Source organism: Protopterus annectens, chromosome 16.part0, assembly GCF_019279795.1.
Source record: "Protopterus annectens isolate FY-2018-M chromosome 16.part0, PAN1.0, whole genome shotgun sequence".
NCBI classification, from domain to species: Eukaryota; Metazoa; Chordata; order Ceratodontiformes; family Protopteridae; genus Protopterus; species Protopterus annectens.
In genome coordinates, this window is record NC_056750.1 from 777,852,071 (window position 1) to 777,996,249 (window position 144,179).

Here is a 144,179-nt window from a genome sequence, read left to right on the forward strand (position 1 = left end):
GGTCAAGATTCCTCTTGAACAAGGCCAGCGAGGTGCTCTGCCTCACATGTACCGGGATTTTGTTCCACAGCATAGGGAGTCTCTGGGTGATGAATCTGTCCCTCCAGCACGTTCTATTAATAACCGTGTCAAGGTTTAAGTCTCCCGCCCTTGTGGTTCTGAGGGATCTAGATTTTTTGAGGTGAAGCATATTCATCAAATCTGTGTTTGACATGGCCTTATATGTCAGGCACAGGTCACCTCTGAGCAAGCGGTATGAGACTGAATAGAGCTGGAGTTCTTTCAGTCGGGCAGCATAAGACTGATTTTTGAGACCCTTTATCCTTTTGGTGAGGAACTTTTGGGGCCTTTCCAGCTGCTGCAGGTGTCGGGTCAGATACATTCTGAATGGGGCATTGTACTCAATCATAGGTCTAATGAGTGATGAGTACAGGGGGACGATGACCTCCCTTGATCTAGATGTGAATCCCTTCATGATCAGGTGGGCAATGTAGAAGGTTTTCCTAACTACTTTAGCAACATGAGTGTCAAATGAAAGGCTACTGTCAACCTGGGTCCCCAGATCCCTGACAACTTCTTCTGTGCTCAGTGGATTGCCACCTATATGGTAGCTAGGGGTAACCTTGTTTCTCCCGAAGGGTATGACTATGCATTTCTTGGCGTTTAACTTTAGGCCATGGCTCTGGCACCAGTTATCTGTTTCTGTGAGGCCCTTCTGAAGGATATCTGTGTCAGATGTGTTTTCGACTATGGCGCCCAGTTTGCAGTCATCTGCAAACTTTGTCAGCCATAACCCTTCTGTGTTTGCTTGTACTTTAGAAAAGTAGATGCCGAACAAGAGTGGACCCAGGACTGAGCCCTGTGGGACACCACTTGTGACAGGCTTTGAGTCTGACATGGCTCCAGCAACTCTGACCCTGTGGGTTCTGTCACTTAGCCAGTTTGCAACCCATCTTGTGATGTATGGGTTTACATTCAAGCTGATGAGTTTTTCGATGATACCTGAGTGGGGTATTGTGTCGAAGGCCTTTGCCAGGTCGAGGTAGGCTGTATGGACTGCCTTCCCTCATCAATGGCCTTGGTGACTGTCTCGAAAAAGTCAACCAAGTTTAAAAGACATGATCTGCCTTTGACAAAGCCAAACTGGGTTGGATCCAAAGTCTGCAAGTTCCCTATGTCTTTATTTATGAGTTCCATTATGATCCTCTCCATGGCTTTGCAGATAAGGCTTGTCAAGCTAATGGGACGGTAATTTCCAGGGTCGGTGGAGGCACCGCCCTTGTGAAGTGGGACCACAGTCGCTGTGCGCCACTCCTTGGGTACATATCCTGAGGTGAGGCTAAGATTAAACAGCTGTCCTAACTGCGGGTTTAATTCCTCATTGAGTTCGTGGAGCACACAGCCGGGGACACCATCCGGTCCCATATTCTTCCATTCTTTCCATCCTAGTTCAGCCCCTTGCTTGACCACTACCTCCTTTTATCCACTCCCATCAGCTGGAAACCGCCTCTGAAGTTACTTATACTAGGCATTATTTCTTTTTGTTGCCACTTTCAAATCTTCTTCCTCACAGTCCTCCTCTCCCTGCTACTGGGGCTGTGTTTTTTTAGAGCTGCTTGACTCCACTCATGGTAGGTTGGTGAAATTGTATTATTGTGTGTATATTTTTGTGTGTATGTATCATTGGTTGCCTGTGCTGGTATTGTATTTTTTCCTTGTATTTACTTACACAAACTAACCTGCCTGTCCAGAGCCTGTATTTCCCGCAGTTATTTGCTTAAGTACAATCACGTCATAGCTATAAACTGCATGTTAGGTTACTGTTATAGTACTGGCTTATCATATAAATTTCAGAGTTAATCTTTGTATTATAAGAGGTTACAGTAGAAACGCTAGGTCAATTTCAGTATCGTAGTCAGCTTTGACGTTTTTCCCGTTAAGAGCATGGCTATGACCATCGCTACTTCTAAGTACTTAAATGTAACGCTAGGATTGCTACTCTAAAGTAACTGGCTGGTTAATATTCCATGCTACATGCTTGCAACAACTCCAATAACACCGTAAAGTCACCCAAGACACCTTTGGGGCTATTCTGCAAGGAATTTTTACTCTTGGCTCTGTATACGGTACATGAAATCGCATCTCTTTTAATTGCTTTTGTGTGTATGTTTCCTGCTGCCTAATACTTCTGAACTGTTTAGGTGCGAAGACCCTACAATTAAAAAGAGTCCTATTTTTTTTCCTTATTAATGAACCTTAAGGGTTCTTTTTTCCCTTCCAGTTACAAGATTAGGGGCCAGTAGTACTTAAGAGGAATGGAAGCATTACTCTTCTTTTGCACGCCCAAATGGAAATTGGCGCCAATTTCTAAGACACTTCAGTAAGTGGGCTGTTGTCCATAATTCCCTCTGTGGTGGTTATTTCTATGGAAACCCTCTGGCGATTTGTAGATTTTAACTATACAAGGCATTTTTTAACTTGCTGATACTACAAATGATATTATTTTATGTGCGAGTGGTTTCATTAGGTCATATTGATGGATTTTGCATCTGGTGGAATTGAGTGTTTTTTCTGATAGGTCTATTTAGAGCCAGGCTTTAATTTCTGAAAACTAAAGTAGTATACATTGTGAAGTCACTGACGACTGGCTTATCTCACACTTGGAGAGCTTGCTAAGTTATTGGTCTACACCTATGGTTCTAATCAGGCTATTACCTAACTCTATAGTCCTTTTGTATAATTACAAATGGTTCAGTGAGTTAACATTCTTTTAACACCTTGGTGACTGACAATCCTGATGCTTGTCTCACATGTGAATTTTCCATGTTTAAAATGATTTCAGTATATTTGTGATACTTTTCTATAATCTGTTTGACCAGCTCATACACTCTACTAGTGACAAAATTATTTAAAGTGTGATCTACAGCTAAGATATTATGTACTGTGATTTCTTGTTTTACCAAATGTAATGTTGTCTTCTGTGTCTTTGTGAAATTGAACTGTGCATGCATTGGCTGTGTATATTCCTCATCTTAGTGTTGACCTGGATATTCCCAGTTCCCTTCCTACTGTTATAGAAGGTGAATTTGGAACTGCATTCTTGTTTGAGCTCTGTATGCTATAGTTCTTCATTTGATTTCTTTGCCATTGCAAACCATTTTTTTTCACTAGTCCTCCAAGCTTATCCTCTCTCTTTCTTTCTTTCTTTCTTTGTATATAACCCCTACTTTTGGCTCCTTTTCTTCTTCCTTTCTCTCTCATCCTCATATCTACTTTACTCTATTGCTGATATTCTCTCCTAATCTCTCACCTTGTCACTTTTACTATTTCTCTGTTGTCTAGTACTTCATGGTCTTTTCCCATAATTTCCTCTTTTTCCTCCCACTCTCATACCTACAATGTGCTAACTCAGTGTTCTCTTTTTTCCTCTCTTTCAGTAAAGTGATCCGGGTGCTCCCTCCCTGACATAAACCTAAAGGATAATTCCTCTTACTAAATCTGAAGATGCCCCTGAAGTTGTTTGCTTGCAAGGCTTTTTAAAGAGTAAACTCCAAAAGAAACATTGTTTCATGTATGTTGCAATTTACCTACTTTATCATCAGTACCTGTACTGACTATACTTATTTGGTAACCCTTCTATGAGAGGTTTAGCAGCCAAACACAGGCCCCTACCCACTGCCTCTACCTATTCTTTTTTTACCATACCTCCTTACTTTGGAATTAAGACCCCTGCTTTTACCTCTCCCAGTTGCCCTTTTCCCACTGACCAATAGATGGCAGCATTCTACCATAGCTTTTAAATATCTAGCCTAGAAGTCCTAATCCTTTTTGTAGTGACTATTACTGTCCTAATACCCTATCACCGTCATAATCTTTTTACTAAATTTTTGTATTGTTAACAGTTTGCTTTACCTTTATTCTCCCCCTAATTTCAACAGTTTAAAGCCAAAACACTAAAGACAACTGATACTTTTTTCTGTTGTACTTACCTTCCAGCTCTACCCACTCCATTCACCCTGTGGGCTCACTCCACTCCCCTGCCCTACCCCAAAATTCCACCCACCCCCATTGCAGCTAACCTTATACTTCATTAAACCACACCCCCTTCAGTCATTATCCACTAACCTAACTAACCTCGTTACATACTTATCAAGCCACTTCCTCCTTTCCTCTTTATCTTCTTCTAATCCTTTAACATAGTCCCACCCCTAATCCCTTATACTCATCTGTTACTACACAGACCCTCCCCATTACTGCCTCACTGTTCTCACTTCAGTCTCCCTGTATTCACACTTAGTACATATCAACTCTCCCTGTATCCCCTACTACAGTCCACTCACTATGTCCATCTCTAACTTTAAAACATGCTCCAACATGCTCCTCTTATCTGTAATACTTTGCCCTCTGCTTCTATCCTATAAGCTCACTTGCTATGAATCCCTACATCTAACTGAAACCCCCCCTTAAAACAAACTACCCCTCTCACCCTTTATACTTCTAAATCCCATTGTAACATTACATCCTCATCAGCCTACATTCAACCTCATTTTCATCGAACAATCCATTTGAAATGTTTCCAAACCAAGAGAACTATCCCTATTCTAGATAAACTACTGAAACTGTCTCTTATGCCACAACAGTACCTACTACTACATGGCGACATTCATCCTAACCCAGGCTCAAATTCTCATATCCCTTATTCCCAACCCCCCCATCCAGACACCTCCTGCACCCACTCTCCAAGCAAAATCTCTCTCCATATAGTCCACCTAAACATCCATAGTTTAAATAATAAAATTAGCCACCTACATGCCTGTTAGACTTATACACCTTTGATATCCTATGCCTAACCGAAACCTGGCTCAAACCAACCACCAAGGACAATGATATTATCCCCTCAGTCTATAACATAATTAGATTAGACCACCCTAACAAAAAAGGAGGTGGGGTTGCAATATTATATAAATCTGAGCTGCAACTCTCTGCCCTAGATATTACTCATCCTTTACCTAGCAATGCCAAAATCCTAATGGCCAAGCTTCTAATTAACGCTAATAAATCCATTTATATTATCTGCTTCTACATCCCCCCAGGTAATAACATTAATACCATTGAAAACATCCTATGTTGGCTCTCCTCAAATTTCCCCCAAGAAACCAAACTCCTTGGTGATCTCAACATTGACTGGAAAAGTTGCACTGCCAATAATCCTACTACCTTCATTAACCTTCATGGCTTTTATCATACCATCACCCACCCTACAAGAACTCACAAATCTAGCAATAAACAAACCACTTTAGATTAGATATTAGTTAACAGTAACCCCCAGTTTTATAAAACAGGCATACTTCCCAGTGATATCAGTGACCACTCTCTTACCTTTATAACAAAGCTAAAAACCTCAATACACAATCAAGTAAACTTCAGAACCACCCGAAATACAAAAAATCTAAACCCAGTTAACTTTCAAGATGAGCTTAAAGCTTGCAATTGGACCCCCTTAAAACACTTACCTTTAGAGAAAGCTGTCTCATACTTTAACAATAATTTTTTACAAATACTAGACCACCATGCCCCTTCTTGATTGATCAGAATTAAGAACAAACCAGCTCCCTGGCTCACAAAAGAGACTAGGCAAAAAATGCAACTTAGAAATAAAATCTGGATTAAATGGAGACATACAAAAAAGCAAACTGATCGCTTAAACTTTTGTCAACTGAGAAATGCCACTAAGAAAACCATATTCCTTGACAGAAAGAAACTATTACCTACAATTCCAACAAACCCAATATCAAAACCCACAAAAATTCTGGTCAGGAATAAATAAATTACTTCATCCTGGCCACTCTAAAATACCCACCCCCTCTAATTTGACTCAACATTCTTCTACCGAAATTGCCGACACTTTCAACAAATTTTTCTCTGAAACTGTCCAATCTCTAGCCAATTCTTTACCAGTAGTGTCCACATCTAACTCACCTGTGTCGACTAGTTCATTACCCCTATTTCAACTACAACCCATTCCCACATCTCACATGCACAACCTACTGCTAAAACCCAAACTTTGTACCACATCAGCTGATCTCCTTCCAGCTGAATATTTGAAATTAGCAGCTGGAGTACTTGCCTTCCCCGTTTCTATTTTAATTAACAGAACCATTACAGAATGTTCCATCCCTAACATCTGGAAAGTTTCACATATTATCCCTCTCCACAAGGGAGGTAACTCAAGTGAACTTTCAAACTTCCGCCCAATAGCCCTATTCTCACCGATAGCAAAAATTATGGAGAGATGTATTCATCGCCAACTTCTTACTCATCTCCTCCAAAATCACCTTCTAGTAGACCGCCAACATGGTTTTAGACCACATCATAGCACCACCACAGCTCTCCTATCCTTTACAGACTGTATAAATAAAAATTAAAATAACAATCTCCTATCCTCTGCCATGTTTATTGACCTCTCCAAAGCATTTGGCATGATGAATCATGAACTATTGATAGATACACTTAAATCTCTCTCACTAGATACACTAACAGTCAAATGGTTTCAATCTTACTTAGAAAACAGACAGCAAGCAGTCCTCTGGGACAATGAACTGTCCTCTTTGCTCCCTATTACTCTCAGAGTCCTACAAGGATCAATTTTTGGACAGCTCCTCTTTACTATATTCATTAACGATCTGTCAGCCTCCCTTCCTCAAACCACTTGTATACAATATGCTGATGACTCAACCTTAATCTTTGCCACCTCCTCGCCCTCCAAACTTCAAGCCACAACCCAAAAAATATTTACCTTAGTAGAAAACTGATTTCATCAATGCTGTCTCCTCCTTAACCCTAAAAAAAACAAATTACAGTTGTTCACTCCCACTCAGAAATCCCCCACCATAAACTTCACAGTTATCTCTAAAAATGGTACATTAATAGCTCCTGACACAACCACCAAACTTTTAGGGGTAACAATTAATCACAATCTTAATTTTGACACTCGTATCAATCTAACTATCAAATTGGTTAATAGAAAAATAGGCTCTCTATACAAAATTAAATCCTTACTTACTCCTTCAGCCAGGACTACTATTGCCCAAACTCACCTAATCTCCACCCTCTTCTATGCCTCACCAATCTATACAAACCTCTCCAAAAGCAATATAAATAAGTTGGCAACATCTTATAACAACATAGCCAGATTTGCCACTGATGCCCCATTTCGTACCCACCACTGCAAAAATCTCAAACTTCTCTGATGGTTAGAACTGCATAGTCAGTTTTTTTTCAGCAACTCATAATCATTCACAAGATCCTGCATCATCCCTCAAATACTCCCATACTCAGAAACCTTATTAGCCCCTATCAAAATCTTTTAACCTTATGATCTGTTAACAGAGTACTTGTCTCTACCCTAAAATCCAATAACAAATCTGGGGACTGCCTATTCACAAACTCGATTGGTATCCCATGGAACAAGCTTTCAAGAGAACTAACATCCTGACATCCACTCCTCTTTTCAAACAACAAATTAAAACCTTCCTAAAATCAGAATGGCTATGTCCATGCTCAAATCCTGACTGACACTGTCTCCCTTTTGCTTCTCATTTTTAAGTCTATTGGTACTGGATTCCTCTTGCTTTGATTATTTCCCATTTTTAACTATTCCTAAAGAATTTTTGTTTAGCTATGTAATAACTCTCTGTGTTATGTTATTCTCTATGGCTGTACTTGTAAAAAATATGTATATTAATTATGTTTAAAGTTTAAGTTGAGTCTTAATAGTCAAAAATCCTTTTTAACTATGTTTTCAAATTTTGATTACTGTATTTGGAGCTTTTCTCCCCAGGCCCCCGCTGAAAATGGACATATATCCAGTCGGACTTTCCCGGTCAACAAATGTAAAATAAAATAAAATAAATAAAATAGTATCACTAACCTCAGGCAAACACTTTCAGAAGGAAAAACCCCGCACCTCTAATCTAGTATCACTAACCTCAGGCAAACACTTGCAGAAGGAAAACCCCCACACCTCTAATCTAGTATCGCTAACCTCAGGCAAACACTTTCAGAAGAAAACCCCCCGCACCTCTGATCCAGTATCGCTAACCTCAGGCAAAAACTTTCAGAAGGAAACCCCCCACACCTCTAATCTAGTATCGATAACCTCAGGCAAACACTTTCAGAAGGAAAAACCCCGCACCTCTAATCTAGTATCACTAACCTCAGGCAAACACTTTCAGAAGGAAACCCCCCGCACCTCTAATCTAGTATTGCTAACTTCAGGCAAACACTTTCAGAAGGAAAACCCCCGCACCTCTAATCTAGTATCACTAACCTTGGGCAAACACTTTCAGAAGGAATCCCCCACACCTCTAATCTAGTATCGATAACCTCAGGCAAACACTTTCAGAAGGAAAACTCACACACCTCTAATCTAGTATCTCTAACCTCAGGCAAACACTTTCAGAGGGAAAACCCATGCACCTCTAATCTAGTGTCGCTAACCTCAGGCAAACACTTTCAGAAGGAAAACCCCCGCACCTCTAATCTAGTATCGCTAACCTCAGGCAAACACTTTTAGAAGGAAAACCCACGAACCTCTAATCTAGTATTGCTAACCTCAGGCAAACACTTTCAGAAGGAAACCCCCCGCACCTCTAATCTAGTATCGCTAACCTCAGGCAAACACTTTTAGAAGGAAAACCCACGAACCTCTAATCTAGTATTGCTAACCTCAGGCAAACACTTTCAGAAGGAAAACCCCCACACCTCTAATCTAGTATCGCTAATCTCAGGCAAACACCTTCAGAAGGAAAACCCACGCATCTCTAATCTAGTATCTCTAACCTCAGGCAAACATTTTCAGAATGATGTCCACAAGATTACTAAAAATCCCTGGCAATTAACTGCTCAGTGTGAAGCAAAAATATAAACACCCAACCAAGATACAGAAGCAGAAACACAGCTGCAGAGTAATGGCACTTTTAAAGATAAAAGTCTGGAGTGCCGTTACTCTGCAGCTGTATTTCTTTGGTATCTTGGTTGACTTTCAGAATGATGGCAGACATGTAGAGGTAACACTGTCCACAGTGACACATTTACAAAGAGGAGCCTGGAGCAGGAATTTGTGCAGCTACCCCAGGAAACACATAAAGCATTAGCTGCTTAACAGCAAATGTGCTGTGACATTGTAAGGTTTCAGACCACTGCCACAGAAAAGTTAGGTGGAAATGGTCAGAGTCCCCCAGGCCATACATGGGAATTTCCAGTACTACTTGGAAATGGCACTGATTAGGGATAATGCCATGATCACACTGATGTATAGTATGGTGACACACCATGACACAGGGTAGGGATAATGCCATGATCACTCTGATGTATAGTATGGTGCACACCATGACAGAGAGTAGGGATAATGCCATGATCACACTGATGTGTATTATGGTGACACACCATGTCACAGAGTAGAGACAATGCCATGAACACAGTGATGAGTACTTTGGCGACACACCATGACACAGAGTAGGGATAATGCCATGATCACTCTGATGTGCAGTATGGTGACACACCATGACACAGGGTAGGGATAATGCCATAATCACACTGATGTGTACTATGGTGACACACCATGGCACTGATTAGGGATAATGCCATGATCACACTGATGTATAGTATGGTGACACACCATGACACAGAGTAGGGATAATGCCATGATCACTCTGATGTATAGTATGGTGACACACCATGACAGAGTGTAGGGTTTATGCCATGATCACTCTGATGTATAGTTTGGTAACACACCATGACACAGAGTAGGGATAATGCCATGATCACTCTGATGTATAGTATGGTGACACAATGACACAGAGTAGGGATAATGCCATGATCACTATGATGTGCAGTATGGTGACACACCATGACACAGGGTAGGGATAATGCCATGATCACACTGATGTGTACTATGGTGACACACCATGGCACTGATTAGGGATAATGCCATGATCACACTGATGTATAGTATGGTGACACACCATGACACAGAATAGGGATAATGCCATGATCACTCTGATGTATAGTATGGTGACACACCATGACAGAGTGTAGGGTTTATGCCATGATCACTCTGATTTATAGTTTGGTAACACACCATGACACAGAGTAGGGATAATGCCATGATCACTCTGATGTATAGTATGGTGACACAATGACACAGAGTAGGGAGAATGCCATGATCACACTGATGTGCAGTATGGTGACACACCATGACACAGAGTAGGGATAATGCCATGATCACACTGATGTGCAGTATGGTGATACACCAAACTTCAGTGGCCACCTCCATTCATACCTTATTTAGGACTTACCAGACTCAAGTAGGACTCAAACTTGGAATGTAAAGGACAGGGTACTGTCTGGACACATAGGGAAAGATCACAAGACTACATATGTTTCTCAAGAAAGTACCATAATTAGGTGGAAGATGAATAATGGATTTCAGGCAGACCACATCAGCATTCATCCACACCTAGCAGGATCTGTCTTTTGAGGTCCCTGTCATGGTCATGCAGCACTGTCAGATCAGTGTCTGTAGAATCACTTGTACCAAGTAGAACACAACATTGGACCAACTCATCATACAGCTCTCATAACAGCCTGTGACAATAGGGGGTACTGCCAGCCATGTCATGTGAAGTAAGGCAGTGGATTTATGACTTGTGCCCAACACAGCTAGCTGGAAATTTGTAAATAATTATATATCATTTGTATATTAAACTGGTACAGATGCTTGTGCTGAAAAGCTATTTGTGAGGTTTGCCTGTGTTAAAATGTATCAACAGTGCACCCTGCTGGATTGAAAAGAAATGTACATGTATTATTGTAACTGAATTAAATGCATATGTTTTAATGGAGGGTACTGGGACAGCAAAAAGTGAACCAGCTGGCTTGTAAGGGAAATGCAAATGAACTGTTGAACCATTAAAACAATACCCACAGTGCTGAATAGGACTAGAGATGTTAGATGTGGAAGAAGCCATTTTTCGTTTGCTCAGTAAAAGATGAGAATTACTAGGGCACTGCCATAAACATTTACATGTGTATTGTAGCTGTCTATGCTAAATCCCTGTCTCAGCTTCAAAGGGGAATAGTGCAAGAACCTAGAGTCAGGTGACCAGATAAGGTCCTTCTGCAAGCCACCTTGGATATTTTATTTCACAGGATGTAAACTCTGAGTGAGCAGTATTCTATTTGGGGGCCTAACTAGAAATACTGCTCATGTATTTCATCTTGCCTTGCCCACGTAAGTTATTAGAGAACAGTAATTTGATTAGATCAGTCAGGAATATAAAGCAAGATTAGTTTATTACTGTTTTTCTTTATTTGACTGAGCCTGTCCATCAATGTTATTTTTAATATTTCTCATGATTTTAACTCTGTGATTTACTGTGAGTAATATATTCAGTATTTTCATGCTCTTTTATTATTTGTTATTAAATATATTTAAAACTTCTATTGTGGCTGGTCCTTGTAGAAAGTATTTATCCTTTGAGAGTGCTTATATTTATTTGGTGACACTGTGTGGCCCATTCCAGAAGTCCAACCCGTCATGGTCAACTGCTACCATTTGTATTAGTGTTAATATTGCACAGTATAATTAGGTTCATAGGTTCATACTAGGATATCTGCCCTAGGGCATTTTTAAGCCTAGCCAGAGTGTGTTTGGCTTTTGCCACCCATTTTAAATTAATTTTGCTATGCCCATTTTCGAGGTTAGTATATTGTGCCTCTGTCTAACAGTGACACAGAAGTGATACCCGGGGTAAACCTACGATCTCCCATCCACTCATCAAGATTCCTCTTGAAGAGAGTTAATGAGGGACTCTGCCTAACCTGGACTGGGATTTTATTCCAGAGTGAAGGGAGCCTCTGGGTTATGAATCTGTCCCTCCAGCATGTCCTATTTATTTCAGTGCTGAGGTTCAAGTCTCTCGAGCGCGTAGCTCGATGGGATTTGGATTTTCTGAGGTGCAGCATGTCCATTAATTCCGGGTTGGACATGGCTTTATAAATCAGGCACAGATCGCCGCTGAGCAGGCGGTATGGCACTGAGTAGAGCTGGGGTTTCTTTAACCGAGCAGCATATGGCATCTGTTTGAGCCCTTTGATCCTCTTGCTGAGGTACTTTTGGGGTCTTTCCAGTTGCTGCAGGTGTCTGGTAAGGTACATCCCAAAAGGGGCATTGTACTCAATTATGGGCCTGATGAGGGATGAGTAAAGAGGCACGATGACCTCCCCTGATCTAGATGTGAATCCCTTCATGATTAGGTGGGCTATATAAAATGTTTTTCTAACCACTTTGGCCACGTGGTTGTCAAATGAGAGATTGCTATCAACTTGGGTCCCCACGTCCCTAATTACTTCTTCTATACTTAATGGATTACCACCTATGTGGTAATTTGTGGGCACTTTGTTTTTGCCAAAGGGGATGACTATACACTTTTTGGCGTTTAGCTTGAGGCCATGGCTCTGGCACCAGTTGTCTGTTTCTATGAGGCCCTTTTGGTGGATGCTTGTGTCAGCTGTAGAGTTGATTATGGTGCCCAGTTTGCAGTCATCTGCGAACTGGTCAGCCACCGTCCTTCCATGTTAGCCTGTACCTCCGAGAAATATATACCGAACAAGAGAGGTCCCAGGACTGAGCCTTGTGGGATGCCACTTGTAACTGGTTTGGAGTCTGACATGGCTCCAGCAATTTTAACCATGTGGGTTCTGTCCTTGAGCCAGTTTGCAACCCATCTAGTGACATAGGGGTTTATATTTAAGCTGGTGAGCTTATCTATAATGCCCGAGTGGGGTATTGTATCGAAGGCTTTTGCGGGGTCCAGGTAGGCTGTGTGGACCACCTTCCCCTTGTCAATGGCCTTGGTGACTGTTTCAAAGAAATCAACCAGGTTTAAGAGGCAGGATCTGCCCTTAACAAAGCCAAACTGGGTAGGATTCAGTGTCTGTAGGTCCCCAATATCTTTATTTATGAGGTCCATGATGATCCTTTCTATAGCTTTGCAGACCAAGCTAGTCAGGCTTATGGGGTGATAGTTTCCAGGATCTGTTGAGGCACCACCTTTGTGGAGAGGGACCACTGTTTTGCTGTACGCCACTCTTTGGGTACATATCCTGTAGTAAGGCTGAGATTGACACCATCTGGTCCCATTGATGCTGTGTTTTTTGCTTTGGAGAGGGCAGCTCTTACCTGAGCATCTGAGATGTCAGGGGGCAGCACTCTGCTGGGATAGATATTTGCTCTTTTGGTGGGGAGGGGGGGGGGGTTGCACTGAACCTGTCAGCTAGGATGTTGGCAATGTCTGTGGGTTCGGTGTATTTTTTGTCATTTTGGACTAATTCTGAGCATATCTGGGAATTCCCACCCAGGTTTCTAACATAACTAAAGAAAGCCTTGTGATTATCCTTAGTGTCCTGTGCAATTTTTTTCTCGAAGCTGGCCTTACACAATTTTATGTGTGCCCGTAGTTTTTTGCTAATACTAATCAGAGATGCCTTCCCTTTTTGGGATTTTGCTCTATCATGTAGTAGCTTCCTCCTTCTATTGTATAGTTTGTTTATGGCTGGGGTCCACCAGACAGGACACCTGCCTTTGGAGGATTGGGTCTTGGTTTTATTTGGGATTGCATGATCCATGCATTCCTGAAGGTGTTCAAAGAATGCATTTATAAAGGATTCTGCGGTCTGGGCCGTATTTTCCACAGGCCCGGGGGCTTTGAAGGATTCAACCTCGGTTTTGAGGAGTATGAAATTTGCTTTAGAGAAGTTTTTCACTTTGGTTTTCAGGGCAGGGGGTGGAGTCGGGATGTGAATATCCAGTGAGATTAGTTTATGGTCTGATCTTACCAATGAGGGATGCACTTCTGGTCTGGAGCATAGAGTCCCCATGTTGGTGATGATCAGGTCCAGTATGTTTTCCCCTCTTGTGGGAGTGGTAACAAGTTGTTCCATAGCATTTGAGTTTATAAATTCTAGGAACCTTTGGGCTAGGGTGTTGGAGCTAGAGTAATGCTCCCAGTCTATGTTTGGGTAGTTGAAGTCGCCCAATATAATGGTGTTTGGAGAGACCTTCATATTTTCCAGTGTTCTCAGGAAGGCCGAGTGAGGTTCCTGGGTTTGGGAGGGTGGTCTGTAGCAGGCTATAAACTGGAAGGCAGTTTTACCCACTGTTAGTTGCACATGGATAGTCTCTGATGCTTCGTGCTGTGCCACCAACCTGGAAGTGTGGGTATCTTTGACGAATATTGATACTCCCCCTTTTGTGGTTTGGTCCAAGTTTTGGGGCCGAAAAGCAAGGTATGAGGTATAACCTGGTAGTGCTGGGGTGCTCTCAGGATCCTTGATCAAGGTTTCTGTTACTGCACAGATATCGATGTTCTCCATGCTAAGGAGAGTTTCGAGTGCGTGCATCTTGAGGTTTAGACTTCTGGCATTGAGTAGCATTACTCTTAGTTTCTTATCCCTTGTGATACCTATGGAGGTGGGTTGGTCTTTTGAGCCTTGCCTAAAAAAGGCACTATGGCTGTGGCAAGAGCCTTTGCCAATATCCGAAAGCTCAGGGGTGACAGATGCAAGCTGTCCCTAGCAAAGCATTGTGGCTTATCGAGCATGTCATCCAAGGCTGATAGGCATTGGATCCCCTTTGAATGACACCAATACTTAAGACAATTGTTGAAATTGATCATCTTGTCTTCATATTGTGGCATCATTCTTGGTGAGGGTAAGATGCTACTCAAGGTCAGGGTCATACCGGCCTGGGCTACATGCTCAGAGAGCTCCTCTATGTCTCTTTTCATGTAGTCCAGGGAGGTACGTCTCAGGTCATTCACACCAGCATGGACAATGACTGAGTCATATTTGTACTTGCCTTGGAGTGACTTGAGTGCTTGCGTTATGTGGCGGATTCTAGCGCCCGACAGGCAGCTCACCGTGACCTTCTCCTTGTTCAGCCTGGTGAGCGGGAAGTCAGTGTGCCTGACGATAGAGTCAGCTATTACAAGTGTATCAGGTGTGTTGTTTAGCCTTAAGGGCTGTGACTGTTCAGCACACTGGCTTTGTGAGCTATGTGTTGCACATGTTTTGTTTTGGGGTAACAGTTGCTTGGGTGTCTGCTTTTGAGGTCTCTGCTGCTTAGGCAAATTTTTATTTAGAGCCTCCGAGTATGTTTTTGTGTGTTTATGTGTTTGGTTTGCTGTCGCGGTTGGTCTATGTGAGACTGGAATTGTAGTGAGTGTGGTTTCCTTCTCCTCCTGACTGGTTATGCCAGTACTGAGTTGAGAGAGCTTAGCCTCCAGTTTGGCTATATGGTTGCATCTCTCACATGTGTTGGAATTTGTTGGGAGGAGGAGAGGGTTGTCTGTGTACATGAAGCAGTTATAACATTGCCTCAAGATTCCCAGATTCACCAGCTGGACCAGAGAGGAGATTGATAACTGACCTTTGGACATGCTAGAATAGTATTGGGAATTCCTTTACAATTGAAAAAAAGGGCCAGTGGGGAACAAGGTACTCAAGGGGAGTTTGTGAGGGTGTAGTGCTTTTAATTTTTTAGTGCTGATTATATAATTGCTTTAGTGAGCAAGCGCCAGGCTTTACAGTAGGAATAGGGTGTTTATTATGAGAACTAGATCAGTTCTAAGGGAAAAAGTGAAGAGTAGACTTTGTGGAGCCGAGAATGGTTTAAACCCAATTAAGTGGACCTGCCCGATGCTGCGCTATGCGCAAAATCATGCAAAGCCGTGCCAAAGCGGGTTTTATACAAGGGGACTTGAAAGAGCTAAAAATTGGCCCAAAACTGCAAATAGACTACCAGATTCTTGTGCTGGGAACACTCCTCCAGGGATAGATAGACTGCTCTAAGCTCCCCACTGCCACTGGTGAACAAAGAAGCCTCCCTTTATCCAAGAAAGGAAATGGGCAACACAGGAACTTCCCAAAAGTCTAGAATACAGCAAAGCCTGTATTTGGACTACTCTAGGTCAGGAAAGATGGGAAACAAGGATAATTTTTTTGTTTTCTTTCTTTTTTGCAACAAACAGGAAAATGCAATAAATATGTAACACAGGCTAGGGCACTTGAGTGTGTAGCCTCAACAGGTAAATGCAACAAACAGGACAAACTTTAAAAGTGCAGGTGCAAAAACAACTTTAAACAGTTTAAATCAGTTCAAGAAGCAGAAATACTTGCAGTTTAGCTAGATCGGACAGTCGCCCACGTAGTAGCAGGAAAAAAAACACTTTTATCAGGTTAGCAGTCACTCTTTTAGCCTTTCTGCTGCTAGCACCACTCTGCAGGACCACGAGGAGCTTGGCTGAGTAGTAACAAGTGCAAAAACCTCGCCAAAGTGGGTTTTATACAGGGGAACATGAAAGAGCTAGAAATTGGCCCAAAACGGCCAATAGACTACCAGATTCTTGTGCTGGGAACACTCCTCCAGGGATAGATAGGCTGCTCTAAGCACCCCACTGCCACTGGGGAACAAAGAAGCCTCCCTTTATCCAAGAAAGGAAATGGGCAACACAGGAACTTCCCAAACGTCCAGAATACAGCAAAGCCTGTATTTGGACTACTCTAGGTCAGGAAAGACGGGAAACAAGGATAATTTTTTTGTTTTTTTTCTTTTTTGCAACAAACAGCAGGAAAATGCAATAAATATGTAACACAGGCTAACGCACTTGAGTGTGTAGCCTCAACAGGTAAATGCAACAAACAGGACAAACTTTAAAAGTGCAGGTGCAAAAACAACTTTAAACAGTTTAAATCAGTTCAAGAAGCAGAAATACTTGCAGTTTAGCTAGATTGGACAGTCGCCCAGTTAGTAGCAGGAAAAAAAACACTTTTATCAGGTTAGCAGTCACTCTTTAGCCTCTCTGCTGCTAGCACCACTCTGCAGGACCATGAGGAGCTTGGCTAAGTAGTAACAAGTGCAAAAACCGCACCAAAGCGGGTTTTATACAGGGGGACTTGAAAGAGCTAGAAATTGGCCCAAAACAGCCAATAGACTACCAGATTCTTGTGCTGGGAACACTCCTCCAGGGATAGATAGGCTGCTCTAAGCTCCCCAGTTTATATTATATTATATTATATTATATTATATTATATTATATTATATTATATTATATTATATTATATTATATTATATTATATTATATTATATTATATTATGTTATATTATGTTATATTATATTATGTTATATTATGTTATATTATGTTATATTATATTATATTATATTATATTATATTATATTATATTATATTATATTATATTACATTAGTGGGGTGTAGGCAGAGGCAACATTTGTATGGGCAAGGTCAAGCATGATATTTACTTACTGAATTCTGACTACCAGGAAAGTCTAACTGAGTAGTTGTCCATTTTTATTGGAGGCCCAGGGAGAAAAGTTCCACAGTATTTCAAAATATTCTGAAAACAATTTTACAAGCCTCAAAAATAAAACAAAATCTGTAGCTTAAATAACTGTACCAAATTAGATATAATGTGACAAAATTAGTTAAAACTAATACACCTTGTATATCAATAATTTAATTATTAGAGACATTTTAGACCGTTGTTAGAAGTTAAAGATAAACTGGTGTAATACATACAGGAATTGCAATATGAAGATTTTCTACATTAAATCCTTCACTTCACAGGTACTCCATAACCTCAGTTTCTATGTCTTTAACTTCTCCATCACTAGTCCTCTTTTCTACTTTTCCTCTTTGTTCACTTACTTTTTGTATTGTAAAATGTTTCATATCCGGATTCCTTTGCCTGTATTTCTCTTCAAATATCTTTGGGGCTGCTGTTTTTGTATTGATTAGTTTTGCTTTCCCCTTTGTATAAATATTACACCATATTAAATGTCTTTTTCTTTTCCATGTCCATATTTCTCCTTCAGATGTCTCTTGATCTTCCTGCTTCTCCTTACTTTGGGGACTCGTTCCATCATGCTGTGATGTAACCCGTGTTAGACCTTCTACATCAAACCCTTGACTTCACACGTGTTCTCTAACTTCTACTTATTTTTTAACTTCTACTTTACTGCTGCTCTACATTCCCTCTTTGTGATCTTATTTTTTTATTGTGAAATTTTCCATAGCTGGATGCCTTTGCCTGTATTTCTCAACGAATATCTTTGGTGCTGCTGTTTTTGTATTGATTAATTTGGCTTTCTCCTTTCCATAAATATTGCACCATATCAGATCTCTCTTTTTCATATCCATATTCCTTTTCATACCTTAGAAAAATCTTTAGGTTTTGTTCTTTATATTTTTGCACTTCCTCAGATGCTTCTTTTTCCAAAGAGATGAACGTTTCTTGCTCTATATAATGTTTTTCATGAATGATGCACTTATTAGCTAACTGGCAGCATGGTTTTAGACCATTTCATAGCACCACCTCTGCTCTTTTATCCTTCTCTGACCACATTAGTAAAATATCGGAATAATGAGCTTTTATCCTCCGACCTCTTTATTGACTTGTCGAAAGCATTCGACACGGTCAACCACCAACTACTCATTAACATACTCAAAAACCTGTCACTAGATACATTGGCTATACAGTGGTTCCAATCCTACCTAAACAGCAGGCAACAGGCTGTATTATGAGAGAATAACTTATCTTGTAACCTCCCGATTCCCCTCGGTGTCCCTCAAGGGTCCATACTAGGACCAGTCTTATTTTTTATATTTATAAATGACCTACATGCTGCAATACCTCAAGCTACCTGTATCCAATATGCAGATGATTCAACATTAATATGCTCAGCCACTTCTCCATCAGATCTTCAGTCACTAACCCAAAATGTGTTTAATACAGCTGAGAAATGGCTTCTACACCGATGTCTTATCTTGAACCCCAAAAAGGCAATACTTCAACTATTTACTCCCACCCGTAGATCCTCCCCACTTAATTTTACTGTTACATCAAGTAATGGTACTATTATCTCTCTGGATCCCACTACAAAACTACTTGGGGTACTAATAGATAACAACCTTACCTATATCCATATAAACAGTACTATAAAAACAGTCAACAAGAAACTAGGTTCCCTCTATAGGATCAAACCCTTTCTAACCCCACTAGCCAGGTCCACTATTGCCCATACCCACTTAATCTCTACCGTACTATATGCCTCCCCTATATATACTAAACTATGTAAAAGCAACTTGAACAAGCTGGCAATCTCCTACAATAACATTGCCAGATTTGCAACTGGGTCTTCCTACAGAACCCATCATTGTCACAATCTTAAACAGCAAGGATGGTTAGAGCTTCCAAATCTTTTAACATTTAACCAACTAACAGTTGCCCACAAGATCCTGTATCAACCTACTAACACAGCAATACTGACAAATCTTATTTCCCCCTATAGCAACCTAAAGACATTACATTCATCTAATAAAAAACTTGTGCAAATATGTAAAACTAACAATTTGGCTGGTGACTCTCTGTTCTCTAATACTATTGGCAAAACCTGGAACTCCCTCCCCAGTGGTCTAACCTCCCTTACCTCAATCACCCTATTTAAAAGCAAACTGAAACCATACCTTAAAGCACAATGGTTATGCCCCTGTGCTAACCCTGACTAACTACCTCACTTATCAATGGGTATTAATCATCTTATCTGCATGTGCTAGATACCTTTCTGTTACCTAAAAAGAGTATGCATCTGTACAGTTGAAAAATTTTTACCTGTGATTTCATTGCTATGACTAACTATACCAGATATGAACTAAATTTGTGAGTAAAATTCCAATGTAAAGTAAAAAACTGTAATGTACCTCAAATTTTTGTAAAATCTCTCTTACTGTAAATAATATTGCAAATGTGGAGCTTTTCTCCCCAGGCATCTACTGAAAATGGACATGTATCCAGTTGGACTAGCTCGGTCAACAAATGTAAAATAAAATAAAATAAAATAAATAAAATAAATCTTTTGTATTAATGAACGCAATTTTTATTTGAAGCTTCTGACAGTTTTTCTTGTGGAAGTATTTTTCTTTCCTCTGATTTTTCTCATAATCTTTTTGTATCTCTTGTGTCTGGAAATCCTGAGCTTCTTGCAAAATAGTAACAAAACATAATTTCTTTCTTAGGTTCATAGGTAGGTACTAGGCTATCTGCCCGAAGGCATTTATAAGCCTAGCTGGAATGTGTTGTCTTTTGCCACCCCCTTAGATTAGTTCCCTGTGCCTCTGTCCAGCAGAGCCATTGAAGTGATCCCCGAGGTAAACTTTCTGTTTCCCATCCACTCGTCAAGGTTTCTCTTGAAGAGGGTTAGTGAGGAGCTCTGCCTAATGTAGATTGGAATCTTGTTCCAGAGCATGGGAAGTCTCTGGGACAGGAATCTATCCCTCCAGCATGTCCTATTTATTGTTGTGGTGAGGTTTAGATCCCTGGAGTGTGTGGCTCGAGGGGATATGGTTTTCTTTAGGTGGAGCATGTCCATCAATTCTGGGTTGGATATGGCCTTGTATGTCAGGCAGAGACCACCTCTTAGGAGGCGGTATGCAACTGAATACAGCTGAAGTTTCTTCAGTCGAGCTGCATAGGGCATCTGCTTGAAGCCAGTAATCCTCTTGGTGAGGAACTTGTGTGGTCTTTCCAGTTGTTGCAGGTGTCTTGTAAAGTACATCCCAAATGGGGCATTGTACTCTATGATGGGTCTGATGAGTGATGCGTAGAGGGTCCCAATGACCTCTTTCGATCTGGATGCAAATGTGGATGTGATTAGGTGGGCCACATAGAAGGATTTTCTAACCACTTTGGCAATGGGATTATCAAAGGAGAGGTTACTATCTACTTGGGTCCCCAGATCCCTGATTACATCTTCTGTATTTAGGGGGCTACTACCTATGTGACAGTTTGTGGGTACTTTGTTTTTTCCAAAGGGGATGACTATGCACTTTTTGGCATTTAGCTTTTGACCATGGTTTTGACACCAGGTATCTGTCTCAGTGAGACCCTTTTGGAGGATGTCTGTGTCAGCCGGAGAGTCAATTATAGCACCTAGTTTGCAGTCGTCTGCAAACTTGGTGAGCCATAGTCCTCCTGTGCTTGCCTGTACCTCTGAGAAGTATATGCCGAATAGGAGGGGTCCTAGGACTGAGCCCTGGGGAATGCCATTTATAACTGGTTTAGAGTCAGACCTTGCTCCTGCAACTCTTACCATGTGGGTTCTGTCCGTGAGCCAGTTGACAACCCATCTCATGACGTAGGGGTTTATGTTCAGGTTGGTGAGCTTGTCTATAATAACTGAGTGGTGAATGGTGTCAAAGGCCTTTGCGAGGTCTAGATAGGCTGTGTGGACCATCTTTCCCTCATCTATAGCCTTGGTAACTGTCTCAAAGAAGTCCACCAGGTTTAGGAGGCATGATCTGCCCTTAACAAGGCCGAACTGGGTAGGGTCCAGTGTTTGGAGGTTTTCAATGTCTCTGTTAATGAAATCCATGATGATGAGCTCCATAGCTTTGCAGACCAAGCTAGTCAGGCTTATAGGGCAATAGTTCCCAGGGTCCATTTTGGCTCCACCTTTGTGTGCACCACTCTGTAGGCATGTAGCCTGTGGAGAGGCTGAGTTTAAACAGTGTGTTTATGTGAGGGGTTAGTTCATCTTTGAGCTCGTGTAGGACGCAACCTGGGACACCATCTGGTCCCATTGATGCTGTGTTTTTGGCTTTGGAGAGGGCTGTTTTAACCTGAGTGTCTGTGATTTCAGGGGCACTACATTCTTCTGGTATAGTTATGGGCCCTTTTGGGGGTGAGAGGGGGGTGAAGTTTGCAGTGAACCTGTCTGCCAGGATGTTGGCTATATTGGTCGGTTCAGTGTATTTTGTGCCATTCTGCACTAACTCCGAGCAGATCTGACAATTGCCACTTAGATTCTTGACATAGCTAAAGAATGCCTTGTGGTTATCTTTGGAGTCCATGGCAATTTTTCTTTAGAAGCCAGCCTTGGATGATTTTATGAGGGAAAGTAGTTTCTTGCTGGTACTGATCAGGGATGTCTTCCCTTCTTGGGAATTTACTCTTTTCTGTACTAATTTCCTCCTTCTATTGTATAGCTTGTTTATGGCAGGGGTCCACCAGACTGGTTTCCTTTCCTTGGAGGAGTGAGTATTGGTTTTGTTTGGGATTTCATGATCCATGCATTCTTGTTTGTGCCCGTAGAGTGCATTAGTAAAGGATTTTGCAGCTTGGACAGCATTATCCTTTAGCATGGGGGCTTTGAAACTTCCACCTCAGTCTTAAGTAATGTGAAGTTTGCTTTAGAAACATAATAAATGGTGGTTTCTTTGACCGGGGGTGGTGGCGGAATGTGGATATCCAGAGTGATTACTTTATGGTCAGATCTAACCAGTGAGGGGTTGACCTCCGGTGTGGGACACCAGTTGCCCATGTTGGTGATGACCAGGTCCAATATGTTGTCACCTCTTGTGGGGGTGTTAACCAGTTGATCCAGGGCATTTGAGTTTATAAATTCTAGGAAATGTTGGGCCAGGGAGTTTGTACTTGAGTAGTTCTCCCAGTTAATGTTTGGATAATTGAAATCGCCCAATATCAGGGTGTTTGGTAGGACCTTTATGTTTCCCAGTGTTTCCAGAAATGTGGAGTGGGGGTCCTGGGACATGGTGGGTGATCTGTAGCAAGCTATAATTTGAATAGTAGTTTTGCCCGTTGTTAGTTGCACGCGGATGATCTCTGAAGCATCGTGCTGTGCCACTAACCTGGAGGTGTGGGTATCCTTGATGAATATGAATACTCCCCCGCCTTTTGTATTTCGGTCCGGGTTTTGTGGCCAAAATGTATGGTATGAGTTGTAGCCTTGTAGTGCTGGGGTGCTCTCTGGAGCCTTAAACCAGGTTTCTGTTACTGCACATATATCGATTTTCTCCATACTGAGGAGTGCCTCGAGTGCGTGCATTTTGAGGTTTAGACTTCTGGCATTGAGCAGCATTACCCTCAGTTTTTTGTTACTTGTGCTATTTACAGTGGTGGGTTTGTCTTTTGAGCTTTGCCTAAAAAAGGCACTATGGGGGTGGCAAGAGCCTTGGCCAGTATTCGAAAGCCTAAGGGTGACAGGTGCAAGCCGTCTCTAGCAGAGTAGCGTGGCTTGTCGAGCATGTCATCCCAGGCTGACAGACACTGGATCCCCTTTGAATGACACCAGAAGCTTAGCCAATTGTTGAAATTGATAATTGTTTCTCTATGGTATCATTCTTGGTGAGGGCAGGATGCTACTCAGGGTCAGGGTCATACCAGCCTTATGCTCAATAGTCCAGTCTATTGTCTTTATGGCTCTTTTTGGCCTATCAGTTTTTGTGATTTTTTTGTGGACTACTACTTCCTTCTCAGCCGGGGGGGGGGGGGCATCCTCCCCTTGGGCCCAGCCTGGCCCCATTGTCAGAATGTTTTAGTGTCATCAGGATTCTACTCTGTAATTTTTTTCACTCTTGGCACCAATGTGCCTACCAGGATTGGGCACTTTTTTATCTTGGGGCTTGTGCACCCAGCTGTCTTTTTTTTTCATTTTTAACCTACTTCTGTCCATGATATATGGGATATAAAATCCAGTCTATATATCAGTGATGTCTTGGTGAGATTTTGTGAAAAACAAGGTCCACCTTGTGAAGGTACTCACCAAGACTTGAGGATGAATTCAATTTCAGCAATGCTACTCCGCTTGCTGGTACATTATCTCTTCATTTGGACCCTATAGGGTCAGTATAGGTGGCTGCATTGAAAATCAGCTCTGTACTAACACTTCTGTATTGCCTTTGAGGTTGCAGACATAGCTAAAGAATGCTTTGTGGTTGTTCTTGGCCTGGAAGGCCAGATTTACTGCAAATTTGGCTTTGTTAGACTTCATTTGCCCTCTGAGTTGTTTGTATAGTATAGGAGTTCTTTTATCCTGCTGGGTGCTATACCTCCTAATTTTTGCCATGATTTTCTTTTTTTTTTTTTTGCTATACAGCCTATTGATGTTGTGATTTCACCATGGATCTTGTTTTTTGAGTTAGTTCTATTCTTCCTGGTATGTACAGCTGCCTCTGCACAGCTAATAACATGCTTGTATAGAGTTTCAGTGAAGAGTTCTGCATAGGCAGCAGCATTCTCAGGTTTTTGGGGGACTTGAAATGTTGCCAGATTAGCACTTAGTAGTAGAAAGTTAGCCTTTGAATAGTTCTTGAACATTCCAGAGTTAGCTGCAGTTCCAAGATTTATTTTTACTTCAAAGAAGACCATTTTGTGATGTGACCTTATCTGAGAAGACTTTACACTAGGGGGTGTGCAGCACTCTCCCATATTAGTGAGGACCAGACCCAGTATATCTGCATGCCTGTTTGATGTATTGACAATCTGGTCCAGGAATTTCTTTGCCTGCAAGTTTACTGTCCTAAATTATTCCCAGTTAATAGTGGGGTAATTAAAGTTACCCATGAATATGATATTGGGTTGGATGGTGAGTGTTTCCATTAAGTTTAAACACATGCTATGGCTTTCCTGGACCATAAAGAGGAACCTATAGCTTGCAAGGAAGAGGTATATGTTTTTGTGTGTGATGATTTGAACATGGAAAAGCTCAAGTGCATTGCCCTGTTTGACCAGCCTTGAGGTATATTAATTTTGGATGTAGTTTTGATGTAAATTGAAATACCTCCCTCTTTAGCCCCTGTCTGTGTAGTTGCTGGTCTAAATGTGTGGAAGGTATTATAGCCTTCCACTGCCGATGTGCTATCTGTGGCTTTAAACCATTGTCTCAGTGACCGCATAGATGTTAGCATTGTGAAAAGAGCTTGAAGGATTTGAAGGTTTTTGTTTAGACCTGTAGTACTGAGCATTAACACCTTTAGATCTTATTGATGATCTGGTGATATGCTAGCCAACTCAAGCTCGATAACCAGACACCACCTATCCAGTAGCTTATTGAACTAGGGCTGCTATTATGGAAGACACACTCTGACATATAGGACACATAGGCCCCTTAGACCATTATCATGGTCCCTTGTGTAGTTTGGAGTAGACCAGCTCTGCAACCCATTTGGCAGCATTAGTCAACACGACCAGCTCACCAACAGCCAGTTTTTACAATGTTGAGTCGTTATCCTTGACATGGTGTGTAGTCTGTGATGAGTGATCTCCTATCTAGAGGATACTGCACATCACAGTTAATGCCCAAAGTAGTTAGTTTTACAATTCTTACCTCAACAGGCACTACCTACAGTCTGTGGTGCTACCAATGACTCCAGTTATTTGTTTATGGTGAGTTTGAGTTGACAACACCCAGCATGTTTTGGGAGGTGGGAAGTACTGTACAGAGACCACATGTAAACTCTGAACAGGCATTAACCACTGGTCAGGCTCAAGCCTTGTATTTTGTGCATGACAGACAAAGCCCTTACCCATTGTGTCAACTATGTTAAAGATTACATTGCTCCTTTATAGTTTATGTTATTTACCATCTGATAATGGAGTGGGGACATTGGCCCAAAGAACTTTTTCAGGCATGGCCCAGGCTACATAGGCAACAAAAGAACTTAAAAAATATCAAAGAACAGCAAAGTAAGAAGCATTTTAAACAACAAAACATATTGAGTGAAGTCATACCTATCAAGTGGATACATTTTCACAGAAAGTCCAGATTTTTTCCATTCTTCATAAAATTGCGTTTATTTATTTTTTGGCAAATTAGTGGCAAATCATTAAAAACTGAAGTTTGAAAATAATAACAGACATTCAAGTTTCAGACTTCATACCCTCTGTGAGTAGTACAAGCTCCCTGAATCATATATTTACTATCTTCTCAGTTGTTTTATTGCAAATCTCCACCCAAGATACAAGCGTTGCATTATCAGATGGTGTTCTGTAAATCACATCTCTTTTTTATATGTTGGTTACATTATCTGTATTTTAGTGAGGTATTACAAATGCATCCTGTACCCCACCATATTCCTCAACACTGCAGTTATTAAGTGCTTTTAGCCTACCTTTCTTTGGTTTTCTGATAATAACTGTGCACTGCTTTTCTCTCCTTGTAATAGTAAGCTGACGTGTAGAAATGCATACATTACTTGGATAGTGTAGAGTGGAAGGGTCGAGGTGGTGCTTGACAACTGTTTAATTATTAATTCAACTACAGTAGTCTCTTTCTTAACTCCTTTTTTGTCTCACTTTTATGCCTATGCCCTCATTAACTTTTTTCTTTTCTGGTAAATGATAAAGATTTACAGTCAGAGTTTTTGTAGTTCTTATTGTGCTGAAAATGCATGTCCAAGCAACACCTGTTGTTTTTATAACCTTTGTATTAGAGTTGTCAGGCACTTACGTAAGGCTATGAGCTATTAATGATCTGTGTCCTGTAGTCCAATGTGCGTTTTCCTGGTTAACAGGTAAAATTATATTTTAAATTTGTCACCCCATTATGTTTTGTTTTGTCCAGAATTCTTGGGCAAAGAAAGTGATTGGTATTTTCATCTGTTCCTTACAGTATTTGCAGCTTTTTAGCAAGTTGTTGTGGATTGCAATCACTAAATAATGACAGGCATGTAAGGTTCAGTCTTCATATCCTTCAGGAAAATGTTTGCTAATGCAAAGTTTGTTATTCTGAAAGCTTTCTACTTGTACAAGATAGATACTTAAAATCTGTTCATGATTTTGAGTTTTTGTCTCTGATTCTTGAGCTTCAAAGTTGTAAATGTGACTGATTTATTCTAGTCAAGCTGAGAAACATAACCTCATTTTACTACAAGCATATACAAAATGTTAATAATCTAACCATTCTACAAATAGGAAAACTTACTGAAGATGAATAGGAAGCACATCTGAGTCATAGTATGTGTTCCTTTGGAATTCAGATTGCTGCTTCTGGCAGATGCAATTCTGTTTTACTCAGACTGCTGTCATAGTCTACAAATTTTAAACTGCTAAGCCTTACTTAACAGTCACATTGTAAGGCATACATTTCATGAAGTAATATATCAAAGAGAAAAAGGAAAATAAATTCTGCCTTATGGATAATGCAATGCTTCTGTGTTTAGTGGATTGGTTGTTTTAGAAACAAGAATTTATTTTCACCAATCAGTTATATAGGGTTTGCAATCTTCACTTTCAGTTTATGACACAATTAATCGAGCTGTTAGCACCACAGTAAGCTAACTTGTTTTCTTTTTAGCATTGTGTGCCTCTTAGTTTGTCTTTACCATTAGGCTAACCTATCTGCAGCTGTGACCTCTAGAGTTCATTCAGGTTTAGGTTACCTTCGAGGACTCTACAACAGTGAACTGGCATGCCAACACAGGTTTCAATTAGGTGGGTCCCTTTTGTTTCATGGGAATCCAAGTAGAGGGAGGAACTTTCATTTCAGGTGTATACATGATAGAGCTCTAAGAGGTATACTTTTTTAAAGCATTTTCACACCTGTTCAACAGCTAAATGGGAAAACTGAATGTGTTCTTCTTCTGAATACCTGATCCATTTTAACAAAAAGAAAAAAAAATGGTGGTTACTAGGATAACCTTGCTCATAATGTCTGCTTGTTCCTCTGCTGTTTAGCTGCAGAGTTTATTGAACTATCCACTACCCCTAAGAACTGCTTGTGTTCCATACTATGCATCCTTGCATTCCATCACAGTTTTTTTAACAGAACTACATGTTGAGGTAGACTGTTCCATTGCCCATCATCATTTACACACACACACACACACACACACACACACACACACACACACACACACACACACACACACACACACACACACTGAAAACAGCATTCAGCATGATGATAAACTACCTTGAGAAAATGTCTGTTTCAGCATCTGCTCCCGGATACAAAATGGCATCTCAACTGTTTCTTTCAACGTCCAGATACAAAATGGCATCTCAGCTCTTTACAATGGCAGCTCCGCTCTATCCATTAGCCTGAACAGTTGGGAAGGCAGATCTGCACGTTGAGCCCTTAAGCTCAATTCCGGCAGGCCGTTTCACAGAGCTGACATCATCACATGTGCGATAACATCAGCTGAAAAAGCTGGAAAACAAATTTAAAACTTAAAATACCGGGAAATCGGATATCATTTGTATACAGAAGTGGGGGGTGCCCCTCCCCCCTTGCTCTATGGTTCCAGCACCCATGCGAAAGAGGTATGCTAGTCTGGGATTCAGCCAGCACTCACTGCGCTAAAGACATGAAGAACTTCCTTGCACAGAGAAGAATAGATCAAATAATGATTCCCGCAGGAATGACTGCCCATCTCCAGACTCTTGATATTGCAACAAACAAGCTATTCAAGGACCATTTGTGCATGGAACTCAATGACTACATTGAAAATAGAATGGAGAGAAATCAGCATGGAAACTTTGTGAAGCCTAGCCTGCAAGAGGTCGTGACTTGGGTGAAGATTCCATGGGATACAATCACTGACAGCTGTGGTGCCAATGCACTAGGAGCAGGCTACATGGACAAGCAGTGCTCATTTAAGGAGAGATCTATTGCTAGGCGTGATAGATTGGGGACAGTGGTTCTACAGGAAATGGAGTTCCAAGAAATTCAGGGGTTGGAGACTTTTGACAATGTTACAGAAGAAGATGACATGACTGTATTTGAATAACTTTTCCATTATCGGGGCAACATAATGGATTGCTTCTGCTTTCTGCTGCCAGCAAGCTCTTGCCAGTTTTTTGACTTTATTGTATTAAGGTAACGTTTCATTATCAAGGGGTAATTACAAAGTAAGGCCACTAGTTTCCAGACTTCATTTTTATGACTTTCCATCATTCTTCTTTTATGGTTTGGGTAAGGAATAAAGAAAGCAGCACCACTCAAAAAGGGGCAGTTATTCACCTGTTTTATTCCCCTCCTCCAATACACATGTAATGAGATTTATCTGCATTTTCTGCTAAGCATGAAATATTGCACTGTGAAAGCCAAGGTGTAGATAGTCTGAAGTTGAAATGTTTGTTGCACTGTTTATGTAGAATTCTCACACAACTGTTAACGTGTTACCTAGAACTGTTGCCCAATAACGGAAAAGTACCAAATAAATGTAAATTTGTGTACACGAATAAATGTTGATTTGTGTACATGAATAAATGTCGATTTGTGTACATGAATAAATGAATAAATGTAGACTGTTGTACGGGGGGGGGTAAATAAGGCATCCCCTGATAATAAGCCCTAATGCGTATTTTGGCGGGGGAAAAGTATAAGACCCAGTTTTATTTTTGGGGAAATACATTAGTAATTAAATATATAAGACCAATATTTAAAATCTACTCCTGATTTTGAGCATCTGTCTGCCACTGTTTGTTTGGGTTTGCCCTGATTCTTAAGCTTATAGTTTGAGTACTGTGGTAGGCTGCTTGTAGCTGCAGCTTCAATACTGAAGCAGTAAAGTACAGTTGTGTACACTTACCATAAATGTAGATGTTCGAGTGTATTCACTGTTGCAGTCCTTACAAATGGGTTATCCGGCTCCTGGGTAGCCCTCAGTCGGCTCGAATACCAAAGTCCTTGGTATCACAGTTAACATTGGGGCAGGATGATAACTTCCATTTTCTTCTCAATTAGACATTAAAACTACAGAGAATGTGTGTATAATTTATATCAAGCAATGTATAAAAGCTAAAGGCAGTTAAATGATCACTATTGCATGATTATTGATATTGCTTGTTGAGTGGAGACAATATATGTCAAACAGCAACATAGTATGTCAAAAGTAGCTAAATGATTTGTAATGAAATTTCAGAGATAGACAAATGTATAGCCTAGTGATGGAGAACCTATGACACACTTGTTAAAGATGACACATGTTACAATGTTCTGGGTGATAAGTCAGTGATCACCAAAACCCGAGTTACCAAAGACAATGCTTTTGCATTCATTGCTCACGTGAAGTGTACAAAGGGTTCACCATCACTAGTGCAGCCTTTCAGTGAAGGTGCCCTGGGGCTTTAGTTTGTGTGCCTTTGCTGCAAGGTCTGACATTTTACATTACATTTGGTTTTCATTGGGGTGCTATGGTGAAGTTTGGTAGTACTCTCAGTACAATAGTGGTCTGAATAATATTTTACTGGTTTGTCATTTCATCAGATGCAAAAATATAATTTATTTCTTCTGAATACAGATTTTTTTTAGTCACTGAGCGTATGACTCCTCCCACCCTCAATTAGTGGGTCCATATTATCAGATTGAAACTTTTCAACTCCAAATACCATTTGGGTGACACCATATGTTCGAAGTTTGAAAAAAAAACAGGAAACCTGTCATTAAGGGTTGTATGCAGGGGGGCAAGCTCCCCTGCACCCCCCACACCCCCGCTACTTAAATATACCAACTCTGAGATCACACTGCATTGAAGTAAAGGGGAAAATTCTCTACAACGATCTCCGTTCACACTTGAGATGTTTCAATATTCAAACATGGTGTCGCCCAAATCGTGTTCGACTATTGAAATCTTCGCTGTGATAATACAGACCCCAATTAGTGTCATGGGTAGTAAACTACATTACATGAAGATAGTGTGTGTGTGTGTGTGTGTGTGTGTGTGTGTGTGTGTGTGTGTGTGTGTGTGTGTGTGTGTGTGTGTGTGTGTGTGTGTCTTATAGCTGGAGCAACCAGCTAAATACATTTTGTATAGGAGGGTTGTGATATATTTTTCTGAGGAATTTGATATCATAATTTGTCAGTATATGTATGAGAATCATTTTATTTAGGTGTTCTTATGAAATGAGGACCAAAATGCTCCCTTCTATGAAAAATTAGTATTCTCTGTCATTTTCAATTGCAATATCAAAACAGGCATATTGTATGTACTCTGAGAGGCATGCACATATTTGAGATTCATAGATTGTTTCTAGGCTGATAACCAGAGGGGCATTTCTAGGACTAGCTAAGTCTTCCCAAAAGAATAACAATGTCCTGTGTGAATAGGACATTGACAGCCAAGGATTTATAAGATATCTCCTGCCATAAGGGACATGGGTGCCTGTACTGGTTTAAATTTCCTATTCCCCATTTACTGGTCTATGTTGCACTTAACTGGGTAATAAATTAACTCATCTTCACATGGATGGGAAGCCTGTTCCATTGGAGGATCAGTCTGTGGGACACATCTCTGTCTTTCCAGCATGTTCTGTTTACGTCACAGACAAAATGCAGGTCCCTAGACCTTGTATTTCTGGTACTGTATGACTTACAAATATGTAGGAGATTCATAAGTGTGTAGTTTGCGGATGCCTTGTAAGTCAAGCATAAATCACCCCTCAGCAATCTATAGGAGACAGAGTAGAGGGAAAAGGGAGAGGGCTTTAAGGTGTGGTGCATAAGGCAGGTTTGTTATACCTTGTAACCCAGGCACAGATCACCCCTCAGCAATCTATAGGAGACAGAGTAGAGGGAAAGGGAAAGGGCTTTAAGGTGTGGTGCATAAGGCAGGTTTGTTATACCTTGTAACCCAGGCACAGATCACCCCTCAGCAATCTATAGGAGACAGAGTAGAGGGAAAGGGAAAGGGCTTTAAGGTGTGGTGCATAAGGCAGGTTTGTTATACCTTGTAACCCAGGCACAGATCAGCCCTCAGTAATCTATAGGAGACAGAGTAGAGGGAAAGGGAAAGGGCTTTAAGGTGTGGTGCATAAGGCAGGTTTGTTATACCTTGTAACCCAGGCACAGATCACCCCTCAGCAATCTATAGGAGACAGAGTAGAGGGAAAGGGAAAGGGCTTTAAGGTGTGGTGCATAAGGCAGGTTTGTTATACCTTGTAACCCAGGCACAGATCACCCCTCAGCAATCTATAGGAGACAGAGTAGAGGGAAAGGGAAAGGGCTTTAAGGTGTGGTGCATAAGGCAGGTTTGTTATACCTTGTAACCCAGGCACAGATCACCCCTCAGCAATCTATAGGAGACAGAGTAGAGGGAAAGGGAAAGGGCTTTAAGGTGTGGTGCATAAGGCAGGTTTGTTATACCTTGTAACCCAGGCACAGATCACCCCTCAGCAATCTATAGGAGACAGAGTAGAGGGAAAGGGAAAGGGCTTTAAGGTGTGGTGCATAAGGCAGGTTTGTTATACCTTGTAACCCAGGCACAGATCACCCCTCAGCAATCTATAGGAGACAGAGTAGAGGGAAAGGGAAAGGGCTTTAAGGTGTGGTGCATAAGGCAGGTTTGTTATACCTTGTAACCCAGGCACAGATCAGCCCTCAGCAATCTATAGGAGACAGAGTAGAGGGAAAGGGAAAGGGCTTTAAGGTGTGGTGCATAAGGCAGGTTTGTTATACCTTGTAACCCAGGCACAGATCACCCCTCAGCAATCTATAGGAGACAGAGTAGAGGGAAAGGGAAAGGGCTTTAAGGTGTGGTGCATAAGGCAGGTTTGTTATACCTTGTAACCCAGGCACAGATCAGCCCTCAGCAATCTATAGGAGACAGAGTAGAGGGAAAGGGAAAGGGCTTTAAGGTGTGGTGCATAAGGCAGGTTTGTTATACCTTGTAACCCAGGCACAGATCACCCCTCAGCAATCTATAGGAGACAGAGTAGAGGGAAAGGGAAAGGGCTTTAAGGTGTGGTGCATAAGGCAGGTTTGTTATACCTTGTAACCCAGGCACAGATCAGCCCTCAGCAATCTATAGGAGACAGAGTAGAGGGAAAGGGAAAGGGCTTTAAGGTGTGGTGCATAAGGCAGGTTTGTTATACCTTGTAACCCAGGCACAGATCAGCCCTCAGCAATCTATAGGAGACAGAGTAGAGGGAAAGGGAAAGGGCTTTAAGGTGTGGTGCATAAGGCAGGTTTGTTATACCTTGTAACCCAGGCACAGATCACCCCTCAGCAATCTATAGGAGACAGAGTAGAGGGAAAGGGAAAGGGCTTTAAGGTGTGGTGCATAAGGCAGGTTTGTTATACCTTGTAACCCAGGCACAGATCAGCCCTCAGCAATCTATAGGAGACAGAGTAGAGGGAAAGGGAAAGGGCTTTAAGGTGTGGTGCATAAGGCAGGTTTGTTATACCTTGTAACCCAGGCACAGATCAGCCCTCAGCAATCTATAGGAGACAGAGTAGAGGGAAAGGGAAGGGCTTTAAGGTGTGGTGCATAAGGCAGGTTTGTTATACCTTGTAACCCAGGCACAGATCAGCCCTCAGCAATCTATAGGAGACAGAGTAGAGGGAAAGGGAAAGGGCTTTAAGGTGTGGTGCATAAGGCAGGTTTGTTATACCTTGTAACCCAGGCACAGATCACCCCTCAGCAATCTATAGGAGACAGAGTAGAGGGAAAGGGAAAGGGCTTTAAGGTGTGGTGCATAAGGCAGGTTTGTTATACCTTGTAACCCAGGCACAGATCAGCCCTCAGCAATCTATAGGAGACAGAGTAGAGGGAAAGGGAAAGGGCTTTAAGGTGTGGTGCATAAGGCAGGTTTGTTATACCTTGTAACCCAGGCACAGATCACCCCTCAGCAATCTATAGGAGACAGAGTAGAGGGAAAAGGAAAGGGCTTTAAGGTGTGGTGCATAAGGCAGGTTTGTTATACCTTGTAACCCAGGCACAGATCACCCCTCAGCAATCTATAGGAGACAGAGTAGAGGGAAAAGGAAAGGGCTTTAAGGTGTGGTGCATAAGGCAGGTTTGTTATACCTTGTAACCCAGGCACAGATCACCCCTCAGCAATCTATAGGAGACAGAGTAGAGGGAAAGGGAAAGGGCTTTAAGGTGTGGTGCATAAGGCAGGTTTGTTATACCTTGTAACCCAGGCACAGATCAGCCCTCAGCAATCTATAGGAGACAGAGTAGAGGGAAAAGGAAAGGGCTTTAAGGTGTGGTGCATAAGGCAGGTTTGTTATACCTTGTAACCCAGGCACAGATCACCCCTCAGCAATCTATAGGAGACAGAGTAGAGGGAAAGGGAAGGAAAGGGCTTTAAGGTGTGGTGCATAAGGCAGGTTTGTTATACCTTGTAACCCAGGCACAGATCACCCCTCAGCAATCTATAGGAGACAGAGTAGAGGGAAAGGGAAAGGGCTTTAAGGTGTGGTGCATAAGGCAGGTTTGTTATACCTTGTAACCCAGGCACAGATCACCCCTCAGCAATCTATAGGAGACAGAGTAGAGGGAAAGGGAAAGGGCTTTAAGGTGTGGTGCATAAGGCAGGTTTGTTATACCTTGTAACCCAGGCACAGATCACCCCTCAGCAATCTATAGGAGACAGAGTAGAGGGAAAGGGAAAGGGCTTTAAGGTGTGGTGCATAAGGCAGGTTTGTTATACCTTGTAACCCAGGCACAGATCACCCCTCAGTAATCTATAGGAGACAGAGTAGAGGGAAAGGGAAAGGGCTTTAAGGTGTGGTGCATAAGGCAGGTTTGTTATACCTTGTAACCCAGGCACAGATCACCCCTCAGCAATCTATAGGAGACAGAGTAGAGGGAAAGGGAAAGGGCTTTAAGGTGTGGTGCATAAGGCAGGTTTGTTATACCTTGTAACCCAGGCACAGATCAGCCCTCAGCAATCTATAGGAGACAGAGTAGAGGGAAAGGGAAAGGGCTTTAAGGTGTGGTGCATAAGGCAGGTTTGTTATACCTTGTAACCCAGGCACAGATCACCCCTCAGCAATCTATAGGAGACAGAGTAGAGGGAAAGGGAAAGGGCTTTAAGGTGTGGTGCATAAGGCAGGTTTGTTATACCTTGTAACCCAGGCACAGATCACCCCTCAGCAATCTATAGGAGACAGAGTAGAGGGAAAGGGAAAGGGCTTTAAGGTGTGGTGCATAAGGCAGGTTTGTTATACCTTGTAACCCAGGCACAGATCACCCCTCAGCAATCTATAGGAGACAGAGTAGAGGGAAAGGGAAAGGGCTTTAAGGTGTGGTGCATAAGGCAGGTTTGTTATACCTTGTAACCCAGGCACAGATCACCCCTCAGCAATCTATAGGAGACAGAGTAGAGGGAAAAGGGAAAGGGCTTTAAGGTGTGGTGCATAAGGCAGGTTTGTTATACCTTGTAACCCAGGCACAGATCACCCCTCAGCAATCTATAGGAGACAGAGTAGAGGGAAAGGGAAAGGGCTTTAAGGTGTGGTGCATAAGGCAGGTTTGTTATACCTTGTAACCCAGGCACAGATCAGCCCTCAGCAATCTATAGGAGACAGAGTAGAGGGAAAGGGAAAGGGCTTTAAGGTGTGGTGCATAAGGCAGGTTTGTTATACCTTGTAACCCAGGCACAGATCAGCCCTCAGCAATCTATAGGAGACAGAGTAGAGGGAAAGGGAAAGGGCTTTAAGGTGTGGTGCATAAGGCAGGTTTGTTATACCTTGTAACCCAGGCACAGATCAGCCCTCAGTAATCTATAGGAGACAGAGTAGAGGGAAAGGGAAAGGGCTTTAAGGTGTGGTGCATAAGGCAGGTTTGTTATACCTTGTAACCCAGGCACAGATCACCCCTCAGCAATCTATAGGAGACAGAGTAGAGGGAAAGGGAAAGGGCTTTAAGGTGTGGTGCATAAGGCAGGTTTGTTATACCTTGTAACCCAGGCACAGATCACCCCTCAGCAATCTATAGGAGACAGAGTAGAGGGAAAGGGAAAGGGCTTTAAGGTGTGGTGCATAAGGCAGGTTTGTTATACCTTGTAACCCAGGCACAGATCACCCCTCAGCAATCTATAGGAGACAGAGTAGAGGGAAAGGGAAAGGGCTTTAAGGTGTGGTGCATAAGGCAGGTTTGTTATACCTTGTAACCCAGGCACAGATCAGCCCTCAGCAATCTATAGGAGACAGAGTAGAGGGAAAGGGAAAGGGCTTTAAGGTGTGGTGCATAAGGCAGGTTTGTTATACCTTGTAACCCAGGCACAGATCACCCCTCAGCAATCTATAGGAGACAGAGTAGAGGGAAAGGGAAAGGGCTTTAAGGTGTGGTGCATAAGGCAGGTTTGTTATGCCTTGTAACCCAGGCACAGATCACCCCTCAGCAATCTATAGGAGACAGAGTAGAGGGAAAGGGAAAGGGCTTTAAGGTGTGGTGCATAAGGCAGGTTTGTTATACCTTGTAACCCAGGCACAGATCAGCCCTCAGCAATCTATAGGAGACAGAGTAGAGGGAAAGGGAAAGGGCTTTAAGGTGTGGTGCATAAGGCAGGTTTGTTATACCTTGTAACCCAGGCACAGATCACCCCTCAGTAATCTATAGGAGACAGAGTAGAGGGAAAGGGAAAGGGCTTTAAGGTGTGGTGCATAAGGCAGGTTTGTTATACCTTGTAACCCAGGCACAGATCACCCCTCAGTAATCTATAGGAGACAGAGTAGAGGGAAAGGGAAAGGGCTTTAAGGTGTGGTGCATAAGGCAGGTTTGTTATACCTTGTAACCCAGGCACAGATCAGCCCTCAGTAATCTATAGGAGACAGAGTAGAGGGAAAGGGAAAGGGCTTTAAGGTGTGGTGCATAAGGCAGGTTTGTTATACCTTGTAACCCAGGCACAGATCAGCCCTCAGCAATCTATAGGAGACAGAGTAGAGGGAAAGGGAAAGGGCTTTAAGGTGTGGTGCATAAGGCAGGTTTGTTATACCTTGTAACCCAGGCACAGATCACCCCTCAGCAATCTATAGGAGACAGAGTAGAGGGAAAGGGAAAGGGCTTTAAGGTGTGGTGCATAAGGCAGGTTTGTTATACCTTGTAACCCAGGCACAGATCACCCCTCAGTAATCTATAGGAGACAGAGTAGAGGGAAAGGGAAAGGGCTTTAAGGTGTGGTGCATAAGGCAGGTTTGTTATACCTTGTAACCCAGGCACAGATCACCACTCAGTAATCTATAGGAGACAGAGTAGAGGGAAAGGGAAAGGGCTTTAAGGTGTGGTGCATAAGGCAGGTTTGTTATACCTTGTAACCCAGGCACAGATCAGCCCTCAGTAATCTATAGGAGACAGAGTAGAGGGAAAGGGAAAGGGCTTTAAGGTGTGGTGCATAAGGCAGGTTTGTTATACCTTGTAACCCAGGCACAGATCAGCCCTCAGCAATCTATAGGAGACAGAGTAGAGGGAAAGGGAAAGGGCTTTAAGGTGTGGTGCATAAGGCAGGTTTGTTATACCTTGTAACCCAGGCACAGATCAGCCCTCAGTAATCTATAGGAGACAGAGTAGAGGGAAAGGGAAAGGGCTTTAAGGTGTGGTGCATAAGGCAGGTTTGTTATACCTTGTAACCCAGGCACAGATCACCCCTCAGCAATCTATAGGAGACAGAGTAGAGGGAAAGGGAAAGGGCTTTAAGGTGTGGTGCATAAGGCAGGTTTGTTATACCTTGTAACCCAGGCACAGATCACCCCTCAGCAATCTATAGGAGACAGAGTAGAGGGAAAGGGAAAGGGCTTTAAGGTGTGGTGCATAAGGCAGGTTTGTTATACCTTGTAACCCAGGCACAGATCACCCCTCAGCAATCTATAGGAGACAGAGTAGAGGGAAAGGGAAAGGGCTTTAAGGTGTGGTGCATAAGGCAGGTTTGTTATACCTTGTAACCCAGGCACAGATCAGCCCTCAGTAATCTATAGGAGACAGAGTAGAGGGAAAAGGGAGAGGGCTTTAAGGTGTGGTGCATAAGGCAGGTTTATTATGCCTTGTATTCTTTTTGTAAGGAACCTCTGCGTAACTCTAGATGCTTCATATTCCTGGCCAGGTACCTACCAGAGGGAGCACTGTACTCTGTGATTGGTCTGATAAGCGTAGAGTAAAGTGGGATAATGATCACTTTGACTCAAGATGCCACGCCCTTACTTATAAGTTGCCCAACATAAAAGGATTTCCTCACCACTGTGGCCACATGGTGGTCGAAGGTAAGGCTGCTGTCAATGTGTGTACCCAGATCCCTGACCATTGAGACAACTCTTAGGGGTGTATTATCAGCATGGTAATTACGCAGGGTGGTTGACTTTCCAATGGGTACAATTATGCATTTCTTAGCACTGAGTTTAAGACCATGGCTTCGGCATCATTTGTTAGTCAGAGATGGACCTTCTTGAAGAATGCTACAATCTGCATGGGAGTCAATGATAACCCCCAACTTGCAATCATCTGCAAACTTAGTCAACCATAAATCTTCAGCATTTGCTTCCATTTCAGAGAAATAGATGCAGAAAAGGAGCAGACTCAGTACAGAGCCCTGGGGGACTTCACTAGTGACTGGCCTATTGGTGGAGGTGGCCTCACCTATTTTGACCTCCTGGGTCCTATCATTGAGTCTGTCAGTGAGACTCACTTGTTTACTTTCTTTAAAGGTATTAAGCTGTACAAAATAATATAAAAGTGAGGTTGTCAGAGGGTCTTATTCTGAAATATCAGTGCAAGGATATTTTTGATTGAAGCTAGGGTGGAATTGAGGTTAGAATGCCCTTTGTAAATTGACTAAGTACTGTCAAGTTTAAGAATGTTGTGAAGTAGTTTATGTCCTTCATAATGGGCAGTACGCAGTCCTGTCAGCTCATTTACAAACAATATTGTTCCTTTACTACACTGTATGACATTGTCTGATAAAATAAAAAAAAATAATTTAGCTTTGTCTCAACAGTGTGCTATAATTCTCCACGTGATGCTTTCATTGTTTTTGGTCCCACAGACCTCATGGCACCGGCTCAGCCCCCAGTGCCCCACTTGTATGTCGAGTCTAATCAGCCATCCTCCTATCCCTAGAGTTTTCTGGCATTTTGTGGATACAGTCATGGATCCTAAAGGTACCCTGGGAGCTCAGCCATCTGTGCTTCCTTCCTGGGGAGTTTCTTTTTATATGCCCTACCTGCTTTCTCTTTCCCCATCCCCATGCTTATTGACTATATTTGAGGACAGCTTTCCTGTAGTGATCAAACCTCACCTTAGGAAGCATCATCAATGAGCACCATCCCTCCCAGGATGGGCACTCCCATCCCTCGCTGCTGCTCTCTCAGTCACCCAAGCCACTAATCGAACACAGCTGAGCTGGGCCATGGTTAGGGCTTTATCCCTTTATACCACTTGAGCAGGGCAGCTGGGCTGTAGTTAAGGATTTATCTCTCTGCACCACTTCAGTGGTAATTTTCAATTTTAGGTTGATCTATTTGGTGATGGTGGATGGTTTTCAGTAGGAAACATTTATTTGAGATTACACTTTTCATGAGTAAAAGCTCATTATATCTTATAATTTCTGCTACAATTGTTGGGCCACTATGAAGGATTGTGGATACCACTGTTGAGGAAGAGAGGTATCCCTGTATTTTTTCCTAGTAGGGTTAACATGAACTTACTCTCTTTTGATAACTTCTGACAGTTGCAAAAACTATAAACAGAATAGTTGCACAGAAGTAGAAGTTGGGTGGTTACCACACACACATACTCGCATGCACATACTCAGACTGGTGTAAAATACTGCAACAGAGATCACTATGCCATAAAGCAATGAATCTTTATTGAACAGAAAAAAAAATACTGGTGAAGACTTTCTTTGTATACGTTGAAGGAATAGAGCTACACAAAGGACTATTTCTGTTAGCCCACAAAAAAGTCTCTCAAGCCAGTTTTGTCACAATCTAAAGGTGTTTTTCCTCATCTTTCTTCTTTTTTGAGTTCCTAATAGAAGACATCTAAGCTTCCTTTTCTGGAATGTCTTCTTTTTTTTTTAGCACAGTCCTACAAACCAATATTCCATGCCCAAACTTCCACATCATCAAGAGGCCAACTTCTTTAACAGGCCCAAAGCCCACCTTTAATAGAATAAATGTTCATTAACTAAACCTTTCTATCTAATACAAAAATATATCAGTCTGTTTTAAAGAAGCAATACTATTTAGACTATGTACAAAATGCTATATTTATTTACATCAGTGTTATTTACATTTATGTCTGTTCTATTTAGTAACAATTTGACATAGCATATGGCAATAACTTTCACACTATGTAATATTCACATGCATTGATATATACTATGGATTTTGATTAAACTGGACCCAGACGTAATTGAAAATGCAACTTGTAAGCTGAGCAAAATCAGCTGTACCCAAATTTGTGTAGTATATGTTGTAGAAATACATGGTCTCACCAATAGAAAATATTAATGTACAAATTTCACCACCACTCATACAGAAATTTGAAACATAGTTTAAGCTATATACATTCAAAACAGTGTAATTATTGCAGCTGAGCAGTGAATTTCAACTGCTCTTTTTGACAAACACACAAGATCAGAGATCAGTCTGAGCTAACACCTCTTTGGCAAATAGGTTCAAAGGTGTGTACTAGACTAATGGCCCTGGAGGCTTTACAAGCCTAGTCCATAGAAGTGCCCTGGCATTGTGCCGCCCGATGTCAGTTCCCAGTGTCTGTATCTACTAGAGCCACTGGAGTGATTGGGACCTCAGTTTAACATATCATCTAAAGGGTGGTAGATTCAGGAGTTTATAGCTCTCTTGTGCTACACTTCAGTGCCATTAATGGGTAATTAACCCAAGTACCCTGGGTAGTGAACAGACTACCATTACATGGTGGATGTGCCTGCAGAGCACACAGAGGGGTTATAAAGTAAAACTGATGATACCTTTAAGAGATGTCTTCAAAGTATAGGATGTTTCCAGCAGAGAAGGAAGAATCCAATGGATGAGGGTATGCATACAAGTGGCTGACATGATGTTGCTTCACGTAGTATATCTAGATGCTCACAACAGTACACATGCAGAACTTTGAAATTTAAAAGATCTCAAAGAACAGGTAACTGTTTCTCCTTGACAGGAATGACATAATTTGATTGGAGCAGAGTCCCAGGATGCCACCCCAATATGTAATTCACTTTATTGGAGTAACACTTACAGATCACTTAAAGGTGTCCCTGTGGTAGACACCCTAGAAATGCAGAGGGGATAGATACACAGTTTGGGCTGAAAACTGTTGGCTGACATGTGACAGTGTAGGGTATCCTTTTCATCATGCCAAAAACAAGAACAAATGGCTTAGAAATGGATATATAATGGTGTAGATAGCTATAAGGCATAGCAAAAAAAAAGCTCAGTGCTAGACAAAGCTAACAAGCTGACGAAGCACATGACAATACTTTTGTAGCAGAGAGCGACAATCAAAAGGAAGGAAAGCACGACTTGTATGATCAGGAGTAGCATGTGTATTAGAGCACAGCTGCACTGTCTCAAGTACATTTATTATTTATTTATGGCATGACATAGTATGATCAGGAATAGCATGTGTATTAGAGCACAGCTGCACGGTCTCAAGTACATTTATTATTTATTTATGGCACGACTTGTATGTTCAGGAATAGCATGTGTATTAGAGCATAGATGCACTGTCTCAAGTACATTTATTATTTATTTATGGCATGACATAGTATGTTCAGGAGTAGCATGTGTATTAGAGCACAGCTGCACGGTCTCAAGTACATTTATTATTTATTTATGGCGCGACACAGTATGATCAGGTGTAGCATGTGTATTAGAGCACAGCTGCATGGTCTCAAGTACATTTATTATTTATTTATGGCATGACATAGTATGATCAGGAATAGCATGTGCATTAGAGCATAGATGCACTGTCTCAAGTACATTTATTATTTATTTATGGCACGACATAGTATGATCAGGAATGGCATGTGTATTAGAGCACAGCTGCATTGTCTCAAGTACATTTATTATTTATTTATTGCACGACATAGTATGATCAGGAATAGCATGTGTATTAGAGCACAGCTGCACTGTCTCAAGTACATTTATTATTTATTTATGGCATGACATAGTATGATCAGGAATAGCATGTGCATTAGAGCATAGATGGACTGTCTCAAGTACATTTATTATTTATTTATGGCACGACTTGTATGTTCAGGAGTAGCATGTGTATTAGAGCACAGCTGCATGGTCTCAAGTACATTTATTATTTATTTATGGCATGACAGTATGATCAGGAATAGCATGTGTATTAGAGCACATCTGCACTGTCTCAAGTACATTTATTATTTATTTATGGCACGACTTGTATGTTCAGGAGTAGCATGTGTATTAGAGCACAGCTGCACGGTCTCAAGTACATTTATTATTTATTGATGGCACGACATAGTATGATCAGGAATAGCATGTGTATTAGAGCACAGCTGCACGGTCTCAAGTACATTTATTATTTATTTATGGCACGAATTGTATGTTCAGGAGTAGCATGTGTATTAGAGCACAGCTGCATGGTCTCAAGTACATTTCTTATTTATTTATGTCGACTATAGGATACTGTTGCGTTTTTCTATGTTATCGCCCGCTCCTGCCCTGAGGTAGTTGCATACGCATACACTTATGCACAGAACACTTCTATAGTTTAACTTTCGCCTGGCTTCCAAGTGTTCGGAATTGAGCCGAGAAGACCTGTAACACAGTGCGATTGCACTAACAGGCTACAGCTACCAACCCCTCTACAAAGAAATCTGTAGTTGCATACGCATACACTTATGCACAGAACACTTCTATAGTTTAACTTTCGCCTGGCTTCCAAGTGTTCGGAATTGAGCCGAGAAGACCTGTAACACAGTGCGATTGCACTAACAGGCTACAGCTACCAACCCCTCTACAAAGAAATCTGTAGTTGCATGCATACACTTATGCACAGAACACTTCTATAGTTTAACTTTCGCCTGGCTTCCAAGTGTTCGGAATTGAGCCGAGAAGACCTGTAACACAGTGCGATTGCACTAACAGGCTACAGCTACCAACCCCTCTACAAAGAAATATGTAGGTTATTACATACGCAATTTCTAACTTGTCTATGTAACTTCAATACCTCAGGACAGCTTGGGCTGGCAACCAACAGTATAATACATAGCTGAAACCTTCCTGCTAAATAATACCCACATTAAAACCCAGCTCTAAGCTAATTAAGTTAAAACATCAGCGTGAGACTAGAGTGTAAGTTTGGCTTTTTTTACCTCTAAATCTCTTGCATGTACCTGTAGTGGTTGATCTTTAGGACCAAGAAATCTCCTGAGTTGTGTGATTTGCTGACGTATGAAAGTTTTTAAAAGCCCTACTAAGTTCCCGCCACAGTACTATAGGATACTGTTGCGTTTTTCTATGTTATCGCCCGCTCCTGCCCTGAGGTATGTACAACTGAAACAACTGAATTAATGTTGTTAGCGTATGACTGCTGGAATAATCAGATAACTGGCGCTTTATTACTATTTAAATTTACAGTTTTTTTTTTGATAAAGTACTAAGATACTGTCTTTAGGAGTATTGGATACACGTGGACTTTCTAACTCTGCTTTCTTGTGTTACTTGTAATTGTGTAGTGTTACGGTCACCTGTTTTGATTCATAACTGCTGAATCCTATCAAAAAGGACTCTCTAGATGCTATAACTTCAGAACGCCATAATCTAGCCTAACGCCAAACCTTTGCTGGCGTTTTCTATAAACTCTCAGAAATATTGGGAGCGCTGAATACACACTCAACGCTAATTTCCAAAGATAGCGATGGTGCCTGCGTTCTTCTGCCTAATGTTTGGTTAATTTAAAATTGATTACTCAGGCTTTATTTCTTGCTTGTATAGCGTTCTTCTGCTAATTGTTTGGTCAATTCACAATTGATTACCCAGGGTTTATTTGCTGCTTGTATAATGCTCGTACTGGAAATCTATCAATGCTGTTTTAAACAACTGCCTCTGTAATCATTTGCTGTTACAATCAAAGTTACTGCTGCAAGGGGATATATTCATGATAATTTATATGTGCTTATGTTATCTCTCCCTAGGTAGTTGCATACGCATACACTTATGCACAGAACACTTCTATAGTTTAACTTTCGCCTGGCTTCCAAGTGTTCGGAATTGAGCCGAGAAGACCTGTAACACAGTGCGATTGCACTAACAGGCTACAGCTACCAACCCCTCTACAAAGAAATCTGTAGGTTATTACATACGCAATTTCTAACTTGTCTATGTAACTTCAATACCTCAGGACAGCTTGGGCTGGCAACCAACAGTATAATACATAGCTGAAACCTTCCTGCTAAATAATACCCACATTAAAACCCAGCTCTAAGCTAATTAAGTTAAAACATCAGTGTGAGACTAGAGTGTAAGTTTGGCTTTTTTTACCTCTAAATCTCTTGCATGTACCTGTAGTGGTTGATCTTTAGGACCAAGAAATCTCCTGAGTTGTGTGATTTGCTGACGTATGAAAGTTTTTAAAAGCCCTACTAAGTTCCCGCCACAGTACTATAGGATACTGTTGCGTTTTTCTATGTTATCGCCCGCTCCTGCCCTGAGGTATGTACAACTGAAACAACTGAATTAATGCTATTAGCGTATGACTGCTGGAATAATCAGATAACTGGCGCTTTATTACTATTCAAATTTACAGTTTGTTTGATAAAGTACCGAGATACTGTGTTTAGGAGTATTGGATACACGTGGACTTTCTAACTCTGCTTTCTTGTGTTACTTGTAATTGTGCAGTGTTACGGTCACCTGTTTTGATTCATAACTGCTGAATCCTATCAAAAAGGACTCTCTAGATGCTATAACTTCAGAACGCCGTAATCTAGCCTAACGCCAAACCTTTGCTGGCATTTTCTATATACTCTCAGAAATATTGGGAGCGCTGAATACACACTCAACGCTAATTTCCAAAGATAGCGATGGTGCCTGCGTTCTTCTGCCTAATGTTTGGTTAATTTAAAATTGATTACTCAGGCTTTATTTCTTGCTTGTATAGCGTTCTTCTGCTAATTGTTCGGTCAATTCACAATTGATTACCCAGGGTTTATTTGCTGCTTGTATAATGCTCGTACTGGAAATCTATCAATGCTGTTTTAAACAACTGCCTCTGTAATCATTTGCTGTTACAATCAAAGTTACTGCTGCAAGGGGATATATTCATGATAATTTATATGTGCTTATGTTATCTCTCCCTAGGTAGTTGCATACGCATACACTTATGCACAGAACACTTCTATAGTTTAACTTTCGCCTGGCTTCCAAGTGTTCGGAATTGAGCCGAGAAGACCTGTAACACAGTGCGATTGCACTAACAGGCTACAGCTACCAACCCCTCTACAAAGAAATCTGTAGGTTATTACATACGCAATTTCTAACTTGTCTATGTAACTTCAATACCTCAGGACAGCTTGGGCTGGCAACCAACAGTATAATACATAGCTGAAACCTTCCTGCTAAATAATACCCACATTAAAACCCAGCTCTAAGCTAATTAAGTTAAAACATCAGCGTGAGACTAGAGTGTAAGTTTGGCTTTTTTTACCTCTAAATCTCTTGCATGTACCTGTAGTGGTTGATCTTTAGGACCAAGAAATCTCCTGAGTTAGCCCGCTTCGCCCTCGCTTCGCTTGGGCTTGCTTCGCTCCCCACCCTGCCCCCTTATCCCACCCACCCCCACTATCCCTACATTTATTAGCTCAAAATAACCACACCCCACTTACCTCAGAACCAATCACGCTAGTCCACCCACTAATTACTTCCTCTATCATCATCCCCATAGACAAGCCTATTGCCTTCCCCTGTCTTAGTCTTCCTATAGTCACTATAACCAACTAGCACTAGGCAATTAAAACCCTAGCTTAACTATCGCATCTTACTACTACTCCTCATTAAAATGCCAAAAGTAAAGAATCTAATCATCCCTTTTCTATTACCAACTATTATCATCTCCTACTTATTATCTAGTTATGAAAACCAAAAACACATAGGATTCCACTATCCAAAGGGCCAAACATGTATTCCCTTAACTCTTTACCCTAAAGAACTTACCCCCCTCTACTACCCAACTAGAACGCCAGGCATACAAAGCCTGCACCATTTACAATTACATACAATTATTTATTTATGGCACGAATTGTATGTTCAGGAGTAGAATGTGTATTAGAGCACAGCTGCACTGTCTCAAGTACATTTATTATTTATTTATGGCACAACTTGTATGTTCAGGAGTAGCATGTGTATTAGAGCACAGCTGCACGGTCTCAAGTACATTTATTATATATTGATGGCACGACATAGTATGATCAGGAAGAGCATGTGCATTAGAGCACAGCTGCACGGTCTCAAGTACATTTATTATATAATGATGGCACGACATAGTATGATCAGGAAGAGCATGTGTATTAGAGCATAGCTGCACTGTCTCAAGTACATTTATTATTTATTTATGGCACAAATTGTATGTTCAGGAGTAGCATGTGTATTAGAGCATAGCTGCACTGTCTCAAGTACATTTATTATTTATTTATGGCATGACACAGTATGATCAGGAATGGCATGTGTATTAGAGCACAGCTGCACGGTCTCAAGTACATTTCTTATTTATTTATGGCACGATTTGTATGTTCAGGAGTAGCATGTGTATTAGAGCACAGCTGCATTGTCTCAAGTACATTTATTATTTATTTATTGCACGACATACTATGATCAGGAATAGCATGTGTATTAGAGCACAGCTGCACTGTCTCAAGTACATTTATTATTTATTTATGGCACGAATTGTATGTTCAGGAGTAGCATGTGTATTAGAGCACAGCTGCACTGTCTCAAGTACATTTATTATTTATTTATGGCACGACTTGTATGATCAGGAATAGCATGTGTATTAGAGCACAGCGGCATGGTCTCAAGTACATTTATTATTTATTTATGGCATGACACAGTATGATCAGGAGTAGCATGTGTATTAGAGCACAGCTGCATGGTCTCAATTATATTTATTATTTATTTATGGCATGACATAGTATGCTCAGGAATAGTATGCATATTAGAGCACAGCTGCACTGTCTCAAGTACATTTATTATGTATTTATGGCACGACACAGTATGATCAGGAATAGCACTTGTATTAGAGCATAGCTGCACAGTCTCAAGTACATTTATTATTTATTTATGGCACGACTTGTATGATCAGGAATAGCATGTGTATTAGAGCACAGCTGCATGGTCTCAAGTACATTTATTATTTATTTATGGCACGAATTGTAAGATCAGGAATAGCATGTGCATTAGAGCACAGATGCACGGTCTCAAGTACATTTATCATTTATTTATGGCACAACATAATATGATCAGGAACAGCATGTGTATTAGAGCATAGCTGCACGGTCTCAAGTACATTTCTTATTTATTTATGGTACGACATAGTATGATCAGGAATATCATGAGTATTAGAGCATAGCTGCACTGTCTCAAGTACATTTATTATTTATTTCTGACATGACATAGTATGATCAGGAGTAGCATGTGTACTAGAGCACAGCTGCATGGTCTCAAGTATATTTATTATTTATTTATAGCATGACTTGTATGATCAGGAATAGCACGTGTATTAGAGCACAGCTGCACGGTCTGAAGTACAGGTATTATGTTTTTATGTTGCGACACAGTATGATCAGGAATAAAGTGTATTAGAGCACAGCTGCACGGTCTCAAGTACATTTATTATTTATTTATGGCACGACTTGTATGATCAGGAAGAGCATGTGTATTAGAGCATAGCTGCACGGTCTCAAGTACAGTTATTATTTATTTATGGCACGACATAGTATGATCAGGAATAGCATGTGTATTAGAGCATAGCTGCACGGTCTCAAGTACATTTACTATTTATTTATGGCACGACTTGTATGATCAGGAATAGCATGTGTATTAGAGCACAGCTGCACGGTCTCAAGTACATTTATTATTTATTTATGGCACGACATAGTATGATCAGGAATAGCATGTGCAATAGAGCACAGCTACACTGTCTCAAGTACATTTATTATTTATTTATGACACGACTTGTATGATCAGGAATAGCATGTGTATTAGAGCATAGCTGCACTGTCTCAAGTACATTTATTATTTATTTATGGCATGACACAGTATGATCAGGAATGGCATGTGAATTAGAGTACAGCTGCACTGTCTGAAGTACATTTATTATTAGTGGCATGACACAGTATGATCAGGAATAGCACGTGTATTAGAGCACAGCTGCACGGTCTCAAGTACATTTATTATTTATTTATGGCATGACACAGTATGATCAGTAATAGCATGTGTATTAGAGCAAAGCTGCATGGTCTCAAGTACATTTATTATGTATTTATGGCACAACACTGTATGATCAGGAATAGCATGTGTATTAGAGCACAGCGGCATGGTCTCAATTACATTTATTATTTATTTATGGCACACCACAATATGATCAGGTGTAGCATGTGTATTAGAGCACAGCTGCACTTTCTCAAGTCCATTTATTATTTATTTATGGCACAACATAGTATGATCAGGAGTAGCACGTGTATTAGAGCATAGCTGCACTGTCTCAAGTACATTTATTATTTATTTATAGCATGACATAGTATGATCAGGAATAGCATGTTTATTATAGGTTCATAGGTTCATACTAGGCTATCTGCCCTAGGGCATTTATAAGCCTAGCCAGAGTGTGTTTGGCTTTCGCCACCCATTTTAAATTAATTTTGCTATGCCTTTTTTTGAGGTTAGTATACTGTGTCTCTGTCTAACAGTGACACAGAAGTGATAGCCGGGGTAAACCTATGATCTCCCATCCACTCATCAAGATTCCTCTTGAAGAGAGTCAATGTGGGACTCTGCCTAACCTGGAATGGGATGTTATTCCAGAGTGAAGGGAGCCTCTGGGTTATGAATCTGTCCCTCCAGCATGTCCTATTTATTTCAGTGCTGAGGTTCAAGTCTCGAGCGCGTAGCTCGATGGGATTTGGATTTTCTGAGGTGCAGCATGTCCATTAATTCCAGGTTGGACATGGCTTTATACGTCAGGCACAGATCGCCTCTCAGCAGGCGGTATGCCACTGAGTAGAGCTGGAGTTTCTTTAACCGGGCAGCATATGGCATCTGTTTGAGCCCTTTGATCCTTTTGGTGAGGTACTTTTGGGGTCTTTCCAGTTGCTGCAGGTGTCTGGTAAGGTACATCCCAAAAGGGGCATTGTACTCAATTATGGGCCTGATGAGGGATGAGTAAAGAGGCACGATGACCTCCCCTGATCTAGATGTGAATCCCTTCATGATTAGGTGGGCTATATAAAATGTTTTTCTAACCACTTTGGCCATGTGGTTGTCAAATGAGAGATTGCTATCAACTTGGGTCCCCACGTCCCTAATTATTTCTTCTGTACTTAATGGATTACCACCTATGTGGTAATTTGTGGGCACTTTGTTTTTGCCAAAGGGGATGACTATACACTTTTTGGCGTTTAGCTTGAGGCCATGGCTCTGGCACCAGTTGTCTGTTTCTATGAGGCCCTTTTGGAGGATGCTTGTGTCGGCTGGAGAGTCGATTATGGCGCCCAGTTTGCAGTCATCTGTGAACTTGGTCAGCCACAGTCCTTCCATGTTGGCCTGTACCGCTGAGAAATATATACCGAACAAGAGAGGTCCCAGGACTGAGCCTTGTGGGACGCCACTTGTAACTGGTTTGGAGTCTAACATGGCTCCAGCAATTCTAACCATGTGGGTTCTGTCCTTGAGCCAGTTTGCAACCCATCTAGTGACATAGGGGTTTATATTTAAGCTGGTGAGCTTATCTATAATGCCCGAGTGGGGTATTGTATCAAAGGCTTTTGCGAGGTCCAGGTAGGCTGTGTGGACCACCTTCCCCTCGTCAATGGCCTTGGTGACTGTTTCAAAGAAATCAACCAGGTTTAAGAGGTAGGATCTGCCCTTAACAAAGCCAAACTGGGTAGGATCCAGTGTCTGTAGGTCCCCAATATCTTTATTTATGAGGTCCATGATGATCCTTTCCATAGCTTTGCAGACCAAGCTAGTCAGGCTTATGGGGCGATAGTTTCCAGGATCAGGTGAGGCACCACCTTTGTGGAGAGGGACCACTGTTGCTGTACGCCACTCTTTGGGTACATATCCTGTAGTAAGGCTAAGATTGAACAGTAGTTTTATGTTTGGGTTTAGCTCTTCTTGGAGTTCATGTAGGACGCAGCCCGGGACACCATCTGGTCCCATTGATGCTGTGTTTTTTGCTTTGGAGAAGGCGGCTCTTACCTGAGCATCTGAGATGTCAGGGGGGCAGCACTCTGTTGGGATAGATATTTGCCCTTTTGGTGGGGAGGGGGGGAGAAGTTTGCACTGAACCTGTCAGCTAAGATGTTGGCAATGTCTGTGGGCTCAGTGTATTTTTTGTCATTTTGGACTAATTCTGAGCATATCTGGGAATTCCCACCCAGGTTCCTAACATAACTAAAGAAAGCCTTGTGATTATCCTTAGTATCCTGTGCAATTTTTCTCTCAAAGCTGGCCTTAGATGATTTTATGAGTGCCCATAGTTTTTTGCTAATACTGATCAAAGATGCCTTCCCTTTTTGGGATTTTGCTCTATCATGTAGTAGCTTCCTCCTTCTATTGTATAGTTTGTTTATGGCTGGGGTCCACCAGACAGGACATCTGCCTTTGGAGGATTGGGTCTTGGTTTTATTTGGGATTGCATGATCCATGCCTTCCTGAAGGTGTTCATAGAATGCATTTATAAAGGATTCTGCGGTCTGGGCCGTATTTTCCATAGGCTCGGGGGCTTTGAAGGATTTTGCCTCGGTTTGGAGGCATGTGAAATTTGCTTTAGAGAAGTTTTTCACTGTGGTTTTCTGGGCAGGGGGTGGGGTCGGGATGTGAATATCCAGTGAGATTAGTTTATGGTCTGATCTTACCAGTGAGGGATACACTTCTGGTCTGGAGCATAGTGCCCCCATGTTGGTGATGATCAGGTCCAGTATGTTTTCCCCTCTTGTGGGAGTGGTAACAAGTTGTTCCATAGCATTTGAGTTTATAAATTCTAGGAACCTTTGGGCTACGGTGTTGGAGCTAGAGTAATGCTCCCAGTCTATGTTTGGGTAGTTAAAATCACCCAATATAATGGTGTTTGGAGAGACCTTCATATTTTCCAGTATTCTCAGGAAGGCCGAGTGGGGTTCCTGTGTTTGGGAGGGTGGTCTGTTAGTTGCACATAGATAGTCTCTGATGCTTCGTGCTGTGCCACCAACCTGGAGGTGTGGGTATCTTTGACGAATATTGATACTCCCCCTCCTTTTGTGGTTCGGTCCAAGTTTTGGGGCCGAAAAGCATGGTATGAGGTATAACTTGGTAGTGCTGGGGTGCTCTCGGGAGCCTTGAACCAGGTTTCTGTTACTGCACAGATATCGATGTTCTCCATGCTAAGGAGAGTTTTGAGTGTGTGCATCTTGAGGTTTAGACTTCTGGCATTGAGTAGCATTACTCAGTTTCTTATCCCTTGTGATACCTATGGAGGTGGGTTTGTCTTTTGAGCCTTTCCTAAAAAAGGCACTATGGGGGTAGCAAGAGCCTTTGCCAATATCCGAAAGCCCAGGGGTGACAGGTGCAAGCCGTCCCTAGCGAAGCATCGTGGCTTGTCGAGCATGTCATCCCAGGCTGACAGGCATTGGATCCCCTTTGAATGACACCAACACTTAAGCCAATTTTTGAAATTGATCATCTTGTCTTCATATTGTGGCATCATTCTTGGTGAGGGTAAGTTGCTACTCAAGGTCAGGGTCTTACCGGCCTGGGCTACATGCTCAGAGAGCTCCTCTATGTCTCTTTTCATGTAGTCCAGGGAGGTACGTCTCAGGTCATTCACACCAGCATGGACAATGACTGAGTCATATTTGTACTTGCCTTGGAGTGACCTGAGTGCTTGTGTTATGTGGCGGATCCTAGCGCCCGACAGGCAGCTCACCGTGACCTTCTCCTTTTTCAGCCTGGTGAGCGGGACGTCAGTGTGCCTGACGATAGAGTCACCTATTACAAGTGTATCAGGTGTGTTGTTTAGCCTTAAGGGCTGTGACTGTTCGGCACACTGGCTTTGTGAGCTATGTGTTGCACGTGTTTTGTTTTGGGGTAGTGGTTGCTTGGGTGTCTGCTTTGGAGGTCTCTGCTGCTTAGGCAGATTTTTATTTAGAGCCTCCGAGTATGTTTTTGTGTGTTAGAGCACAGCAGCATGGTCTCAAGTACAGTTACTATTTATTTATGGCACAACACAGTATGATCAGGAATAGCATGTGTATTAGAGCACAGCTACACGGTCTCAAGTACATTTATTATTTATTTATGGCACGATACAGTATGATCAGGAATAGCATGTGTAGTAGAGCACAGCTGCATTGTCTGAAGTACATTTATTATTTATTTATGGCACGACATAGTATGATCAGGAATAGCATGTGTATTAGAGCACAGCTGCACGGTCTCAAGTACCTTTATTATTTATTGATGGCACGACATAGTATGATCAGGAATAGCACGTGTATTAGAGCATATCTGCATGGTCTCAAGTACATTTATTATTTATTTATGGCACGACATAGTATGTTCAGGAATAGCACGTGTATAAGAGCACAGCTGTACTCTCCCAAGTACATTTATTATTTATTTATGGCACGACATAGTATGATCAGGAATAGCATGTGTATTAGAGCACAGCTGCACGGTCTCAAGTACATTCATTATTTATTTATTGCACGACATAGTATGATCAGGAATGGCATGTGTATTAGAGCATAGCTGCACTGTCTAAAGTACATTTATTATTTATTTATAGCATGACTTGTATGATGAGGAATAGCACGTGTATTAGGGCACAGCTGCACGGTCTCAAGTACCTTTATTATTTATTGATGGCACGACATAGTATGATCAGGAATAGCACGTGTATTAGAGCATATCTGCATGGTCTCAAGTACATTTATTATTTATTTATGGCACGACATAGTATGTTCAGGAATAGCACGTGTATTAGAGCACAGCTGTACTCTCCCAAGTACATTTATTATTTATTTATGGCACGACATAGTATGATCAGGAATAGCATGTGTATTAGAGCACAGCTGCACGGTCTCAAGTGCATTCATTATTTATTTATTGCACGACATAGTATGATCAGGAATGGCATGTGTATTAGAGCATAGCTGCACTGTCTAAAGTACATTTATTATTTATTTATAGCATGACTTGTATGATGAGGAATAGCACGTGTATTAGAGCATAGCTGCACTGTCTCAAGTACATTTATTATTTATTAATGGTACGACTTTTATGATCAGGAATAGCATGTGTATTAGAGCACAGCTGCATGGTCTCAAGTACATTTATTATTTATTCATGGCACGACTTGTATGATCAGGAATAGCATGTGTATTAGAGCACAGCTGCATGGTCTCAAGTACATATATTGTTTATTTATGGCACAACTTCTATGGTCAGGAATAGCACGTGTATTAGAGCACAGCTGCACGGTCTCAAGTACATTTATTATTTATTGACAGCACGACATAGTATGATCAGGAATAGCATATGTATTGGAGCACAGCTGCACTGTGTCAAGTACATTTATTATTAATTTATGGCATGACATAGTATGATCAGGAATGGCATGTGTATTCCAGCACAGCTGCATGGTCTCAAGTACATTTATTATTTATTAATGGCACGACACAGTATAATCAGGAATAGCATGTGTATTAGAGCACAGCTGCACTGTCTCAAGTACATTTATTATTTATTTATGGTACAACATAGTATGATCAGGAATAGCATGTGTATTAGAGTATAGCTGCATGGTCTCAAGTACATTTATTATGTATTTATGGCACGACACAGTATGATCTGGAATAGCATATGTATTAGAGGACAGTTGCATTGTCTCAAGTACATTTATTATTTATTTATGGCACGATATAGTATGATTAGGAATAGCATGTGTATTAGAGCATAGCTGCACTGTCTCAATTACATTTATTATTTATTTATGGTACATCATAGTATGTTTCAGAATAGCATGTGCATTAGAACACAGCTGCACTGTCTCAAGTACATGTATTATTTATTTATGGCACGAATTGTATGTTCAGGAGTAGCATGTGTATTAGAGCACAGCTGCACTGTCTCAAGTACATTTATTATTTATTTATGGCATGACTTGTATGATTAGGAATAGCATGTGTATTAGAGCACAGCGGCATGGTCTCAAGTACATTTATTGTATATTTATGGCATGACACAGTATGATCAGGAGTAGCATGTGTTTTAGAGCAGAGCTGCATGGTCTCAAGTATATTTATTATTTATTTATGGCATGACATAGTATTCTCAGGAATAGTATGCATATTAGAGCACAGCTGCACTGTCTCAAGTACATTTATCATGTATTTATGGCACGACACAGTATGATCAGGAATAGCACGTGTATTAGAGCATAGCTGCACGGTCTCAAGTACATTTATTATTTATTTATGGCACGACTTGTATGATCAGGAATAGCATGTGTATTAGAGCACAGCTGCATGGTCTCAAGTACATTTATTTTATTTATTTATTTTTATTTTATTTTACATTTGTTGACCGGGAAAGTCCGACTGGACACATGTCCGTTTTCAGCGGAGGCCCGGGAAGAAAAGCTCCAATAGTACAAAGTAGGTTACAACAATATTTGACAGATAACATACGATTGTAGTTGTACATTTCATACACAGGTAAGAAAAAAGTTACATTAGTATGTACAATAACAATTATTAAAAGAAACAAACCGTCATATAGCTAGTTTCAGGTAGAGAGTAGATGGCTTAAGGCTTAGGTGGATAGTAAATTTACTGAGGAAGTGGAGGGGGAGCTATGGATTAGTCTGGATTAGAACATTGGCAAAGCCAGTGGGATTTGAAGTGGTGGGAGAGGCCTTTCTTGACAGTATTTAGGGAGGTTGAATCGGTGAGACTAGGTGGAAGAGAATTCCATGTTTTACCCACTGTGTTATTTATTTATGGCATGAATTGTAAGATTAGGAATAGCATGTGCATTAGAGCACAGATGCACGGTCTCAAGTACATTTATGATTTATTTATGGCACAACATAGTATGATCAGGAACAGCATGTGTATTAGAGCATAGCTGCATGGTCTCAAGTACATTTCTTATTTATTTATGGTACGACATAGTATGATCAGGAATAGCATGTGTATTAGAGCATAGCGGCACTGTCTCAAGTACATTTATTATTTATTTCTGGCATGACATAGTATGATCAAGAGTAGCATGTGTATTAGAGCACAGCTGCATGGCCTCAAGTACATTTATTATTTATTTATGGCGTGACTTGTATGATCAGGAATAGCACATGTATTAGAGCACAGCTGCACGGTCTCAAGTACAGTTATTATGTATTTATGTCTCGACACAGTATGATCAGGAATAAAATGTATTAGAGCACAGCTGCAGGGTCTCAAGTACATTTATTATTTATTTATGGCACGACTTGTATGATCAGGAATAGCATGTGTATTAGAGCATAGCTGCACGGTCTCAAGTACAGTTATTATTTATTTATGGCACGACATAGTATGATCAGGAATAGCATGTGTATTAGAGCATAGCTGCACGGTCTCAAGTACATTTACTATTTATTTATGGCACGACTTGTATGATCAGGAATAGCATGTGTATTAGAGCACAGCTGCATGGTCTCAAGTACATTTATTATTTATTTATGGCACAACATAGTATGATCAGGAATAGCATGTGTATTAGAGCATAGCTGCACTGTCTCAAGTACATTTATTATTTATTTATGGCATGAAATAGTATGATCAGGAATGGCATGTGTATTAGAGCACAGCTGCACTGTCTGAAGTACATTTATTATTGGTGGCATGACACAGTATGATCAGGAATTGCACGTGTATTAGAGCACAGCTGCACGGTCTCAAGTAGATTTATTATTTATTTATGGCATGATACAGTATGATCAGTAATAGCACGTGTATTAGAGCAAAGCTGCATGGTCTCAAGTACATTTATTATGTATTTATGGCACAACACTGTATGATCAGGAATAGCATGTGTATTAGAGCACAGCGGCATGGTCTCAAGTGCATTTATTATTTATTTATGGCACACCACAATATGATCAGGTGTAGCATGTGTATTAGAGCACAGCTGCACTTTCTCAAGTACATTTATTATTTATTTATGGCACAACATAGTATGATCAGGAGTAGCACGTGTATTAGAGCATAGCTGCATTGTCTGAAGTACATTTATTATTTATTTATAGCATGACAAAGTATGATCAGGAATAGCATGTGTATTAGAGCACAGCAGCATGGTCTCAAGTACAGTTACTATTTATTTATGGCACGACACAGTATGATCAGGAATAGCATGTGTAGTAGAGCACAGCTGCACAGTCTCAAGTACATTTATTATTTATTTATGGCATGACAGAGTATGTTCAGGAATAGCACGTGTATTAGAGCACAGCTGTACTCTCCCAAGTACATTTATTATTTATTTATGGCACGACATAGTATGATCAGGAATAGCATGTGTATTAGAGCACAGCTGCACGGTCTCAAGTACATTCATTATTTATTTATTGCACGACATAGTATGATCAGGAATAGCATGTGTATTAGAGCATAGCTGCACTGTCTAAAGTACATTTATTATTTATTTATAGCACGACTTGTATGATGAGGAATAGCACGTGTATTAGAGCATAGCTGCACTGTCTCAAGTACATTTATTATTTATTTATGGTACGACTTGTATGATCAGTAATAGCATGTGTATTAGAGCACCGCTGCATGGTCTCAAGTACATTTATTATTTATTTATGGCACGACATAGTATGATCAGGAATGGCATGTGTATTCAAGCACAGCTGCATGGTCTCAAGTACATTTACTATTTATTTATGGCACGACACAGTATGATCAGGAATAGCATGTGTATTAGAGCACAGCTGCACTGTCTCAAGTACATTTATTATTTATTTATGGCACGACATAGTATGATCAGGAATAGCATGTGTATTAGAGTATAGCTGCATGGTCTCAAGTACATTTATTATGTATTTATGGCACCACACAGTGTGATCTGGAATAGCATGTGTATTAGAGCACAGCTGCATGGTCTCAAGTACATTTATTATTTATTTATGGCACAACATAGTATGATTAGGAATAGCATGTGTATTAGAGCATAGCTGCACTGTCTCAATTACATTTATTATTTCATCATGGCACAACATAGTATGATTAGGAATAGCATGTGCATTAGAACACAGCTGCACTGTCTCAAGTACATTTATTATTTATTTATGGCACGACTTGTATGAACAGGAATAGCAGGTGTATTAGAGCACAGCTGCATGGTCTCAATTACATTTATTATTTATTTATGGCACAACATAGTATGTTTTGGAATAGCATGTGTATTAGAACACAACTGCACTGTCTCAAGTACATTTATTTATTTATGGCACGATGTATGATCTGGAATAGCATGTGTATTAGAGCACAACTGCACGGTCTCAAGTACATTTATTATTTATTTATGGCACGACTTGTATGATCAGGAATAGCATGTGTATTAGAGCAAAGCTGCACTGTCCGAAGTACATTTATTATTTATTTATGGCACGACTTGTATGATCAGGAATAGCGTGTGTATTAGAGCACAGCTGCATGGTCTCAAGTACATCTATTATTTATTTATGGCACGACTTGTATGATCGGGAATAGCATGTGTGTTAGAGCACAGCTGCACGGTCTCAAGTACATTTATTATTTATTCATGGCACGACATAGTATGATCAGGAATAGCATGTGTATTAGAGCACAGCTGCACTGTCTGAAGTACATTTATTATTTATTTATGGAACGACATAGTATGATCAAGAATGGCATGTGTATTAGAGCACAGCTGCATGGTCTCAAGTGCATTTATTATTTATTTATGGCACGACATAATATGATCAGGAGTAGCACGTGTATTAGAGTACAGCTGCACGGTTTCAAGTACATTTATTATTTATTTATGGCACGACATAGTATTATCAGGATTTGCATGTGTATTAGAGCACAGCTGCACGGTCTCAAGTACATTTATTATTTATTTATGGCACGACTTGTATAATCAGGAATATCATGTGTATTAGAGCATAGCTGCACTGTCTCAAGTACATTTATTATTTATTCATGGCATGACTTGTATGATCAGAAATAGCATGTGTATTAGAGCACAGCTGCACGGTCTCAAGTACATTTATTATTTATTTATGGCACAACTTGTATGATCTGGAATAGCATGTGTATTAGAGCACAGCTGCACGGTCTCAAATACATTTATTATTTATTTATGGCACGACTGTATGATCAGGAATAGCATGTGTATTAGAGCACAGCTGCACTGTCTCAAGTACATTTATTATTTATTTATGGCACAACATATTATTTTTCGGAATAGCATGTGTATTAGAACACAGCTGCACTGCCTCAAGCACATTTACTTTTTATTTATGGCACGACTTATATGATCAGGAATAGCATGTGTATTAGAGCACAGCTGCACAGTCTCAAGTACATTTATTATTTACTTATGGCTCAACTTGTATGATCAGGAATAGCATATGTATTAGAGCATAGCTGCACTGTCTCAAGTACATTTATTATTTATTTATGGCATGACTTGTATGATCAGGAATAGCATGTGTATTAAAGCATAGCTGCACTGTCTCAAGTACATTTATTATGTATTTATGGCACGACACAGTATGATCAGGAATAGCATGTTTATTGGAGCACAGCTGCACGGTCTCAAGTACATTTATTATTCATTTATGGCACGACTTGTATGATCAGGAATAGCAGGTGTATTAGAGCATAGCTGCATTGTCTCAAGTACATTTATTATGTATTTATGGCACGACACAGCATGATCAGGAATAGCATGTGTATTAGAACACAGCTGCAAGGTCTCAAGTACATTTACTATTTATTTATGGCACGACATAGTATGATCAGGAATAGCATGCGTATTAGGGCATAGCTGCATGGTCTCAAGTACATTTATTATGTATTTATGGCACAACACAATATGATCAGGAGTAGCATGTGTATTAGAGTGCAGCTGCACGGTCTCAAGTACATTTATTATTTATTTATGGCATGACACACTATGATTAGGAATAGCATGTGTAGTAGAGCACAGCTGCACTGTCTCAAGTACATTTATTATTTATTTATGGCACGACATAGTATGATCAGGAATAGCATGTGTATTAGAGCACAGCTGCATGGTCTCAAGTACATTTATTATTTATTTATGGCACGACACAGTTTGATCAGGAATAGCATGTGTAGTAGTGCACAGCTGCACTGTCTCAAGTACATTTATTATTTATTTATGGCACGACATAGTATGATCAGGAGTAGCTTGCGTATTAGAGCACAGCTGCACTGTCTCAAGTACATTTATTATGTATTGATGGCACGACTTGTATGATCAGGAATAGCATGTGCATTAGAGCACAGCTGCATGCTCTCAAGTACAGTTACTATTTATTTATGGCAAGACACAGTATGATTAGGAATAGCATGTGTAGTAGAGCACAGCTGCACTGTCTCAAGTACATTTATTATTTATTCATGGCATGACATAGTATGATCAGGAATAGCATGTGTATTAGAGCACAGCTGCACAGTCTCAAGTACATTTCTTATTTATTTATGGCACGACACATTATGATCAGGAATAGCATGTGTAGTAGAGCACAGCTGCACTGTCTCAAGTACATTTATTATTTATTTATGGCACGACATAGTATGATCACGAATAGCATGTGTATTAGAGCACAGCTGCACTGTCTCAAGTACATTTATTATGCATTTATGGCATGACTTGTATGATCAGGAATAGCATGTGTATTAGAGCATAGCTGCACGGTCTCGAGTACATTTCTTATTTATTGATGGCACAGCATAGTATGATCAGGAATAGCATGTGTATTAGAGCACAGCTGCACTGTCTTAAGTACATTTGTTATTTATTTATGGCACAACATAGTATGTTCAGGAATAGCACGTGTATTATAGCACAGCTGCACTGTCTCAAGTACATTTATTATTTATTTATGGCACGACATAGTATGATCAGGAATAGCATGTGTATTAGAGCATAGCTGCACGGTTTCAAGTACATTCATTATTTATTTATGGCACGACATAGTATGATCAGGAATAGCATGTGTATTAGAGCACAGCTGCACTGTCTCAAGTACATTTATTATTTATTTATACACTTATTGACATTTGATTAAAAAATATAATGTGTAATCTCAGTAATACAGTCAAAAGACAGATGGAGGTACCAAGTGAGAATGTAACCTGGGATTGGGAGGGTGGCCTAATGGTTAAGGTATTTGCCTTACAAACACATAGTACAGGGTTTGATTCTCACAAGGGATAATCGGCTAGGCTTAAAAAATGGCTTGCAAGGGCAGTTAGCCTAGTACTAATCTATGAACCTAATCTATTTTATTGAAAAGAGAATGTTTGATCTAGAAATAATGACAGGTAGTACAGTATTAAGGAATATATTGCAGCACTGGCCATCATTATTTTACAGAACAGATTTCCATGGTGTGCTGTGTATCTTCGGTAATGTCTGTAACATAGGGTTATCACATGTCCCACTTTATGCGGAACAGCCACTGCCTGGGCAGTTGTTTCCTATGAAAAAAACATCAAAAATATGAAATACCACAATCAGAAATACTTTACTGATTACACAGGAAATTGCTGAGAATTTTAGAACAAAAATATTTCCTACATTTTCTTCAATACATGCATCAATCCATTATTGTATCTTTGAAACACTTAAATATTATATGAAACAGTATAAATAAATCAAATTCTAAAAAAAAAAATCAGCTTTTATTTTGGCAGTAAAATGTAGTCTAGTCCTTTGCACTGGTTGTAGGTGTGGTTTGTCCTACAAAATCTCACATTTTCCGACAAAAATCTGACTTTGGGCACCAGGAGATGTGGCAGCCCTGCAGTGACACTGTATATAATTGTACAAAAGCAGTATATGAAGTCAGGACACAACACATATACAAGGAAAAGTATCCATCTAGTGCTGCTTTGCCATGAAGGGCAAGGTATTTGAGTATGAGGTAGTGAAGAGGGTAGGATACTAGTTGTGTCACTGCTCTGAGGTTGCCTTCATGTGAGTAATTTGGAAAGGCAACAACAGTTTGAAAAGTGTCATGTAAAGACTAAGGATTGTCAGACAGGGAATTAGCCACTCATCAGGCAATACAGACAGCATGATGACAAAAACCCCACACTGTGTCATTCCAGTTACTTGTCTACAGATAACAGTGGAATCAAGCACAAATGCATACAGTTGTAAGGTAGAAAGAGAAATAAAACTGCTTAAGGGCATATCATACAGTGCAACCACTAAGTCACCAACATGTAGCATATAGCACGTATAGTAGGAAATGCATCGTATAGCACGTATAGTAGGACATGCATCATATAGCACGTATAGTAGGACATGCATCGTATAGCACGTATAGTAGGAAATGCATCGTATAGTAGGACATGCATCGTATAGCATGTATAGTAGGACATGCATCGTATAGCACGTATAGTAGGACATGCATCGTATAGCACGTATAGTAGGAAATGCATCGTATAGTACATATAGTAGGACATGCATCGTATAGCATGTATAGTAGGACATGCATCGTATAGCATGTATAGTAGGACATGCATCGTATAGCACGTATAGTAGGACATGCATCGTATAGCACGTATAGTAGGACATGCATCGTATAGTACATATAGTAGGACATGCATCGTATAGCATGTATAGTAGGACATGCATCGTATAGCATGTATAGTAGGACATGCATCGTATAGCACGTATAGTAGGACATGCATCGTATAGCATGCATAGTAGGACATGCATCGTATAGCATGTATAGTAGGAACTGCATGAGAACAGCACAAAATAAAATATGACATTAAAAGATGCATGAGTGTGTCTCCATACCTCTCAACTGCCCAGATTTTTGCAGAATGCCCAGATTTTCATCTGATATTTTTGGTCTGTTCCTCATAAAATATGCGTTTTTCCTCCAAATCAATGACGATGAAAGTCACTAAATAATGACCTATATTTGAGCTCAGACTTCTTATCCTTCAGACAATGCACAATAATACAAACTGTGTTAGTCGAGCATCTTTCTGAGTTTATATGAGCAATGTAGACTACAAAACAAAAGGAACCGAAGAAGTCTACTCATGTTTGAACCCTGTATCACACATATGCCTTTTTACAGAGCTATTAGCAGGTAAGAAAACCATCACACTTGGCTAGTATTCAGAGACCAATTTGAACATGAAAAAGGAAACAAGACTGTTTCTACTAATGTCTGAAACTTGCATCTTTCACATGCTTTCTACAGAAGCTAGGGCATTTGTGTCATAAAATCATTGCACTTAGCTAGCATTTAGAAATCGGCACAAAATAAAATATGAAATGAAATTAACTAAAAACTCTTGTTTACCGATATTTAACTTTGCACTGCTCAAATGCTTTCCTGCAGGGTATTAGCAAGTCAAGTCATAACATTGCTGAAAAGCTAGTTTTTCTGAGGATAAAAAGGACAGTTGAAACTAATGAATGACACAGTGGGAGCTGTTGTGAGTACAACTGCAATTTGAGAAGGAATCTGCCTAACACCTCTGAAGCTTCCTGTAAGCAACCCCTGCAACCATAGTTGGGACATGCCCAGAAGGCCAGACTGAAAATGTAAACAAAGACTAGAATCAAAACAAAAAAAATCCCTGGGATTGTCCCTTTAAGTTCTGCACTTGTATTTTGGAGCAAGTCTGCCTCCAAAAAATGTAATGGTGTCAAAGTAATAAAGAGAAGATCCTTTTAAAAACAATTGGCTAGAATTCTCATTTTTAAGAATTATAAATCAATGTCCCATGAACAGGACTATTTATTACTATTTAATGGGTTATCCACAAGTTTTAGGCAAAATCAGGATGGGTCTGTAACATAAAAGTTGCATAAGCAGAGAAATTATTTTGATTCTAGTATGATGTGTTTGGTGATTGTTTACTATGGTGGTATTTCTGTTCTGAAATTTATCTCAAGCAAGGCAAAAAGGAATCACATAGTAATTGTCGTATCTTTTGATCAATAATCCTATACTTCCTGGTAATAACCATGAGAAGATGTGTACACAATAACATAATTTGTATATAAGCAAAGCTGTATTCACAGAACAGACATCTTCTCCTTAGTATATTAGTGTCAGCATTCTGTATGTTAGACTGCACTCACTGAAGGCGCTCTCCTCACTCCTGTTAGGTTCTTATGTCAGTAATGACATTTATCTATGTACAGCATCTACCTTTACATCGCTCACCACTATTTTTTGTTTTGCATTATGCACTTTTGTCAGTTGAGATGTATCACTTTTAGATTTATTTGTCATCTTTTCTGCCTTTTTATGGATGAATTGGGAACTCGTGTTTGAATTAAAAAGGTGCTACTGCAATCGCAACCGCAAATATGGAAACGGTGTCGGCATTTAACCGTTACAGCACCATCTGTCATAAAGATGAAAAAAAAAAAAAGACCTAAATGTAAAACACAGAGAATTTAACAGGTAACAAAAACAGGAATTAACCCATGGATTTAAAAGAAAATTGATGTCGTGGGTGGGAATGTACAACAGCTCAGGAGTGATGTCAGAAAGTGGGCAGTGATTAGCAAAGTGGGTGGCAATGTTTAGATTTCGGTCCGAAGCAAGGAACTGGTTTTGCAAAGCATATAGTGTCCCTTTTAATGTGTAGGAGCATAAATCAGAGATGTAAGTTAACACTCAGAGCTAAATAAGGATTGGGATTGAACATATACAGGAAGTTTTAAAGACAAATAACACTGTGGGTGGGGATGTGAGTGACGTAGTAAAGTGGGTGTTACTTTGGTCAGCTTTACTATGGACCTGAATTTTAAACACTGGGATTGTCCCTTTAAGTGCTGTTGCTGTTTGAATGAACTGTCTGATGAAGCAATGGTTACCATTGCTAAAGCGCTCACCATTTTGTATTAAAAAAGAAGATTTTACTTTGTCGTAGTTCAGCTTCTGTATTCCAGCTACCTTCCTACTGGGCACCTGTGTTTCAACATATAATTACATTTTATTTAAACTGAATATATAAATATATAATATGGAATATAATGACTAGTTTTCATAGGTTCATAGGTTGGTACTAGGCTATCTGCCCGAGGGCATTTATAAGCCTAGCCAGAGTGTGTCAGCTTTCACCGCCCCATTGATTGATGAACTGAGCCTCTGTCATGAAGAGCCAATGAAGTGATCCCAGGGGTGTATTTTCTGTTACCCATCCACTCGTCAAGGTTTCTCTTGAAGAGTGTTAGTGAGGGGCTCTGCCTAATGTAGTTAGGAATTTTGTTCCAAAGCATGGGGAGTCTCTGTGACAGGAATCTATCCTTCCAGCATGTTCTATTTATTGTTTTGGTGAGGTTTAGCTCACTAGAGCGAGTGGCTCGCAGTGACTTGGATTTCTTTAGGTGGAGCATGTCCATCAATTCTGAGTTGGATGTGGCTTTGTAAGTCAGGCAGAGATCACCTCTGAGTAAATGATATGCGACTGAGTACAGCTGGAGTTTTTCCAGTTGGGCTGCATAGGACATATGTTTGAGGCCAGTAATCCTCTTGGTGAGGTACTTTTGTGGTCTTTCCAGCTGTTGGAAGTGTCTTCTGAGGTACATCCCAAATGGGGCATTGTACTCTATGATGGGTCTGATGAGTGCCGAGTAGAGGGGCACTATAATCTCTTTATTTCTAGATGTGAGCCCTTTAGTAATTAGATGGGCTACATAGAAGGATTTCCTAACTTCTTTGGCAATATGATTGTCAAAGGGGAGATTACTATCTACCTGGGTCCCCAGATCTCTTATTACCACTTCTGTATTAAGGGGGCTGCCACCTGTGTGGTAATTCATGGGTGTTTTGTTTTTCCCAAATGGGATGACTATGCATTTTTTGGCATTTAGCTTGAGACCATGACTTTGACACCAGGTGTCCATCTCAATAAGGCCCTTTTGGAGAATGTCCGTGTCAGCCAGAGAGTCAGTTATGGCTCCCAGTTTGCCGTCATCGACGAACTTGGTTAACCATAGTACTTCTATGTTTGCCTCTACTTCTGAGAAGTATATGCCAAACAGTGGGGGTCCCAGGACCGAGCCTTGTGGGACACCACTTGTGACTGGTTTAGAGTCAGACCTGGAGCCCAATATTCTTACCGTGTGAGTTCTGTCTGTAAAGCCAGTTGTCAACCCATCTCGTGATGTAGGGGTTTATGTTCAGGCTGGTGAGTTTTTCTATAATTCCCAAGTGGGGAATGGTGTCAAAAGCCTTGGCGAGGTCAAGGTAGGCTGTGTGAACTACCTTTCCCTCATCTATGGCCTTGGTGACTGTCTCAAAGAAGTCAACCAGATTTAGTAGGCATGATCTGCCCTTAACAAAGCCGAACTGGGTTGGATCAAGTGTTTGGAGGTTCCCAATGTCTTTGTTAGTGAGTTCCATGATGATGCGCTCCATAGCCTTACAGACCAGGCTAGTCAGGCTTATGGGGTGATAGTTACCAGGGTCAGTTGTGGCCCCTCCTTTGTGGAGCGGAATAACCATTGCTGTGCACCATTCTATGGGCATGTAGCCTGTGAAGAGGCTGAGGTTGAACAGTGTGTTTAGGTGGGGGTTAGTTTGTTCTGTAGTTCATGCAAGACGCAGCCTGGGACACCATCTGGCCTCATTGACGCTGTGCTTTTGGCTTTTGAAAGGGCTGTTTTTACCTGTGCGTCTGTGATTTCTGGGACACTGCACTTTTCTGGTATTGTTGTGGGCCCTTTTGGGGGTGAGAGGGGGGTGAGGTTTGCACTGAATCTATCTGCCAGGATGTTGGCAATATCAGTGGGTTCAGTATATTTTGTGCTATTTTTGCACTAGCTCAGAGCATATCTGCAAGTTGCCACTTAGATTCTTGACATAGCTAAAGAAGGCTTTGTGGTTATCTTTCAAATCCTTGGCTATTTTTCTTTCGAAGTTAGCTTTGGAGGATTTTATGAGGGACCTTATTTTCTTACTGATACTGATCAGGGATGTCTTTCCTTCTTGGGATTTGCTTTTTTTTCTGAACTAGTTTCCTCCTTCTATTGTATAGCCTGTTTATGGCAGGGGTCCACCAGACTGGTTTCCTTCTCTTAGGAGAGTGAGTCTTGGTTTTGTTTGGGATGGCATGATCCATGTATCCTTGTAGGTGCTCATAGAGTGCATTTGTAAAGGTTCCTGCATCTTGGACACTGTTATCCTTTAGCATGGGAGCTGTGAAACTTACCACCTCTGTCTTAAGTAAGGTGAAGTTTGCTATAGAAAAGTTTTTCACTGTGGTTTCCTTGGTTGGAGGTGGTGGTGTGGTGTGGGCATCCAGAGTGATTAGTTTATGGTCTGATCTAACCAGTGACGGGTTGACCTCCGGTGGAACACCTGTCACCCATGTTGGTGATGACCAGGTCCAATATGTTTTCACCTCTGGTAGGGGAGTTTACCAGCTGATCCAGGGCATTTGAGGTGATAAATTCCAGGAAGCGCTGGACCTGGGAGTTTGTACTTGAGTAGTTTTCCCAGTTAACAGTAGAGTAATTGAAATAGCTCAATATCACGGTGTTCGGTAGGACCTTCATGTTTTCCAGTGTCTCCAGAAAGGTGGAGTGGTGGTCCTGGGTCATGGAGGGTGATCTGTAGCAGGCCACAATTTGCATTGCAGATTTGCCTTATGTTAGTTGCACATGGATGATGTCTGACGTATCATGATGCGCCACTAACCTGGAGGTGTAGGTATCCTTGATGAATATGGATACACCCCCTCCGTTTCGGTCCATGTTCTGTGGCTGAAATGTGTGGTATGAATTGTAGCCCAGTAGTGCTGGGGTGCTCTGTGGAGCCTTGAACCAGGTTTCAGTTACTGCACAGATGTCGACGTTCTCCATACTGAGGAGTGCTTTGAGCATGTGCATTTTGAGATTTAAACTCCTGGCGTTGAGTAGCATATCCCTCATTTTATTTATTTGTGCTGTTTATGGAGGTGGGTGTGACTTTTGAGCCTTGCCTAAAAAAGGCACTATGGGGGCAGCAAGAGCCTTGGCCAGTATTCGAAAGCCTAGAGGTGACAGGTGCAAGCCGTCTCTTGCGAAGCAATGCGGCTTGTCGAGCATGTCCTCCCAGGCTGACAGACACTGGATCCCCTTTGAATGGCACCAGAAGCTTAGCCAATTGTTGAAATTGATCATTTTTTCTTTATACTGCGGTATCATTCTTGGTGAGGGCAGGATGCTACTCAGGGTCAGGGTCATACCCGCCTGGGCTACATGATCAGAGACCTCTTCCATGTCTCTTTTCATGTAGTCCAGGGAGGTACGTCTCAGGTCATTCACACCAACATGAAAAATGACAGTCATATTTCATGCTAGTATTTATTAACTCCTCTATGCTTCTAAATTATGTCTCTTCTCATTCTAGTGTTTCATATTTAAAACATAAAAATGATGGTGTTTGAGATGAGACACTAGTTGTTTCCTTCATCTTCTTTATTCTAAATGGTAAAAGCAAGAGGAAGTCATAATTTGTGGTTATTTGCAGCAATCTTAAATAATAAATAATTGCAAATGTTATTCATGTGGTGTTTCTATATGGTGATGTTTTGATGAAGAATTTGTCAGTGGATGGCTGAATATCTATTAAGTCATGTTCTTCGTGTGCAGCTGCTGTGACTATTGGTATTTGTGCCTGTGTTTCTATAGATTTGGCATTTGCTGGAGTGGATGCAACCCGTTTTGATGTCAAGGTGTGAGTGGTTGTCTTTGAAAAGTGTAGGAAGTTAAAAATAGAGTGATTTATCATCTTGATTGGTGGTTTGTTTTGAATTAAACTTGATTGGTCTTGCTGTGGATGGGACAGTATCATTCCTCATGATTTTGGCTGGTGGAAATGGGGTGGAAAGAGACATTAATTACAAGTATTCTTTTGTTGTTTTGCTGCTTGGCTGGGAAGAAAAATGGCAGTTGGGTTTAAATCTTGTGTGGTGGCTCGTTCCATTTCTGTTGTAGTCTTTTCTTTTTTCTTAAGACTCGACCTTTCCACCATGAGCACGCATAGTCTCAGATAAGAAATAGTAAAAGGGCAACATCAGTAGCCTTTCTCAATCACTTTACTGTGGGCGGAGCTTGACCTTCACAATTTTGCATAGTAATGTTATCAAACAGGTCATTTTCTGATAAATGTGATAGAGTTGCGTCTCTCAAAGTACTTTGTTCTCTTTTTTATTTTATATTCGCTGCCCTTGCCATTTTTCAAGCTTTTGCTTCAGCACACGTTGTGTAGTACACATAATCCCGTACAAGTGTAAAATCACCACACATTCTTTCTAAAATAAAGGCATCCTATAAATGGCAGAGATTGCAGTAGCACAGAACAAAATGGTAAAAGGGGGGATTACTTTTGCTGATCCTGAAGGTGGTTAATGCTGCTGTAATGAAGGCAGCTCTGTAACACAAAGCTAAGAGATGTGCATGCCATTACCTTAAGTAAACCAGTAGCAGTACTGACAGAGAACAGCCAGAGGTTCATTGCCTTTTGGGGACAGACGTTAGAATTATGTTTCTCAAAACAGTGTAAAAAACTTCTCTGTGTGGAAGATTTTCAGTCCACATATTTCTAGTTAATCACTGTATATTAATCAGATCAGACAATAGTAGTAGAAGTAGCGAACGTAAACTCGTCAAGTCAAAAAGTAATAAGAAAATATATAATTGTACAGCATTACTAAGTATTCAAAAGTAATCCAAGCAAGGCAGGCAGTCTGTTTCCAGTCGAAAATCCTTTATTAAGTACACAGACAAGCGATCCAAGTAAAACAAAAATAGAGTAATAATTTCCTCACAAGCTTTCTAAATATATATATACTTTTTATCAGGCATGGGAGTGGTTTACTGTGCTGTAAAACAAAGTGTTATTGGTACACATGTTAAATTCACATCCCTTCCCCCATCAGTGTGACATTCGAGCTGGTCCTGCCCTACGTAGTAGCTGTCATAATAATATATAGCCCTAATGTACTTTAATGGTACATCTTATTTAACCAAATTATTAAGTCTGTGATTTTATACAAGGCAATATACTACATGGCTGGAAATATATCAACCTTAATTCATTTTGCGATCAAAAATTATATATAAATATATACATATACATTTTGCACGTAAAAATCAGTTTCTATTTTCATAACCTAGACACACAGGTTTTAAGTTCCAGATCCTGGATCGCATAGACATGGGTGATCTTGAAGGAGACATCCCGAATATTCTGGAGAAACAGGAACTCATGTAGCAATTAAAGCTGAACTCTTTTAGAAAGCCTGGACTAAACTACTACTGTTCAATTAAAAGTGCACTGGAACTTAAAAAATTGCCACATTGTTTACATGACTAATTGTATTTAATTTTATTTTTTTTCTACTAAATGGTTTAAATACCATTTTAAATCATTTGACATTTAAGTGTATATTTTGTTTCCATCATCATACATATATATATATTTTTACTTTTTTCTGGTTCTCTTTTTTCCACTTTATTCAAAATGATGGTAATAACAATACTAACTAATTATACAATTATATAGGTTTTTAGGGTTCTTGTACACAGACTTGAAGAAGTCTAGAAGGACGAAAGCGATCTTTGTTAACAATAGGCTATGAAAATAGAAACTGATTTTTACATGCAAAATGTATATGTATATATTTATATATAATTTTTGATCGCAAAATGAACTAAGGTTGATATATTTCCAGCCATGTAGTATATTGCCTTGTATAAAATCACAGACTTAATAATTTGGTTAAATAAGATGTACCATTAAAGTACATTAGGGCTATATATTATTATGACAGCTACTACGTAGGGCAGGACCAGCTTGAATGTCACACTGATGGGGGAAGGGATGTGAATTTAACATGTGTACCAATAACACTTTGTTTTACAGCACAGTAAACCACTCCCATGCCTGATAAAAAGTATATATATATATATATATATATATATATATATATATATATATATTTAGAAAGCTTGTGAGGAAATTATTATTCTATTTTTGTTTTACTTGGATCGCTTGTCTGTGTACTTAATAAAGGATTTTCGACTGGAAACAGACTGCCTGCCTTGCTTGGATTACTTTTGAATACTTAGTAATACTGTAGAATTATATATTTTCTTATTACTTTTTGACTTGATGAGTTTACGTTCGCTACTTCTACTACTATTGTCTGATCTGATTAATATACAGTGATTAACTAGAAATATATGGACTGAAAATCTTCCACACAGAGAAGTTTTTTACACTGTTTTGTTTTTAGACCCACTACACTTTAGTGGGTTGTTTTGAGACTTCGGGGATACCACGGAAATTACTTGGAATTATGTTTTTCCTAGCAGCAGTAGCATTACATGAATGTTGAGCTTTGATAGCTGATCAGCCCTGTGTATTGATGATCATAAGCCATTGCTGGTAGAGTGTGTGAAGCACAGCTAAATAAGACAATGTGGTCAATATCTTCTACATGAATAAAATGTCCTGTACTGTTCTGTGGGTAGTAAGCAAGTGACAGGGCATAATTCCATAGGCATAACTCTTAATTTATATAGTCAGGTCCCATCCCTGGACTTTGAAACAAGTTGCTGAATGTTCTGTTATGTTATGTATTTCTAATAATAAGAAATTTCTTAAAATTTCTACTTTAGTAAATTTTATAAAATGTTTTATTACAACCAAAGATTCAAACAAAATATATTAAGAATATATAAAATATGTAATATATTGATTTACAGATTATTTCGTGCTGAGTTTGCAATAATTACAATTTGTTTATGTATGTTGAACATCTGACAAGTGCAGATTTTATAATTATAAGGATCACAGTTTTACAAATACATATGAAAACATAACATAATTTAATGGAATATATAGTGAGCCTTTATAAATATTACATTATTTGGTTTTTAATTTTGGTAATGTTAACATATTTATAAATATAGTAGAGCAACTGATGATTTATTTGGAGATGGATGAGTATGTTTAGATAGTATCACTATTCAAACAAGGGGTTGTTGACTCCATGTGGGGTTTCAAAGGATTTGTTATTGCATTGTTAATTTGGTTAGAAATATTTTGTTATTTTTTGGTGTCTTCTTTAACACACAGTGTATTTAGATTTAATTTTCTTGTCATTTATAGTTAGAAAGATTTTTTTATAGGGTACTTCTAAGTTGAGAAGAGAGTCAAAAATTTAAATATTATTCAGAAAAAACATGAAAACAAAGTTTAAAGAAATAAGGCTGATAAATGTTCTGCATTAAATGTATATCATTAATATTAATGGTTTAAACAATGGTTGTAAGAGAGGGAGGTTAAATAGATACTTGAAATTTTAAATTCACAAATTATGGGCCAGATTCATGAAGGCTTGCATGGAGTCTAAGATTAGTGTAAGACGGCAGACAGCCAATATGTCTGCCGAGCGATCCAGCAACAGCCAGCAGGGGCGTGCTTGAGAGCTTCTAAAGCTACTCTTGCACGGACAGTGTTATGGTATGCAAATTACCTCATTTGCTGCTGAAAGCTATGCAAATGAGGTAAATTTGCAATCCAGGAAACACTAACATGTCCATGTAAGAGTAGTGTTATTTGCAGAAATGTACTCCGTTGGTAACGGAGTACCGTTCTGCAAATAGCTAAATGGAGCTATGACAGCTCCAAATAAGGGATGCATCTAGTTAAGGAAGCATGCCAATGGCCAAATATAAGGCCATTGGCATTTGCAAATGTAAATCCTTAAAATCCATTTTTTTCCCTGATCTCCGATGTTTAAGCATAGCGCAGCGCTGCACAAATGTGCGCCACTTTAAATAAAAAGAAAAAAGTTTTAAAATAGCCAAAAATGGGCATTTTCACTAAAAAGCTTGTTCTGCCATGCAGGTGAATGGCAGGCTGAAAACAACATGGCCACTGAGTAGTGGTTGCTAAGGGGGGGGGGGGGGAGCTCAGTGTCAGAGATGTAACCAAGCATTAGTAGGCAATCCTATGCAAATGAGGATAAGGATAGTGAACCCCAATTTTCCCCGGCATGTGAGCCATGTCCCTAGAGTGTAAGTGTAGGAGTAGGGGAATAGAATATAGGTGACATCATGAAAGGGTATGTCTGAAAGACTGTAAGCTTATTGGAGCACAGTGGCTTGTGTTTGCCCTGAGTTGCTCAGGATTGCAAGAGGCATGTCTACAGTTGTTCTAGGTGAAAACAAGAAACCGAAGGCATATGCTGTGGATATATCTGAAATTTCTTGCAAACGGGCACACAGCGTGTGTGCGCGTGTGCGCCCGTGTGCGCATGTTTGCACTTGTTTGCACGCCACTGCCCTGGGCAGAAACAGAAAGGGAAAAGGAAGGAAAAGAAGTAGTAGGAAGTTAACCAAGGAGAACTAACAGAGCTGCCAGGTTAAATATATCAGAATCAGCCAATTACACAGGCAGTAGACTAGCCCAGCCCAGCACTTTAAACTCTGCAAACAGCAGTCTACCCTGTTTTTTTCCCAAGAACTTTGCAACACTGCATTATACAAAGAGTGAAAACTTAAAAAGCTTAAGTCAGACAAAATGTTAGGGGCTGCTACTGCTATCATAAACCAACATGTGCAAGATGCTAAGGGTGGTGTTGTTGTGAATGCTGCTGAGCAACCCACAGTGAGGAGACGGAGAAGGGTGTACAGACCCAGGGAAACCTACCAGGGACTACATGAGCTGGAGATAGTGGAGGACTATAGAGTGGACAGAGACCTCCTGCAGCAAATTTTTGAGCTGTGCTGGCCATGCCTCACACACAGAACCAACAGAGGAGAATCCAGCCCAGTAGATACCAAGGTATGTGTTGGCCTACGAATACTAGCTACAGGTACCTTCAAGAGACCAACTGGTGATATGATGGGGGTTTCACAGGCATCAGCATCCAGGGTACTGCACCAGTTCCTGGATGCCATGTCAGCACATGTCAGTGACCATGTATATTTCCCCAATTCCCGTGAGGCATTGGCCAGCAATATGGATCTTTTCCACCAAATAGCAGAATACCCTGAGGTAGTGGGTGCAATAGACTGCACGCACATACACATCAAAGCACCACCCAGTGAGCGAGGTAGGGTCTACATCAACTGCAAGGGCTTCCCCTCCATCAACTGCTAGGTTGTGTGCGATGCCCAGGGCATAATAATGAATGTGTGTGCTGGCTGCCCTGGAAGCTATCACGATTCCCACATCTGGCATCTGACACAGCTGTACCAGAGATTTGCCAATGGGAACATCCCTGATGGTCACCTAGTGGGGGATGCTGGATACACACTGGAGCCGTGGCTGATGACACCCATCAGAAATGCACACACACACCCAAACATTATTGAGCATGTGTTTAGGATGCTCAAGTCACAGTACCGGTGCCTGGACACATCTGGTGGAGCCTTGCAGTACTCACCAACTACATGTACCCAAATTGTCATGGTATGTGCCATGCTACACAATATGATCCTGTGAAAACAGCTGCAGCAGGAACAGCATGGAGCAAGGCCAGACAGCCCCCCACCATTGCCAAGGCCTGCAAAGGGACAGCGTGACTTGGAGGAGGATCAACCTGAGCCTGCCCCAGTAGGCAAAAGGTGGCGTGCCCAGTATGCCTTGGCCTTGGCAAAGAGGCAACGTATAGCACATGCACTGACTCAGTAGGAACCCTGGCAGTGACACCTCTCTCTGACTCGCACATACAACAAAAGGGACGCCTAACTTGACACTACCTGTTTTCAAACATGTATAGGGAGTGTACTATGTGCATCCGACATAGGCAGCCCTGCAACATCACCTGAGGCATGATTGCCCTATTTTCAGCAATATAAAGCAGTGCTAAGCATATTTTACCAATATTTAGCATATTTAAACACAATTGTGTGGAGCTGCACACCGCGCTAACTAGCGCAACGTTGGGCAACGTTGAGCAATGTTGGGCAATGTTGGGCAAAGTCGGACAAGGTCAGGCAAAGTTGAGCAAAGTCAGGTAAACACGCTCACACCTGCTTTACTGTTCCTTAAGCAGTTTGGTCTGCCCAGCAGGAAAATAAAAAGCAGTGACAGGGCTTGAACTCAGGATACTCTGCACTATAGTCACAGTACTGAACCACTAAGCCATGACAGCATTTCACTGGCACAGACACAGCAGGACAATTGTAGACTAATGCAAACACAAACAAATGCTGTAGAGGTATATGAGTAACTTCCCCCCAGACCTATGCAGACAGATAACAGCAGGCCAGGCAGTGTGATGTGGGTTGTGTAGACTATGAAGTCACAAACTAATATACATGAAATTGAAAGCTAAGATCTGTAGTACAGTAGTATGCCTCAAGCCAGTACAATAGGCAACAGTACAGACTGAAATGGAGTACCTGACATAGCAGTGCAGGCCTATCAAATGTGTTATAAGTGTCAGGTGAGCCCCTCATCTTATGTACACCCACAGTAACAATCAGGTGTGCCCCCCAGGTAGAAATGTACAAATAATAGCTGACCCCCCTGTATTTAGAAATGTTGATAAGTCTATGCAAAGTGACTCATGGAAGTCCTGCAGACACAGCATGTTTCCTGTTGATGTACAACACAAATGTGAGCCCTGAAGTAAAAAAAAACTTGATTTTTCACACACATATGTCTACTGTGGTGGTGATGCTGCAGTAGCGTTGTCGCCTCATAGCAAGACGTTGTCCCGTTCGATTCTCAGCTAGAGCGTCTTCTGTGTGGAGGCATACATGAATGGGGCATGCCTTCGTTGAAGGTTGTGTGTCAGGGCTGGTAACCCGGTATGTAAAAATCCAATACCAATCATTAGCGGACCAGAGTTCCGCTGTGGCGACCCCTAACTGGGAAAAGCCGAAAGACACAACCATACTGGGCATGCTCACACACAAACAAATTTAGCAAATTACAGTCAGCAACATACTGAAAGGTCCTACTGGGCGTGCTCACAAACTTAGGTCATGTCTGAGTACAGCAGTGGGCCACACATATCTGTCAGTTGCAGTTCTTACCCCAGAAACTTGTCACTATTCACCAATCCTGCCCTGCACACACAGTTATATGAAAACAGATAACCAAAGACTATGTGGAACTGCACAAGAAAAAACAATAAATCCAGCCAAGGCGCAAATAAACAGAGCATGGTGACTACCACAGTTTAAAAGTTTATTACGATCCACATAAAAACAAACACGAACCAGTTCATAGCCAAAATACATAAAACATGAACGCCTTCAAAACTCTACCAAGCGTTTTCGTCTTATTAGGATAGACTTCATCAGATGACCAGTGTAAATCAAATGCATCTAATATTTATATAAAACCAGTTAATTAAGAACCTATGGGCATCTAATATCCCATTCAAAATCACCAATGATTACATAGCTTGGAAAAATAAATTAAAATTTAAAGATCAATCCTCTTTTATATTAAAATTCTTAATTATATTAAATATACAAATAGTTGAAAACATAATATTAAAATGCTTGTATGTCTAGTTAAAAAATATCTATATATGGTTTAATAAATTAAAATTTATATTTATGCATTTTAAAAACCCAAAATCAATTTTACCATTATTAAAATTAAGGTCAGCTAAGCTTTGAGAGACCAAGAATCGTAAAGAATAAAAATAGCCACTAGATGGCATAGTATACTCACAATCACATGCATTCTCCACACTGCACAAGTAACCCTTAAGCATTTTGTATTGGGTTTTTAAAATGCATAAATATAAATTTTAATTTATTAAACCATATATAGATATTTTTAACTAGATATACAAGCATTTTAATATTATGTTTTCAACTATTTGTATATTTAATTTAATTAAGAATTTTAATATAAAAGAGGATTGATCTTTAAATTTTTATTTATTTTTCCAAGCTATGTAATCATTGGTGATTTTGAATGGGATGTTAGATGCCCATAGGTTCTTAATTAATTGGTTTTATATAAATATTAGGTGCATTTGATTTACACTGGTCATCTGATGAAGTCTATCCTAATAAAATGAAAACGCTTGGTAGAGTCTTGAAGGCGTTCATGTTTTATGTATTTTGGCTGTGAACTGGTTCGTGTTCGTTTTTATGTGGATCGTAATAAACTTTTAAACTGTGGTAGTCACCACGCTCCGTTTATTTGCACCTTGGCTGAATTTGTATGAAAACAGACCCATATTGGACTCCTGTCATAATTAAACTATGTACTACAATTACTTAAGTTGTTCAAAGAAAGTGAAAATTCAAAGATCAATAAATCTCCGATCAGTATCATCAATAAACAATGAGCACTCCTAACATTATCCAAGCCATCAGTATCATCAATAAACAATGAGCACTCCTAACATTATCCAAGCCATGTTCGGCAAAAATATCACCAGAGTCCATAGAGAACCATGAAGCTTTCTTTCGGTATGTCATAAATATCAATGTAAACTCATATATGTTCTGAGTCAGTGCAAACTGTAAATGAATACTTGTACATGACTGACATTGCCAACATCTTGTCGGACAGGTTCATACATATTTACCCCCCTCTCACTGACAAAAGGGCCCATTAGCATACCTGCAGATTGTGAAAACCCAGAAATCACATATACAATGGTTAAACAGCTCTTTCCAATCCTAAAAACGTGGCATCTATGGGATGACGTGGTTTCCCTAGCTGTGTCATATGTGAACTCCAAAACAAACAGACCCTGCACCTGAACAGTCTGTTGAGACTAACCCTCTGTACAGGATATGAAACTGTTGAATGGGTTACAGCAACGTTTGGCACACTCCTCAAGTGTTGGTGCACAACAGACCATGGGAGCTATTGTCTTATAAGCCTATTAAGCCTGATCTGCAAGGCCATGGAGTCCATCATGATGGAACTCATAAACAGAGCTATTGGGAGCCTACAGACACCCAACCCTACCCATTTTGGTTTGGTCAGGGGAAGATCATGGTTCCCAAACCTGCTAGACTGTTTTCAATGCAGTCACCCAGGACATACATCAATGAAATGAGCTACACATGTCCCACATAGACCTTGAAAAGCCCTTTTCCAACATCCCAGACACATGTCGTATCCACAAAATCAACAACCTGTGCATAAATATGTATGTCATCTGATGGATTGCCAACTGGGGCACAGATAGATCCCACAAGGTAAGAACTGTGGTCTCCTGTTCAAGCTGGTAACAACTGCTGTCCCCCATGTCTCACTTCTGGGACCCCTCCTGTCTGGTGTATACTTTTCAGAAATACAGTCAAACACACGAGGGCTATGTTTAGCAAAGTTTGTGGATCACTGCAAAAAAGTTGTCATAATCGATGTTTGGGACAACAGAGACATCCTCAAAAAGGGTTTCAGTCAGACAGATGTGGTGTCAAAATTATGGCCTCGAGCTACAGTCATACAAATACCACATAGGTGCCAACACCATAAATATGGAGGTGATTAAGTGATCTATGGACACGTGTATAGTCATCTCTACTTCCAGAAACATTCACAAAGTGGTTAGAAAATCATGCTATGTGTTCCCACAAACTGCCAAGGTCTTAGCATGTAAGTCAAAGGAGGTTCCCTCTACTCATCAGCCATCAAACCCATCAGAGAGTACCACAACACACTTGCGATGAGTCTGACTAGGGACCTTCAGCAGCTGGAAAGACCACTGAAGTACCTCAACAAGAGGATTACTGGCCTCAAACAGTTGCCCCATGCAACAAGACTGAATTTAACTCAATCTGTACTCTGTTGCATAGTGTCTACTCAGGAGATCTCTGCCCAACAGATAGGTCCATGTCCAATGCAGAGCTGATGTACATGCGCTATCTGAAGTAAACCCAAGCTCACTGTACCACATGATCTAGGGATATCATCATCACAACATTAAACAGAACATGTTGGAGGGCTACATTACTAACTCACAGACTTCCCTTGCTTTGGAACAAGCTCCCAACCGACATTAAGCCGAGTCCCTCACTGACACTCTTCCAGAGGTGCCTTGATGAGTGTATGTGAAACTGAACTGTCACACCATTGATCACTTCATCAGCTCTACTATACAGAGGCCTAGGGAACTAACTCCATGGGTGGTGATAGCTGCACACTCTGGCCATACTAATATATGCCTTCAGGCTGATAGCCCATTACCTACCTATGTACCTATATATATATATATATATATATATATATATATATATATATATATATATATGTAGGGGGAACACAGTATAATAAGCCAAAAATGGATGGGCAGAGATGTGTGTAAGATGGTGACCATGACAGGGAGCCATCCAGGACTGTCCCACCCAGCACACATCCCAATGGCACGAAAGACTTGAGGTGCACATCTCTCCTACTGTACATAACACCCACCAGTATCTGTAAGCATTACAGTGTGTGTAGTCCATGTGCCTGCTGTACAACATGACTGTACAATGGAGTATATATCTACTATCTGTAGACATGTACCTATCACATAGGTTCATAGGTATGTAGTAGACTATCTCCACGAAGGCATATATCAGCCTACGCAAGTTGTACAGCTTTCACCACACCACTGGGTAGTCTCCCAAGGCCTAGTTCTAATAGTTAGTACCCTAAGCCCCTGTCTAGTGGGGCTGCTGATGTGATGCCTGGCATGAATTGTCTGTTTGCCATCCACTTATCAAGGTTCCAATTGAAGAGTGTCAGCGAGGGGTTTTGTCTGATGTACATTGGGACTCTGCTCCACAGTAAGGCAAGTATCTGTGATGGTACTCTATCCCACCAGCATGTTGTATTCTTCGTTGTGATGAGGTTCATATCCCTGGAATGTGTAGGGCAACTCAATGTTATCTGTAGATGGAACATGTTCAGCAGTTATGCGTTGGACATGGCTCTGTATGTTAGGCAGAGTGTGCCTCTGAGTAGGCGATATGCAACGAAGAATAGATTTAGTTTTACCAGTTGTGTTGCATAACACAACCATTTGAGGCCAGTAATCCTCTTGGTGAGGTACCTATGTGGTCTCTACAGCTGCTGGATATGCTAAGTCGAGTACATCCAAAATGGTGCACTGTACTCAATGATGGGTCAGATGACATGAGTAGAGTGCCAACACTACCTCTTTGGATCCTGATGCAAACCCTTTGTTGATTAGGTGGGCCACATAGGATCTCCCAATCACTTTGGTAACATGGTTGTCAAAGGAATGATGACTATCTACTTGTGTCCCCAGATCCCTTATCACCTTGTCATTTTTAAGGGGGGGGTAACACCTATGTGGTAGTTTGTGGGTATTTTGTTTTCAACAAAGAGGATTACTATGCATTCCTCCACAGTGAGCTTGAGGCCATGATTCTGATACCACACATCTGTCTCATAGAGTCCCTTCTGGAGAATATGTCTGTCTTCCGGGGAATCTATTATGGCAAACACTTTACAGTTCCCAGCAAACTTAGTCAACCACAACCCTCCTGTGTTGGAATGTACATTTGAGAAGTCTATACCAAACAGGAGGGACCCCAGGACTGAACCCTGGGGGACACCAGTTGTTACCAGTGTAGAGTCTGACATGTAGCCATCAACTCTTAATGTGTGGGATCTATCTGTGAGCCAGTTTGCAATCCATCTTGTGATGTATGGATTCATGGCCAGGTTGGTGAGTTCATCTATGATACCTGACTGGGGAATGGTGTCAAAGGCCTTAGCGAGGTATAGGTAGGCTGTGTTGGGCTCATTTCAATCATCTGTAGCCTGGGTAACTGTCAAAGAAATCCTCCCAGTTCAGGAGGTGTGGTCTGCATTTGACGAAGCCAAACTGGGTGTGCTCAACTGTGTGAAGGTTCCCAATGTCTTTATTGTTGACTTCCATTATGATTGCCTCCATTGCCTTGCAGAACACACTCATCAGGCTCATAGAGCATGAATGCCAAGGGGTTTTTGTGGCCCCACCCCTGTGGAGTGTGAAGAATGTTGCTGTGCAGCATTCTATGGGTACATATCCTGTAGACAGCATGTAGAGAGAGGTGTAGGTATCCTTGATGAATATGGATACATCCTCATCCTATGTGCTATGATTAAGGTTCTGATGCTGGAAGATATGGAATGAGTAGTATCCTGGTAGTGCTGGTGTGCTCTCTGGAGCCTTGAACTAGGTTTCTGTTACTGCATAGATATCAATATTCTCCATAGCGAGAAGTGCCTCGAGTGTGTGCATCTGGAGGCTGAGACTTCTGGCAATGAGTAGCATTTAGCTCACTTTGTGGTTATTTGTGTTGGTAATGGGGGTTGGTTTGTCCTGTGTGACTGGTGTTCCACACCTGAAGTCAACTCCTCATTGGTCCCATCTGACCATAAGCTAATTACCCTACATATCCACATTCTGGACCCACACCCCCATTAAGAAAACCATGTTAAAAATGTCTCCAAAGCCAACTTCATGCTTCTTAAGACAGAAGTGCTGAACTGCAGGACACCCATGCAGATGGACAATACAGATGTTCATCGTGTTTCACTGTTGCAGTCATTACTCTTGGGTTATCCTGCTGGCAGGCTACCCACAGTCAGCCTGAATTCCAAAGTCCTGGTCCGGCGTCGGTTACTGTCACCTCTTCCCTGACGTCAGTGCGCCAGGGGTATAAAAGATGCAGCCGATGCCATTTTCTTCAGTCTTTCTTGCTGCGCGGTGCCCAAAGCAAAAGCAGTTCGCAAGTGCCGGTTGGCCGACTCCTGAGATTTTCAAATCCGAATTTCAGAACCGAAGTCTTCATTAACGCTAAGTACCCCATTGGAGAAACTTTTTTCTTGCTCCAGACCAATGACAGAAAAAGTTAACAATTGTATTTCTTGTGGGAAGCAAATGGATACATTCCAAAAGGGACATTGTACTCTATAATGGGTCTAATGAGAGCCGAGTAGAGGTTCATAGGTTCATAGATTAGTAGTAGGCTAACTGCCCTTGTGGGCCATTTTAAGCCTAGCCAATTGCCGTACGTGAGAATCAAACCCTACACCTTGTGTCTCCAAGGTAACACCTTAACCATTATGCCATCCTCCCACCCCAGAGGGGAACAATGACCTCTTTTTTCCTGGATGAGAACCCTTTCATGATTAGGCATGCCAAATTTAAGGATTTCCTGACTACTGTGGCAATGTGATTATCAAAGGAGAGACTACTGTCCACTTGAGTCCCAAGGTCTTTTATCACACATTCAGCATTAAGTAGACTGCCGCCTATGTGGTAGTTCATGGGTACAGAGTTTTTACCAAAGGGGATGACAATGCACTTTTTGGCATTGAGCCTGAGGCCATGGCTCTGACACCAGGCATCTGTCTCAGTGAGGCCCTTCTGTAGGATGTCCACGTCATTTGGGGACTCGTCTATGGCACCTAATTTGCAGTCATCTGTGAACTTCATTAGCCAGAGACCTTCTGTGTCAGCCTGTACTTCAGAGAAGTAGATACCAAACAGGAGAGGACCCAGGACTGAACCCTGTGGTACTCCACTTGTCACTGGTTTGAAGTCAGATTTGGAGTCTGCAATTTTCTCAGTGTGGGTTCTGTCACTGAGCCATTTGGCAACCCATCTTGTTATGTAGGGATTTATACCTAGTTTAGTGAGTTTATCTATAATTCCAGAATGGGGGGTGGTGTTGAAAGCCTTGGTGAGGTCAAGATAGGCTGTGTGAACCACCTTACCCTTGTCTACGGCTTTGGTGACTGTTTCAAAGGAGTTGATCAGGTTCAGGAGGCATGATCTGCCTTTCACAAACCCGAACTGGGTAGGGTCCATAGTTTGGAGGTTACCAATGTCTTTGTTTATGAGTTCCATGATGATATGTTCCATGGCCTTGCAGACCAGGCTTGTCAGGCTAATAGGGTGATAGTTCCCGGGGTCCGTGGTGGCTCCCCCTTTGTGGAGTGGGATAACTGTTGATGTGCACCATTCAGTGGGCACAAAGCCTGATGTGAGGCTATGACTGAACATGGTGCTTAGGTGGGGAGCCAGTTCATTCTGAGGTTTGTGTAAAACGCAGCCTGGAGTATTGTCCGGTCCCATGGATGCTGTGTTCTTGGTTTTAGAGAGTGCAGTTTTTACTTGTGTAGTTGTGATTACAGGGACTCTGCATTCTTCTGTTATAAATATGGGCCCTTTAGGGGGTGAGAAGGGGTAAAGTTAGCACTGAACCTATCAGCCTGAATGTTGGCAATATCAGTTATTTCTGTAATTTTTATGCCATTGTGCTGTAACTCATAGCAGATCTGGGTGTTGCCATTGAGATTCTTGACATAGCTATAGTGCTTTGTGGTTGTCCTTGGAATGAGTGGCAATCTTGTTTTCGTAGCTAGCTTTGGAGAATTTTATGAGGGATCTCAGCTTCTTACTGAGGCTGACCAGGGAGCTCCTTCAGTCATGGGATTTTACTCTCTTTTGGAACAGTTTCTTCCTTCTGTTGTAGAGTTTGTTTATAGCAGGGGACCACCATATTGGCTTCCTTTTTTTAGAGGATAGCGTCTTGGTTCTGTTAGGGATAGCATGATCCATGCACTCGTGTAAGTGCTTATAGAGCGCATTTGTGTAGGATTCAGCAGTCATAACTGTATTGTCCATCTGCGTAGCTGTTGTGAAGTTCACCACCTCTGTCTTGAGAAGTATGAAGTTGGCTTTGGAGAAATTTTTTACAGTGATTTCCTTAATGGGGGGTGGGGGCGGGATGTGGATATCTATGGTGATTAGCTTATGGTCTGATCTGACCAACGAGGAGTTGACTTCAGGTGTGGAACACCGGTCACTCATGTTAGTAATGACTAGGTCTAGGATACTGTTGCCCCTTGTGGGGGTGTGGATAAGTTGATCCAGGGCATTCAAATTTATGAATTCTAGAAAGTGTTGAGCGAAGGTGTTGGTACATGAGTAGTTTTCCCAGTTAATGGTGGGGTAGTTGAAATCACTAATTATTATGGTGTTTGGTTGGACCCTAATATTTTCCAGTATATCAAGAAAAGAGGAGTGGAAATCCTGGGGCATGGTGGGGGATCTGTAGCAAGCTACAGTTTGTATTGCAGTTTTGCCCAGAGTTAGTTGCACTTGGATAATCGTGGATGCATTATGTTGGGCAACTAGCCTGTAGGTGTAGATATCCTTAATGAATATGGACACACCTCTGCCTTTGATGTTCTGGTCCAGGTTAGATGGCCGAAAGGTATGGTATGAGTTATAGCCTGGTAATGCAGGGGTGCTCTCTGGAGCCTTGAACCAGATCTCAGTCACTGCACAGATATTGATGTTCTCCATTTTAAGGAGTGCCTTGAGTGAGTGCATTTTGAGGTTTAGGCTTCTAGCATTGAGTAGCATTACTCTCCATTTTTGCTTGCCTGTACCTGTTACGGTGGTGAATTTGTCATTTGAACCTTGCCTAAAAAAGGCAGTATAGGGGTCGCAAGAGCCTTAGCCAGTATCTGGAATCCCAGGGGCGACAGGTGCAGGCCATCTCTGGCAAATCATTGTGCCTGTCTACCATGTCATCCCAGGCAGGCAGATACTGGATCCACTTAGAATGACACCAGAAGCTTAGCCAATTGTTGAAGTCAATCATTTTGTCCTTGTACTGCGATATCATTCTGGGCAATGGCAGGATGCTGCTCAGGGCTAGGGTCATACCTGCCTGGACTACAAGATCAGAGAGCTCTTCCATGTCTCTTTTCATGTAGTCCAGGGAGGTATGTCTCAGGTTGTTCACACCAACATGGATGATGACAGAGTCATATTTGTACTTGTTGTGGAGTGACCTGAGTGCATGGGTTATGTGGCGGATCCTGGCACCCGACAGGCAGCTGACAGTAACCTTCTTCTTGTTTAGCCTGGTGAGTAGAATATCAGTGTGCCTAGCTATAGAGTCACCTATGACTAGTGTGTTGGGTACGTTGTTTTGCCTTATGGGCTGTGGTTGAGTGGCACACTGAGTCTGTGGGCTATGTGTCATTTGGGTTGTATTGGGGGGGGTGGTTGCTTGTGTTTCTACTTTGGCAGTCTCTGTTGCTTGAGAAGATTATTATTGAGAGCCTCTGTGAATGTTTTTATGTTCCTATGTGTGGATTTTGGTGGTGTAGGTTTAGTGAGACTATGTGATGAGTGTGGTGTGGTGCAAGTGTTTACCTTTTTCTCTTTATTGTCAAGTTCAGTCTTGGTTGAAGAGAGCTTTGCCTCCAGTTTGGCTAGATACGTGTATCTCTTACAGGTTGTAGGGATGGGTGGTAGGAGGAGAGGGTTGTCGGTGTACATGAGGCAATTGCTACATTGCCCCAAGATGCCCAGATTCATCTTGTAGACAGGAGAGAACACTGGGAGCTGACCCTTGGACATGCCTGGGTAAGAGAACACCGGGAGCTGTCCCTTGGACATGCCTGGGTAAGAGAACACCGGGAGCTGTTCCTTGGACATGCCTGGATAAACAATATTTTCCTCTAGACAAGTGAGGAAAGTGAGTACAAAACTGTTTTCCTCTAGGTAATGAGGGAGGTTGAGTGCTGTAGTCATTTGTAGGTTATTTAGTGCTAACAGTAAGTTCAGTTGAGCAACATATCATAGAGGGCATTTATTCAGTGACAGTTCTGATAAGGGAAGGCTACAGGGGTAGGATGACTGTTTCAAATCTTGAATATACTCCTTTGTAAATTAACTGGACCAGATAGAAAGATTTCCTGACTGTGGTGGAAACACGATGAGAGAGTCATCACCCGCATAATTATACAGGTCTTTTATGACTATATCTGTCAGAAGATGAGCATTGTTTATGACATATGAAGTTGGAAAAACTTTTTTTTCATAATGCTAAGCTGCTCTTTCTTATATTTGGCTTGAGACTGTTTTCAGTACACCAGATATGTTCATATTCTAGCCCTTGCTGAAGTTGTTTAGTATCAGTGAATGAGCAGTAACAGTGCATCATACTTGCAGGATATTATCCTGAATGTCTACAAAATAAATACAAAACAGGAGAGGCCCAGTACTGATCCCTGTTGCATGCCACTAGTTACAAATTTATATTCTGCCATAAATTTTAAAAGCATAAGAAATAAAATTGCTGAACTATGTGCCAGGATTATCTAACATAATGATGGTGAACCTATAACACAAGTGTCGAAGGTGACATACCACAACATTTTGGGTGACGCACCAAAAATCACCAACACCCAAGTTACCAAAGACACTGCTTTTGCATTCGTTGCTCATGTGAAGTGCAATAAATTATTTTTTGCCAGAAGCCAGTTCACCAACACTGCTGCAGAGGTAAGGAAGTTATTAACCACAAAGACTACTTCGGTATACTGTCTCGATACAGTCTGCAAAGGGCAGTGCTGACTTTGATTTCTCTTTGTGGTTACACTTCTGCAAAGGGCAGGTAGTCTGCATTTCTAAGTGTGTTCTGTTTTACATTCCTCTCAACTGTCCCTCTTAATCCCTCCTAAATTGGTGACTTTTTACACTTAACAATGACAAAAATTAGATTTATAGACTTATTTTACTTCATAAAATGTATATTAATTTATGTTCATTTTTCTGACAGTGTCTCAATTAATAGAACTAGTAGTTTAAAACTGTCCATGTTTCTTATTTCTAGATTTGTCCCTGATTCTGTTGAGATTTATTCCTGACATATTGAGAGCTATGCTGTTTTATTTATTTTTATTTATTTATTTTATTTGATTTGATTTTTTTAATTTATTTTTGTTTTGTGGGGTGGACAACACACCAGCAGAGTCAAGTTAGGCATTTTCCGAATTTTTGACACACCAAACCCAAAAGGTTTGCCATCACTGATCTAACATAATCCTAATATTCTTGCTGTAACTGAAACTTGACTTAAACCTAGCATAAACATCACCAAAATTACACTTCCCAGCTGTAATATCATCCGTAATGACCGTATAAAGAGGAAAGGTGATATTGTTTAATATTTCCCAGCAGCTACCGTATTTCCTCTTACAACAAACCAGTATCAAAATTCAGTTCAGCAGAGCTTCTTATTACTTTCCGGAAGTTATACAGTTATAAACAAATATGTATTAGTGTTCTTTACATCCCTTCTGGTGACAATATAGCGATACTGGAAGATATCCCACATTGGATAGCCATAGGAATTCCATAAGAAATAACACTACTAGGTGATGTGAAGGGTCTTATTATATTGTTGACAGGTGAAAATGTTGACTGACTTGTTTGACACCAAAATGTCGAGCTACAAAATTAGCGCACGGCCAAATCACCGATTGGCCAAACACCAAAGCTACACAAAAACAAATGTATTTAAGTGTGGGGCTTCACCCCCACAACCCCCAACATGGGGGGCTATGCCCCTGCCCCCTAACTAAATAGTCTAACTCCGAGACTGCACTGCAATCAGGGAAAGGGCAGGTGTAAGAGAACAGCCAACCGATTTCTTTCCGCTGGAAAAAAAATCTGTGATTTGGCCGTTCGCTAATTTTGTAGTTCGACATTTTGGTGTCAAACAAGTCAGAGTCAACATTTTCACCTGTCGACAATATAATATAGACCCGAAGTGAAGGTCAGTTGGTTGGACATAAACTCTAACTTCCCTACATCTAGTGTGAACGTATTTGGTTTTGCACAACTAATTAATTGCCCCGTGCATTATAGCAAGACATCAAATTCCCAATTAGACTGGATCCTAGTATGAGACTCTAGCAAATACACCACTTCAGGTGCCATGTCTGACTGTCTCAGTGATCATCTCCCAGTCTATACAGCCAGACATCTCATACATCCACTTAAGCAGCATGTTTATAAAACAATACTTAACCTTTCCAAGTTTAACCCCGAGATGTTCATTACTAACCTGTAATCTATTAAATGGAACTTCCTAAAAATCCTCCCCTTAGATGATTTTGTAAATGAATTCAGTACAACTTTCCTGAATATCCTATATAGCCTTGTACCTCCTAGAAGGTAGAGACTAAAAACAAATAATGCAATTTGGCTATCCAAAAATAGTAAAATGCTAATCTAAGTTAGAGCAAAAAAGCACAGAAAGAAAAAAGAAAAAACACCACAATATCTTGAAAACTTCTTTGCAATTGTACTAAAAATGAAGGCAAAAAACTATAGTATAATAACTTTCAGAAAAATAGTAAACACAACCCTAAAAAATTCTTGACAGCCATTAAAAAAAGTCTTGCATCCCGACCATACATTCAACCTCAACACCTTTCCCAAAAACTCGTAATTTGAAACTGTAATACAATTCAATTCTTATTTCATAAACAGTAAGCATCTCTAACCAAAGATTCCCCAACATCTAATCCTAACCCTGCCCAGCAGTCATGTATCCCCACATCTATTTTCACCTTCAAACATGTACACACTTCCAATATGAAAACACTCTTAAACAAACTGAAACCAAGCTCTACTTTAGCTCATGACCTTCCAAGCAAATACCTTAAACTAGCAACCAATATCAATCCCTACCCTGTCTCATTCCTTATAAGTAGGTCAATCCAGGCATCCCATATCCCCTCTCTCTTGAAAAAGACATACATTATCTTTCTGCAGAAAGGAGGAACTTCAACAGGCATGACTAACCTTGTACCTATAACAATCTTATCCCCCTCTCTAAAACACTTGAAAAATGTATTAAAAGACAATTGCTAAATTATCTCCTACAGGAAGACCTCCTATCCTCCACAACAACATGGTTTCCATCCCTCCCATAATACTAACACTGCACTTCTAACTTCTGTAGGTGCTGTCAATAAAGCTAGAGCTAACAGCAAACTAGTCTCCATCTTATATTTAGACTTATCTAAATCCTTCACTGCAGTTTGTCATAGCAAACATCTACTTCAAATATCCTTGTTAGATCTCTCTCAGCCCACCCCTCTATGGTTCAGAAGCTACCTATCTAATAGGTATCATTCAGTAAAATGGCACTCCACTCTCTCTTCATACCTCCCCATCACCACCAGTGTACCACAAGGTTCTATCCTTGGTCCTCCCCTTGAACATTCTCACCACCATCCTCCACACATCCACACAGCAAGCCTCTCTAATACAGTACACAGATGACTCCACACTCATTTGCACATCTGATATCATGGCACACCTCTAAACAATTACTCAGGAAGCTTTAACAGCAACTGAAACACAGCTTTGTAATTCACAACTCTTGCTCACTACTACTTTTTTCCCCAAATTACTCTCCCATGAAAAAAACAAAATGTAAAGTCCTCTCTCTTGATAATGCAGCTATTGAAGTCACTTCTCACAGCAAACTGTTAGAGATGATAGTGGATGATAACCTTAAATTGGACCTGCATATGCAAAATTGCACAAGAAAAACTCATCAAAAACTAGGGATGTTTTACAGAGCCAAAAACTTTCTCACCGACACAACTAAAGCTACACTTGCCACTAATCTCCTCCCCACACTTCTTTTTTTTTTAAACAGCAATTTATTACTTTTAAAACAAAGATTGTACAAAATTATTTAAAGAAAAAAATAACTATTTACAGATGTCCACAACAAAATCATAGAAAACAAAATAATTAAATTTGTCAAGTAAATCAGTTAATTTTGACCAAAATCAAAACTGCTAAGTATTATTCAAAATTCTTATTTTGGCAGTTGACAATTCTTTTTTACAGACATTTTTTGCTAAATTAATGAATTTGGTGAAAGAAAGACTAGTTTTACATTTCCAATTTTTTGTGACTAATTTTCTTGCTATAGCTAAAATGGACCAAATGAGAGGTACCTGCACCCTAGGAATGGAATCCGGTTTTACTTTAAATCCAGATCTCTGTAATTATTGTAAAAGTAAAGAAGAATATGGTGTGTACACTGGCAGGTCTGAACAACTGTAATCAGAGGAAAAACAGCCAAGTAATTGGACAACGCACTGGCTGCTTTGGGGGGAGGGGTTGTTAGTTCATTACTCGGCCTGTACAATGTAATCTGAGCGGACTGAACAGTGCAAGTGATTACGTTTGAGAGAAACAGTTGTGTGTTGTGACTTCCGCCCAATACCTCACCGGACTGCCAACAATTAAATGATGTCCCTTACAATCCTAGGTCAGTAACTAAGGAGCTTCAGTCCTCACTACTGACTCCAATATGAGACTGTATCTTGAACAGAAGTAATATTTCACACTTTTCCCTAAGGGAACAACAGGAACATGTTCTATTTTCTGGCACCTAAATGTGTTTTCTTAATACACACTTCAGAGCAATGTATACCAGTTTAAGACCTGTGATACACTCACACTCAAAGTAAATTTAAATCTCAAACATCCAAACACTTCTGGGAAAGCTTGACACACATTTTCAGCTGTGTCTCTTTCCCAAAATAATACAGTAAATCTGCCACCAATCATAGGGTCTTCATGCCCTTCTAAAGGGGTGTCCAATTATGAAAATTAATTATCAAAATAAATGATAGCTATGACCAGAACAGCCAGGCCTTCGATGTGACCTGGGAGTATCAAACAGGTAGTAGCACTGTCTAATCTCTAAAGAAAAACATTGGTTTCCAGCCACAATGTAAAGTAATGAAAAACATTTAATAAAAGTAAAATGATTACAAGATTGTAAATCAATACTCCCTCGAGTTTTAGAAAAAAAATCAGCTTTGTTCCATCAGTATGGACAAGTGTTTGTTTTGTAATGATATGCATTGTCTCTGACACAGATCTTTGCTGGTTTGTGCAATATTTTTAGTGTAGTGACAGACACAAGAGGATATTAGATTCAAATCACAGTGACTGTCTAGCACTAACTTTAGCAAATATTTTTTGCTCCATCAGTGTTATATTTATTTCATAAAAATGTGGTTACGAAATGTGAAAAATAACATTATTCAACTGATCATTCAGATATTGCAATAACCTGGCTGGCAGTTTGAATGTGTTACCATCTTTTACATGTGTGTTTCCAGTTAAACTACAGACAATTTCCCTTTTTAATGATCTGCACCATGCCATTTTTAACTGAACTGTTCATATTTTCTTTTCGACTTTGAAACTGCCAGAACTGATCAGACTGCAGACAGTCTAGCGTGCAGCTGTGTTATAGGTGAACTTATCATCCTCGCAGGTAAAAGACACATATAATTTCAATCTATGAGCTTTGTTTTTCTGACAAAGTATGAGCCTGCCAGACAGACATAGCACACAATTGATTATATTTTACTCTTTGGCTCATATTTTTGATATCAGACTTGTCCATTAACTAACAAAATAAATTTCATACAACATTGCCTTTTTTGGTAGTTAAATATACATTTGAAAGCACAATCTGATACGTCTTAAGTATGATGTATATTTTATTTGATTTAGTAATTGTGATAATTGAACTAATATTACTTTCTGCTCGAAAGAAAAAAAAACATTCTCCAGATAGTTTTAGTGAGAGTATTATTCTGATACAATAAGCTTCAAGCTGTGGAAACTGCAGGAAGAGATTCAGAATATTAGTTTCATATTTATTGCTTGTATTTAAATGTCATTGAAGGAATAACTATTTTAAGCTGTGATAACATTAGTTATTCCTACAAAAGAAATGTGACACCACAGGTATTGTATTATGACAAGCAGATGACAAAAAGCCCTACAGTGACCGAACTCTGCAGACATAAGGCTTGCTTCAATAGATGGTTAAATGGATCTACATGATCTACTAATCTATGTGTGGATGAAGTGTGATTTCTCATCCGCAACTGCCTGCGACACAAGACACCAAGGAGCATAATGCCGATCACTGGTTACCATAGGAAATCAATGTTGGAGACATTTCTAAGTGTGTACCAATATTGATGCCCCTTTTTTGGAAGTTCTCTCTTCTTTGAATTGGTGTAATCATAGACTTGATATATATATATATATATATATATATATATATATATATATATATATATATAAATAACTTTGGGTGTGTGGATTGCTTCCCACATCAGGGGGTGCAGGAGGGCTTGCGTCCTCCAAAAAACACTTAGTTTTTCAGTGTTTTCTATTTCAGGAATTAGGTTTCAGTGTTTCTGATAAATGGGGTTTGGGGGTTTAACATTTCATACTGGAACCACCTAAATTACTTGCACTTGTAAACAAGATACACAGCCAGATGCTGCAAGAGACAAACTCAGTAGTGGAATGGTCACGTACAGTTCATTACCTTTGTTTTATAAGATACAATATTACTTCTTTGTGTAAGATAATCACACAATAAATAATGATGTAGCTGAAGAACAAGCCAGTTTCTCTTACTTCACATCATTGTGTAATTCAGTGCCATTTCTGCTTCTTCACTTGCCAAGAACTTTACATGGATGCTTCCAATCTAGCATGGGGAGCCTGTTCAAACAATATCAAGGTTCAGCTTGATTGGTCAGCCAAAGAAAGGAAAGACCACAGAAACATCATAGAGATGAAGGCTCTGATTCTGGACCTTCAGTCCTTAAATCTTCTTTGGGCTCCAAGCCCCCTCAGGTGTCTTTACAGACAACACTACAGTCATGTGCTACATAAACAAGCAAGGGAGCACTAGGTCTTACCAACTTTGCAGATTAGCCTTCATTGTGGGAGATTCCCATTCAACACAGCCTTCTTCAGGCAGTATATGCCCCTTCTGAATGGAACATGATTGCAGACACACCTAGCTTGTTCAGGATGGATCCTCATGAATGGATGCTAAACAGGGAGGTCTTTCTGGACCTTTTCCATTGATGATGTATTCCTCTGACCTTATTGCTTCCATCTATGACAGACAACTAAATATGTTCTAGGGAACCACACCCTCAGGCACAGAAAACAGACACTTTGTCTTTTTCTTGGAAGGGGAGATTCCTATATGCTTTCACTCTCCTGCCACTGATATTTAAAATCCTTCACAAGGTTATGAACACAAGCCAGAAATCTAGTTTCTGACTCCCTTTTGGCCTAAACAGCACTGTTACCTCCTTGTTTTCTATCTGGCCATGGCAATCATCATCAGAATAGACCTGCTTAGACAGAACAGGGACTATCTTGTTCACCATCAACTCCAATCTCTGCGATTAACTCTTTTGCTGACAAAGTTTTGATTCCTTCAAGACATCACTTCTCAGAGGATGTGCTTAAGGGTTTACAGGACGCTAGAAAAACAACTACTAGAAAATGTTATGTTTCAAAATGGAAATTGTTTTCCTTGTGGTATCAGTAGAAGAACCAAGACCCTTTTCACGTGGGAATTCCTACTGTTCTTTCCTATTTGTGTGAGTTGCTGAACTCTAATCTGGCTTACTCTTTGGATAAAGCTCATTTGTCAGCCATTTCTGCTTGTCTGCCTATAGATATATATTTCTGCATGTTTTGAGGTCAGTTTTTGAAAAGCATCCTTTATAACAGGACACCAAGAAGGCCTGTTCCTTCTTCTTGGAACCTTAACTGTGTTCTGGAAAAACTTAGCCTTGCACCTTTTGTATCAGCTTGCACTTTATAAACCATTTTATTAATGGTTCTTACTTCAGCTAAGAGGAACTGAGCTTCAAGCTTTGATGGCCATTCCACCCTCCCTTGTTCTCCCCAATGATGGGGTTACCCTTAAAACTAATCCTTCTTTCCTGCCAGAAGTGGTCAACACATTGCCCATGAACCAGTCCATCATTTCTTCTTCTCTTTCCCTCAAAACAGAGGGGAAAGAATTCTTCATTCACTGGATTGCACAGGCAACTTAGGTTTTTGCCTGGACATTGATAAATCAGACCAACTTTTTCCGTTCTTTCCAAGAAAAGAAAATAAATTCTTCTGTCCCCACTTTTGCTAGGCATTACAAGCTTGATGTGTTTTCCAAGGCTAGAGCATGATTTGCAAGGTCCATCCTGCTGGGCTTGTTGGACCATAACTTTGTTCTTACTTCCTCCTCCCTTCCTTCTGAACAGATTTAGTACCATCCCATCTATCAGAAATACTACAGCAGTGATCTGGGAAGGACATAGTACAATTGTATAAGAATTTGCCATAGCAGTAAATGTCCTGTTGCAGTATTACCACCCTTGTGCCCCCCCATGGCCTTGTTCTGTCTTCTTCTGGCCAAGGTGGTCCTTTTCTGTTTTTTTTTTTCCTTTTCTTTCGTGGACATGTACATATGTATGTAGTTACCTCTCCTTCTGCTTCAGTGTTCTGGCCTGGGCAAGTAAATTCGTAAATTCAGATGTAATTCCTGCCTATATATTCCTTATATACCTCCCATCTTCAGGCTTAGGTCATACATCAGATGTAAGGCATGAGAAGGCACTGTGACTTTGGCATGCTGGACAAACATATGGCTATCCTTGGCAGGATATCCCTTCTGTCAGTAATACTGCAACCATGATCAGAAGGACATCTACTGTTATGGTGAGTTCTTACAGAACTGTACTTTTGTCCAAATTTATGATGACATTAAACGTAATATCCAAGAAATACCCAGACACAGATGCAACAAATAAAGGTAAAATACATTCTCATTTAAGTGGACAAAGACAGAATAAGACACTATTTGTGAAATTCACCTTATAGACTGGTGGTAGCAAGTGGAGGTTCCCTTACTGAAGCCACAGCCATTTACCTTGATTACTTGCTGAAACCTCTAGCAGAAAAGTATAAGTCATACATAAGAGATTCAATGGATTTTTTGAAGAAAATAAAAAAAACATTACAGTGGAAGCTGACAGTATTTTATTGATGTGGAATCCTTGTACACAGTGCTCCCTCACAATTACTGTATAACAGCAGCTATGGAGTCTTTCAAAGAAACATAATCAGGCACAACTGCAAAAGTTAAGCAAGCTCATTAATCTTGTACTGGACTTCAATTTCTTTACTTTCAATGGCAAACACTACAGACAAAAAACTGGTATAGCAATGGGGGCTGCCATGGCTCCCAGCATAGCTAACATAGCCCTGGGCAAATGGGAGGAGGACTTTGTGTTAAACACAGACTACATGCTGCCTATCACATGCTATTTACATTTTATTGATGACATCTGTATTGTGTGGGAAGGTGACACCTTGCAGCTTGGAGATTTTATCACTTACCTCAATCAAACAACCCCCTTCCTGAAGTTTACCTCTTCCCATAGCTGTACTTCAACCACTTTCTTAGATATGCAGATTTCCAAGGACACCAACAATAAAAGAATCACCACTGATCATTGCTGGAGCCTTCCTGTGTCCTGACAGAGTGCTCTTCAAACTATCTGGAAATATACAGAACTGAGTATATTTTTCTAGCACTTCAGAGTTGTGTACTGGTAATTGTTGTTTGACTAATTTTATATAATTGCTGGCTGACGTCAGAGTTGTGCACTGTTATTTTTGCTTCACTGTATAGTTTTTCAGATCTCTGCTGAAGGTGTTGGTTTTCCCATACTCACCCTCCCTATTCCTGACTTGTTTAAATTTGTAGGCTTTTGCAGTTGCCCGCCCCCACTGTAGATTTGATCTGGGACACTCCCCCCAATCCCATCTCTTTACCTCATTCTACCTAATAGACTCCTTCTGCACTTGTTTTTAGTCATTTTTAATTTAATTGCATTTTTTAAACTGTTTGGTCTAACATTGCTACATACTCAAGTGTGCTAGCTTGCACTGCATTTGAATTGTTTTTACTGGTGTTTTAGCTACTTTTCTGTATATATATATATATATATATATATATAAATAAAAAAATACCTTTCCTGTAACTAGTGTAGTCCAGATTCAAATTTGCTGTATCCAGGACTGTATGTAAGCTTCTGGGCCCCCCAAGCTTTCTGTGTTGGAGGGAAGCCTTCTTGCTTCTCAGTGGGAGTGGTAAGCACTAGGTAACCTGTCTACCACATAAGGAATGGTTCTGGCCCAAAAATTGTAGTTATTGGCCGTTTGGGCAGTTTTTCCATCTCTCTCAACTTTCTGATTTAAAAGCCTGCATTTGCACTTGTTTCCCCCCTTTCCTGTAACTAGTTTAGTCCAGATACAGATTTTTAGTTTTAGCAGTTGAATTTGCTTATTCATGATCAGCACTTGTTCAGAACTTGTAAGCACTAAATAACCTACTAATTACTACAGCACTCAACCTTCCTCAATACCTACAGGAAAACAGTTTTGGTACTTACTTAACTCACTTGCTTAGAGAAAAACAGCTATTGTACTCACTTTCCTCACTTATCTAGAGGAAAATAGTTTTTTATTCAGGCATGTCCAAGGGTCAGCTCCCAGTGTTCTCTCCTGTCTATCTGATGAATCTGGGCATCTTGGGGCAATGTAGAAATTGCCTCATGTACACAGACAACCCTCTCCCCCTACCACCCAACACTACAATCTGTGAGAGATGCACTTATCTAGCCAAACTGGAGGTAAAGCTCTCTCCAATTAAGACTGAACTTGACAGTCAAGAGGAGAAGGTAAACACTTGCACCACACCACACTCATCACGTAGTCTCACTAAATCTACACCACCAAAATCCACACATACAAACACAAAAATATTTGCGGGGGCTCTCAGTAATAATCTGCTCAAGCAACAGAGACCTTCAAAGCAGAAATGCAAACAATGTCCACCCCCCAACACAACCCAAATGACACAGCCCGCAGACTCAGTGTGTCACTCAACCACAGCCAATAAGGCAAAACAATGTACCCAACACACTAGTCATAGGTGACTCTATAGTCAGGCACACTGATGTCCCACTCACCAGGCTAAAGAAGGAGAAGGTTACTGTCAGCTGCCTGTCGGGTGCCAGGATCCACCACATAACCCATGCACTCAGTTCACTCCACAACAAGTACAAATATGACTCTGTCATTGTCCATGTTGGTGTGAACAACCTGAGACGTACCTCCCTGGACTACATGAAAAGAGACATGGAAGAGCTCTCCACTCTTGTAGCCCAGGCTGGTATGACCCTGGCCCTGAGTAGCATTCTGCCATCACCCAGAATGATGCCGCAGTACAAGGACAAAATGATTGACTTCAACAATTGGCTAAGCTTCTGGTGCCATTCTAAAGGGATCTAGTATCTGCCTGCCTGGGATGACATGGTTGACAGACCACGATGCTTTGCCAGAGATGGCCTGCACCTGTCACCCCTGGGATTCCAGATACTGGCTAAGGTTCTTGCCGCCCCTATAGTGCCTTTTTTAGGCAAGGTTCAAATGACAAATTCACCACCATAACAGGAACAGGCAAGCAAAAACTGAGAGTGATGCTACTCAATGCTAGATGTCTAAATCTCAAAATGCACTCACTCGAGGCTCTCCTTAAAATGGAGAACATCGATATCTGTGCAGTGACTGAGACCTGGTTCAAGGCTCCAGAGAGCACCCCTGCACTACCAGGCTATAACTCATACCACACTTTTCGGCCATGTAACCTGGACCGGAACACCAAAGGTGGAGGTGTGTCCATATTCATTAAGGATAGCCACACCTCCAGGTTAGTTGCTCAGCATAATGCAGCCAAGGTTATCCAAGTGCAACTAACTCTGGGCAAAACTGCAATCCAAATTGTAGCTTGCTACAGATCACCTACCATGCTCTAGGATTCCCACTCCTCTTTTCTTGATGTACTGGAAAATATTAGGGTTCAACCAAACACCCTAATAATGGGCGATTTCAACTACCCCACCATTAACTGGGAAAAGTACTCATGTACCAACTCCTTCGCTCAACGCTTTCTGGAACTCATAAACTCCAATGCCCTGGATCAACTTATCCACATCCCCACCAGGGGTAACAATATCCCAGATCTAGTTATTACCAACATGAGTGACTGGTGTTCCACATCTGACGTCAATGCCTCATTGGCCCACTCCGACCATAAGCTAATTACCCTAGATATCCACATCCTGCCCCCACCCCCCATTAAGGAAACCATGGTAAAAAATTTCTCCAAAGCCAACTTCATGCTTCTTAAAACAGAAGTGGTGAACTTCATGACACCCATGCAGATGGACAATAAATTTACGACTACTGAATCCTACACTATTGCACTTTATAAGCACTTACATGAGTGCATGGATTGTGCTATCCCAAACAGAACCAAGTTGCTATCCTCCAAAAAAAGGAAGCCAATCTGGTGGTTCCCTGCCATAAACAAACTGTACAACAGAAGGAAAAAATGAGTGGAGGAGCTCCCTGGTCAGCCTCAGTAAGAAGCTGCGATCCCTGATAAAATCCTCCAAAGCTAGTTACGAAAACAAAATCGCCACTGATTCTAAAGACAATCACTAAGCATTCTATAGCTATGTCAAGAATCTCAATGGCAACACTCAGATCTGCTCTGAGTTACAGTACTATGGCACTAAATATACACACCCAACTGATATTGCCAGCATCCTGGCAGATAGGTTCAGTGCTAACTTTACCCCCTCTCACCCCCTAAAGAACCTATCTCTATACCGGAAGAATGCAAAGTTCCTGTAATCACGGCTGCACAGGAAAAAACACACTCTCCAAAGCCCAGAACACAGCATCCATGGGACCAGACAACATCCCAGACTGCATTCTACATGAACTACAGAATGAACTGGCACCCCACCTAAGTACCATGTTCAATCATAGCCTCACCTCAGGCTTTGTACCTGCTGAATGGCGCACATAGGTTCATAGGTTAGTACTAAGCTAACTGCCCTTACGAGCCATTTTAAGCCTAGCCAATTATCCCTTGTGAGACTCAAACCCTGCACCTTGTGCTTGTAAGGCAAACACCTTAACCATTAGGCCACCCTCCCAACCCCAAAATATACATCTTCAATCTGTCAAGCTCTTTCCTGTGGTGAGAATCAAACCTTGCACCTTGTGTATGAAAGGCATATACCTTAACCACTGTAACACTTGGCATTTCAGGTAAAGCAGATGGGGCTTTGGTTTAACATCTCATCTGAGACTCATCACACTCGAATGCAACATCCCCCTTATACTGACTGCAATATCAACAATAATTCTTACCTAGTATAGGAATAGAACCACAATATTCTGCACCAAACGTGAGTGTGCTATCAATTGTGCCACTGATGCTATTTTCCAGTGATGGTTATCCCACTCCACAAGGGGGGAGCCACCACGGACCCCAGGAACTACCGCCCCATTAGCCTGACGAGCCTGGTCTACAAGGCCATGGAACATATCATCATGGAACTTATAAACAAAGACATTGGTAATCTCCAAACTCTGGACCCCACCCACTTTGGGTTTGTAAAAGGCAGATCATGTCTCCTAAACCTGATAGACTTCTTTGAAGCAGTCACCAAAGCAGTAGACAAGGGTAAGGTGGTACACATAGCCTATCTAGATCTTGCCAAGGCTTTCGACACCATCCCCCACTCTGGAATTATAGATAAACTCACTAAACTAGGTGTAAATCCCTATGTCACAAGATGGGTTGCCAACTGGCTCACTGACAGAACCCACACTGTGAAAGTAGCAGACTCCAAATCCGACTTCAGACCAGTGACAAGTAGAGTACCACAGGGTTCAGTCCTGGGTCCTCTCCTGTTTGGTATCTACTTCTCTGAAATACAGGCTAACACAGAAGGTCTTTGGCTAATGAAGTTCACAGATGACTGCAAACTAGGAGCCATAATCGAAACTCCTAATGATGTGGACATCCTACAAAAGGGCCTCACTGAGACAGATGCCTGGTGTCAAAGCCATGACCTCAAGCTCAAATTCAAAAAGTGCATTGTCATCCCCTTTGGTAAAAACTCTGTACCCATGAACTACAGCATAGGTGGTAGTATACTTAACACCGAAAGTGTGATAAGAGACCTTGGGACACAGGTGGACAGTAGTCTCTCCTTTGATAATCACATCGCCACAATAGTCATGAAATCCTTCTACTTAGCACACCTCATCACAAAAGGTTTCTCATCCAGAAAAAAAGAGGTCATTGTTCCTCTCTACTCATCACTCATTAGACCCATCATAGAGTACAACGCCCCTTTTGGTATGTACCTCACAAGACATCTACAACAACTAGAAAGGCCGCAGAAATACCTCACAAAGAGGATTACCGGCCTCAAACAGATGCCCTATGCAGACCATCGCAAAAAACTCCAGCTTTACTCCATCGCATATCGCCTACTCAGAGGTGATCTCTGCCTAACATACAAAGCTATATCAAACCCAGAGCTGTTGGACATGCTCCACTTAAGGAAATCTCAGTCCCTCTGAGCTACACGCTCTAGGGACCTAAACCTTGTCACCACAATAAACAGAACATGCCAGAGAGATAGATTCCTAACCCAGAGACTTCCCATACTCTGGAATAAACTATCTATCTATATCAAACAAAGCTCCTCATTAGCACTCTTCAAGAAAAATCTTGATGATTGGATGGGAAATAGGAAATTCACCCCGGGGATCACCTCTGTGGCTCTGCTCGACAGTGGCACAGGAAAATAATTTTCTTGGGTGGCAAAAGCCAGGGTACCTTTTTGGCTGGGCTTGTATAGGCCCCAGGGCCTATGAACCTATGAATCTATGATCTATTCAGAAAACCAACGAGGGTTAACTTATTATTCTACAGTAAGTCTATATCCTACAAAAAACAAGTATAATGTAGTGAAGTCCCAAGGCTATAGATTAGCTAGAATTACCACAGAGATGGAACCATTTTTGAGAAACCTGAACAACTCAGAGAATGATTTTCTTGTGAGAGGCTATGAAAGTCCGATGTTAGAAAACATCCTGGAACCCATTATAGAACTGAAAAGGACTGAAGTACCCTCACTCAGCCTCCCCAGTAGAAAAATGTTAAGTAATTCCCCAGAGAATAACAAATGCAAAAATAGCTGCATCCTGACATACACTTTGGATTATCACAGTATCAAAAATATTATTGAAGAAAACTGGGACATTGTCACAGGAAACTCTTTTCTGATTAACATCTTAGGTGAAGCCCCATCATTTGTTTATAGGAAGGCCAGGAACATTAAAAGTTTTGTTGAAATTAAGCCTAGACCATATGAGAAAAGCACTAAAAGATGTGAAACTAATTGTACATTTTGTATATTTATACAGCAAGGTGATAGTTTTTATTGCCCTTATTTAAAGAAAATCATTAAAACCAGTGCAGGGGGTGACTGTAACACTACAAAAGTAATTTACAGGGCACAGTGCAATGAATGTGATGCATTCTATGTGGGCAAGACTGCCAATAAACTCAAGCATAGGATTTCATGTCATCTGTCAGAAATCCGCACTGGATGTAAAAATAATGCACTAGCCAAACACCTTTCTCTTCATAAAAGACACACAGGTTTTAAGTTCCAGATCCTGGATCGCATAGACATGGGTGATCTTGAAGGAGACATCCCGAATATTCTGGAGAAACATGAACTCTTTTAGGAAGCCTGGACTAAACTACTACTGTTCAATTAAAAGTGCACTGGAACTTAAAAATTGCCACATTGTTTACATGACTAATTGTATTTTATTTTGTTCTACAAATTGGTTTTAAATACCATTTTAAATCATTTGAAATTTAAGTGTATATTTTGTTTCCATCATCATACATACATTTTTTCTTATTTTTATTTTTTCACTTTATTCAAAATGATGTGTAATAATACTAATTATACAATTATATATATTTTTATAGATTGTTTTTAGGGTTCTTGTACACAGACCTGAAGAAGTCTAGAAAGACAAAAGCGATCTTTGTTAACAATAGGTTATGAAAATAGAAATTGATTTTTACATGCAAAATGTATATGTATATATTTATATATATATATATTTTTTGATTGCCAAATGAACTAAGGTTGATATATTTCCAGCCATGCAGTATATTGTCTTGGATAAAATCACAGTCTTAATAATCTACTTAATAATCTGGTTAAATAAGAGGTAGCACATCATTATAAATTTTATTTAAAGTACATAAGGGTTGTATATTATTATGACAGCTACTAAGTAGGGCAGGACCAGCTCGAATGTCACACTGATGGGGGAAGGGATGTGAATTTAACATGTGTACCAATAACACTTTGTTTTACAGCACAATAAACCACCCCCATGCCTGATAAAAAGTATATATATATATATATATATATATATATATATATATATATATATATATGTATATTTAGAAACTTGTGAGGAAATTATTACTCTATTTTTCTTTTACTTGGATCGCTTGTCTGTGTACTTAATAAAGGATTTTCGACTGGAAACAGACTGCCCGCCTTGCTTGGATTACTTTCAAATACTTAGTAATGCTGTACAATTATATATTTTCTATTATTATTTTTTGTTTTGTTTTGACTTAAGACGAGTTTAAGTTCGCTACTTCTACAAATATTGTCTGATCTGATTAATATACAGTGATTAACTAGAAATATATGGACTTAAAATCTTCCACAAAGAGAAGTTTCTTTCACTGTTTTGTTTTTGGACCCACTACACTTTAATGGGTTGTTTTGAGACTTCGGGGATACCATGGAGATTACTTGTATTTATGTACCTTAATTGCTTATGTACGATCCTATGCATAAAGTTATGTCTCAGTTTTGTATATCATTGTATGTACCAAATTACATATCAATTTATGTCTAATTTTGCCTCTAATATGTCACCAGTCACATACTGTTATTATTTTTCCTTTATGTACATCTGACAATTGCTTATTTTGTACTGGAGCTTTTTTCCTTGGGTCTCCACTGAAAATAGGACCAGCCCAGTTAACAAATGTCAAATAAATAAATAAATACTTCAGAAGTATAAATAAAACCACATATCACTCGTAAGTACCTATTACTTTGACAGAATTCCTAACCCACAGCACATTCCAGTTCTTTAATTGTAATTGAAAGCCCATCACTGTTTTTGTAATCTGTTGTCTGACAATCGCCAAAATGGAGTCTTCTACAGCAGCATGACATATCCCATGAGCCCTTATGCCACCTCAGTCTATATGTATATAGCTTTAACCAGTTTAACCCACCCAGGTGGGATTACCAGCCCCTCGTAAAAGCTGGTGAGGAATATAACATGGGAGGTGAGAGAGGCAGAAGTACAACTCTTGTAACAGTGGAGGACCTCCCTTACATCTGGTATTTGTATATAGGCCACTGTCTGCTATCAGATATGGAATAGGAGTATCCCCATCTCTCAAACTAAGGAGGGGTGTCACCTCTGTTTTGAGCCCTGGTCTCCACCAGAACTCGAATAATAGTCCTCACTCTCCAGAGAATCACACCCTCCCTCTTCAAAGACAGAAGGAAGCAGGCAAAATGTTACCATTCTTCACTTCTCTCTATCAGATCATTTGGTTGCCTGAGACAATAACTGAACTTGGGTCATCAGGTGTTGTTGGTTTTAATTCTCTACACCAATGGAACTGGCTAGATTTTCTTTGAGACATGAGATGTCATGTGAGTTACCCAAAGCAGCTATAGGCAGTTATCACAGAATCATAGGGTCATAGGTTCATAGAATGTTACTAGGCTAATGACCCTAAGGTCCTTAAAGCCTAGCCATGTTTTACCCATATTTCCACGATCAGCACCTATCACCCCTGTCCAAGAGGGACATAGATGGAGTCCCTGGGGTGAACTTACAGTTACCCAGCCAATTGTCCAGATTGTGTTTGAAGAGGGCCAATGAGGTGCTCTTCTTGACATGAAGTGGGAGTCTGTTCCAAAGGTGTGGTAACCTCTGGGAGACAAACCTATCCCTCCAGCAGGTTCTATTAATGTCACTTACCAGGTTAAAGCCATTAGAGCGCATAACCTGCATACTATTTGACTTACAGATGTGTAGCATTTCCAGTAAAGCAGGGATCAAAGATTGCCTTATATGTAAGGCAGAGATCGCCTCTGAGCAGTCTGTATGAAAAAGTATAAAGTGACAGTGAATTCAGATGGTCCTCAGAGGACAGATGCTGAAGACCTTGAATTTTCCTTGTGAGGAACCTTTGTGGCCTCTCCAATTGCTGCAGGTGCTTGGAAAGGTATATACTAAAAGGGGCAATGTACTGAATTATTGACCTGATGAGGGGAGAGTACAGGGAGGTTATAACTTCTTTTTTTTCTGGAGACAATGCTCTTACTTATGAGGTGAGCAGTATTGAATGTCCTTCTTACCATTGTGGAGACATAGTGATCAAAGGTATGGTTTCTGTCAACCTGTGTGCCCAAGTCTCTCACCACTGAGTGTATACACAGGGTGTTGTTATTGATGTGGTAGTTAGCAGGAACATCACTCTTACCGAAAGAGATGATAATATATTTTTTTGCATTGAGTTTAAGGCCATAACTTTGGCACCAATCATTTGTTTGTGTAAGACCCTCTTGTAGGATGTTGACATTATTTGGAGATTCTATGACTGTTCCCAGTTTGCAGTCATCAGCAAACTTTGTCAGCCACAGACCTTTAGTTTTAGTTTGCACCTCGGAGAAATAGAGTTGAAACAGTAGATGTCCCATGACTGATCCTGTGGAACACCACTGGTTACAGGTCTGCTGTTGGACGTTGATTCCCCTATTTTGACTATATGGGTTCTATCAGTGAGCCAGTTAGTGACCCATCTAATGATATATGGGTTGATACCTAGCTAGGTGAGTTTGTCAATTATGCCTGAGTGAGGAATAGTGTCAAAAGCCTTGAATAAGTCTAGGTAGGCTGTGTGCACATATTTCCCCTCATCAAGTGCCTTGTTGACTGTCTTGAAGAAGTCCACCAAGTGTAACAGGCATGATCTCCCTTTGACAAATACAAATAGAGTAGGGTCAAGTGTTTGGAGGTTTCCAGTGTCTTTGTTGATAAGGTCTTTCTCTTTTTTTGATTTCTCCAAGTCTTTTGGGTTTCTAATACCATGACAGGAATGGACCCCATTCCTAAGTCAGAGTACGATTCAAGTTCATGAAATTAGTATTATTTCACTCTTTGATGTTAGCCAAAAGTGCTCTTCGCAGCACCCGCAATGTGCCCAGTAATGACTCCTTCTGCAGTTCTTATGGCGTTACATGAATTGGTAACATATCTAAATACGATTGTAAATTAATTTTTATAAGACCAGTTGCTCCTACTACTATTGGAACTGTCTGGGTATCTTCTTCCACATGGCTCTCATTTCTGCCTGCAGATCAAGGTATTTTATGACTTTGTATCTCTCTGTACGCAAGACACTATAGTCACTAGGTGTGGCAATTTAAATGATCAATGCTACTTCTGTCTTCTTTTCTTGGATCACTATGTCCAGTTTTCTAGCATCTATCTTTTGGACTGTTGGTATTGGGTGATGTAAACTTCATCATTTTCTATGATTCTCTGTGGCTCATGTTTCCAATGTTTTTCAGCCACTTTGATACCATAATGTTTGCACAATCTCCAGTGTAACAATCTCGCCACATTATTACGCCTTTCAGTATACAGTCCCTCTGCCCTTAGAATGATGCAACCAGCAATAAGGTGTGTAACTGTTTCCAACTCGGTTCCACAAAACCTACATATGTCTGTTTCTCCCACATGTTCAATGGACTTAGTAAACCAGTGTGTACGCAGTCCACTATCTTGGGCTGCCAGTATTAACCTTTCATTTCTTGATGTAAATTCACCTGTCCTTAGCCATTCCTGCGTTCGGTCTTGATCAACATGAGGCTCTTCCAGAAGTTTTTTATACTTGCAACTATATTTATGTTTTTTCCACATTTCTTGCCTTCTCGTTTGATAAGGGCCTTGATGATTCTTTCCATGGCCTTGCAGATAGTCAGGCTAATAGGTCTATAGTCCTCGTGCCCTTTGTGCAAGGGTACAATGGTGGCCTTTCTCCATTCAGCTGGGATGAAGCCAGTGCTTAGACTATGATTGAAAAGAGTACCCAATGGCATTACTAATTCTTGTTTGAGCCCATATAGGATGCAGCCTGGGATGTTATCAGGTTCCATGGATGCTGTGTTTTTTTTTTCTCAAAATTTTTTTTTATTTTTCAAATACAATTGAATAAATTCCATAGTATTTGTATATAACATCTTAAACAACTATGTACACTATTTACATCAGCCTGTCACTATAACAGAGCTCAATATATACAATTACTTTATAGGTATAGCAATCCAGTTATCAGAGTGCATCTGTTCAGTTATTGTAAAGTGTCAATCAATGATAAGACTTTTTTCCATGGATTGTTAGTAAATGGCTTAAGATGAATCCTTAATTCTTTAATTTTAATTTCCAACAATGTTGTGGTCTTCAGTAGGCTGTACAAGTCTTCCAAAGTTGGTATTTTGTTTGTATTCCATTTTCTTGTTATGCACTTCCTTGAGATTGCAAGTATTGTCCATATTAGGTACATATTTGACTCATTCAAATGAGGACCTTCGTACACATTTAATAATACTAGAGCTTTAGATAAGTTAAACAATTCATTAAATAAAGCTTGTAAAACATTTTAATACCATTCCAAGATGACTTAATTTTAACACAAACGGAAAAAATGTGATTCCAATCTGCATTGTGTATTTGCTCACACCTCCAACATATTCCCTTTGTGGAAGAATTAATTTTAGTAATTCTATCTGGAGTTAAGAATGCTCTGTGCAAGCATTTCCTATTAAAAACTTTCCAGTATTGTGTAAAGGAGGTATGTTTTATTGATAATAAAATATTTGATTTAATTTATTCAGTTAGCTGTAATGAGTGTCCTTTTGTTATATAATTCCAATATGAGGATGTGGGTGTTGTTTTATAATTTATCAATATCTTGTAAAATTTTGAAATACTATTTCTCATGTCATAATCATTATATATGATTTCATATAGGCATTTCTTAAGTTTAGGTATTTCATTAAATGAAGAATTACTAATTATTCTTCATACATCTTGTGAATACATCAGAATGCTTTGCATAATTAGGCAATCTTGTTGTGGAATTTTGTATGTTGTTTCTAGTGTTTGCATATCCAAAACTTTTAGTTATTTGATACATTGAAACCAACAAACAAGTCCTTTCTGTTCCCAGGAATTAATTATTTCTCTGTATATTTTATGTGGATAGCTCTTTGTAACTATGAATGCTGTTAAAAGATCAAACCAGATTTTTAAATATATATTTGTATTAATAATTTTCCTAAATGAGTCAATGTAATAATTAATCATATGAGTTTTAGTGGGCTTAGTTATGTTATATTGCATACTAATACATAATATATGTCATGGCAAATTATTTTTCGCTGTTATTTAAAAGTTTTTTTTTTGTAAATCAAATTCATTTATTGATATTACAGTTAGTAATTATTTCCAATTTGCAGAATAATTTGGACTTATCAAATCTGAGATTGTTTTAGATAGTGATGCTTTTATATATGTTTTTATATCAGGAAAGATTAATCCTCCCTGTTTCCATGGTCTGATATGATATATTAAATCTATTCTGTTTTTTTGGGAAAGCATAAAAATGTTATTAGGCATGAGTTTATTTGTTTGAGTATATTCCTTTCTGGTAACAGTTGTATTGCCAATGCTATATAAAGAATATTGGGTAGTAAAACCATTTTTATTAACTGTAGTCTATCTTCAAATGTTAATATTATTTTGTTCCACTTTTCCACAGAGATTTTAATTGTAGTGATGATATTATTGTAGTTTTTTGAGACTAATTCATTATTATCCTTGCATAACTCAATTCCTATATATTTTAAGGTAAATTCTTGTTTCCCTGTAATGTGATTCCCCTTCATCTGCTATTCTTTTTTTTTAATTTAAAAATAGAAATTTTGATTTTGATTTATTGAAATGGAGTCCTGAAGTCCTGTAAAATATGTAAATTAAAATATATAATTTTTATAATGTCTCTTTTGTATTGGATTATGTTAATAATATGTCATCAGCAAAGAGCATTACTTTAGAATTGTATTGTTCATAAACATCTACTCCTTTGATTTTTGTATTGTTACGTATTGAACCTGCCAATATTTCAATAGGCAAAGCAAATAGAATCGGTGAAATGGGAAATCCTTGTTTTGTACCCTTTCTTATATGTATAGATTCAGAGGTGAAAGGACCTAGCTTAACATATGCTAAATTGTTTGTATATATATATATATATATATATATATATATATATATATATATATATTCTTTAGTAGATGAACATAGGAAGGAGGAAATTCATATAACACCGGAATTTTGAATAAATAGTCCCAGTTTAGGGAATCAAAGGCTTTCTCTATATCTAAGCCAATTATGAGGATTTATTTTCTTTATTAATATACTCTATAAAATAAATTATCCTTTAAATATTGTCATGTGTGTCTATGATATATAAATCCAGTTTGATCATTATTTATTGTTTTGGATACTGGTATTTTCATTCTGTTAGTTAATATTGTCATAAATATCTTATAATCATTATTTAATAATGATTTAGGTCTATATGAGGTACAGAGATTTGGGGATTTGTTTTCGTTTAGTATTGGCATGATTAAGGAATATCTCCAAGAGAGTGGTATTAAAGCTTGTGACTTTCTAATAGATTTATGGAAGAGTAATAGTATCTTTGAAGGAAAAAGTTTATATATTTCCATAATTATGCAATCTATACCTTGAGCTTTGTTATTTTTACCCTCTTTTATTGTATCTGTAACTTTTTTGTAGGATATGGGTGCTTGCAGATCTAGTTTTAATTTTTCTGCTGTTTTATATTAGAACATTTTTCATCTAGATTTAATTGATCAATATGTATATTTTCTTTTTGGAAATGTTTCATATAGTGATTTCTATAGGCATCAAGAATGTCACCTATATCCGAGGCATTTTTCCCTTTCTTTTCATGGAAGATACTTTTAATGTTATTAGCTTTTGATTGTATTTTGATTCTTGTGGATAAATTATGTAGATATTTGGGAGAAGTGGCCAAGGTATTAATTTTTAGTTTTCTAAAGCTAAACTAGTTTTATATGTTAGAATTTCATTGTATTCATTGTTTAATACTTCTACTTTCTTTTTCATCTCCAAATGATTTTGATTTTTTTTAGCTTTAACTGGCAAAGGTTTGGATTGTAGATCTAATAATTCAGTATCCCATTCTCTGATTTTTTTTATACCAAGTTAGGGTTTTACCATATATATAAGCTTTTAATGAGTCCCATATCATTATTTTATTTATCTCTGTGGTGTAATTAATATCTTAGAAGAACTGTAATTCAGATAATAACCAGGGTTTGAACTCTTTAATTCTAGTCATATATGTTGGAATTCTGGAGTTAAAGATTAATGGTTTGTACCCATTTTGAAGTTTTAGTATCAATGAACTGTGGTCTGAAAAGGGGCAGGGAGTGATTGAGAAATTAATGGTTTTAGAGTGTAAGTCATGGGCAGTAAATATTTTATCTATTCTAGTTTGGGTACCAAATCTGTGATCTTGATGGGGAAAAAAACAAATATTTATCTTCTTTAAATTTGAAATTATCTACAAGATGAAATGATTCTACCCACTTGTTTAAAGCTTTTGATGCAGCAGATGAACGCAGTGGTCTTTTATTTGTAGTTTCAGAAATATCAAATATACAGTTAAAATCTCCTCCTAGTTTTAAGTTTCCTTTATAATTATTGGAAATGAAATCCAAGTGTTTTTAACAGTTCCTGATCCAATGCCTGGGAACCAGTATAGATTGGCTTGGGTCCATATTCTGTTATTATATTTAACTATTACTAATGCCATAAGACCTTCTTTATCTTCATACTTATAAATGATTTCTGGGTTAATCACATTTGTTTTCCATAAAATTGTTACTCCTTTTGTTTTTGTCTTATAAGTAGATTGCGCCAATATCATATATTTCGTAGGATTCCATTTGTAATTGTCATTTGTTTTGAAGTGAGTTTCTTGAAGGAAGACAGTTTGTGCTTTGTTCAGTTTTAAATATTTCAGTAGATTTTATCTCTTGCTATGATTGTTTAAGCCATTGGTATTTAAAGATAATAAAGTTAAATCCATCTTAGGTTATTTAGACTGTGAGCAGGATTCACGATGGCTTGCATGGAGTCTAAGAGTAGGGTAAGACTCCATGCAGCCATAGCGATCCAGGAACAGCCTGTATTTGTGTGTAAGAGAGCACCTAAAACGGCTCTTACACGTACAGGGCGTGGATATGCTAATTACCTCACTTGCAGCCGAAAGGCATGCAAATGAGGTAAGTTAGCGATCCAGGAAGCAGAAAGCTGCCCGTGTAAGAGCCGTGTTATCTGTAGAAATGTATTCAGTTGACAACTGAGTACCGTTCTGAAAATAACACAATGGAGCCTTGTCAGCTCCAAATAAAGGTTGCATATGTTCCAGGCAGCATGCCAATGGCCAAATATGTGGCCACTGGCAACATACTCGGATGCAAAAATGAAATAAAAATGTTTTTTTTTCGGCGATGTTTAAACATAGCGCAGCGCCGCGCAAATGGGCTGCGCTATAAAAAACAGAAAAATAAAAATTTAAAACCCACAAACGTGGGTTTTATGCAAAGCATGAATTTACAATGTAAGGGAATAGCAGGCTGAAAACAACATGGCCATCGAGTAGGGGTTGCTAAGGGGGGAAGCTGAGTGTAAGACATGTAACTAAGCATTAGTAGGCAATCCTATGTAAATGAGTGGTAGGATAGTGAATCGCACTGTAACATAGCAAATGAGCACATTCCCTGGAGTGTAGGAGTAGGATAAGGGGGAGTAACAGAGTAGGAGATAGGTGACATCACAGGGGGGTATGTATGAAAGAAATGAAGCTCATTGGAGCACAGTGGCATGTGAAAGATGTCAGTCACACATCATGGAAAGAGGAGTGTCAACAAGTAGGCATGGGAAAGCCAAGAAATGGAAGGTGTACACTATGGATAACACCAAAGTTTCTTGCTGGGCGTGCAGGCACATGTGTGCGCACTGGGAGGCGCGAGTAAGATAGAGTGCACGAGTGTAAGCGTGAGTGTGTGCGTTTAAGCTGGAGTAAGCATGTAGGGGCCTGTTTAAAGACCTGTAAGCTTGTTTGCGCTGGTGTACATGCGTTTTAACCCGAATAAGCAGATTCTAGTCCATATAAGCATGTGTGCGCACGTGTTAGCTGCTGTGAGTGTGTTTGCGCTTGTATGCTCGTCACTCCCCCCTGAGGAAACAGAAAGGAAAAAGGAAGCAGAAGAAATAGTAGGAAGCTAGCAGGGAATACTGGCAGAGCTAGCAGGTGAAAACAATCAGAAGCAGGCAATTACACAGGCAGAACAGTAGCCCAACCCAGCACTTAAACCTCTGCATACAACAGTGCAGTATGTTTCTCTCAAGAGACACTGCAACAGAGGAGTAAGCTATAAGAAGTGAAAACTGAAAAAGCTTCACTCAAACCAAAAATGCTAGGGGCTGCCATAGCTGTTATAAGGAGACATATGCAACATGCTGAGGGTGGTGACTATGCAAATGCTGCTGGTCAACCCACAGTGAGGAGATGGAGAAGAGGGTACAGGCCTAGGGTCACCTACCAGGGGTTACATGAGCTGGAGATAGTGGAGCGCTATAGAGTGGACAGAGACCTCCTACAGCAAATTGTTGAGCTGTGCAGGCCATGCCTCACACACAGAACCAACAGAGGGGAACCCATCCCAGTGGAAACCAAGGTATGTGTTGGCCTAAGAATACTAGCAACTGGTACCTTCCAGAGACCAACTGGTGATATGATGGGGATATCACAGGCATCAGCATCCAGGGTACTGCACCAGTTCCTGGATGCCATGTCAGCACATGTCGGTGATCATGTATATTTCCCCAATTCCCATGAGGTATTGGCCAGCAAATAGCGGAATACCCTGAGGTAGTGGGTGCAATAGACTGCATGCATATATGCATCAAAGCACCAGCTGGTGAGCGGGGTAGGGCCTACATTAACTGCAAGGGCTTCCCCTCCATCAACTGCCAGGTCGTGTGTGATGCCCAGGGCATAATAATGAATGTGTGTGCTGGCTTCCCTGGAAGCTACCATGATTCCCATATCTGGCATTTGACGCAGCTGTACCCAGACATTTGCCAATGGGGATATCCCACATGGTCACTTAGTGGGGGATGCTGGCTACGCACTGGAGCCATGGCTGATGACACCCATCAGAAATGCACACACACCTGAACAAGAACGCCATAATGAGGCACATGCACAAACATGAAATGTAATCGAGCGTGTGTTTGGGTTGCTCAAGTCACGGTTCCAGTGCCTGGACACATCTGGTGGAGCCTTGCAGTACTCACCAAACTACATGTACCCAAATTGTCATGGTATGTGCTATGCTACATAATATGATTCTGCGAAAACAGCTGCAGCAGGACTAGCATAGGGCTGGGCCAAACAGCCCCCTACCATTGCCAAGGCCATCACAGGCAGAGCGTGACTCAGAGGAGAACAACCTGAGCCTGCCCCAGTAGGCAGAAGGAGGCATGCCCAGTATGCCTTGGCCTTGGCAAAGAGGCAACGCATAACACATACACTGGCTCAGTAGGAACCCTGGAAATGATACCTCTCTCTGACTCACACATATAGTAAAAGGGATGCCTAAGTTGACACAACCTGCTTTCAAACATGTACAGGGAGTGTAGTATGTGCGTCCAACATAGACAGCCCTGCAGCACCACCTGAGGCATGATTGCCATGTGTTAAGCAATGTAACACCATGTAGTATATGCAAACTTGATGACCCTGACTAACATCCTACCCTCACCAAGCATGATGCCACAATATGAAGACAAGATGATCAATTACAATAATTGGCTTAAGTATTGCTTTTAGTCAAAGGGAATCCAATGCCTGTCAGCCTGGGATGACATGCTGAGCAAGACACGATGCTCCACCTGCTATGGATGGCTTGCACCTATCACCCCTGGCCTTTTGGATACTGGCAAAGGCTGTTGTCACCCCCACCGTGGCTTGAATAGGTAAGACTCAAAACACAAACCCACCTCCATAGGTATCACAAGGGATAAGAACCTAGAAGTAATGCTACCCAATGCCAGAAGTTTAAACTGCAAGATGCATGCAGTCCAAACTCTCCTCAGCATGGAGAATGTTGATATCTGTTCTGTAACAGAAACCTGGGTCAAGGCTCACAAGAGCACCTTAACACTACCAGGTTACACCTCATACCATGCTTTATAGCCCCAGAACATGGAACAAACTACAAAAGGAGGGTGACTATTAATAATTGTCAAGGATAACCACATCCCCAGGTTGGTGCCACAGCAAGAAGCAGCATGGACTATCCAGGGGCAAGTAACAGTGGCAAAAACTGCCTCCCAGGTAGTAGCCTGCTACAGACCACCCTCCTAACTCCAGGAACCGCACTTGGCCTACTTCAGAACACATGAGAATATCAAGGTCACTCCAAACAACATTATATTGGGCGACTGAAAATACTCAAACATAGACTGGGAGCATTATTCTAGCTCCAACACCCTAGGCCAAAGGTTCCTAGAATTCATAAACCAAAATGCTATGGAACAACTTACCACTCCCACAAGAGGGGTAAGCATACTGGATGTGATAATCAGCAACATGGGTACTCTATGCTCAAGATGAGAAGTGTATCCCTCACTGGTAAGATCAGACCATAGACTAATCCCACTGGATATTCACATCCTGATCCCAGTCCCCGGGCAGAAAACTACAGTGAAAAACATGTGTAAAGCAAATGTTGCACTCCTCCAAACTGAGGTGGAATCCATTAAAGGCCTTGTGCCTGTGGAAAATATGGGCCAGACCTCAGAACCCTTTATAAATGCATTCTATGAACACATTCAGGAATGCATGGATTATGCAATCCCAAATAAAACCAAGACCCAATCCCATACACACAGGCATCTGGCCTGGTGGACCCCAACCATTACCAAACCATGCAAGAGAAGGAGGAAGCTACTACATGATAGAGCAAAACCCAAAAAGGGAAGTAATCACTGATCAGTATTATGGCAAAAAATATGGCCACACATAAAATCCTCTAAGGCCAGCTACAACATGTTGAATCTGGAAATCTTGAGGCAATGTTACACCTGCCTCATGTACACAGACACCCCCCCAACAAATACAAATATATGTGAGAGATGCAACTATTTAGCCAAACTGGAGGCTGAGCTCTCTGAACTCAGTACTGGCAAAAAGAGTCAGGAGGAGAAGGTAACCACACACACCACAAACCCAGTCTCACATAGACCTATCACAACTGCAAAACAAACACATAAACACACAAAAACATTCCTGGTGGCTCTAATTAAAAATCTACCAAAACAACAGAAGCCTCCAAAGTAGACACCCAAGCAACCACTACCTCAAAACATAGCACATGCAACACATAGTTCACAAAGTCAGTGTGCCAAAAAGTCACAGCCCTTAAGGCCAAACAACATGCCTGATACACTTGTAATAGGTGACTCCATAGTCAGACACACTGATGTCCCGCTCACCAGACTGAACTGGGAAAAAGTTACAGTAAGCTGCCTGTCGGGTGCTAGAATCCACCACATAACACAAGCACTCAGGTCACTCCAAAGCAAGTACAAATATGACTCAGTCATTGTCCATGCCGGTGTGAATTACCTGAGACGTACCTCCCTGGACTACATGAAAAGAGACATAGAGGAGCTCTGTGATTATGTAGCCCAGGCTGGTATGACCCTGACCCTGAGCAGCATCTTACCCTCACCAAGAATGATGCCACAGTACAAACACAGAATGATCAGCTTTAACAATTGGCTCAATTACTGGTGTCATTCTAAGGGGATCCAATGTCTGTCTGCTTGGGATGACATGCTTGACAAGCCACGCTGCTTTGCAAAGGATGGCTTGCACCTGTCACCCGTGGGCTTCTGGATATTGGCCAAGGCTCTTGCCACCTCCATAGTGCCTTTTTTAGGCAGGGCTCAAAAGACAAACCCACCTCCCTAGAAAACACAGGTGGAAAAATACTAAGGGTAATGCTGCTCAACCCCAGAAGTCTAAACCTCAAGATGCATGCTCTCGAGGCCCACCTTAGTATAGAGAACATCGATGTCTGTGCAGTGACAGAAACCTGGTTCAAGGCTCCTGAGAGCACCCCAGCACTACCAGGTTATACCTCATATCATGCTTTTTGGACCCAAAACTTGGACCAAACCACAAAAGGAGGGGGAGTAGCCATATTCATCAAAGATACCCACACCTCCAGGTTACTGGCAACGCACGAAGCATCAGAGGCCATCCATGTGCAACTAACCATAGGCAAAACTGCCGTACAGTTTGTAGCATGCTACAGATCACCCTCTCAAACTTAGGAACCCCACTCAGCCTTCCTGAAGACACAGGAGAGTATGAATGTCTCTCCAAATACCATCATATTGGGAGATGTCAACTACCCAAACATAGACTGTGAGCATTACTCAAGCCCCAACACCCTAGCCCAAAGGTTCCTACAATTCATAAACTCAAATGCAATGGAACAACTAGTCACCACTCTCACAAGAGGAGATACTATACTAGACCTGATCATCACAAACATGGGGACACAATGCTCCACACCGGAAGTATACCCATCATTGCTGAGATCAGACCATAAATTAATCTCACTGGAAATCCACATCCCGCCCCCACCCCCTGCACAAAAGACCACAGTGAAGAATTTCTCAAAAGCCGACTTCACACTTCTTAAGACTGAAGTGGTATCCTTCAAGGCCCCTGGGCCACTGAAAACCACAGACCACACCTCTGAATCCTTTATAAACACTTTCTACGGACACCTTCAAGAATGCATGGATCATGCAATCCCAAATAAAACCAAGACCCATTCCCCCAAAGGTAGGCATCCTGTCTAGTGGACTCCAGCCATTAACAAACTTTACAACAGGAGGAGGAAGCTACTACATTACAGAGCAAAATCACTAAAAGGGAAGACATCTTTGATCAGTACTAGCAAAAAACCATGATCACTCATAAAATCATCCAAGGCCAACTTTGACAGAAAAATCGCAAAGGACACAAAAGTCAATCACAAGGCCTTCTTTGCTTATGTTAGAAACCTGGGTGGAAACTCCCAGATATGCTCAGTTAGTCCCAAACAACACAAAATACACTGAACCCACAGACGTTGCCAACATTCTGGCAGACAGGTTCAGTGCAAATCCCCCCCCCCCAAAAAGGAGAAATATCTATCCCAGCAGAGTGTAGCCTCCCTAACATCTCAGATGCCCAGTTGAGAGCCACCCTCTCCAAAGCTAAAAACACAGCATTAATGTGACCAGACGGTGTCCTGGGTTGCGTGCTACATGAACTCCAAGAGGAACTAAACCCGCACATAAGGCTGCTGTTTAATCTCAGCCTTACTACAGGATATGTACCCAAAGAATGGCGTACAGCAACAGTGGTCCCACTTCACAAAGGAGGCGCTTCTACAGACCCTGGAAATTAATGCCCCATAAGCTTGATGAGCCTGGTCTGCAAAGCTATGGAGAAGATCATTATGGAACTCATAAACAAAGACATTGGGGACCTACAGACACTGGATCCTACCCAATTTGGCTTTGTCAAGGGCAGATCCTGCCTTTTGAACCTGGTCAACTTTTTTGAAACAGTCACTAAGGCCATTGATGAGGGTAAGGCAGTTGACACTGCCTACCTTGACCTTGCAAAAGCTTTCAACACAATACCCCACTTGGGCATTATAGACAAGCTCACCAGCTCAAATGTAAACTCATATGTCATAAGATGGGTTGCAAACTGGCTCAAGGACAGAACCCACAAGGTCAGAATTGCTGGAGCCATGTCAGACTCCAAGCCAGTCACAAGCAGTGTCCCACAGGGCTCTGTCCTGGGACCCCTCTTGTTCGGCATTTATTTTTCCGAGGTGCAAGCAAACATACGAGGATTGTTGCAGAAAAAGTTTGCAGATGACTGCAAACTGGGCGCCATAATTGATACTCCAGTGGACACAAACATCCTTCAGAAAGGCCTCATAGAAATGGATAACTGGTGCCAGAGCCATGGCCTTAAACTGAATGGCAAAAAATGTATAGTCATACCCTTTGGGAAAAACAAGGTACCCACAAATTACCACATAGGTGGTAATCCATTAAGTATGGAAGAAGTAATCAGGGACCTAGGGACACAAGTTGACAGTAACCTCTCATTTGACACTCACATTGCCAAGGTGGCTAGGAAGACCTTCTATATTGGCCACCTTATCATGAAAGCATTCACATCTAGATCAAGAGAGGTCATTGTGCCCCTATACTCTTCTCTTATCAGACCCATAATTGAGTACAATGCCCCATTTAGGATGTACCTTACCCGACACCTGCAGCAGTTAAAGACCCCAAAAGTACCTCACCAAGAGGATAAAGGGTCTCAAACATTTGTCATATGCTGCCCGGCTGAAGAAACTCCAGCTCTATTCAGTCGCATACCGCCTACTCAGAGGTGATCTATGCCTGACGTACAAGGCCATGTCCAATCTGGAATTAATGGACATGCTACACCTCAGAAAATCCAAATCCATCAGAGCCACGAGAGCAAGAGATTTGAACCTCAACACAGAAATAAATAGGATGTGCTGGAGGGACAGATTCATAACCCAGAAGCTCCCTACATTCTGGAACAGAATCCCAGTCCATGTTAGGCAGAGGCCCTCACTGACTCTCTTCAAGAGAAATCTTGACGAGTGGATGGGAGATCATAGGTTTACACCGGGGGTCATCTCTATGTCACAACTAGACAGAGGCACAGTAAACTAAACCCTAAATGGGCATAATATTCACATTCCAAGGGGTGGTGAAAACCACACACACTCTGGCTAGGCTTATAAATGCCCTAGGGCAGATAGCCTAGTATGAACCTATGAACCTATGAAGATACAAATTGTACAGGACACTAAGGATAATCACAAGGCTTTCTTAACTGATGGTAGGAACCTTGGTGGAAATTCACAGATATGCTCAGAATTCCTCCAAAATTACAAACAATACACCAAACCCACACACATTGCTAACATCCAACCTGACAGGTTCAGTGCAAAATCCCCCCTCCACCAAAATGCCAAATATCTATCCCAGCAGAGTGCTGGCCCCCTGACATTGCAGATGCTGAGGTAACAGCCAGCATCTCCAAAGCAAAACACACAGCATCAATGGTACCAGATGGTGTCCTGGGCTGTGTCCAACATGAACTCCAAGAATAATGGAACACCAAAAAAAACTACTGCTCAGTCTCAGCCTTACCACAGGATATGTACCCAAAGAGCAGTGTACAGCAACAGTGGTCCCTCTTCACAAAGGTGGTGCCTGAATGGATACTGCAAACTATCACCCCAGAATCCTGACTAGCTTGGTCTGCAAAGCTATGGAAAGGATCATCATGGACCTCAGAAATAAAGATATTGGGGACCTACAGACACTGGACCCTACCCAGTGTGGCTTTCTTAAGGGCAGATCCTGCCCCTTAAACATGTTTGACTCATTTGAAACAGTCACCAAGGCCATTGATGAGGGGAATGTGGTCCACACAGCCTATCTGGACCTTGCAAAAGCCTTCCATACAATACCCCATTTGTTCATTATAGATAAGCTCACCAGCTTAAATATAAACCCCTATTCAAGTAGATGGGTTGCAAACCAGCTCAAGGACAGAACTGACATGGTCAGAAATGCTGCAGCCATGTCAGACTACAAACCATCTATAACTGGCATCCCACAAAGCTCAGTCCTGGGACCTCCCTTGTTTGGTATATATTTCCCAGAGGTACAGGCCAACATGGAAGGACTGTGTCTGAACAAGTTTGCAGATGATTACAAACTGGGCACCATATCTGACCCTCCAGCTGACACAAGCATCCTACAAAACGGCCTCATAGAAACAGACAACTAGTGCCAGAGCCATGTCATCAAGCTAAATGCAGAAAAGTGTATAGTCATCCCCTTTGGAAAAACAGTAAGTGCCCACCAATTACCACATAGGTGTTAACCCATTAAGTACTTTCGAAGTAATGAGACCTGGGGACACAAGTTGATAGAAATCTTGCATTTGACAACCATGTGGCCGTAGTGGTTAGAGAAACATATCATGTACCCACCTAATCATGAAGGTATTCACATCTAGATCAGGGGAGGTCACCGTGCCTCTTCAGTCATCCATCATCAGCCTCACAATTGAGTACAATGGCCCTTGTGGGATGTACCTTAGCAGACACCTCCAGCAACTGGAAAGACCCCAAAAGTACCTCATTAGGAGGATCAAAGGACTCTAACAGATGCCATGTGTTGCCTGATTAAACAAACTGCAGCTCCACACAGTTCCATACTGCCTGTCCAGAGGCGATCTGTGCCTGATGTACAAAGCCATGTCCAAGCTGGAATCAATGCACATGCTGCACCTTGTAAAATCTGAATGCCAGTGAGCTATGCACATGAGAGACCTGAACCTCAGCACTGACATAAATAGGATATGCTGTAGTGATTGATCCATATCCCAGAAGCTCCCTCCACTCTTGAGTAAACTCCCAGTCCAGTTAGCCAGAGAGTCCCTCATTGACTCTCTTCAAGAGGAATCTTGATGAGTGGATGGGAGATGGTAGGTTTACCCTGGGTATTACTTTTATGTCACATGTAGACAGAGGCACAGTATACTAACCTTGAAAAATGTCATGGCAAACTCCAGTTAAAATGTGTGTTGAAGGACAAACACACTGACTAGCATTAGAAATGGCCTAGGGCACATAGCTAGTGTTTGTCAATGTCCACCCAAGTTGCGGAATACACTACTAATGTTGGACAAGCCTGGTTTAAGTAGTCCATAGCTGAACAAAATGCAACATGGTCATATTTGCACAACTGGCCCTTAACCAGTCTGGTGTGCGCAGTATGAATATTTAAAGCAGTGATAGGACTGAAACCCAGGATACTGTCCACCACAGTGAAAGTACTGAACCAGTACACTATACGATATTACAGTGTTTGGTCAGTATGAAAGAATGTTGACAACTGTATGCAAACTATCCCATGGAAACCCTGCAGGCACAGCATAATCCCTGTTGGGTTCAGACACAAAGCAGTTGGGCAGTAAGAACACAACATGACTTCCAACACACAACTATAAATGTGAAATATTGTTGAAGTTCACACACAACCACAAATGTGGTGGACCTCAGATCTCAACATATGGAAAGCTCACACTGGGCATGCTCGCACACTTTGATAAATGAGACATATGTCAGGCAGCAAGCCATGGAAAGCCTGAACTGGGCATGCTCACACACTTAGGCCATGTCTCAGTATAGCAGTTGGCCACACATATCTGGCATTTGTATGTGTTAAGCCAGGAAACTCCCACAATACAGCAATCTGCCCAGTGCACACAGTTAAATGACAACATAGACATAAGTAATATAGTGGATCCCTCTCATATTCAAAATTCTTCCACAGATACATAAGTTGTTCATAGAAACAGGGAAAGCTATGACAATAAAGACCTGCAAACAGTTTATCAGCAACAAATATTGTGCATCTGAAACTTAAACATATGGGTGTAGAGGTCAATACTAGACTGTTTGCCCTAGGGAATACATAAGCTTAGCCAGAGTGTATTTGGTGTGTGCCTCCCCAGTACAGTAGGCTACTGTGCCTCTGTAAAGTAGGTCACAGAAGGCACCGTTTAAGGCTAGTGTGCTATGCCTCCATCAAGCAGGGACACAATGGAGATCCCAGGGCTTTAATTTGCAATGTCACATCCATGTGGCTGGAGTTTGCTAGAAGAGGGTTGGCGAGGAGTTATAACATTAATTGGGATTCAATTCCAGACTGAGGGGAGCCTTATCTGCAGTGTCTGGACAATTTCACTGTCAACACTTGCAAGTGATGATTTTGAGGGATTGAAGTGTCTTGCCAATACTGTTCAGAGATGTCCTCCCTCTGTGGGATATTGCTCTGTAATGTATTAGCTCCTTCCTTCTGTTGTACAGCTTATATATGGCTGGTGTAAACCAGACAGGTCTCCTGTTGTGGAAGAGTCTTGATTTTATTTGGGATAGCATGATCAATGCAAACCTTCCGGATGCTCATCAAATGCATTTATCAAGGATTCTGCAGATTGGCCTGTATAATCCTCCAGCATGGGTCCTTTGAAGTATTCCACCCCAGTCTTCACAAGTGCAAAGTCTGCTTTTGATAAATACTTTGTTTGCAGTGATTTCCTTGCCTGGGGGTGGGGATGGGATATGGATGTCCAGGGAAAGTTGGTTATGGTCAGATATTAACAATGGTGGTCTACCTCTGGTGTGGAACATAGAGTCCCCATGTTGCTGATGGTCAGGTCCAATATATGTTCCCCCTTGTGGCTGTGGTGATTGGTCCTGCCACAGCACATGGATTCACAAATTGTAGTGGCTGTAGGGTGATGTTGTTGAGGCCTGAGTAGTTCCCCCAATCAATATTCCTGTACCTGATGTTAACCACTGTAATGGTGTATGTGAACACCTTCATATCCTACACTGTTCCCGGGGAAGCCAAGTGTGGTTCCTGGATATGGGAGGGGAGGTCTGATCTGGTTGTTTTGTGTGTTACAAGTCCTGTGGTCACAAAGCATGGTATAAAACATAACCTGGCAGTGCTGATGTGCATATGTGACCCTGAAGTAGGCGTCTGTTAATGCATATATATGCTATCCCCTATACTGATGGATAGTAATAGATGTACATACCTCTTTCTAAATAATGATGTCAGCACCCTATAAATACTGCAGGAGAAGGCAAGATACCCAGTAATTCGAATAGCGTGCTCCGCTAATGCTTCTCTCTCAAGTGTCATAACATAGTTAGGTAGGGGTTTGAATCCTGCAAATGGTGTGTTTGGGGGGGCAGGGTGTGTGCAGTTCTCTTTGAAAGAAATTACCCTTTTGGCAACTGGAAGAACACACTACATGATGTACATTCCTCTTTCGAAAGACTGATGATGTCAGCACCCTATAAGTATAGCAGGAGAAGGAAAACCTCCCAGTAATGCGAATAGCACGCTCTGCTCATGCGTCTTTCTCAAGTGTCATAACATAGTTAGGTAGGGGGTTGAATCCTACAAATGCCATGTGTGTTTTTGTCACTCAGTTTGTCAATGTGTGGTGGGTGTTGCTTTTATTATTGTATGACATATATTATAGCAGTAATTTCAATGCACACATGAGGTATGTGTGTGCCACATAGAGATATGTACCTGTGACCTTAAATAGTTCCTATATGTGAAGCCTGCCTCATGTGAATACATGGAATTTGCATTACACAACTTTTTCACTGTGGTTTTCTGTGCAGGGGCTGGGGTTGGTATGTGAATATAGTGAGATTACTCTATGGTGTCATCTTATCAGTGAGGGATACACTTCTGGTCTGGAGCATAGAGTCCACATGTTGGTGATGATCAGGTGCAGTATGTTTTCCCCTCTTGTGGATATATAAAATGTTTTTCTAACCACTTTGGCCACGTGGTTGTCAAATGAGAGATTGCTATCAACTTATGTTCCCAGGTCCCTAATTACTTCTTCTGTACTTAATGGATTACTACCTATGCGGTAATTTGTGGGCACTTTGTTTTTGCCAGGGGGGATGACTATAAACTTTTTTTGATTTTAGCTTGAGGCCATGGCTCTGGCACCAGTTGTCTGTTTCTATGAGGCCCTTTTGGAGGATGCTTGTGTTGGCAGGTGAGTCGATTATGGCGCCCAGTTTGCAGTCATCTGGGAACTTGGTCAGCCACAGTCCTTCCGTGTTGGCCTGTACCTCCAAGAAATATATACCGAACAAGAGAGATCCCAGGACTGAGCTTTGTGGGATGCCACTTGTAACTGGTTTGGAGTCTGACATGGCTCCAGCAATTCTAACCATGTGGGTTCTGTCCTTGAGCCAGTTTGCAACCCATCTAGTGACATAGGGGTTTATATTTAAGCTGGTAAGGTTATCTATAATGCCCAAGTGGGGTATTGTATTGAAGGCTTTTGCGAGGTCCAGGTAGGCTGTGTGGACCACCTTCCCCTCGTCAATGGCCTTGGTGACTGTTCCAAAGAAATTGACCAGGTTTAAGAGGCAGGATCTGCCCTTAACAAAGCCGAACTGGGTAGGATCCAGTGTCTGTAGGTCCCCAATATCTTTATTTATGAGGTCCATGATGATCCTTTCCATAGCTTTGTAGACCAAGCTAGTCAGGCTTATGGGGCGATAGTTTCCAGGATCCGTGGAGGCACCACCTTTGTGGAGAGGGACCACTGTTGCTGTATGCCACTCTTTGGGTACATATCCTGTAGTAAGGCTGAGATGGAACAGTAGTTTTATGTTTGGGTTTAGCTCTTCTTGGAGTTCATGTAGGATGCAGCCCGGGACACCGTCTGGTCCCATTGATGCTGTGTGTTTTGCTTTGGAGAGGGCGGCTCTTACCTGAGCATCTGAGATATCAGGGGGGCAGCCCTCTGCTGGGATAGATATTTGCCCTTTTGGTGGGGAGGGGGAGGAGTTTGCGCTGAACCTGTCTGCTAGGATGTTGGCAATGTCTGTGGGTTTGGTGTATTTTTTTGTCATTTTGGACTAATTCTGAGCATATCTGGGAATTCCCACCCAGGTTCTTAACATAACTAAAGAAAGCCTTGTGATTATCCTTAGTGTCCTGTGCAAGTTTTCTCTTGAAGCTGGCCTTAGACGATTTTATGAGTGCCCGTAGTTTTTTGCTAATACTGAACAGAGATGCTTTCCCTTTTTGGGATTTTGCTCTATCATGTAGTAGCTTCCTCCTTCTATTGTATAGTTTGTTTATGGCTGGGGTCCACCAGACAGGATGTCTGCCTTTGGAGGATTGGGTCTTGGTTTTATTTGGAATTGCATGATCCATGCATTCATGAAGGTGTTCATAGAATGCGTTTATAAAGGACTCTGTGGTCTGGGCCATAGTTTCCACAGGCCCAGGGGCTTTGAAGGATTACACCTCGATTTTGAGGAGTGTGAAATTTGCTTTAGAGAAGTTTTTCACTGTGGTTTTCAGGGCAGGGGGTGGAGTCGGGATGTGAATATCCAGTGAGATTAGTTTATGGTCTGATCTTACCAGTGAGGGATACACTTCTGGTCTGGAGCATAGAGTCCCCATGTTGGTGATGATCAGGTCCAGTATGTTTTCCCCTCTTGTGGGAGTGGTAACAAGTTGTTCCATAGCATCTGAGTTTATAAATTCTAGGAACCTTTGGGCTAGGGTGTTGGAGCTAGAGTAATGCTCCCAGTCTATGTTTGGGTAGTTGAAGTCGCCCAATATAATGGTGTTTGGAGAGACCTTCATATTTCCCAGTGTTCTCAGGAAGGCCAAGTGGGGTTCCTGGGTTTGGGAGGGTGGTCTGTAGCAGGCTATAAACTGGAAGGCAGTTTTACCCACTGTTAGTTGCACAAAGGCTCTTGCCACCCCCATAGTGCCTTTTTTAGGCAAGGCTCAAATGATAAACCTACCGCCCTAGAAAACAAAAATGAAAAAAAACTAAGGGTAATACTGCTCAATGCCAGAAGTCTAAACCTCAAGATGCACGCCCTCGAAGCCCTCCTCAGTATGGAGAACATCGATGCCTGTGCTGTGACTGAAATCTGGTTCAAGGCTCCTGAGAGCACCCCAGCACTATCAGGTTATACCTCATATCATGCGTTCCGGCCCCAAAATCCGGACTGAACAACAAAAGGAGGGGGAGTATCCATATTCATAAAGGATACCCACACCTCCAAGTTAGTGGCAACACACAAAGCATCGGAGACCATCCAGGTGCAATTAACCATAGGTAAAACTGCCCTACAGTTTGTAGCATGCTACAGACCACCCTCTCAAACTCAGGAAACCCACACAGCCTTCCTGAAGACACTGGAGAGTATGAATGTCTCTCCAAACACCATCATATTGGGTGACTTCAACTACCCAAACATAGACTGGGAACATTACTCAAGCCCCAACACCCTAGCCCAAAGGTTCCTGGAGTTCATAAACTCAAATGCTATGGAACAACTAGTCACCATTCCCACAAGAGGAGAAAATATACTAGACCTGATCATCACAAACATGGGGACAAAATGCTCCACACCGGAAGTATATCCCTCATTGGTGAGATCAGACCATAAATTAATCACACTGGAGATCCACATCCCCCCAACCCCAGCAAAAAAGACCACAGTGAAGAACTTCTCAAAAGCAAACTTCACACTTCTTAAGACTGGAGTGGTATCCTTCAAGGCCCCCAAGCCAGTGGAAACCACAAACCACGCTGCTGAAACCCTTACAAATGCCTTCTACGAGCACCTCCAGGAATGTATGGATCAAGCAATCCCTAATAAAATCAAGACCCTTTCCACCAAAGGCAGGCCGGTCTGGTGGACCCCAGCCATAAACAAACTCTACAACAAGAGGAGAAAGCTACTACATGACAGAGCAAAATCCCTAAAAGGGAAGGCATCTCTGATCAATACTAGCAAAAAACTACGATCACTCATAAAATCATCCAAGGCCAACTTTGAGAGAAATATCGCTAAAGACACAAAAGAAAATCATAAGGCCTTCTTTAGCTATGTTAGAAACCTGGGTGGAAACTCCCAGATATGCTCAGAATTAGTCCAAAATGATACAAAAATCACTGAACCCACAGACATTGCCAACATACTGGCAGACAGGTTCAGTGCAAATTTCCCCTCCCCCCCAAAAGGAGAAATATCTATCCCACCAGAGTCTAGCCTCCCAAACATCTCAGATGCCCAGGTGAGAACTGCTCTCTCTAAAGCAAAAAACACAGCATAAATGGGACCGGACGGTGTCCCCGGCTGTGTGCTACATGAACTCAATGAGGAACTAAACCCACACATAAGGCTGCTGTTTAATCTTAGCCTTACTACAGGATACGTACCCAAAGAATGGCGTATGGCAACTGTGGTCCCACTCCACAAAGGCGGTGCTTCTACGGACCCTGGAAATTACTTCCCCATAAGCTTGACGAGCCTTGTCTGCAAGGCTATGGAGAGGATCATAATGGAACTCATAAATAAAGACATTGGGGACCTACAGACACTGGATCCTACCCAATTTGGCTTTGTCAAGGGCAGATCCTGCCTCTTGAACTTGGTCGACTTTTTCGAAACAGTCAATAAGGCCATTGATGAGGGTAAGGCAGTTCACACAGCCTACCTTGACCTAGCAAAAGTGTTCGACACAATACCCCACTCGGGCATCATAGAAAAGCTCACCAGCTTAGATGTAAACCCATATGTCACAAGATGGGTTGCAAACTGGCTCAAGGACAGAACCCACAGGGTTAGAGTTGATGGTGCCATGTCAGACTCTAAGCCAGTCATGAGCGGTGTCCCACAAGGCTCAGTCCTGGGCCCCCTCTTGTTCGGCATTTATTTTTCTGAAGTGCAGGCAAACATAGGGGGATTGTGGCTGACAAAATTTGCAGATGACTGCAAACTGGGCACCATAATTGACACTCCATCAGACACAGACATCCTCCAGAGAGGTCTCATAGAAATGGATAACTGGTGCCAGAGCCATGGCCTTAAGCTAAATGCCAAAAAATGTATAGTCATACCCTTTGGGAAAAACAAGGTAACCCCTAATTACCGCATAGGTGGCAATCCATTAAACACGGAAGAAGTTATCAGGGACCTGGGGACCCAAGTTGACAGTAACCTCTCTTTTGACACTCACATTGCCAAAGTGGTTAGGAAGACCTTCTACATTGCCCACCTGATCATGAAGGGATTCACATCCAGATCAGGAGAGGTCATTGTACCCCTGTACTCTTCACTTATCAGACCAATGATTGAGCACAACGCCCCATTCGGAATGTACCTTAACCGACACCTGCAGCAGTTGGAAAGACCCCAAAAGTTCCTCACCAAAAGGATAAAGGGGCTCAAACATATGTCATACACTGCCCGACTGAAGAAACTCCAGCTCTATTCAGTCGCATACTGTCTGCTCAGAGGTGATCTGTGCCTGACATACAAGGCCATGTCCAACCCGGAATTAATGGACATGCTCCACCTCAAAAAATCCAAATCCACCAGAGCCATGAGAGCAAGAGACTTAAACCTCAACACGGATATAAATAGGACATGCTGGAGGGACAGATTCATCACCCAGAGACTCCCTACACTATGGAACAGAATCCCAGTCCAGGTGAGGCAGAGCCCCTCACTGACTCTGTTCAAGAGAAATCTTGATGAGTGGATGGGAGATCGTAGGTTTACCCCAGGAATCATCTCTGTTTCACTGCTGGACAGAGGCACAGCAAACTAATGGGTATAGTATTCTCATCCTAAGGGGTGGTGAAAGCCACACACACTCTGGCTAGGCTTATAAATGCCCTAGGGCAGATAGCCTAGTATGAACCTATGAACCTATGAACCTATGTATAGTCTCTGATGCTTCGTGCTGTGCCACCAACCTGGAGGTGTGGGTATCTTTGACGAATATTGATACTCCCCCTCCTTTTGTGGTTCGTCCAAGTTTTGGGGCTGAAAAGCATGGTATGAGGCATTGGTCTTAGAGAAGAAGCGGAAGCCACGGGTACTGTTTTGCGTGTTCCTTTTACACACACACCAGCTATAGAAACACTTGAATGGCTACGTTCAAAACCTAATGTTGTGTTTGAAAGCACTGAAAACAACAGGCTTTATGTGCTTGATGGGACTTATAAGCAAAAGCTGGCACAATTAAGTAATTTGATGTATAAATATAGATCTTTATCTATTGAAAATGAATATTTAAAGGAATGTGTTGCTAAGGAAATTGTACCTAAAGGTTTAAGGGTGTTCAAGTTTCCTAATAATGTTGTGTATGGCACTAGTTATTACAAAGATTTAGTAGACATTTTCAATAAATGTGGATTGGAAGTTCTTAGAGTCATGATTAAAGAAAATACAAAAATACAGGACAGTATTGAGAAAGACATAGAGATGTTAGATCAGTACATCTAAAATGATTTAGTTTTTGGGATAAATGAAGAGAAAAAGAGGTATTATGACATTAGAAGAAATGTTGAACAAAAATGCAATGACCTGATTCAAAGGAAGGTCAAAAATTAGAAAGAGATATTAATGACTATAAATTGCAGATTAGTTACCCCAAACCACGGGACTGAACAATTTTATGGGAGTAGATACAATGATGAAAGTGAAATGAATATTATGGAGCCTGACCTGGAAAGGTATGGTGTAGAGAATAAACAAACTAGGGAAACGAACAGGAATATGATGAAAATTTTCCACCCCTCGTAGGTCCGAAGATTACTCAATAAGCGAGGATTACAGAATGAGAATTTTCAATGGAGGAGGAAGAAGGGGAGGGAGATATCAATAAACCCCTCACTGGACCTCAGATATTTCACAAGTTCTTTCACCTGATATTCTTTCTGACAAACATTGTCACACTTGGAATAATTTTAGCATATATAATTTTAGTAGTATCAAAATTGAGAAAGAACACTTTGTCCTATTTTCTAAGGGTTTAAAATTCATTCCAGACAATAAGGGTGATGTGGCTAGAAGCTTGTTGGATATTAAGTTATTTCTGAGAAAAGTGAATCTTAAGGTGACATTGCCCAACATCAATAGGGATGAAAGTGAAGTAGTAAGAAAGAAAAGTGTGTACAACCCCCTTTGCACCCTCAGATTAAGAACCTAGAGAAAGTAATTGAAAGTGAAATAAGAAATAATGATAATAGAGTTACAAGGTTCTATAATATGACCATAAAAGAAAAAGAATTACTATATGAAATCAGGAATAACAGAAATGTAAGAGTAATGAAGCCGGACAAAGGGGGTGGCATAATCATTATGGATTACATTGTTTATGATAGTAAAATGTATAATTTGTTATGGGACGAAGATAAATATAGCACAGTTTCTAAAAATGAAATTAACATAGCCTACAGCAGGATTGATATAGCATTGTATGATATGCTAAATGAGGGACTAATAAGCCCTGTATGTTATAAATTTCTGAAAGTTGACAAACCCAAAATACCCACCATTTTCGGAATACCGAAAATTCACAAAAACAAAGATGATCCCCCTTTGCATCCCATTGTCTCTGCTGATGGGTCTAAGACTGAAACACTGGCAAAATATGTTGATGTCAAATTAAAACCTTTATGGACAGGGAGATGTAATATCTTGAAGGACTCTTGGGACTTGCTGAAAGATCTCAATTCTTGTGTTTGGGACAAAGACGTCTTGTTCCTCAATATAGACATTGTTGACTTGTTTTCTTCTATCCCATATGAAGAGGGTAAAATTATTATGGAAGATATAGTCTTTGGACATGAAGAAATCAATAGGAATGATAAACTAGCCAGTTTATGGCTTTTGGACCTGGTCCTGAAGAATAATTATATATACTTTAAAGGAGAGTTCTTTCAGCAGACAAAAGGAGTTGCTATGGGGGCAGCTTGTGCCCCCACTTATGCTAATCTTATCTTAGCCCATTGGGAGGAGAAGTATGTCATCAATTCCCAATATAAGAACTGTTGGATGTTATATAGGAGGTTCTCGGATGACATAGTAATACTTTGGACGGCAGGGAGGGATAGACTAGATGAGTTTCTAACCTACATCAATGACACCACTAGTTTCTTGAGATTCACACACAATATTTCTGAAGATTGTTTGATATATTTAGATGTAGAGCTTTATAAAGGAGAGAAGCAATACAATACTAGAGTTCATCGTAAGTCCACGTATTGTAACTCCTTCCTACATTTTGAGAGTGCACACCCCAAACATTGTAAAAAAAGTATTGTCAAAGGACAGTTTGTCAGGGGTAGTCGCATGACCAGCTCGGATTTAGATTTTCAAAAGGAATGTGAATTTTTAGAGAGAATGTTTGAGGAGAGGGATACCTAATGAATTTGTAGAACAAATAAGAAGAGAAGTTGAAGAGGGAAGGAGAGAGAGATTTGCCCTATCTATAAGACAGGTATTGTCAGCAATAACAACATCCCAAAAATTAATAGAGTGATAGATTCAAGGGATAGAAATATTAATGAAGGCTGTGATTTTTCCCAGACCTTAATACTTGAATACAACAAGATTAATGCTGGGATTAGTAAAATTTTTTTTAGAGAATGGGACAAATTTGTATCCCTAACCGATATAGAAGGGGTTGGTGACATTCCAAGAAAAGTGACTTATAGAAATGCTAGGAATTTGGGAAATATACTTGAAAACAATATATCTCAAAACATTTCCAAAATAGTTAGAAAAGGTACTTATAAGTGTGGGCACTGTAGGCAATGTTGTTATGTTATGAATAGTGACAGCTATTATATAGCCAGTAGAAACAAAATGATCAATAGTCAGGAATACTTTAATTGTGATACCAAAGGGATAGTATACCTGGCTTGTTGTGAAACATGTGGGGCGTTCTATATAGGAAAATCTGAAAGAGCTTTAAGAAAAAGAATCTATGAACATACTTATGAAATATCTATTAAAAAGGAGAGTAATGCTCTATATAAGCATAGTAAAGTATGTAAAGATTATAAATTCAAGTTCTTAGTTATAGAAAGCATTTTAAAGGATGTTAGAGGAGGTCCTTGGGAGACCAGAATTGAATATAGGGAGCTGTGGTGGCAAGTGGCCCTAAATGCAGATAAATTTCCAGGGCTTAATGACAATATATCTATATTACCTTTACTCAAGTTAAGAGCTGCTAAACTGTAAGATTGTTGTTTTGCAGTAATATTTTTTACAACCACAAGAGGGCTCTATTACACTTGATTCAGGCTCACACTATGTTTATTTCTCTGTTTTATCTTAAGTTATTTTATGGGATTTTATGAGTTTTAACAAGTCTTTCTTATGAAAACATTATGAAGTTCATATGTTTTAATGTTCACGTATGAGAATTCATAGGTTTTATATCAAGAAGGTTGTGTTTTTTATCTCAAGTGGTAGCATAATATGTGAATATTGAATTGTTTTCTTTGCAGTAGCACTTTATTATTATTACATCATGAATTTATGCCTTTTGAAACACTTAATGGAAATATGTAATTACATATATATTTTTTATTTTCAAATGTTATATACATATGTTTTATGAATTCTACAAACAGTCATATGTGCAATATTTTAAATGGCATTTTGAAATGACTTTCTTGATTCTTAATTTTAATTTTAAATGTCTCTTTAAATTTTAGAATAATTTCAATTAATCAATTGATGGTCAACGTTATATATACTGTGTTAATTGAATGTACTGATTGTCTGAAGAAGTCGAGAATCTGACGAAAACGCATACTGTCCGTTATCAGAGGATTAAGGCGTTTACATGTTTTTTCGTGGCTGGTGACAGCCTTGTCTGCTTGGTTTTGGACTAAAGAGCTTTGGCTGACTTCCTGGTGGTGATTGTTTCGTTTCGTGGTTGCCTTTTGACTCCGTTTCAGTTTGGTTGCATTTCCCACTTTTGGTTTTATCATGGTATGAGGTATACCTGGTAGTGCTGGGGTGCTCTCGGGAGCCTTGAACCAGGTTTCTGTTACTGCACAGATATCGATGTTCTCCATGCTAAGGAGAGTTTTGAGTGCGTGCATCTTGAGGTTTAGACTTCTGGTGTTGAGTAGCATTACTCTTAGTTTCTTATCCCTTGTGATACCTATAGAGGTGGGTTTGTCTTTTGAGCCTTGCCTAAAAAAGGCACTATGGGGGTAGCAAGAGCCTTTGCCAATATCCAAAAGCCCAGGGGTGACAGGTGCAAGCCATCCCTAGCGAAGCATCGTGGCTTGTCGAGCATGTCATCCCAGGCTGACAGGCATTGGATCCCCGTCGAATGACACCAATACTTAAGCCAGTTGTTGAAATTGATCATATTGTCTTCATATTGTGGCATCATTCTTGGTGAGGGTAAGATGCTACTCAAGGTCAGGGTCATACAGGCCTGGGCTACATGCTCAGAGAGCTCCTCTATGTCTCTTTTCATGTAGTCCAGGGAGGTACATCTCAGGTCATTCACACCAGCATGGACAATGACTGAGTCATATTTGTACTTGCCTTGGAGTGACCTGAGTGCTTGTGTTATGTGGCAGATCCTACCACCCGATAGGCAGCTCACCGTGACCTTCTCCTTGTTCAGCCTAGTGAGCGGGACGTCAGTGTGCCTGTCGATAGAGTCACCTATTACAAGTGTATCAGGTGTGTTGTTTAGCCTTAAGGGCTGTGACTGTTCAGCACACTGGCTTTGTGAGCTATGTGTTGCACGTGTTTTGTTTTGGGGTAGCGGTTGCTTGGGTGTCTGCTTTGGAGGTCTCTGCTGCTTAGGTAGATTTTTATTTAGCCTCAGTATGTTTTGTGTGTTTATGTGTTTGGTTTGCTGTCGTGGTAGGTCTATGTGAGACTGGAATTGTAGTGAGTGTGGTTTCCTTCTCCTCCTTACTGGTTTCACCAGTACTGAGTTGAGAGAGCTTAGCCTCCAGTATGGCTATATGGTTGCATCTCTCACATGTGTTGGAATTTGTTGGGAGGAGGAGAGGGTTGACTGTGTACATGAGGCAGTTGTAACATTGCCTCAAGATTCCCGGATTTACCAGCTGGACCGGAGAGGAGATTGACAACTGACCTTTGGACATGCTAGAATAGTATTGGGAATTCCTTTATAATTGAAAAAAAAAGGGCCAATGGGGAATGAGGTACTCAAGGGGAGTTTGTGAGGGTGTAGTGCTTTTAATATTTTAGTGCTGACTTATATAATTGCTTTAGTGAGCAAGTGCCAGGTAACTTTAATGCAATGTGTTACAGGTAACTTAAATGCAAAAAACGACAAACAGTAACTTTCTTTCAAGTGAAACATGATAATATTACTCAGTTCTATGTAGTCATCCTGTGCAGCAGCACCATGTTGTCCTGTTCCTGCATCAATGTGACAGATTGCAGGAGGTGGCACAGTTTCATCATATGCACAGGGTGTGTACTTGGTATGCCTGAGTCTGCCACTGATACATCCAATCGACATGTATGTGTGTGTGTGTTAGTGAGGGACAACAGTACAACATGGGGCAATGTTGATGCGGTGTGTGTGTGTATGTGTTAGCCCTAGGTGTTAGCATTATGCATGTGTGTATGCATGCACACAGTTCCACCTCATGGCTGCCATATACGGGTGTTTGTGGACAGCCACAGACTGTACCTGCCAGGTCATACAGATCACTATCTCTGGCCACGGACATGGTACCTGTGCCTGTCAGGGGTGCTACGGACAGTATCAGGTACTAAACCAGACTGGGTACTGTCATCAGAAGCAGTTGGTTGATGACTGGACACATGTCCCTGCTGGGACTGTCCAGAGCCACGTGCACGTGGTCTCCTAGGGTGGTCTGATGACAGCACAGACCCAGCATTGCTGGGGCTGGTACTGGCACTATGCTGCGGGTTTGTTGTTGTCCGCGACGACTGCCAGCTGCTGATGTTGCTGGCATGCGTCCACATCGATGCCTCAACCATCCTGCATTGCCCTGGTTCATGGACATGTAGTTGTGGAACAGATCTAATGTGTCCCCCCAACGTCTGTCAATGACCTCACCGACAGTATGGATGGCAGCCGCAACGTCATGCATAGTGTCATTTATAGCAGTGCGATGTGCTCTAAGCTCCCTCAGACCCTGTCTGGTGTACCGTTCCATACATGCCTGTGCCTGCATTACAGCCCGGAACATAGCTGAGGTTGAAAGACCTCTGTGGGCACATCAGACAAGGGCAGCACGACCACGGATGCTCCCACGAGAACCCCTGGACATCTGCCTGTGTGGTACCATGTCAGGACTCTGGCCTTGGCTGCTGTGAGGAGATGCATGTTCCACTTATACCACATTACCCTGGTCAATGCTCACTGTATGCTGTCCCTCAGCTAAGGACATTGGTGACAATGGATGTATCGGCAGGATGACTGTGCGCATTGATGGGGTTGACCACTGTGTACTGTCGATTGGCTGACCAACAACAGACCCTGACACACCTCCCTGTGCCATTACACATGTATCATCATTATCACTATCCCCAGCAGTGGCTTCAGGTTCCCTGCTGCACACCAGACCAACACCAGAACCTGTGAGAGGAAGACAGGAAACACAGTTTACAATGTGTACACAATGTTACCACAGATGCACACGGGCACATGCACACATGGGCACATGCACACATGCGCACATGCACACATGGGCACATGCACACATGGGCACATGGGCACAGGCACACATGCACACATGGGCACATGGACACATGTACACATGCACACATGCACACATGGGCACATGCGCAAATGGGCACATGCGCACATGGGCACATGCACACTCCTCAGTACATGAGATAAAAACACACACACACACAAACACACCTGCAATCCAACACATAACAATACTGTTTGATGGTATTATTACTATTATTATCATTAGTATTAAAAGTATTGTTATTACACACTTACCAGCATGGATTGGCTGCCTTGCTGTTACTACAGAGGGACCTGCACAAATAAGACAGTTATTGTCAGTGGGCACAACTGTGACATTGATACTGTGAGTATGATACAGTACAGTAGTACAACAGTTGGCTTTCACAGGTGTACTGCTGATATTGAGAATATAAATCTTGCACAATAATGTCCAGGATAACAGCTACAAACACAGTACACATCTCACACATGCATAAACTACCAGTGCAGAGAACAGTCAACTACAGATATGGCATGTTACCTGCACACTCCATGTCCACATGCTGGGTGGCTCCAGCCTCCATCATTACACACATCTGTGGATGTTGTTGTTGTTGGGCTGGAGCCACAACACTTAGGAGGAGCTCCTCCAGTCTGGTGGGGGGGGTGTGTAGGTGCCCCACCACCTGTGGCAAGCTGTTGCCTGTGGATATCAGACGCACGCTGATGGACATTTCTAATTAAATCACAGCAGTGATGGCGTACCTGCTCATATGTCCGGTTATGCATGCCTATGTCATTTACCTGATGGACAAGGTCTTGCCACAGTGCAGCCCTCTCTAGCTGGTTCTGGCTGGTCTGGGAAAAGAGTGTTGAAAAATCCCGCACCAGGCTCTGGTGTATCTCCTCATCCTCTGCTGCCGAATAACAGGGGTTGTGCTGATGCACCATCACCCTGGAAGGAAAAGGAAAATATGTGAGCAAGTAACATGGCACACATAATAGTTGAAAAACCACAAACAGCAATCCAGCAACTCCGTGGAAGGAATTTATTTCGAAAAACAGTTGTAAAAAATCTCTAGCGCCTCGGCCAAAAGCCTTTAACAGAGTACTCTGTTAAAGGCTTTTCGAACCAGATAAATTCCTTCCACGGATACTGAACCTTCATTTTCAACTATATTTGCTTGCTGTGGTTTTTCTATGGCACACATAATACTCTACTGTACTGATATCACTGAACTGCCATATATAGCATCTGTCTGTCTATCAGGGGATACACATGTAAATTACCACATATCAGTGCTCAGCCAACAACTGTGTTACAGTGCCTACCACACTCCTTACAACAAACTAATATACACCAGCACTCAGCACACTGTTTGAGGTCCAATGCACAACCTCACACTGGGGGTATGTATTAAGGTAATGGATGGGGAATATTGTCATCCCATGCAATGCATGCAATGCACAGTTACAATTTCAATGGTAATGCACTCTAGTCTTTGCAGTCATACCCCTATCTACACCGCAGTCATATACACGGAACCACAGAACAACATATGGCAATGTAGTATGTTTGTATCCCAATAACTGACACATCTTTCTCTGGCCTCACACCAAGGACACACACTGCTCAGCATGACTTTGTGTCTGTCATGGTAATCACACCATTACAGACCTTGCACACAGTCAGTGGCACACTCATTCCACCTCACATAGTTGGTATTGCAATGAGTACATGTGTGTGTGCATTGTGTCATAGGTAGGTAGTATGCTATTGGCCCTGGGCCTACGGCAGCATACTGTTAGCAACCTTCAGCTACATATGTATGTCCAGCCTTCACTAACAGTTGCAGGATGTCCCTTGCCCTATGCACATCTTCATATAAATATAGATACAGACTGCTAACACTTATGGAGGGTTCACAGTATGTAGATTATTAGATTATGTACTTTACATTACCTTTGTTTCTGACTGCTGTTTTGGATGGCTTGCTGCTGGCTGGCTTGCTGCTGGCTGGCTTGCTGCTGCTGTCTTGATGTTTTTTTCTTTTTATTATTTTTTTTGGTCTCTCTTTCTCTCTCTGTCTCTCTCTGTCTCCCTGCAGTTGCTGCAATGATATTATTGCATGTGTAGACTGGGAGTACAGGCTGCTTTTGTAGGTATCTGCACATGTGCATGTGATGGACTTTGCACCAATTGTTAGCCAGCATTTACTAATTGCATGCAGCCTGCTGTGCGGTAATTGCAGTTCTCATTGTGATGTCAGGACAGTGCTATAAAATGTTAGGTTAGGTAGGCGTAGCGCTTTCAGTTTTTCAAGGTGGGGACCATGCTGGTTTGCTGTGGACACTGTTCTGTGAGTGTAAAGGTTGGTATGTCTCTCATATCTAAGGCTGTGTTGTAGACACTGAAATGCATGTTGTACTGAAACCTGACTGTTGCTTCTTCCAGTTCATTCTTCTCAGTGTGTATGTTAACTGACACCTAATAATACTAATACTGTTTACATGGGAGTATGTGCTTTCCTGTGGGACTTGTGGATTAACTGGTATACAACAGTAGCTCTTGCAATTTGTTGCTATGGCTTCACTATTTAGCCTTAACATTCACTCCTTGAAGGCCTGTTAAGTGTCTTTACTGGAATGTGTTGCTATGGCTTTCCTATTTTCTATTTACATTCACTCCTTGTAATGCATGATATATTTCTTTCAGCAGCAGTTCCTTATATGTTTGGTGTGGTTTGGTGGTACTGCATGCAGTCTGGTAAGGCCAAGGTGTGGGGTTTGACACCTACAAGGGTATCTTATTTTGCTGCTGAGCAGTAGTGGGGCCTTGTACTTTGTACTAACAGTTATGAATATCAGGCACATGCAGTACTTGTAAACTGCTATACTGTCCTTATTTTATCAGATGGCTACATCCTTTAATATTTCCGGGTTGTACACCTACATGAGGGTGTGCTTGTGGAAGCAATTCTACAGCTATTCACAGAGTGTGTGACAGCAGACAGAATGATGTGCCTGTGAGTTTCTGACACTTGCAGGCCTCAGATACTCTCAGGTGTATATTTTAGCAGCCTCAGGGAATGGTACATATCAGTGGGATACACCCATGATATATTTCAGATATTCTGCAGTTGTGACTGTGGGGTATTTTGAGCATATGTATTACTACACCATTTCTGACATGCAAGTAGTGTGTACTTTAACTAATTGAGAGTTACCATTATGTGGGATTCCACCCCTTTCTGCCTACTGTTAGTACACTTCACAGGGAGTCAGTGGGGCACAGTTAACATTTGTTTGCAGATCAGGAACATCCCTGTAAATCAGTCACAGTTGCAAGGTCTGGCCTCTTACCTATTCAAATATGGTGGTGTTTATCCTGCTCTGATAGTGTGTGTGGTTTGCAAGGTGCTACTGTCACATTATTACCTACTAGCATGGCTGTTTCTCTTATCACACTAATGTAATACCATAAGAATTGCCAGTAAAGATACAAGAAAAGCTTTGTGTAATAGCCTTCCTATATTCCCTTTATATTCAGTCCTGCTATTTCATGATATATTGCTTTCAGCAGAATGTTCTTGTATATCAGTCATGGCTTAGTGGTAGGTCATGCAGACTAGTGTTTCCAAGGCTCTGGATTCGAGACTGACAGAGGAATTTTATTTTGCTGCTGAGCAGACTACAGGCCTTGTCATTCAGAGTGACTAAGGCACTTTTAAGCAGTTGTAAGGGGGTTAGCGCTGGTTTGCGCGGTGCTCACACATGAGCACTGTCACTTAGCTTTGCGCACACATGCTTAGCTAAGCGCACACAAGCGTACACCCACTGACTACTGCTTAAAAGTGCTTACTCTCGCGCACACCCGGACTAATTTCTTTTAAAGAAAAGAAAATGGAGAGATAGAAAAGTGGTGAAAAAGAGGGCACAAAGAGGGTAGGACAGTAGGAAAACAGGCTTAGGATTTGCAGGAAGGAAGTAGGAAAGGCCCATAGCTGCCCATTTCTTTATCAGCAACAGCTGTCCATATGTGTGTAATTTGGTGTGAAATTTGAAACCTTCCACCCCTGAGAGAGGGGTGAGGACAACAAAATATGTTGTACAGCTAATTGTAATTCCCAGTTGACAGGTCCAGCAGACATGTCTGCAAAATGGGCAGCTATGTATGGGGCATATTTTTTTTGTGGGAACAGAGTGCCCTTTTTTTATTATTTTTTCAGGTGAGAGTGGAATGTGAGGTACAGGAAGTAGGTATATTTGAGGAGGTAGGTAGGGGAAGTTAACAGACAAGACTAACAAGATGAATACAGGGGCAGAGTATGACACGTGGGGGGAAACACAATTGACGGGGATGGATGTTTGGATATTGCGAGCCCATGAACCCACAGATGGCAACAGTGGAACTGAGATCCCCACCCATGGGCAGTTGCCACTGCGCCTTCACTGCCCAGAACGGGGCTGTGCTGGGGGCTGTGTAGGATGGGCAGGCACACCCATGAGTTGCGCCACCCGTGCCTCAAGCTGGCGTAGGGGTTCAAGCACAGAATTCCTGATCTCGCTACGCACCACAGACCGGACACTTTGGAGGGTGAGTGGACATTCTCCTCTGGCCACGCTTGCAGAGGGGGGACGAGCCCCATTCCCTGCAGCGCTTCCACCTGAAGGTGGCACAGGGCCACCGGAGGAGGTTCCGGCCTGGGCACTAGTGCCAGGTGCACTCGCCAGCTGAGGTGGGAGAGGTGGGTCCGCTGGAACCCGCCTTCCCTGTTGTCCTATGTTTAGCAATATTTTATGACATTTTGGGTTAGTAACAAACAATACCATTCAAAATTAGTTGTAACAGCATGCATCAGTATTCCCATTAACCAAACACCCATGAATTCCAAACATTGAACAGCAAGCATAACACATGCATATTTTGAACAACAATACACAATCCAACAGCATGCAGGATTGATTGATGGCAACAGGCTATCAGGTTTGGATATGTGAACAGGGCACATGCATCAACGTACATGCAAATATGTATGAACCAACAGGACAAATGTCCATGGGAATTAATTGTGAATACACATTCCCAGTTTGGTGTGGAATGGCATTATTTGTGAAAATAGGGTAGGGTGAAGAAATATTTAATTAACATCTTCAACTACCTATACATATGCTGTACATTTCTAGTAGCTGCATATATATATACCCTACAGGTCTTAGTACAGTTTCCTATATGTAACCTTAGGAATGTTGGTGATGGGACTGTTACTGCTACATTAATATACATTGCATTTTTATTCATACACATTCATATCTGGCTGTGTTCAGATACAGCATCCTGCTACATTTGATTTATATGGCTCTAGACAACTGTGGATGCTCAGTATTTCATACAACCATACTATCTCCATATTGCAAGGGTACAGCAACATATCCAAATTGTGGGACAGACACATTCCAGCTTCAGTACTTTATTACAAACATTTCACTCTTTGGTTGTGGCTGTCTCATTCATTTCATTATGTACTGACTGCAGTATAACTTTATTCAAGACTTATTACAGCTTTCTTGGTCGATTCATACCTCTTTCTCACACTCTCACTTGTTTTATTTTTACAATTCAAGATGGTACTTAATTCTAGGCATTATTAACATTTCTTACTTGGTTACAACAATCCTTTCCAACAGACTCACTTGTTTCATATGGCAGATTTTAAAAGGGGATGTATTTGACACATGTCTATCATCTTTAGCTTGTTTATCAGTAATTTTCAGGCTGAAGCACGTTATCTGATATTACAATACAGATAGAAAATCTCTATTTCAGACTTGTTTAATTTTTATTTCTGGATTTCAGGCTGCATCACTTATCTAATCATACAGTACTAGCAGAATCTTTATTCTAGTGTTATTTGAACTTTATTAATATGTAACAACACTGAACTCTTTTGCAAGCTGTCTCACTTATATTCTATAACAATTACAGCAAAATAATTACTAACCTGCCTGGTGGAGCAACCGCACCAGCCTATCATCATAGGCTCGCCAATTCACGGATCGCACACCTGCAGCTGTAATATAAATGAAGTAATATTGGAACATACATCTCCATAATATCAGCTAGGATAATTTCTTACATACTTAATTACATGGATACTTACTCAGTAGTGGGGTGTTGGGCATTTGCCAGGTATCCTGGATCCAACGGTTCAGTTGGTCCTGCTTTCATCTCTTCAGGTCTGCATGGTGGTGACGGACCTGTTCACCAGTCCTTGGTATGCCTGTGGCACTGGTGAGATCATGTGCCAACCAGTTCCACACCTCTGCCTTGTACTCACCCCAGAGAACCTGGCCCTGCATGAGATGAGCCTCATGATCGTGGACTAGGAGCCAAACCATATATTTGGACTCCTCAACACCCCACCTCTGTGATCGGAAGCAAATGCCCTCTCATACACCTGCCATCCTGACTGCAAATAGGTTCCACAATTAGTTATGCTGTGTATTCCCGCCTATGGGGCTTAAATATGCCGTTTTTCCCGCACTTATCTGTGATTGGCCATTTTGGAAATGTATCAGCTTAAAAAACCTGCTTTGTCATGCTTCTATTTCCATTCATTCCTATATATATGCTAATACTGCATTTTTCAGTACAACTGTCATGGCTTAGTGGTTCAGTACTTAGACTATGATGCACAGTATCCTGGGTTCGAGCCTGGGCATTGCTTTTTTTCTATTTTATGACTGTCTAGACAGGCTAGGAGGTGTGTGTCTGTGTAAAGGCAGCTTTGATACAGCTTGCTCAGTGTTGCCCACCGGTAAGCCAGTTGGCACACTGCGCAGCTCCGCGCAGCTCCACGTAAACTGCTCACACTGGTTAACGCGTTATTTGGCTATGAGCACGCATATTACGCTTTGTGAAGTGTTGCTCAGCTATGGGCACACAGTTTCAGCATGTTAAAGTGCTGCTCAACTCCGGGCACTCATATTACACCGGTTAAACCACTGCTCACCTGCGGCAGTCATACTCAGCTTGATAGAGCGCTGCTCAGCTATGGGCACTTATAAAATTTTTTTTTTTATTATGTCAGATTTCTTCAAAATACATGGCCCATTTCATTACATTTTACTTAAATTATAGTTATATATATATATATATATATATATATATATATATATATATATATATATATATACATATCTGTCAGAGGATTATTTCGTGCTTATTTCACTAAAAATAGAAAATTATGTTGTTGGGGCTCGAACCGTGACTACCTCCTCTTTGGCCAATGTCTCTACCACTACGCTATTGCTACTTGGCTTAATTTGCATATTTAGATCTTATATGCTTTTTCAATGACTGCTAACTGTGGCTGAGCGAAGGGCACACCCGCGCAAATGAGCGCAATTACGGGCAAACATTTTTGAAATTATAAAAAAAAAATTTAACTGTTGATTTTTACATTTTACATTACAGTTAGGTTTATAGTCTGTGACGGCATGTGTGGTGTTGTGTTTCTTGACATTTCCGTGGACTCGCTCGTGGAAGTTTACTTTCAGGACTGTGACTCTTCTGGGGGCGTGTCCCTTTGCAGACCTCACCGTGTGGACACGCCCCCTACTTTCCTACATGGACCGTGTTAGCCTAGGGTGTGATTCAGCATGCCCTCATGAATATGCATGGCATGCTGACGTCACACCGTTTAACTGCAGCCTCCGTGTAAGACATATTAACTCTTACACGGAGGTTTTGTGAATCCTGCCTTGTGTTTTTTGTTTTATTGTGACTATTAAACATTTTCCTCTGACAACTATAAAGTATATGTTTGAGTTTTTAAAGGAAATTATCAGTTTTATACTTTTAGTGTTTACCAATAAAGTAATGTTTTGGTCAGGCATACTAAAAATGTTTTTGTGAAATAAATTTAAATTAATAAATGTTAACAAAACTAAGATCCACACTAGCCATGGAATGAAAATCATTCCTAATCTGATGGATAAACCTAAATCTATCAGATTATCACTCATACCTTGATAATCCAGAACATCTGAGCTCCATAAATTAAATTATCATATGGAGAATATTTGTAATAGGAATAAGCAATATTTATATTATTTTGAACAGATATAGTACCATTGTAGATTAGACAGAATTCTAATATAATATAACTGTCTACTTATTGTATAAGCAATTAATATATACATGAGAGATAGATGACAAGCAATTCAATCATAGTAAAGTGGGATGTATCATATATAAAACCTCAGTAAAAGATTATAGCACACAGTTATTTAACATATTCACCCTTATTGATGAAGTCTTTCAAAACTTATTACTTAATATAAATAGATGGTAATAATTTTTACACCTAATGGTTATCATACAATGTATTTTACTGGATATATCAGAAGTTATATTTCATTGTTTACCAGCATTTAAGTAATCACTTTCCCCTGGATTCATGAAGCTCTGTGCAAGAATAAGGCTATTCTTACACGGAGTGGTTCAGGTTCATTTAGGATAGCAGTGCGCTGCTTTCTAAACTAAATGGACACAAACCAGAAATGAATGCAGGGGGCATGTGTCAGCAGTGCCAGCACCTGAAACATGCCTCCTTCACTCTGAAAGTGCTGTATAGCACTTTCTGACATGGATGAGTGTCAAACTACGTAATATTAGAGCCTGGCTCTAATATTATATAGTAAATGAGTGTTTGCCGACACTGGAAATGTAAATAGCTAACATTTCAGTGTCCGCAGACACTGAAAAAAAATACCACAAACACCTACAATGCAGCAGCCTTCAAGTGCACACCCCCAAATGTATGCACTCTTTCCCTACATGCATGGAAGCAGTAGGGCAAGAGGAAAGGAATAAAAAAAATGTCATAATAATTTTTTTTCATGAAATAAATCCAAAGTTTAAGCACCACACAGCTTGTCTGAGTGGCGCTCTGCTACACTTAGCCTGGCTGAAATCCTGAAAATGATAGACAAGTGCTACTGTGATAGAAAATGTCATCAAGCTGCTGTAGCATAGTGGTACTCCCATGGTATAGCATGTAGAACATGCTCGGTTCGAATCCCCCCTCTGGCAAATTATTTAATAATCTTTTAAAGAATGTGAATGATAGATGTCAGTCATATGGCTCACATATAGCACAGTAGGGATGGGAATATGTAAAATGTAAAGAATAAGTTATAAATTTAATGAAAAAATAGATTTAAGCAATGCTTTGCTAGTGTAAGCATTGCTTACCTGCTTTCAGCTCTGCTTAGCTGGTGTAAGCATTGCTATGTGGATTTGCATGGAGCTAAGCATAGTGCAGCATATTAAAACTGGCCAATCAAGAAAAAGTGCAGGAAAACTGCCCTATTAAACCACACAAGTGGGAATACAGCCATAACCATTAGGGATTGCACACAGCAGGACCAAAATATCTGGCATTGGAGAAGGTGTGGGTTTCCGAGCACAATGTTGGGGCATCCAGGAGTCCAGGGTCATGATTGGGCTCCTAGTTAAAAACCATGATGGCAGGCTGCTGCAGGGCCAGTACCAAGGCTCGCAGTACAAAGGGGAGGTCTGTGACCAGCTTGCACATGATCTCACCAGTGCCACTGGCATACCCTGGACTGGTGAGCAGGTACGTCATCACCATAATGACCTGAAGTGGAGGTGGGGTGCACTCTTGAACCAGTGGATCCAAGAAGCCTGAGCGCAGGATGTCCCACCTGTCTGTAAGTATGCAGTCTTATGTATCTCTAAGTATGGAAAAAGTTCAACTTGTGACTGTGCAGGTGTGATTAATGTGTGATATCTCCCCATACAGCTGGTGTGGAGAGGCCCCTGAATGTGCAGGTTCATGCCCAGTGACTTGACCCGGCTGCGTTGGTAATTTGGTGAGTACAGAATACCCCCTACAATTAGCAGTAAGAAATCAAAATTATAGTAATGGTAGTACTGCCTATATATATAATTGTGTAAAAATCAGGAATAAATGCCTGTGTCAGGCTGCCAGTGTTAGAATGGAGTATTCTCAGCTGCTGTGTAATACAGATATCAGTAGCAAACAATGTACAATATGGAGGAGAGGAATATTAGAATATGTATGAGTGTGTCTGAGTGAACCTGCCAAGAAAGTGCCATGTCAGGGCTACTGTAACAGTTAGAAATGGAAGGCATTCCACTGTGCAGATTATGCAGGAATAGTAATTGTAGAGTTCTGAGTCATACATAGATATGTATGTCAAAACTAATAAAGGTGATCCCAAACACTGGTGTGTGTCATCTCACTTGTACCTGATAAATAGAAATATGTATGTCCTGCAGAATGCATTAATTGGGGTGAACTGATTTAGCACTGCTTGTCTGCATACTTTAGAATGGGCATGTCAAAAAACTGGAAAAAAGCAACAGTACATATTCTCATCAGAATTTGTTTTACTTGTTTGTCTGCCAGCATTATCCTGTGTTAACCTTTCGATTTCAGCCGTATGTAGCTGTGAATGTACTGAGAAATGTATAAGGCTAACAGGTGCAGACCTAAAACCTACACTGTGTACTCAGGAATCTAAATTACAGTATATAGTTGTAAAACAGTCAAATGTGCAATCCATCTAATGTACACGTTTCACGAACAGTGACACCAATGTCTGTTGTGTATGCATAATTTCTGCTGAAAATGGGAAACAAATAATGTAACATGTCATAATAAAAGTACTGTGCACAAAAATATGTACTAGATAGAAATGTCACAAGCAATACACAACACCTCCCTAATAGCTCAGTCTGATAAGGACTAGGCCTGAAGTTCAGTTTTACACACAGCATGGTTCGAATCAAGGGGCCACCACTGACATCTCAGTCTCATTCTGCAGTTTTAAACTGCAATCTGAATAG